At 40.8% G+C, this 144,179-nt stretch overlaps 2 long non-coding RNA genes across 2 annotated transcripts; one reads left to right on the top strand and one right to left on the bottom strand.

Moving 5' to 3' along the window:
* Positions 1-23,647: 23,647 nt before the first annotated feature.
* On the bottom strand, positions 23,648-24,690 carry LOC123329290. Its single transcript, XR_006544704.1, has 2 exons — positions 24,528-24,690; positions 23,648-23,852 (listed from the first exon to the last, which is right to left on the bottom strand). It is a non-coding gene; the product is annotated as an uncharacterized LOC123329290 (long non-coding RNA).
* A 26-nt stretch (positions 24,691-24,716) lies between these two features.
* LOC123464910 lies at positions 24,717-141,691 on the top strand. Its single transcript, XR_006640014.1, has 4 exons — positions 24,717-24,907; positions 36,037-36,170; positions 120,395-120,479; positions 141,433-141,691. It is a non-coding gene; the product is annotated as an uncharacterized LOC123464910 (long non-coding RNA).
* Positions 141,692-144,179: the final 2,488 nt, after the last annotated feature.

The raw sequence follows: 144,179 nt of genomic DNA, 5'->3' as shown, positions 1-144,179 counted from the left end.
GTCCTTCTCCTACAGGTTTCAAAGGGAGCACATAACTTTCAGACTTCTAGTCTCTGGGGCCATAAGACAATAAATTTCTGTTATTCTCAGACAACCAGTTTCTAGTACTTTGTAACAGCAGCCTGAGGAAATTAATACAAATGGTCTTGGATATCGATAGTTTTTAATATGACCCAGGTGGTTCTAATGTGCCAGGACCGATTTATTGATTTTCATAACTATTAAAGGAATTAAGTATACAGTAGGTATAACCAGGATAGAAAACAACGTCAAAATCAGTTTAGGAGCCATGCCAACATAACTATCACAAGTCTAATATTTAAAACTTAGTCACATGCTGAGTAATTTTAATGCCTAGTAATATATCTCTTCTTCACTCGGGGCTCTGTATTTTAAAAGAGGCATTTGCTGTCTTGCTCCTCTGCAGTTCCTGGCCTGGATGCTTATTTTTAGTGTAATTTTTCACCTTGAATGATGAGATTCTGGATTTTCACTTCACATGTACTTTACAGGTCTTCTCATGGTGTATCCTTTATTTTTCATGCCTAAGGGCACTGTCTAACACCTCTCCCTGTTGGACTTTATCCTGTTCATTTATAATGCAACATTTCTCCAATTTGTCAAAGTTACTTAGAATTCTTTTCCTGCAACCCAACATTCTAATTCCTATTACTCAAGGAGACTCCTCAGGACAATTGAATTAAGAATTATATGAACTCCAGGAGGAATCAATTTGGAGAAGATCAGATAATGGAAGGTTTATTGTATTATGTGCTGCATTAAGGTGCGAAGATGTATGAAAGATAAATGGTCAGTGTATGAATTATACAGAGTTCCTACAGTGAGACAGGGGGATCAGTCCTTGCCCCAAACTCCATGTGAGATGTGGAACCTTGTCACTGCCACTCAAAGTGTGCTTCACAGACTAGCAGCATTGGCATTGCCTGGGAGCTGGTCAGAAACACAGCATCTCTAACTTCATCCCAGACCTACAGAATCTAAATTTACTTTTATGTAGTTTCTCTAGGTGAAGCACATGCATATTAAATTTTGAGATATGATGTAGACACAGCCCCTAGCTTGAAGAACTCACCAAGTTAAGGTGGTTGAATTTGGCAGATCAGTTCAGACTCTCAGTCATGTCCGACTCTTTGTGACCCCATGGACCGCAGCATGCCAGGCCTCCCTGTCCATCACCAACTCCCGAACTTTACTCAAACTCATGTCCATTGAGTCAGTGATGCCATCCAACCATCTCATACTCTATTGTCCCCTTTTCGTCCTGCCTTCAATCTTTCCAAGCATCTGGGTCTTTTCCAATGAGTCAGCTCTTTGCATAAGGTGGCCAAAATATTGGAGTTTAGGCTTCAACATTGGTCATTCCAATTAATATTCAGGACTAATTTCCTTTAAGATGCACTGGTTGGATCTCCTTGAAGTCCAACGGACTCTCGAGAGTTTTCTTGAACAGCACAGTTCAAAAGCATCAATTCTTCAGCACTCAGCTTTCCTTATAGTCCAACTCTTACATCCAAACATGACTACTGGAAAAACCATAGACCTAACTTAATGGACATTTGTTTGCAAAGTAATGTCTCTGCTTTTTAATATGCTTTCTAGATTGGTCATAACTTTTCTTCCAAGGAGCACGTGTCTTTTAATTTCATGGCTATAGTCATCACTACGAACAAAGCTAGTGGAGATGATGGAATTCCAGTTGAGCTATTTCAAATCCTAAAAGATGATGCTGTGAAAGTGCTGCACTCAATATGCCAGCAAATTTGGAAAAGTCAGCAGTGGCCACAGGACTGGAAAAGGTCAGTTTTCATTCCAATCCCAAAGAAAGGCAATGTCAAAGAATGCTCAAACTACTGCACAATTGAAGTCATCTCAATTGTGCAATAGTTTCACTATGCATTGTGCATACTTTCACTATGAAAGTAATGCTCAAAATTCTCCAAGCCAGGCTTCAGCAATACATGAACCATGAACAGAGGAACCAGAGATCAAATTGTCAACATCTGCTGGAACATGAAAAAAGCAAGAGAATTTCAGAAAAACATCTATATCTGCTTTATTGACTATGCCAAAGCCTTTGACTGTGTGGATCACAATAAACTGTGGAAAATTCTGAAAGAGATGGGAATACCAGACCACCTGACCTGCCTCTTGAGAAAACTGTATGCAGGTCAGGAAGCAACAGTTAGAACTGGGCAGGGAACAACATGCTGGTTCCAAATAGGAAAAAGGAGTATGTCAAGGCTGTATATTGTCACTTATATGCAGAGTACATCATGAGAAACGCTGGGCTGGAGGAAGCACAAGCTGGAATCAAGATTGCCGAGAGAAATATCAATAACCTCAGATATGCAGATGACACCACCCTTATGGCAGAAAGTGAAGAGGAACTAAAGAGCCTTTTGAAGAAAGTGAAAGAGGAGACTGAGAAAGTTGGCTTAACGATCAACATTCAGAAAACTAAGATCATGGCATCTGGTCCCATCACTTCATGGGAAATAGATGGGGAAACAGTGGAAACAGTGGCAGACTTTATTTTTCTGGGCCCCAAAATCACTGCAGATGGTGACTGCAGCCATGAAATTAAAAGATGCTTACTCCTTGGAAGGAAAGTTATGACCAACCTAGACAGCATATTAAAAAGCAGAGACATTTCTTTGTCCACAAAGGTTCATCTAGTCAAGGCTATGTTTTTCCCAGTAGTCAAGTATGGATGTGAGAGTTGGACTGTGAAGAAAGCTGAGTGCTGAAGAATTGATGCTTTTGAACTGTGGTGTTGGAGAAGACTCTTGAGAGTCCCTTGGACTGCAAGGAGATCCAACCAGTCCATTATAAAGCAGATCAGCCCTGGGTGTTCATTGAAAGGACTGTTTTGAAGCTGAAACTCCAGTACTTGGGCCACCTGATGTGAAGAGCTGACTCATTGGAAAAGACCCTGATGCTGGGAAAGAGTGAGGGCAAGAAGAGAAGGGGAAAACAGAGGATGAGATGGTTGGATGGCATCACCATCTCAATGGACATGGGTTTGGGTAGACTCCAGCAGTTGGTGATGGACAGGGAGGCCTGGTGTGCTGCGGTTCATGAGATTGCAAAGGTTCCGACACGACTGACCGACTGAATTGAACTGAACATTCACCATGTGCAGTGATTTTGGAGCCCACAAAAATAAAGTCTGCCACTGTTTTCACTGTTTCTCCATCTATTTGCCGTGAAGTGATAGGACCATATGCCATGATCTTTGCTATCTGAATGCTTGAGCTTTATGCCAACTTTTTCACTCTCCTCTTTGAATTTCATTAAGAGGCTCTTTAGTTCCTCTTCACTTTCTTCCATAAGGGTGATGTCATCTGCATGTCTGAGGTTATTGATATTTCTCCTGGAAATTTTAATTCCAACTTGTGCTTCATCCAGCCCAGTGTTTCTCATGATGTACTCTGTGTATAAGTTAAATAAGCAGGGTGACAATATACAGCCTTGATGTACTCATTTTTCCTATTTGGAAACAGTCTGTTGTTCTATGTCCAGTTCTAACTGTTGCCTCCTGACCTGCATACAGATTTCTCAAGAGGCAGGTCAGGTGGTCTGATATTCCCCTCTCTTGAAGAATTTTCCAGAGTTTATTGTGATCCACACAGTCAAAGGCTTTGGCATAGTCAATAAAGCATAAATAGATGTTTTCCTGGAACTCTCTTGCTTTTTCAATGATCCAGCAGATGTTGGCAATTTGATCTCTGGTTTCGCTGCCATTTTTAAAACCAGCTTGGACATCTGGAAGTTCACAGCTCACATATTATTGAAGCCTGGCTTGGAGAATTTTGACCATTCCTTTACTAGCATGTGAGATGAGAGCAATTGTGCAGTAGTTTGAACATTCTTTGGCATTGCCTTTCTTTGGGATTGGAATGAAAACTGACCTTTTCCAGTCCTGTCGCCACTGCTGACTTTTCCAAATTTGCTGGCATATTGAGTGCAGCACTTTCACAGCATCATCTTTTAGGATTTGAAATAGCTCAACTGGAATTCCGTCAACTCCACTAGCTTTGTTTAAAGTGATGCTTCCTAGGGCCCACTTGACCTCACATTCCAGGATGTCTGGCTCTAGGTGAGTGATCACATCATTGTGATTATCTGGGTCATGAAGATCTTTTTGGTACAGTTTTCTGTGTATTCTTGCCACCTCATCTTAATACCTTTTGCTTCTGTTAGGTCCATACCATTTCTGTCCTTTATTGAGCCAATCTTTCCATGAAGTGTGCCCATGGTATCTCTAATTTTCTTGAAGCGGTCTCTAGTCTTTTCCATTCTATTGTTTTCCTCTATTTCTCTGCACTGATCATTGAGGAAGGCTTTCTTGTCTCTCCTTGCTATTCTTTGGACTCTGCATTCAAATGGGTATGTCTTTGCTTTTCTCCTTTGCTTTTTGCTTCTCTTTTTTTCACAGCTATTTGTAAGGCCTCCTCAGATAGCCATTTTGCTTTTTTGCATTTCTTTTTCTTGGGGATGGTCTTGATCCCTGTCTCCTGTATAATGTCATGAACCTCCATCCATAGTTCATCAGGCACTCTGTCTATCAGATCTAGTCCCTTAAATCTATTTCTTCCATTGTATAATCATTAGGGGTTTGATTTAGGTCTTACCTGAATGGTCTAGTGGTTTTCCCTGCTTTCTTCAATTTAAGTCAGAATTTGGCAATAAAGAGTTCATGATTTGAGCCACAGTCAGATCCCAGTCTTGTTTTTGCTGATTATATCTCTATCTTTGGCTGCAGAGAATATAATCAATCTGATTTCGGTGTTGAACATCTGGTGATGTCCATGTGTAGAGTCTTCTCTTGTGTTGTTGGAAAAGGGTGTTTGCTATGACCAGTGTGTTCTCTTGGCAAACCTCAATTAGCCTTTGCCCTGCTTCATTCTATACTTCAAGGCCAAAATTGCCTGTTACTCCAGGTGTTTCCTGACTTCCTACTTTTGCATTCCAGTCCCCTATAATGGAAAGGACATCTTTTTGGGGTGTTAATTCTAGAAGGTCTTGTAGGTCTTCACAGAACCATTTAACTTCAGCTCCTTCAGCATTACCTGTTGGGGCATAGACTTGGATTACCATGATATCAAATGATTTGCCTTGGTACTGAACAGAGATCATTCTGTTGTTTTTGAGGTTGCATCCAAATACTGCATTTGCAACTGTTTTGTTGACTATAATGGCTACTCCATTTCTTCTAAGGGATTCTTGCCCACAGTAGTAGATATAATGGTCATCTGAGTTAAATTCTCCCATTCCAGTCCATTTTAGTTTGCTGACTCCTAAAATGTTGACGTTCCAACACTTCTCAAAGTGTGGTCTGGAGAACAGTATGTATTTGAGTGACCTTCAACACTTGGTAAAATACAGACTTACTTTTAAAACATTAATTAGTTAATTTTTTGCCTGTGCTGGGTCTTTGTTGCTTTGCTCCGGCTTTCTCTGGTTCCAGAGAAGAGTGTCTTCTCTTGTTGAGGAACACGAGCGCTAGGCTCGTGGGCTTCAGTAGTTGCAGTGTTCAGGCTCGGTAGTTGTGGCTCGTCAGCTATAAAGCATGCGTTCAGTAGCTGTGGCACATAGGCTTAGTTGCTTCACAGTATGTGAAATCTTCCTGGCCCAGAGATTGAACCTGTGTCCCCTGTATTGGCAGGCAGATTCTTATCCCCTGCACCTCCAGAAAAGTCCAAGACAGACTTACTTAATTGGAATCTTTGGTGGTGGGATTAGGAACTTATATTTTTTTGTAAATAGCCCAGGTGACTCTGATGCACTTTAAAGTTGGAGAATATCTTCTCTAGAACCGTAGAAATTTATTCTGCTTCAACACATCTGAGGAATAAACCCTCTTCTCTTAGTAACAATGATTTGGAAAAGCAGTTACAGGGGTGGCAGCTGCAGTCTCCTAGACCAGGATCATCCAAAGGATGGCCTGTGGATCAATATGTGGCCATCCCTGGGAGCTTGTTAGAAATGCAGAACTTCAAATTTTACCCCATATCTACTGTTATGGGGTAAATTGACTTTGCTAATTCATATGTTGAAGTTCTGATATAAGAACCTCAGAATATAATTATATTTGAAAATAAGGAACTTAAAGAAGTAATTAAATATAGTTCTCTGGGTCTGCAGACATCTTCATAGAGACTTGATAGGACACTATCCCCTTCATAAGTTATAGATCAGGGAAAAAAGATATTTATTGAATAGTCTCTGTTTGGCTTATATCAGTAATCATTAATAAGTGAAGCTCATTTAGTACTTCATAAGTGTGTTTGAACTTGACTCTATCTTTCTGGCTCACAGCAGTCCTCCAAGTTTAGTTATCACTTTTCTGTAGACATTGCTTTGAACACTCCATAAACAGCTCCTGCCTGCTGGGTCTTGACACACATTTCCCTATAAGAACACTTATGAACATGTAACCATCAATGAGGAAAAAATTAAATCAGAGTAACAGAAAGACTGCCAGAATGGCATGTGTATCTTAAAATACTTTACAAATGTGTTCATTGCTGAGAAATGGCTTTGTTCAAACCTAAATCCAGCCTGATTTTTTTTTTTTTTTTGTTACTATACAATTAGGCTCTGAGTCAGCCTTGAATTTTATGTTAATGAGACCCCCTACAGTCTTGGCTCATACCTTCAAATTAGAGATTGATCTATAATTAATAAGGCTTATAATGCCAGTACCTGAGACAAAAGAGATGGTCGGGCAGCTGGGAAAGGAAAGAAGACAGGTGCACCACATATCGAGCTGGCTCCTGGTGGCAGAAGCAGGTGTCTGTGGGTAGTCAGTCTGCTGGTTTGAGCTCTTCTGATGGGGAGAGCAGCTCCCTGCCCTCCGAGGTCTCAGGAGGGGACATGGGTGCTGCAGCTAGCTTCCATCCATAGCAACACATTCCTGCTCAGAGAAACCCTGGCTGGCGCTTGCTTGAGTTTTCCAATGTTACGTTAAACTGCCTTTGAATTCTGAAAAAAAAAAAAAAAAAACCTTACCAGGCCAAGGAGTCATATGTTTTTTTCCAGCTATTTTTGGAGCCATGTAACCTCCCCACACTGTAGTTTCTACTGCCTCAAAATTCCCAGTGATTGGAAGAGAGGAGTGCTTGCTGATTAATTAAAATCCAATTTTCTTTTCTCTCCTAATTGCAGCAGTAGAGGGGGAAAAAAGGAAGACTTATTATTCCAAAAATGAAAATGATCCTTCAACTGTTTGGGCTTATTATGAGCTCCATGTTGCAGTTTGTTTTAAATTGAATCAATAGAATAAACATGGAAATGAGCTCTTTGAAATCATATCTTTTGAAACTATTTAAATGAGAGCCTGCATCATTTTGTTTAAAATGTTTTAGACTCTGCCTGGATAGACTTCTTGATAAAGGGTAAGGGAGGGCTTAGGTTTGCAGGTAGTCTGACCATACTGTGGGTCTGCCCATGTGTGGCTTTATGACGTGATTTGGGGCACTGTTTAGGACTCTGCAGTGGATCAACCCTCATTAGCACAAAGATGATCTGAACTCCCACCTGCTAACACACAGAACTTAAAACATAATTTCCACTCGCTTTGAATTTGTAGGCTCTCTGTGGTCCTGAAGAGTTGGGGCGGCTGAACTTACAGGGGATTATCCACAGGGCTGGGACGGTTGTGTCCCCTGATTCAGTGCTGAGTGTGTGTGTGGGGTGGGGCGGGCATCCGCATGGAGGGTGGTGGCCCAGCACCTTGGGAAGGGGGCTGGTTCCCCCAGTAATTGCCTGGTTCACTGGTTCCCATGGGAAGGCAGAGGTGATGTTTACCTCCTCACTTGCCACATAGTCTTCATGTAATCTGCAGTTTTAGAGCCTCTAGTTGGATGGTGGCTATTGGCAGGTGGGGGGAAAGGGAGGCAAAGTCAGTGAGGGACACCTGGGGAATCTAAAATTGGCACTGTGTAACTGTCCTGTATAAACGAGCAAAATGCAATACAACACTAAGTATAAAAATGTAGGGTACAAAATTGTGTGTGTATATGTTTATTTAGAAAAACTTTATATTATCTATTTATATTATATACTTATATATTCTATATATTTATACACATGCCAATTACATATATAAGTATATACATACTTATATATTAATATTTTAAAATATTTTTGCTATTGTTCAGTCACAAAGTCATGTTCAACTCTTTGTGACCCCATGGACTACAGCATGTCAGGCTTCCCTATCCTTCTTTGTCTCCTGGAGTTTGCACAAATTCATGTTCTTTGAGTTGGTGATGCCATCCAACCATCTCATTCTCTGGCACCCTCTTCTCCTTTTGCCTTCAATCTTTCCCAGCATCAGGGTCTTTTCCAATGAGTCAACTTTTGTATCACATGGCTAAAGTATTGGAGCTTCAGCTTCAGCATCAGTCTTTGCAATGAATATTCAGGGTTGATTTCCTTTAGGATTGACTGTTTTGCTCTCCTTGCGGAGTGTTCTCTAGCACCACAATTCAAAAGTGTCAATTCTTCAGCTCTCAGCTTTCTTTATAGTCCAACTCTCACATCCATACATGACCACTGGAAAACCATAGCTTTGACAATACAAACCTTTGTTGGCAAAGTGATATCTCTGCTTTTTAATATGCTATCTAGGTTTGTCATAGCTTTTCTTCCACGGAGCAAGTGTCTTTTATTTTCATGGCTGTAGTCACCGTCTGCTGTGATTTTGGAGTCCAAGAAAAGAAAATTTGTAACTGCTTCCACTTTTTCCTCTTTGATTTGCAGTGGAGTGGTGGGACCAGACCATGATCTTAGTTTTCTGAATGTTGAGTTTTAAGCTTTTTCACTCTCCTCTTTCACCCCCATCAAAGGGCTCCTTTGTTCCTCTTTACTTTTGACCATTAGAGTAGTATTATCTGCATATCTGAGGTTATTGCTTTTTCTCCTGGCAATCTTGATTCCAGCTTGGGACTCACCCAGCCTGGCATTTTGCATGATTACTCTGCATGTAAGTTAAATATGCAAGGTGACAATATACAGCCTTGATGTACTCCTTTCCCAATTTGGAACCAGTCCACTGTTCTTTTTCTGGTTCTAACTGTTGCTTCTTGACTCACATACAGGTTTCTTACGAAACAGGTAAGGTGGTCTGGTATTCCCATCTCTTTAAGAATTTTCCACAGTTTGTTGTGATCGACACAGTCAAAGCATAGTCAATGAAGCAGAAGTAGATGTTTTTCTGGAATTCACTTGCTTTCTCTAAGATGCCAATGATTGTTGGTAATTTCGTCTCTGGTTCCTCTACCTCTTTGAAACCCAGCTTGTACAACTAGAAGTTCTTGATTCATGTAGTGCTGACTCCTAGCTTAAAGGATTTTGAACATAACTTTACCAGCATGCAGAATGAGCGCAATTGTAGGGTAGTTTGAACATACTTTGGCAATGCACTTCTTTCTGATTGGAATGAAAACTGACCTTTTCCAGTCTTGTGGCCACTGCTGAATTTTTGAACTTTGCTAACATAATTTACAGCATCATCTTTAGGCCTTGAAATAGCTCAGCTGGAATTCCATCACCTCTACTAGCTTTGTTCATAGTGATGCTTCCTAAGGCCCATCCTTGACTTCACACTCCAGGATGTCTGGCTCTAGGTGAGTGACCACACCATGATGGTTATCTGGGTCATTAAGACCTTTTTTGTATAGTTCTTCTGTGTATTCTTGCCACCTCTTCTTAATTTCTTCTGCTTCTGTTAGGTCCTTACAATTTCTGTCCTTTTTTGTGCCCATTCTTGCATGAAATGTTTCTTTGATATCTCCAATTTTCTTGAAGAGATCTCTAGTCTTTCCCATTCTATTGGTTTCCTCTATCTTTTTGCATTGTTCATTGAAGAATGCCTTCTTATCTCTCCTTGCTATTCTCTGGAACTCCGCATTCAGATGGGTATATCTTTCCCATTCTCTTCACCTTTACCTTCTCTTCTTTTCTCAGCTGTTTGTAAGGCCCCTTAGACAACCACTTTGACTTCTTGCATTTATTTTTCTTGGAGGTGATTTTGGTCACTCCCTTGTGAACAATGTCATGAACCGTCATCCAAAGTTCAGGCACTCTGTTTACTAGATCTAATCCCTTGAATCTATTCATCATCTCTACTGTATAATTATAAGGGATTTGATTTTTAATATATGTATTTATTATATGTATGAGTATCATATATAGTATCTGTACATGTTCATATATAATATATGCCATAAATGCATAGGCATATTTACATTTTTATATATAACATGTATGAATATGTATACAAATGTATATTTACATTTAAAAAATGTTTCTCACATATATAGTAGTGAGCATGGGTATATAGTAGTGAGCATGGGTATATAGCTAGATAGGATATAGAAGATACACCAAAATATCAAGTGGTTCAAGTGACTTGACCTGGAGAATGGGAATTTTGATTATTTTCTTCATGTCTTTCTGTATTTCCTAAATATCCTATGACAATAAAGTATTGCTTTTGCAATCATAGAAAAGTCACTAAAAAAGAAAATAGAGGACCCTTCCTACATGTCCTGTGTATCCCCAGGACAATTCTTCTCCTGCTCTGCTGAGTGAGGGCTCCTGGTTCCTGGGTCACTAGTCCCTTTGTTCATCTCATTTTGTGGGACCAAGGAGCACAGTTTCCAGGCTACTGTTGTAGCCACGTGTTTCTAGAAACAAACTCACTCAGAAGGACAATGCAGATAGTGGAGAGCAGTTTATTACACCAGTGGGGCCAAGGCAGAGTCTCCTCTTAGCTAAGGACCCCAACCAGTTTTTGTGAAAACCTTATATACCCTAAGTGTACGTGCCCAAACCCACCTCCCAAATTCCCTGAAACTAGTCTGAGCAAAGGAAAAGAAAGATACAATCAAAGTTAACTTGTGATTCATATGCCTTAAGCCTAGGTAGTTAACAGTGGACAATTATCAATAGGTCTGTGGTCACACCCCAATAAGCATAATAGAATGCATGATTCTATTCAGTTACACAGATAATTAGGGCGTTCTTTTAGGCAACAGAGCATCTAGGTATGAGCCCTGGGGCTCTTACTTCCAGGGGTCTGGTTTTCCAGTTGGTACGTCGTTTCCATAGATACTGGGCATATAGCTCAAAGTCCACAGTCCAGTCCAAGATGGAGTCCTGCTTTCAAGATGGAGACTGTTCTGTCTGTTTCCTCCTTCACTATGAGGGTTTGGAAGACCCTGTCCTCCTACGCCCTACCCCATTGCATGTATAAGCTCACTCATCTGATATGAATGCAGAGAATCCCCAGGGTCCCTGAAATGTTCCTGGCCTTTGTATTCAGTGATGCTGATCTGATTGATCAAGAAAATGTCTTCCCTTCCCTCAGTCTTTCATGGCAGACAAGGGGGAAATGAAGCTTTTTCTAATATACACATGTGAAGCTCAAGTTCTAGACCGGTGTTTTCGTGTGCTTGGGGACTGGGTGGGCTGTTCAAACCCAGAAGGCAGGCTTCAATCCTGCAGAGATTGTGAGTCTGTGAGTCTGACTGGGGCCCGGGGTTCTACGCTGCTCACAAGCCCCCAGGTGATGCCCTCACTGCTGGACCACCCTTCTCCAAGTATGTACCATGGCAGCACCCACAACCCTGGCTGAGGTCCAGGGACTCCTGTGTCTCAGGCCTTGAGACTTGGGCTGAATTGTACCAGCAGCTTGTAGTTGGCAGATTGTAGGACTTGGCCTTCAGATGGTGTGAGTCAATTCCTATAATAAATCTCCTCTTATATATCTCTCTATATCTGTTCTGTTTCTCTGGAGAACTCTGACTAATACACTATCTATTTCCAGAACTTTTTCATCACCTAAAGTAGAAGCTCTGTAACCATTAAGCTGTAATTCCTCAGCCTCCCTTCCCCAGCCCTTGGCCACCTTTAGTCTACTTTCTATCTCTGAATTTGCTTATCTTAGGTAACTCGTATGAGTACAGTCATGCAATATTTCCCCTTTTTTATCTGTATTATTTGACTTCGCATAATGTTTTCAAGGTTCATCCATGTGGAAGCTTGTATCTGAATGTCATTCATTACAAAGGCTGGATACCATTCCATTGTATGTATAGACCTCATTTTGCTTATCCATCCATTTATTGATGGACACTTGGGTTGTTTCTACCTTTTGACTATTGTGAATAGCCTGCTATGGACACTGGTATATAAGTATCTGTTAGAGTCCCAATTTTCCATTCTCTTGGGAATTACTGCATTACATGGTAATTCTGTTTAACTTAAGGAAGTGCCAAAATGTTTTCTGCAATGGCTACACCATTTTTGTTTCTGTGTGTCCTTTTAAAGTCAAAATTTTTTATAATATCTTACCTCTACACATATTACAAAAAAATAATTTATTCTGTTAGCTTCAGTATGCAGTGGTGTCTGCCCTCTTACTCATGAGATGGAGCATTGTCATCCTGTGAATGTATTGCCAAGGCTTTTTTCTCTGAACCTGTGCAAGTGAGGGGCTTGGAGCTTCAGTTCCATTGGCTTCATGATAAATCCATTTCTGTGTATTTCCATCTAAGAGCAACTACTTTTCATTTGCTGAAAATCACTGAAGTTCTGATCTTACAAATAAAATAAAGGGAAAAATGAAAGAATTATTTTTGGTGCTTGGGAACTAGTATCTTCATTGGGCCTTAGGATTACAGACCATCTCCCTGTCATATTTAGGTTAACATCGTCCCTTAACCGGCCGCTCCTAAGTACCACCTCAGATCCAGCCAGGAGGGGCTCCTGCTGTAAGCTAGGAGCTTAGGAGCTTTCAGTGTTCCTGAGACAAAGGCTTTTTTCTAGATCATTCTTCAGGTACCCAGGGCCCTAAAATGTCTTTCCAAAGGGCCATTATTTGCTTTCAGGCAGTTTGTTTTGCAATGGGCTGGTATAGAGGCATCCCAAGCAGCGAGTGTGTGCTTAGTCACTCAGTCATGTCTGACTCTTTGTGACCCTATGGGCTCTGTCTATGGGGCTTCTCCAGGCAAGAATACTGGAATGGGTTGCTATGCCTTCTTCCAGGGGCTGTTCCCAACCCAGGGATCTAACCCAGGTCTCTGGCATTACAGGCAGATTCTTTACCATCTGAGCCACCAGATAAACCCATGAATACTGGAGTGGGTAGCCTGTCCCTTCTCCAACAGAATTCCCAACCTAGTAATTGAACCAGGGTCTCTTGCATTGAAGGTAGATTCTTTACCAGCTGAGCTACCTGGAAGGCACCACCAAGCTCCTTCCCCAGGAACTATACCCAGCATCTCAGCATCAAGCTGCCATAGCTTTGAACTGAGTCTGTGAGCACCTGTGCTTTATCTCAATTTATTTTTTGCATCCATCAGCAAGATATGTTTTAAGGTAATTGCTTCTTCACTTCATGCTATTTTGACTTGTGAAAGGTTTCATTGGAAATTCTACTTTCAGATAATGGGACAGCTTATCCAGTCATCCCTTAGTATATGCAAGATATTGTCTCCAGGACCTCCCTCAGATACCAAAGTCTCCAGATGCTCAAGTCCCTTATGTAAAAAATGGGGTAGTATTTGCATATTGTGTAGGCTTATCCTCCCATATACTTTCAATCATCTCTAGATTACTTATAATACCTGCTGCTGCTGCTGCTAAGTCGCTTCAGTCATGTCCGACTCTGTGCGACCCCAGAGATGACAGCCCACCAGGCTCCCCTGTCCCTGGGATTCTCCAGGCAAGAACACTGGAGTGGGTTGCCATTTCCTTCTCCAATGCATGAAAGTGAAAAGTGAAAGTGAAGTCACTCAGTCGTGTCCGACTCTTAGAGACCCCATGGACTGCAGCCTACCAGGCTCCTCCGTCCATGGGATTTTCTAGGCAAGAGTACTGGAGTGAGGTGTCATTGCCTTCTCCAACTTATAATACCTAATAACATGTAAATACTATTTAAATAGTTCCTGGCAGGTGGCACATTCAAGGTTTGCTTTTGGGAACTTTCTGGAATATTCTTTTTCCTGATAATTTTCATTTGAGGTTGCTTGAATCCATGGATGTGGAACCAATGGATATTGAGGGCCAACTATACCTATTTCTAGACAAATGGCAGGCGAAACAGAATGGTTTCTTTGATTGGCTTAGGCCAATTATGATTTGTCCTCTGGCGGCTGGGCACTTTGCTGCCTGAAAAAAAAAAAAAAAAAAATCAGGTTACTCTCACCAAAAAAGAAGAGAGAATTGCTTTAGGCTGGGAAGCCATAGCAACCGTTAGAGAGAAGAGTTACTTTCCTTAGAATTGTAAAGGAGGATTAGCAATTAGAAAGGAAAGAAGGAAAGAGGATTTGTCACAAGATTGAAAAGGCAGCCACAGCTGAACTTGTAATAAGCAGATTGTGAGAAGAGATTGTTCAGATGAAGTTCTGTGGGTCCCCATTGTAAATAGTGAGTGATTAATGACAGTGCCTTTTCTTAAATTTATGACTTGTATTTGTTACATAGCTCATCACTAATAAATAATGTCTGATGAATTAATATTGCTATTCTCCATCTATATTTTCATGATGTCATTTCACCAAAATTAGCTGTAGCCAGAAGAAAAATCAACCCTAAACCCTTCATTGCTCATGAAGTAATATGACTTTATTGGCTCATCTTAGAATAGCTGAAAAGGAATCTGGAGTCACCATTTAAAATCCTGATGGAGCACTGAACTTCTGACATTCCAAGGAGAGGCAGCTGGGTTTGACTTCTTGCCTTATCCCAGGGAGGAGTATAGATGAATTGTAGGAAAAGGCACAGATGCCATCAAGGCTGCTCACATGCTGTCTGACCCCAAGGTATTTCTTATGGTGACCTCACTTGCCTGCCACTCAATGTTTACATCCCATTGATTTCAGGTTTATGGTGTCCTTTTCTATGCAAAGAATAATGCATTTATATGACCATAAATATTTTGACCTAAACAGGATGATATCTCAGTAACTACATTTCTACAGTGTCCTGCTAAGTGGGATTTTGAGTTAGAAAGGGGTTTAGATCAATGACAGATGTGCTCTCTACTTTTGGAAGTGACCTGTGGGAGGAGATCACAATGTAGATCTGCCTCTCTAAGGCAGAAGGCTCACAGAGTGCTGCATGGCCTTGTTCCCAGAGCAAGCAACCCCACCGAGACAGGAAGGAGAAGCGGGCAGTTTCCTTAAGACCTCAGCCCTGGAAGTGGCATGGGGTCACTTTTGCTTTGTGCTGTTTGTCAGCAGAGAGCCTGGATTCAAGGGGCAATGGGCAGGGACATAGACTCCCCCTCTTGATATGGGAAGAATATGCAAGAATTTGGAGGCTGCATTTCAAGACTACCACATCAGCTTGAATGTCATTTCCTCAGAGAAGTCTTGCAGGCTGTCTCCTCTTAAGTAGCCTTGTCCACTCCTCAAATCACTGTCTATCATGATACCACTTTGATCTTCCTCATAGCACCATTACCTGGGCTTTCTCTGTGAATGCATTTGCTAAATTGTATAATTTTAATCTCACTTCCTGCCTAGTGTAGGATTTCCAGGAAAGCAGTAACATTAGGGATCATGTTCACAGCTCTATCCCCATGTAGCATAGCAGGGGCTCCATACAAAGTTGGCACACCATAAACATTGGGTGAGCGGATGAAATTTTTATCACCTAACTCTTCCAACAGCACAAAACAGAGAGATGCCTAACACTCCCCATTCAATATTTGGTCCCTCAGCTTTCTTTTATAATCTAGAGCTCTATTAATATGACCACTTTTGGACCTAAGAATCCTTCTAATTATCACAGATGTATCCTAAGAAGCAATTAGTCAAAGCTGTCTAGAATCTTTGTGGATACGGCTGATCCTGGCCGTATGGAAATGTACCAAATTCCCTGTCACAGAAATTCTTAGCTCTGATGGAAAAATTTGGATTAGAAAATGGCTGAGAAAGAGATATTCATGAGGAGGCAGCTTTCAGAAGCACAGAGAAGAAAATTCTCTGTATTTTGTTACCGTCCGTGGTTATAGAGTTATTGGGAAGTGAACAGTAACGTTGCAGTGTAATCCTAAGAAAATGGGCTGAGTGACTTACTGCCTGTTGGTTCAGAGCCTGAAAATCTGTTTTCCAAAGTGCAGCTGGGATAAAGGTACAGAAATAATGTGCAGCTTTTTACCTGCTCCCAAGTCCTTTATTGGGTCCCAGGAGGGGAAAGCTGAGAGGGAGGAGGAATAGAGAAGCTTACACGCTAGTTTCTGTGTATGCTGCAGGCTGGTGAGCTGAAAGATGGATATTTACCAGCCTTCAACTTGCATCTTAAGTTAGTGATATGTCTCCATTAATGGGGCTTCCCAGGTGGCACTAGTGGTAAAGAACCTGCCTACCAATGCAGGAGATATAAGAGACATGGGTTCGATCCTTGGGTCGGGAAGATCCCCTAGAGGAAGGCGTGGCAACCGAGTATTCTTGCCTAGAGAATCCTATGGACAGAGGAGCATGGTGGGCTGTAGGGTCGTACAGAGTTGGACACAGCTGAAGAGACTTAGCACACATTCCATTAATGAGAGCAGATCTCACCATGATGGTGTATCTCTCTTTCCTCTTGGAAGAAAGACAAAGTCAATTAAAATCATTTGCATGTTGGAGGGTAAGCAGTTCACATAGGGTTTTCTTTTTTTTTTTAGTAGCACAGTGGTGTTGTTTCCTTTTGTTACCAAGACAGCAATTAGCAGGTTTCTAATGGTGCAAAGGTGGGTGACAAGTACAATAGGCTTTTAGGAAGGTGGCTGCTGTCAGGCCTTAAAGCAGAGTAGGAGGTTGAAGGATTTAAATATAAAATAAAATCCACCGAATTCTATGCCATTGGTGTCTTCTACGAATTTTTACACCTGCTCCAGTCTCAGGACTTACATTGTCTGGTTGAAAGCTTTAAAGAATGATATTTTCCAGTGTATCTCAAGGAGTAAAAACTTTTAAGTCATTTTCGAGAAGTGAGGAGTGCATTTGTCTACTTTGATTGCTTTAAGATTCCAGATGGGAGTTTGAGTGGTTATTTTTACATGTTATATAGTATTTATTATTGTTATTTTTTATTCTATTTACACATTATAATAAATACATATTTTTCCCATTTTTGTTCATAAAAGTAACAAGTTTGGCTTCAAGAGAGAATTAAAAAGAAATACTTTGTTGGAAGTTTTTGACATTTTCCTCAAGAAGTTCCCATGAGACTGAAGAAAGTCCTGATCAAAGGCCACTAATCTTGTGGCCAAGATTAGTGAGAAAAATAGGAAAGGACCCTAGGTCTGTGGATACATTTAAAACTGAGCAGAAAAAGTACTCAACATGGAAAACTAATATGATCCAAACAGAATTCTTCACTTTTCCTTTAATCCTAAAACTGATTATTATTACTTTTTCTCAGCTTCCCTAACCCTCTCCAAAAATATCACCATTCTCTGGTGTACCAGGCTGGAACATTCTGCTTACGATTCTTTCTATCTCCCTGTCTTTTATGTTGTATTTCCTTAAGATTAAACTTTTGGATGTGTCATTTCTTTCTCTTTTTTTCTCTTATATCCATCATCTTTTGTTGTTATTAATCATTGCATTTGCAGTTTGGAATGAATTTTTGGTCTAAGTACGGATATACTGACCTTATATATAACATTCAGGATGCAATTTTCATCAGATGGGTATGAACACGGGGTTGGAATTCAGAGGAAATCTCAAGGTTCTCAGGGAGATTCAAATTTAAAAACCACTCAGAAAGACTCAGTGGTGGGTTTCAAGACACTTAAGTAAATGGAGATGGTCAGAGAAATGTTAGGTTCAAGAATATTCTTGAGGCTAATGGGAGCAGGAAACGAGTCAGAGAAGGCAGTTTCAGAAAGGCAGGAAAGAATATGGTGTACTCAGCCCCTCAAAAGCCAAGTAGACCCATGCTTCAAGAAGTGAACAAGTCATCATTTCCCAGTATTGTAAAGCACTTGAAGAAGGTAAATGAGAGGAGGCAGTTGAGTTCAACATTCCGGAGGGGGCTTTCCAGATTGAGCAGAGTCTCTGGACACTAACTGGAGCAGAAGCAGAGGATGACTTGTGGTGAAGGAGTCTAAATGGCAATAAAAGTCTTTGAAACAGACGTGAGGCTTCTCAAGTTCTGCTCACATGTGCCCGTTGTCCTGGTCACGGTCCACCTCCCTAAACAGAGCTCAAGGTAGAGTGTGAGTGGAGGTGGGCCACCGTGTGATGCGACACCCCAACAGAAGGGGGCGCTGGGGTGCAGGGAAGGGAGAAGATGAGAAAGCCACGCAAGGATGTGTGCCCATCGAGCTGAGGCTGTCTGCCCCTCAGGGCTGGAATGTGGACTCAGTTTTAGGTTAGTCCCCCAATTCTTCTCCCAGTTTCTTCCAAAACCCAACTTTTCTGAAGCTCTTGCTTTGATGCTGCTGGAGAAGCATCTAGCTAGAATATCCTCTACCTCCCTGATGGTCTCATAGACCCTTCCCCAAATCTATGAAGGTTTCAGCCCCCCAAGACCCTGGTACTGGCTTGGCTCTCTCTGCACCTCTTTTTTTTTTTTTTTGATCCCATTCCTGTCACTGGATTTAGGTCTGTGGGGACAAAAGCCAGGATGTCATTCAGACAACATGTGTGGATTCCTCATGTAAGACAGCCCCCCATCAACACACACACACACACACACACACACACACACACACAGACACACACGTGCACACACAGAGCCAATAAAGTTTGTAGGTGAATGCTCCTCTCATGCCTCTCCACCAGGAAAATGTCCCTGGCAGGATGGAGCCCATGAACTTGGTAACATGCCCTTGGAACTGGCCTTCTCTCCTCCATCTTACTCTGGAAGAACCTGAATGAGAGAAGGGAATGGGGCAATCTAAAGTGGAGAAAACCATAAATGAATATCTCTAGGTGTTATAGTCAACCCAATATCTTCGGATGAATACTTGAATGGGAGAAAGGAAGGATGATAAAGTGAGAGACAGCCGTACGTTGATAGTTTCAACTATCACCTAGACACAGAAGTTTTCTTTTTTTTCTCCTTAGCTTGACTATGATAGGCCATAAATTCCTTGGGATTAGGCATATACTGCCTATATTTTATCCCTTTCTATTGCCTCCTAGGATGCTTCACATATGGCCAGCACTGCAGTATTTGTACTTTGGTTAAATCTGTGACTCTGAAAGATTTTTTTTTTAATTTGAGGGCTATAGAGGACTTCTCAGTTTCAAATAACTACTAGAGCAAGTGAGTACCCCTCTCCTAGTTGGAGAGCCATGATGCATAGGGAAGGGTTCATTAGGTAATCAACAGCCTCAAGAACACCAAGGAACAGCCAATGGCCTGTGTGAGGGAAACCGCCAACCTACCTCTGGGCTTAAACGCTGCTCTCTTCAGAACTTTGCAGGGGGAAGTCAGTGTCACACATCAGGGTCTGTGCTGTGGGCTTGCTTTTCATTTTCCAGCTCCCTCAGGAGGTCTACTGACTTTAATGGCCCTGGATTTAATGGCCCTAACCTTCCTACTTCACTGGAGTAAAACCCTTGACCTTACCTTCTTTACATCCTTTCATTAGTAAATATGCCTAGTATGATCAATTCTTATTTATGCTGTAAATAAATTATTTCTTCCTGTCCTCATCAGAAAACTCCTGGTTCATTTAGTATGTAAGACATGCTCACACACACACACACACACACGCACACACACATGCAATTCTCAATACCCTCTATTTGTGTGTGTGTCTTCATCAGTCATGTCTGACTCTTTGAAACTCTATGAACTGTAGCCTGCCAGGCTCCCCTGTCCATGGGATTTTCCCAGGCAAGACGACTGGAATGGGTTGCTATTTCCCCTTGCAGGGGACCTTTCCAACCCAGGGATCAAACCCACGTCTCCTACGTCTCCTGCATTAGCTGGTAAATTCTTTGCTGTTGAGCCACCTGGGAAGCCACTCAACCAAGTTTGTTTTGCCCGGCACACAGCAAGCCAAATGCTCAGACACTGAGGTTGGCAGCAGAGAAAAGGTTTATTCAAGGCAGTCAAGTGAAGAGATGGGAAGACGGGTCTCAAATCCCCTCCCAGAAGGGTTGGGATGAGGGGTTGGGATGCTTATGGGCAAAGAGTAGAGAGGATGGTCAGAGATGCAGGGAAGGTGTTTGGAGGCATGGAAAGGCGAGGTGATGGGTGCTCTGCATGGGGGCAACTGAGCTTCCTGCTTCTTTGTAGAATGTCTGTTCAAAACAAGGCTGTATTAGCACGATCCAAGGGTGGAGTTTTGAGCCCACTGATGTCAGAAGGTCACCCATTAGACAGTCAGACATGCTCAGCTGAAGGGTCAGTGACCAGTTTGAACTAGATGACTAGCTGACTCCAAGTTCCTTAAAAACAAATTGGGCAAACATCGTAATGTTCATATATCAGAGGTGCTATTTATAGGGGCAGTGAAGGGATCTTGTGATTTATTGTCTAGGCTACATGACCTGGGATAGCAGTTTTGCAAGAACAAAGGCAGGTTACAATTTTCTACTTATTAGACAAGCAGGTTATAGTTGATTGGATCTGACTAATGGCAACCCTGGATTTTACTCATATAATTTAAACTGTGTTGTTGTCCACCATTGCATAGATTGGGTAAAGTGAACAGGTTTCTACTACAGTATTACTAGGTCAGACTGAACACCTTCAGATATTTTCATTTTGTTTTTATTTCCAGGGATTAATGTCACTGGGGTGGACATTGAGTGATGATTTATTCCAACATGTTTCCATTCAGATGGCAAGTAAAGGACTCATACTTACTTAGACAATATTCATTTTTAATAGCAAGGAAATATTTCATAATTTTGTTACCATGCAGCACATTTTTCAAAGATGTTTCCAACTAACCTAAACTCTGAATAGACTTGAAAAGGAGTTCTATAGAAAGGGGTTCTTTCATACTCTATTTTTGATAGAATTGAAAAAATAGCCCCAGATAAAGACTCTACAGGCTGCTCTTGGAAACACGATGGGAGGAAGAAAAGGGAGCCCTTTTCCTTATGTCTGCTAAAAATGCAGGGGCGGATTAGGACCAAATGGACATTTTAATCCCTAAGAGAGGGTGCTGGCACTTCCCAGCGCACTATCTGGGAGCTTGTATCAAATTCTGATGTTAATGGAAAGTTGTTTTGACTCTTGTTCTCTTGGTTCTGTTACCAGCAAATTCCCTGGTGCAAAGTAACAAACCCTTTTTCTACCTTTTGCCCAAATTTTCCCATTAGGAAGGGGTTCTTGTTTCCAGCAGGACTTTTGGTATCTTATTGGGAAACCGTTTCTAGAAAGATGATAAAAGATGATACTCAACCTCACTAATAGGAATTATTTTAGCAAAATATCTTTCCCCTGAAAATCCCTTGTGTTCCCAAAGAATGTTCTCAGGTAATATATATAACCCTGGCAATGATCTCTCCATCATCATAAACAAACATTGATAATCCAACTTTGGGGCATGCATATGTAATTCCTTCTCAGACTCCTTGGAGTAGGCTAGATCAGGCTGTCAAGTTAGGTGAAGGGAAGGACAAGCAAGTGCTGGGATTCTCCATCATGGCCACTGAGAGAGACTTTTTCCTGGATGATATTATCAACAAGTGTTGGAATTGGAGGGGAAAAAAAAAAAAACCTTTAATAATTGTGTTCTTTTATGGTTCCGAGAATGGTATCTTCCATACAGACACCCAACAATATCCCAGGGAATGACAGAGTGAGTACAGAGAAGGATTAAATTACACAGGGGATGCTGTTGTTAGGAACTTCTTAGTGTCAAGGCTGTATATTGTCACCCTGTTTATTTAACTTCTAAGCAGAGTACTTAGAAGCATGAGAAACTTCTAAGCATGAGAAATGCCAGGCTGGATGAACCACAGCTGGAATCAAGATTGCTGAGAGAAATATCAATAACCTCAGATACGCTGATGACATCATCCTTATGGCAGAAAGCGAAGAGGAACTAAAGAGCCTCTTGATGAAAGTGAAAGAGGAGAATGAAAAAGTTGGCTTAAAACTCGACATTCAGAAAACTAAGATCATGTCATCTGGTCCCATCACTTCATGGCAAATAGATGGGGAAACAAAGGAAACAGTGACAGAGTTTATTTTCTTGGGCTCCAAGATCACTGCAGATGGTGACTATAGCCACGAAATTCAAAGATGCTTGCTCCTTGGAAGAAAAGCTATCACCAACCTAGATGGCATATTAAAAAGCAGAGACATTACTTTGCCAACAAAGGTCTGTCTAGTCAAAGCTATGGTTTTTCCAGTAGTCATGAATGGATGTGAGAGTTGGACTATAAAGAAAGCTGGGCGCTGAAGAATTGATGCTTTTGAAGTGTGGTGTTGGAGAAGACTCTTGAGAGTCCCTTGGACTGCAAGGAGATCCAACCAGTCCCTCCTAAAGGAAATCAGTCCTGAATAGTCATTGGAAGGACTGATGATGAAGCTGAAACTCCAATACTTTGCCCACCTGATGTGAAGAACCACTCATTGGAAAAGACCCTGATGCTGAGAAAGACTGAAGGCAGGAGGAGAAGGGGATGTCATCACCAACTCAATGGACATGAGTCTGAGTAAACTCCGGGAGTTGGTGATGGACAGGGAGGCCTGGCGTGCTGCAGTCCATGGAGTCACAAAGATTCAAACATGACTGAGCAACTGAACTGAACTGAACTGAGTGTAAAACAACAGAGACCTCAGTTAAATAGAGTCAGGAGACCAGAAGGGGGAGCTCTCATGTCCTGTGACAATAGCAGAGCCCAACCAGAAGAAGAAAGACTCCTCTCCTGGCAATAACTCAGCCAGTGAGAAGCCGTGGACCTTGTGTTCTGTATCCTCACCTTCCTTTTTCTCTCTATGAAAGAGTGCTCCTTCTCTTGCCGTGGAGGGACTTGTACTGTGACTGGCTGTCATTGCAGACCCTAAATTGCAATTTTCTGCTGAACCCCAATAGACCCGTCTCCACCAGGAAAATATCTGGCTGTCTATTTGTTTCAGGTCAACATTGGTCAAGACTTTCTTGGCTCGAAGTGATAGAAACCGAACTGATTTTAGTGTTAAATAATCAGAAGACAGAATTCCAGGCTATGTCTGGAGTTTACACATCTGCATCTTATGTTTTTTAAGAATGTGATGCCTTTCTTATTCTGCAAATTAAAGGTTTGTTTGGTGTTCCCCTTTTAATCCTTGAAATAATGCTGCTGTGCCCCTTATAACTACAAGGCTGACTGAGGCACAGTAGCTAAGCTCAAAGACTCTTCTTCAGCTTTCACTTGACTTCATTAGTCTTTCTCTTCTTTACTCTTTGTGATCCCAGGTGGCACAGTGGTAAAGAACCCTCCTGACAATGCAGGAGATGCAAGAAATGCAGGTTCAATCCCTGGGTCGGGAAGATCCCCTAGAGTAGGAAATGCCAACCCACTCCCGTGTTCTTCCCTGGAAAATCCCATGGACAAAGGAGCTTGGGGGGGCTGCAGTCCATTGAGTTGCAGAGTCGGACACAGCTGAGGGACTGAGCGCACGTGAAACAGGTCCCAGAGTGAGATCTTAGCCTTTTGGAAACTTAAGCCCAATTTCTGCACCACTGAGGAAGTGCTTGTTCCTGGTACATTGCACTTTAGTGGAGTGGGGGACCCTTTAAACATGCCCAGAAGCTGCCTTTGTGGAAGAAATGGAGCCGTAGTCTCAGAGCATTTTCCTGGGGTTGGATTTGAGGTGTGTGTCCTGCAACACGTGCTAGGCGAGGCTAGTAGTTGCTTGATTCACTGAAAACAAAATCACAAAAAGCAAGAAGTCATAAAAAATGATTCATACGTGCCTTAAACGTTTTTATTTTAGCATAAAACATATAAACTGACATTCATTTGCCAATCTTTGATGTAAAGCTAAGGTGTTTTCTCTTAATTGGCACTATATGTGGTCTCTCTTAATAAATTACACCCTTAATGCATCCCCTAAGGTTTGCAACTCCAGTTTCTTTACATTGGAGAAAGAAATAAAGTGGCTTGCAAAGAAATCTGATTGAATAATCTTTCTCAATTGTTATAATTTCCCCCCAAGTCCTTCACAGTTCTCTCGGCCACAGTAATCCGACGGTTTGCATGAACTTTTACAGGCTCGTGTTCATCAAGCAGTTCTGAAGAATTTGATTTATTTTTCACTGACTCATCTCTTTCCTTATACACTCATATTTCATGGGTTGTATATATTTAATTTACGTAAGCCTCATTTGCTTATATAATAACGATAACAATGATAACTCCAACATGTTTGGGAATAAACCCAATTGATTCTTGGTAAGCAGTGCCAAGTTATAAAGTTGGAATTCGCTAGAGAGAAGCCTTTGAGTGAGGGCTCACAGATGCTTAGGCCTGTGTGGTGGGTCCTGGGCTCTGCCCTGCCCTGCCCTGGACTCCTCGGTCCACTTGGGTGTCACCTACAGCTTTGGCATCTTCTCTGTCTCGTGTGGTGTCTCTTTAGCTAAGGAGAGTCTGGAAGTGGAAGTGCCAGGGTGCTGCACATCATGGAAGAAATTCATGAGGATGGGAGTTGATGCAGAAGCATGCCACCTTTTCATGCTTCCGTGAGATTTTCCTCAGTCACTAGGGGCCCACGAAGCTCACCTGCTCACTAATAGCCTCTTAATTAACTCCTTCCCCTTCCGGCTTCCCTTCCTTATCCCTCATGGGTCTCCTTTGCTTCACCTCCTGAATAAACAACTGGGACCCACATTCTTGACTCTAGGTCCTCTTTGGAGAGAATCAAACCTATGACAAGCATGGCTCAGGATGCTGCATGGAGGATGCAGAGGCCCTGTCAGGTGAGTGGATTCAATGGAAGCCACGCAAAAAGCAGCCATGTGGCTGGGAAATCTAACTTGGTCTCTCCCACCTCAGACTGTGAAGTAATTTCTGCCCTTGTTTTCTGCACACATGGTGCTTCTTCCAATCAGCTTTGACTTCCTTGTTAGCCTGATGAGGACTTGTCTTGGGGGATCTGTTACAAGTTTCTGGCTGGAACAACAGTTGGATGGGATTTATCTCAGTCACCTGACCCCAGTCCTATCTCTTTACTTCTTAATTTGCCTTGAACTTTACAAACTGGCCATCCTGGGCTTTTAGCATCATATGTGTCCTGGTTTCAGTTTTCCATCCTGATTCTTAGGTGCGCCTCCCCTAGACTTCAGTTTACCTGTGGTTCTTCTGGGCTCCTGACTACCGGAATTCACCACTTAGCTGAGACCTGGTCTTGGACTTCTGTCCTGAAACTCCCCAGCCCGCTTCCAACTCTCCTCCCCATTTTCCCTCTTACCTCTACTCCAGTCCTGGCCTCATGCCCTTCTCTCACCTGTGGACTCTGGCCGGCCTTTCTAATGCATGTGCTGCTGCTGCTAAGTCGCTTCAGTCGTGTCCAACTCTGTGCGACCCCAGAGACGGCAGCCCACCAGGCTCCCCCATCCCTGGGATTCTCCAGGCAAGAACACTGGAATGGGTTGCCATTTCCTTCTCCAAGGCATGAAAGTGAAAAGTGAAAGTGAAAGTGAAGTCGTCTCTGACTCGTCGCAACCCCATGGACTGTAGCCTACCAGGCTCCTCTGACCATGGGGCTTTCCAGGCAAGAGTACTGGAGTGGGTTGCCATTGCCTTCTCCCTCTAATGCATGTACTGATAAGTATTTTCCTGCAAAACTTACCTTCCCACCACTTAATGCCATCTAAATGTTTTTCTTCAAAGATACACAATATTGAGTTAATGCTCTTTCAGCGACAGAACAAAACTATTGTATTCTGTCTCTCCCATTCTTAAGAACAAGTGTTTGTATTGTAAAATGATTGAGCCACACTCTATTCTCTCTTATTAATGGAAAATTGGTCATAAATTGCCGAGGCGTGACTAGCTCATTTTCCCAACACAGCTGCAAATGCTTTATGCTGGGCTCACTTTCGATTTCTCAGAATGAAAGGAGAAAACTGTAGAATTGACACTTCTTTGAATGGTTCCCAGTGTCGATCCCTACAGAGACGAGGGATTAAAGGTAGCGCCACCTTTAGTCAAGGCTGTTTCCTAGGAGTGTCTGTCTTTATGTTCTCATGGAGTGTTGGAAAAAGCTGCAAACTTTGAGATGACAGGGATTAAACACTTTCTTTAAAAAAAATTATTCTAAAAACTGATCTAAAAAAGCATACATACAAGTGTGTCTTGGAAGTGCTTTGTATTTAATGCACAATAATTCATAATAATACTTTACTATAATTTTTGAAGGCACATTACATCTTACAAAGCATCTTTACCCATAAATTGTCTATTTTAATCCTCGACCATCCTGGTGAAATATATTGCAGTGTTGCCATTTGGTCCTTGAAGAAGATGTTCTGATAGATTTATCGATATGCCCAAGGACACAATCCATTAAAAAAGACACTTGAGCGCCTATGTTCTGACACCACACCTGGCATCTCAGTGGATATTCCTCTTTGGTCTCCCTGAAATTTTGCTTTCTTTTGGGACCAGCCCTTCCTTCGGGAAACTATTTCTTTCTCAATTTCAAGTGAACATCGTAGACTGGCTGCCAAACACTGGCCCCCACTGCTATCTCTTGTACAGGGTTTAGAGTGTGTGCAATCAAAACAGTCCTAGCAGCAAGAACCAAGGGAGAGCATATTAAAAAGCAGAGACATCACTTTTCTGACAAAGGTCCATATAGTCAAAGCTATGGTTTTTCCAGTAGTCATGTATGGATGTGAGAGTTGGACCATAAAGGAGGCTGAGTGCCAGAGAATTGATGCCTTTGAATTGTGGTGTTGGAGAAGACTCTTGAGAGTCCCTTGGACTGCAAGGAGATCAAGGAGTCAATCCTAAAGGAAATCAACTCTGAATATTTATTGGAAGGCCTGATACTGAAGCTGAAGCTCCAATACTTTGGCCACCTGATGTGAAGAGCCAACTCATTGGAAAAGACCCTGATGCTGGGAAAGACTGAAGGTAGGAGGAGAAGAGGGTGCCAGAGGATGAGATGGTTGGATGGCATTACTGACTCAATGGACATGAGTTGAGCAAACTCTGGGAGATAGTGAAGGACAGGGAAACCTGGCATGGTACAGATCATGGGGTTTCAAAGAGTCACATTCAACTGAGCAAGAATAACAAAGAACCAAGGGAAGGAGACTTCTGTCTCTCGGGTGGTAAATGTCAAGGCTGTTTTCTGTCATTGGGAAAGACAGTCCAGTTCATGAGGACAGAGTTGACATCAGGAGGGGAAGGGAGATGAGAGGCAGAGACGGGGAGTCCCATGGTCTGACGTGAGTGGTGCCAGCCGGTGTGGCCAGACCACCCCAGTCTGTCATAGCTTTCTGATAGTGTTGGCGCACAATCAACTCCTTCCCCCAGGCCCGTGCACTTGGGGTTTGTCCATTGCATTCAAAAGACACAGCTTTGTTTTCTGGTGCATTATTACTCATTTGAACCTCACAAGAACACCAGGGGTTAGGCGTCAGTTAATATAATTTCTGTTTTGGAAATTTACTGAGATTCTGTTCATCTGAGACTCATCTACAAGAGACAGAAATCAGTAGGTGACCAAGTTGAAATTAGAAATCCCCTGTTTTTAATACCAACTGCAATAATTTTCTTCCTTTCCACACAATTTATCTACTGCCAGAGATGAGAAAAAGTAAGATAAGACAGAATCCTCATATTTGATTAGGTGTAATTTTTCATTTTTCTGAAATAAAAAGCTCTATGTCCATGGGATCACAAAGAGTCAGACATGACTGACTGAACAACACCAAATGTCCTATTAACTGCGATGTCCCCACTCTGAGATTAAGAGATAGGTCTTCTCCCAGTTCACTCCATCCCCAATACATTGCTATTTAGTTTAATCACTGAGTATCTGTCTCACATAAGGACCAATATTGGTGATGGACATTTTAATACATGTAGATTCTTTGAACTTAAAGATTCTTTGGCTTTTAAAAAACTGCGCTGATGTTTTTGTTACTTTTGCCATCCATGACCTGTATGAGGCTGCTCCTCCTGGCTGCAGGGGCTGTTGGCTGCAGGTGGTGTTGGCTCCTAGACACCCCCTTTTTCTGAGAGAATTGCCTTCAGTTTCCAGGAGCTGCACCAGTTAGAAATGTCTGAAGGTTATGCTCTTCTCTTTTTTTATTTTCAATTGTAATACTTTTATTGGCAGTATAATTGATTTACAATGTGTTAATTTCTGCTGTACAGCAAAATGATTCAGTTATTTATCTCTTCTTTTCCATTACGGTTTACATTTATGTTATTTATATTCTGTTTTGTATTTTTTCCATTATGGCTTATCATAGGATATTAAATCTAGTTTTCTGGGCTATACAGTGGAGCCCTGTTGTCTGTCCATCCTGTATAGAAAAGCTCACATCTGCTAGCCTCCTTCCCACTACGTCTCTCACTTAAGCCACTTTCTGTTGGCAAGCACCGGTCTATTCTCCATGTTTGTGACTCCATTTCATGGATAGATTTGTCTCCTGAGGCAGCTTTCAGCCAGTGACAGACTGTTCTGGGTGCCACACACATGTCAGAACTCCCTATGGGGTCAAGCTGAGAGTAGGCTTCACGTAAAACACTTCTTTCCTTGCCTTCTTCCCCTGGTCTCTCCTGCATCTATTCCTTCCTGACCAGGTCCCTCTGAGCACTCTGTCTCTCTTACCAAGAATCCCCATCTAACACTCTTCTGGGGATGCTTCTGGGGACTCTGGCCTCAGGCATCATCTTCCCTCTCTTAGTCACAGCATCATTTCCTTATCTCATGAGTCCTTTCTACTCACCTCTGCACCCAATAATCACATACTTGCTAACTATGTGGGTAAATGGAAGAGAATGAGCAGCCTGGCAGCTTCAGGTTTTGGCTGAACCTCATTGGAAAAGACCCTGATGCTGGGGAAGACCGAAGGCAAAAGGAGAAGGGGATGGCAGAGGATAAGAAGGTTAGATAGCATCACCAATTCGATGGACATGAATTTGAGCAAACTCCAGGAGACAGTGAGGACAGAGGAGCCTGGCATGGTGCAGTTCATGGGGTTGCACAGAGTTGGATGTGACTCAGGGACTGAACACACACACACACATACTCCACCGACCCTGTTGCATAAAGCTGGTTAAGCCAACAGGTCTGAAGAGTGGTGGTTGTCCTGCATTTCCTAAAATAGCAGAGTAGAAACTGTGCTAATTTTAGATAAGGACACAAAATGCCTGGGGATATAAAGATGTGGTTTTCTTTTTTTTTTCCCCTTACAAGATCAAATATATGAAAAAGGATGCAGGAAGCACAGGAGAGTTAAGTATGTCATGCTTTTTGCTTTAACTGAAGTCAGGGCAAGGCTGTCCCCTCTTCAGAGTGGTGTGTCTGGCTCTGGGGTCCTAAGGCTGCAGCCCAGCACAGTGTGTGTGGTGGGGGGTCTCACATCCACAGCCATTATGTGTTGAACAGGGAGTAAGTGCTGGAGTCTGTGCTCCGAGAAACAAGGCAAAAAATAAACCAGAAAACCAAGTCCATAGCTGGTAGTTTATCACAGAGGCAACAGTCACCATGTTAGTAGTGAGGACAGAAGCAGTCATGAGATGGGAAGGGAGAAGCCATTGCCATGGAAAGGAGCTGTCTGTGCCAGAAGAGGTGCTTGTTGACATCTTTTATGTATTTCAGAAAAAGTTTGGTTGGCAGACGTGGCCAAAGGGAATGGTCTGTACTGAGCACATACATTACGAATTGGGCAGAGATGCCTCACATGTAATCATTTTGTGCTGCTGCTGCTGCTGCTAAGTCGCTTCAGTTGTGTCCGACTTTGTGGGACCCCATAGATGACAGCCCACCAGGCTCCCCTGTCCCTGGGATTCTCCAGGCAAGAACACTGGAATGGGTTGCCGTTTCCTTCTCCAATGCATGAAAGTGAAAAGTGAAAGTGAAGTTGCTTAGTCGTGTCCGAGTCTTCGCGACCCCACAGATTGCAGCCTACCAGGCTCCTCCATCCATGGGATTTTCCAGGCAAGAGTACTGGAGTGGGTTGCCATTGCCTTCTCTGATCATTTTGAAGTACGCACAGTTGTTGTCTCATATTCAAGTAGAGAAAACCAGACTGAAGGTTGGGTGACTAGCCTGAGGTTACATAGCTAGCAAAGGGTAGGAAGCTAGGGCTTAAATAGGGCTAATTCTGAGCCATTCATTACATACTTCGCTTCCCCTTTCCTCACACCCTTCCCAACCCCTGCCAACTATTCAGCTCTGTAACCCGACTCTGTCCGTTTGATATGCAGATAGTTTCCCCATTTTACAGAGCTGGAAAGTTAAGACTCAGTAATGTCACTGATACCACACAGCTAATTTTAGATCTATTTTTTCTAACTGTAATAGTTGTTACCTACTCAAGGATCACTGTCTTGTGGAGAAGGGGCTTGCATAACTCAATGAAGCTATGATCCATGCTGTGTATGAGTTCCAAAGAATAGTTAGAAGAGACAAGAAGGCCTTCTCCAATGAACGATGCTTAATAATAGAAGAAAACAACAAAAGGGGAAAGACTGGAGATCTTGTCAGGAGAGTTGGAAACATCAACGGAGCATTCTGCCCAAAGATGGGCACAATAAAGGATAAAAATGATAGAGAGAGAGCAGAAGCTGAAGAGATCAAGAAGAGATGGAAAGAATACACAGAACTGTATAAAAAAGATCTTAATGAACCAGATTACTATGATGGTGTGGTTAGTCACCCAGAGCCAGACATTCTGGAGTGCAAAGTCAAGTGGGCCTTAAGAAGCACTGCTGTTAATAAAGCTCGTGGATATGATGAAATTCCAGCAGAACTATTCAAATCCCTAAAGGATGATGCCATCAAGGTTTTGCATTCATTATGTCAGAAAATCTGGATGACCCAGCAGTGGCCACAGGACTGGAAAATGCCAATCTTCATCCCAGTTCCCAAGAAGGGTAGTACTAAAGAATGTGCTAACCATTAGACAGTTGCACTCCTCTCCCATGCTAGTAAGGTCATGCTTAAAATCTTGCATGCTAGGCTTCAGCATTATGTGAAACAAGAGCTTCCAGATGTCCAAGCTGAGTTTAGAAAAGAAAAAGGAACTAGAGATCAAATTGCCAACATTCACTGGATTGCTGAGAAAGCAAGGGAATTTCAGTAAAACATCTATCTCTATTTCATTGGCTATGCGAAAGCCTTTGAGTGTGTGGATAATGACCAACTGTGGAAAGCTCTTAGAGAGATGGGGATACCAGATCGTTTTACCTGTCTCCTGAGAAATCTGTATGTGGGTAGAAGCCCGTATGAAACAACCAATAGGTTCAAAATCAAGAAAGGAGTAGGACAGGGCTGTCTGCTCTCACCCCGTTTGTTTAGCCTATACACTGAGCACATCAGGAGAAATGCTGGGCTGGGTGAGTTATAAACTGGAATCAGGATAGGCAGGAAAGCATCAACAACCTCAGACATGCAGATAATACCACTCTAGTGACAGAAAGCGAAGAGGAACTAAAGAGCCTCTTGATGAGGGTGAATGAGGAGCGTGAAAGAGCCAGCTTAAGACTAAATATTAAAAAAGACTAAAATCATGGCCTCTGGCCCCATCACTTCATGGCAAATAGAAGGGGAAAAGGTGAAAGTACTGACAGATTTCTTCTTCGTGGGCTCCAAAATCACTACAGACTGTGACTGCGGCCATGAAATTGGAAGATGGTTGTTTCTTGGCAGGAAAGCGATGACAAACCTAGACACTGTGCTGAAAAGCAGATGACAAAGGTCCATATAGTCAAGGGTATGGTCTTCCCAGTGGTCACATACGGTCCCATGAGAGCTGGACTGTAAAGGAGACGGAACGCAAAGAATTTATGCCTTCCAACTGTGGTTCTGGAGAAGACTCCTGAAAGTCCCTTTGACAGCAAGAAGATCAAACCAGTCAATCTTAAGGGAGATCAACTCTGAATATTCACTGGAAGGACTGATGCTCAAGCTCCAGTATTTTGGTCATCTGATATGAACAGATGACTGATTGGAAAAGTCCCTGATGCTGGGAAAGATTGAGGCAGAAGGAGAAGAGGACATCAGAGGATGAGATGGCTGGACAGCATCACCAATTCAATGGACATGAACTTGGCAAACTCCAGGGAGATGGTAAGGGACAGGGAGGCCTGGCATGCTGCAGTCCATGAGGTCTCAAAGAGTCAGACACAATTGGATGACTGAACAACAACAACAAAATTGTTGTTATGGTAATAATCAATAAGAAGTTCTGAATAACTTGTTATACAAAGAGTTATTTCTTTTGCATAGTGTCAGGTTGAGATGTTTTCTGCTTGTTCTCAGTCTTTGCCTTTTTGTTAGCTTTGAAAGATACTTTCTAGCCAGGTGTAGCAGGAATTATGGGGCATGTCCCCGTCCAGTGACTCAGTAGGGATTATCGTTTGGCTGTTTTATTTATGGTTCCTCTCGTTTCTGCTTCTCCCATCCAGAGGACATTTAAGTGTGTTCTCCTTTGGATCCTTCATCTTTCTCTTCCTTGATTGGGTTGCCTGTCTTCCAGTATTACTCAAGTCCAAGGTAGAGCCACCATGGTTGCACCAAAACCCTCCTGACTCCCAACAAACCTGCCTTGATCACCCCCTTGGGCTTAACCAGCTGTTCTTCATCACTGCTCACAAAAGTGAGCAGACACTGCTTCCTGGCCCAGTCTCTCACTAATCCCTCCACATCCCATTTGGTGTAATGCCATTATCTCTCTAGGTGTGTGCAGTGTATGCGATTGTATATCAGTGCATCATTCCTACCAACACATGTATGTAACATATTATTTTGTACTAGGAAAAGTTCCCCAGAGGTCACCATGTGTTCAGTCTCTCCATTTTATAGATAAGGAACTGAAGCCCAGGGCTGTGACTTTGCTTAGGGTCACACGATTACATGGTGGGAGAGCCGGGACCAGAAGCCATCCTCCTCTTCTTCCTCCTCATCATTATTACCATCATCATCATCCTCAGTGTTTTTTCCCACAACTAGCACTCAGAAACACATGTGCCATGACATATGATGTAGGTTCAGGAGCTCATGATAGCTTGGAGGATGACTTAGGGCTGCTTCCCCAGAAACAGACCAGACAGTAAGGTTTTAAATGAAGGTGAGTCATTGAACACGTGCTCCCAGGAGAAACCAGGGAGTGTAGAGAAGAAGCAAGTCCAGGGAAGAGGAAGGAGCCAAGCAAGGTGTGACTCCAGGCAAAGTTTTGCCTCCTCTGGTCCTGCAGGAATCTCAGAAGTGCAGAAATTACACTGCAGAGACCTCCGTGCTCAGGATCACAGAGCTGGGCTTTCACACCTCTTAATCAGTCACTGTCTTCAGTTTGTCTCAGGAGACATAGAATTCTGATTTTTTGTGCCTAAAGTGGCTTCAGGAGCCCAAGAGAAGACCTCTGAGAGAAGCTGCAGGTCCAGGGTGGTAGAAGGAAGGGTGCCAGAGGCTGGTGTGTGCTACAGATACAAATAAAAGGCATGGAAGTGGGACAGGTTCTCTCATGACTTTCCAAAATAAAGGCATGGGAGTGGGATAGGGTCTCAAACTTTCCTAGCAACCTGATCTTCCATGTCTTCCATCAGACACTCCTTCTCCACGACTCCACTTGGCTGCCTCCTGCATCTTCCATGTCTCAGCTCCCTTTCCAAGAGGCCTTCCATGACCATCATGTCTAATGTAGGTCCCATCTCCAGCCATCACTCCCCATCCCTCACCCCTGCTTTATTTTCTTTGGTGTACTTCTTGCTCCATAAATTTATTTGTTTCCAAGTTTTATCTCTCTGCCCAGTAGAAGCTCCATCAAGCCTGAGATGTCATCCTTCTTGTTACCATTTTCTCTTCAATCCTAGAAGAGGGTTTGGCACAGAGTAGGTGTTTCATATATATTTGCTGAATAGGAATGGATGAATGTAAAGAATCACCAGTTGTGAAGTGTCTGTAGAGAAACGTGGAGCTATTATGAGGTTCTGGCAGTGGGTGTTCTGGCTTGCAGAATTCGTTGTTGTTCTCTGATCAGTATGCAAGGAACTAGATATGAAGGATTGTATTAAAGTTCAATCTATAGTCTTCCAAATTATTATAGATAATATTAGTCTTAATGGGGATATGTTACAGTGGTGAAATGCTTCCAGAAAGTTTTTGAAGAAAATTATGGTGTTGAAGGGAGCCTTTTAGTTCTTTGATGCATTATGTCACTCAAAGGAATATAATAGCTTCTCTTTTTCTCCCAAAAGATACGTGCATTTCATTGTATGTCATTATCTGATATATGTTTGGCATAAAAGGCACTTTTCCCTTTTCCTCTTTCTTTAAAAAAAAATTGCATGGCATGCATATAATAGAAAATGGCCATGAATGGGTACCATATTCTACTCTACAGTATATCTCATCTGGGAATAGCCCACCCACCCATTTTTCCTACTGTGGTGTGGGGGATATATTGATTCATTACATAATTTGTATTCTTTTCTTCAGATCAGAAATTGGCCTAGGCATTCAGACAGCACAAATCTCTCCCCCTGCACCAATATTTTTCCCTTTAGCCAAATACCATTTCCCGGAGCAGCAATTTAGTCATTACCCTGTGATATAAAAGAAATGTGAAATCTGTCACAAGGAAGATGATGTTGTGACACAGACAGGGATCCTTTGGGAGGTTTAACCAGCTTTTCCATAAGATTGAAATGAATGTGACACTACGTTCAGATTCATAATTAAATTTACTCTCTTTTTTTTTTTTTTCTTTAACGTGTGTGTGTTCCTTACTATGGAGAGAATGAGAATGAGGAAATGTGGCTCTTGGTACAGAATAAGGACAGGAATCAATCTGAACCTTGAAATTAGCAGTGTAAACATATGGGTTATGCTTTCACTTAAGTTTCAAGGCACTTCATGTAAAGTGTCAAACTAGAGCTATGACTCTGGTAGGGGCTAATAATAGAGGGCTAATGTAATCCCAGGGAGAATTGTAATTACCTTTTAAATGCCTTTCTTCTGTGATAGGCAGGAGTTGCAGCTGTGGCTGGTCTCATCACTCCAGTGTTGGCACATGTAGGCACCTAATAAATATTTATTGAAATTAGAAATAGATATGAGAGGAGAGTCAGGGGTAGGGGAGAAGGGGAGGAAAGTGAAGGGAGGGGGAGGACTTCTGAAACAAGCACCCCAGAGGTTTGGTACTGTGAGAACAACCTACACCCCCCATACAGTGAGGAAGTGCAAAAAGACAAGGGAAGCAACTTGGAGAAGTAAAGGTCTGAAGATGCTGGGTGATCAGGAAGAAAGCAAATAGACTCGGGATGTACAAGATGTACGAGACTTCAGTAGTATCCCTGTTCTTCATCCCTGCATGTGTCCATTCCTTCTGCCTTTGACTGCAGGGCTCTCTCCATTGTGGGCTTCCCATGGTTAAACTGTGTGCTTTTGTTTGGCCACTAAAATAATGGTTAAGAGATGTGTTGAGGGTATGTGGGACTCCTGATAATTTTTACAGGATCCCTATCTATATAGACAGTTTGATTTTAAAAGATTTTAGAAAATGAATAGGCCTATCTGACATGTATAGTGATATATTGATGAAGATTTATAGTGATATATTGATGAAGATTTAGAGTACTAGGTGGAGAAGGGGTGCCTATGTGTTTGGTTGTTATCCAATCAATGCTTTGGAAGACTCTGCATCGTTTAGGTATCATCTCCTTCTGTTCAGGTCCAGGAATTATCTCTTCATGTTCTTATTGTTAGATGCACTATTCTGGGCTAATTTTGTATTTATCACTACAAAAGAAAAAAAAAGTGAAAACTCTGTTATTACTCAGAGCACCATGAAGAACCGGATTTTTCATAATCTGTTTGGATAATAGCATTTGGAAACAATATAGACACTTTTTAACTCTGCAGATCCCTGATACCATGTATTCCCTGAAGGTGATTTATCATCTGTCCATCATCATGGTCCATCATCCATCATGCCACCATAAGTACTGGAGTCTTTCAAAGGTCATTGCCATGCTTCATCAAGGACCACCTCAACTGTAAGTCCTGCTTAGAATTTGCAGGGACATATACATGATGATTGTTTTCTGATATTGTTGAATTTATGATTGGGCATATTATAGATTAAAAATAGAACAGCATATCTTCCAACCATTTCTTCTCTTAAACTCTTGAGGCTATGGTCACTGTATTTCTAGAATGTGATCTCCTAATCTCCATTCAACAATACCAGCAGGAAGGCTGGGTGAAGGGCCCTGAGGTGGAGCACATACTGTGGTCCATCCCTCGTGAGGCATGACTTAAGGCTTATTCAGAAAGCATCACTCCACCACATGGAGTGAAGGTCCGTTACAGTGGAGACCCAATGGTCAGCAAACCCTATGGAGAAGATAGGTGTATTCAACCTTTTACTCAACAGAGCATGAGTCTGAGGGAGGAGCAAGTGTCCATCCTGGGGACCAGCTGCAGAGTGCTCACTGGGTAGAGGATGGCTCTGCCACCCCCATTACCTCAGGTGCTTCAGCCCCCAGAGGCCCCCTGCAAAGAGATGAGCACTGACCAAGCCGAAGGGTAGCCATTGATCACTGGCAGCCAGGAGCCGTGACCTTGTATGACATCTGATGTGAGTGAGATTCACCCAGATTTAGCAATTCAGCACTGTTTTAGTGGCCCGAATTCATGCAGTCCCACAAAAGAAATTCTGCTGTTCTGACTGCCAGCAAATGATTTATTCATCACACCACCCTCCTGGAACCCCCAGGACAACCCCATGGACAAGAGTCCTTGAAGTCTTAGGGACATCTGGTCAACTCTGTGGACTAAAGGATTAGAAAGTGCTATGAAGAGAGAAACTGTGACTAGGTCCCCATGGGTCCTGCCCTTTGTGAACTTGGCCAGTTTCTTAATACTGTTTTCATTTCCCTGTCTGTAAAATGGAGATAATCGTGGTTCTTATTTTGATTATTTATTTTGGTGAAGATTAAATGAGCTATTTCATGCACAGCTCTTAGAAAACTGCCTACCACAAATCGAAGACTTTGCTATTTGTCTTGAGCTATTTGCCATGATCTGTGTCATGCTCTTCCTCCTGGCATTTCCTTGTTATTTTTGGCTCCCACTGAACAATGTTTGCCTCATTGAAATGCACAACCTCTCCATTCACGGCACAACAAACTTCCTGAGTTCTTAGCCAGCAGTAGGGTAGGAAATGTGAAGCTTTCAGAACAAAGGAATATCCTAAAATACATGTGTGTTGTTCTAACAGAAAAATGAAGACACACCAAGGCCCTTCCTTAGGAGGTATAGGTAACAGAAAATAGAAATGACAGCTATTGTTCTAGGAGAAAGAAAGGCTGTAAAATGAGATTACAAGTGATATTATGTTTTCCTTCATCCGCCTTCTGGTACTATTACTTCTAATGCTATTAGGACTTTTATTGCCTTTTTTTTTTTTTCTAACATCCAATAAATGTCAGGCACTGTGCAAGATGTGTGTCGTAGAAAGGAAATGAAGGGACAATGCTTTACGGTTCCAGTGAGGGAACAAAATGTCTAAATACTTTCAGAGGCTCTGAAGAAATTTCAGAGTAATGTTCATGGAGAAAAGGGTCCCTGGGATATCTGGAAAATATGATTAAAAATATTTATACCACCAAAGCAATGATGTACATATAATTTTAAAACATTTCCTTTAATACAGCAAGTGCAAAACAGAGAATGATGATGTTTAGCTAAGTGATCAGTGTGTATCTGGATGATTCTTTATACAGCATTATTATGATTAACCAATTAAAGAGCAGATGAAGGTGTCTCTTCACAGTGAAAAGGCCTCTTGTCCTTGAGGCAGAAGATTTGACTCTTTTGTACACTAGCTGGGTGTATTACTTTAATTCTTGCAATTACAAATAAGAATGTTGGAATAAACAGAATCAGCCTGCAATTGTCTGCCTTCGGTAAAAAACTGGGAATATTATTGCTGGCATGTTTATGGCAAATCTAACAATGTTACTCCGGAGAAGGCAATTGGCACCCTACTCCAGTACTCTGGCCTGGAAAATCCCATGGATGGAGGAGCCTGGTAGGCTGCAGTCCATGGGGTTGCTAAGAGTCGGACAGGACTGAGCAACTTCATTTTCACTTTTTAATTTCATGCATTGGAGAAGGAAATGGCAACCCACTCCAGTGTTCTTGCCTGGAGAATCCCAGGGACGGGGGAGCCTGGTGGGCTGCCATCTATGGGGTCGCACAGAGTCGGACATGACTGAAGCAACTTAGCAGCAGCAGCAGCAGCAGCAGCAATGTTACTCAGTTCTTAGATATCATAATGGCATCTGTCTTACACATACACACACACATACAACACACACACAACTCCTATTACTACTAGTCAGAGTAATTAATATGATCCATCAGATCTTTGGGAGAGTGATTCCCATTGATCATAGTCCCATTCTTTTAATCAGGAAATCTAATTTTTAAAGATCTTAGAGCAATTTTAACTTGTCTATTTATGCTTAGGTAAAGAAAAGTACAAAATATAAGGGGATGTATGACCAAAAAGGATGTGAAGATATGCTTATGTTCACTAGTAATTATGGGGATAACATTAAAAATATAGTTTATTCTATGGTATGACAGAGGAGCCAGGAGGGCTGCAGTCCATGGGGTTGCAAAGAGTCAGAGAAGACTGAGTGACTAACACACATACATGGTATTATATAGGAAGGTATAGTTTCACAACCATCTTATTGGTGAAGACAGTAAGTCTGATAATATCAAGTGTTTGGGGGGATGTGGGAAACCTTTGCTGGTGTGAGTATAAATTGGTTCAACTACTTTGGAGAAATATTTAGTGATATCCAGGGGAAATATTTAGCAATATCAAGTGTATTAGTTATCTCTCACTACAATAAAACAAATGACTGTGTTTAACAAATAATAATATGTAACAAATACCCCAAGACTTGAGTATTTTGAAACAAGAACCATTTACTGTTTTGATGGGCTCTCCCAGACATCTGTGGTCAGTAGTAGGTCAGCTAGAAAAGTCTAATAAGTCTCACCAAGTCACATGGTTGGTTTTGGGCTGGCTGGAGCCTGGTCTAGGATGGCTGTTGATATGCCTGGGCTCTCTCCTCCACATGTCTCATATATGTCTGTTCTAACTCTCTAGCAGGCTAGGCACATTCTCTTAGATGTCTCAGAGAAGACAGAATGAGCAAGTTTAATCATGCAAGGATACAAGTAGAAATGCACAATCACTTTTCAAGCCCATGTTTGTATTGCATTCACTATTATCCAATTGGCCAAAGCAAATTACATGGCCAAGCTTAGGGTTACGCTATTCTAGGAAAAAGTGTGTGGATAGGGGGATGCCATTAAATAGGGTCATTTTTCCAATATGTCTGACTCATTATGTTGCATGGAAGACTCATGTATCCTAAGACCCAACAATTCCATTCATTAAATCTCTGATCTATGTATTCAAGGTGACATATACAGGTGTACTGATAGTGATATCACTTGTAATTATAAAAAGAAATTATAAAGGACCTACATATTCACCAAGAGTTAAAAATTTGATAGTCATACACCAGATACCATGATGGAGTGAAAATGAGTACATTAGATCTATAGCTTGCACAAGACATGAATCTTCACGTTGAATCTTCATGTTGAGATCTTCAACTTCAAATATTAAGTAAAAGAAGGCAAATCAAAGAAGGATATGGGGAGAATAATATTATTTAGGAAAATTAAAATAACAGAAATACAACAGGAAAGTGATTCTTTGTTTATGAAAACACATGCAGTAAAATACTAACTTATGTGGTTCTCTCTGGGAAGGTGGAAGAGAGGAAGAGAAGCAGAAAAGGAGGGAGGAAAGGGCTGGATTCCTTTGTTCTTGTATTATGTCTTTAGGAAATTGGTAGTAGAACTATAGGTCTGGTTTACTCTTCTTAATTTTGAAATAATTCATAATATTAAAAAATTCTAAGGGAAATATTCAGTATACATGAAACATCCAGAGAGTTTTATCTAGGACAACATAAAAACTCTTATTACCTATCTAAGAAAAAAGCCTATTTATTAGTTACTAAATGGACCAATGCAAATAAACTGATGTTTTCTTGGGATGACATGAGAGTAGGGTTGGTGATGTAAACAAGGATCACAACTGAACTGGATCAAGGAGGCTTCTGTTCAGTATTCAAGCAAATTGTCAAAGCAGACCAGCCTCTGTTAGTCAACACCAAGAGAGGGTCCATTTACAGATAAACTGAGTGTAAGAAAATATCTGTAGAGATATTGTCACCCACACAACAGTGGCAATAAAAACTTTTCATGTGCGACTGTGTGCATATCCATAGCTCGGTCACGTCATGGAATGGCCCTGAAATAGGCCAGAGATGGGAGGGGAAAACGGAACCCTCAGAACCAACTTGTCCAGGTGTACTCCAAGAATGGTCCGTGAGCCAGGGACACGGGCATCATCTTGGAGCTTGAGAGAAATGAAAATTCTCAGGCCCTGCCCCAGATCTTCTGAATCAAGACACCTGGGAAGCTTGGTATCTCTTTTAACCAGCCCTCCAGTTGATTCTAGTGCACAGCCAACTTTGAAAAACATGGTCACAACTTCTTTTCAAATACTTAATTAATTGCATCTAAGCAAGGGCATACAATTAATCTCACTGAAAAATGTTTACATGAGTTTTCCATGAGATTTTGATGGGAAGTGGGAAAGATAAAGCAGGAATTTCAACTCTTATTTCCCTGAAATATATTTATTTCACACTAGTCATCTTAGTACAATACCACATAAAGTTGAGAACTGAAAAATATATTTATTCACACTTTTTATTTTCCACATTTTGAGTATCTTTCTACCTTGTATATTGCTTTTTGATTTAAAAAATTATAGAGCTCTCTTTTGATATATAACAAACATATTACTGTCTATTCCACAGAGATTTCTAACAGAAGGATGAACTGGTCAGCTTCAAGTCATATTTTTATTTACCTTTATGAAACAAAATGCCCGTGGAATATAATGGAATGCCATAGAGAACTAATTTAAGTTTTATTCTAGTGGTCACATTTATTGAAGAGCAATTTTTAATGAACTTTGAAATTCTGTAAAATTTAATCACCAAGTCCAGAAAATAGCTATGAAATATGTTGTAGTTTTCATTTTTGTGTCCATTTGTATCTTGCAGTCTCAGTGTCTTCAGAAGAGGGTGCATTTTGTTAAAACACTTTCTTTGTTCTCTTATGTTACTATTGATATTCCTATATTAGTATGTTCCAGCCACCATTCTAGATCTTAAGGGTAAATTAGTAACAAACCAATAAAGCTACTAATCTCCTGAGACTTACAAGATGGGTTGGAGTTGGGGAGAGAAACAGAAAAAATAAAAAATGGTATAATATTGATTATACAGAGGGAACAGAGAGTGCAAAGGCCCTGAGGCAGGAATATGCTGGGTTTAAGAGAAATACCGGTCAGGCTAACTTGGCCAAAGCTAAGCAAGAGAGGAGATTAGCGGAGGTAAATTATGTAAACCTACTTGATTTGGCAATTTGAGAGCAATCAGCTCTTTTGATGCCAAAAGAGATTTTGGAGCATTATCCCAAATCAGTCAACTTCATTTCCTATGCTCTATGGCAACCCACTCCAGTGTTCTTGCCTGGAGAATCCCAGGGACGGGGGAGCCTGGTGGGCTGCCATCTATGGGGTCGCACAGAGTCAGACACGACTGAAGCGACTTAGCAGTAGCAGTATGCAAATTATGCAGCTGAAACCAAAATGCCAATCGGGGACAGCTTGCTCTCCTGTCAGTAATGATGAACTCTTCATACACTGTCTGGGATATAAGGTTGCCTGCGCAGTTGGGCAAACCAGGAAGCAAATGCCAGCGCTGTTAAATGTTGCCTTCCTCCTCTCTATTAGGAAAATGCTCTTACTCCTCTGCCATCATTGTTGGAATTTAGAAACATAATTCCACCTGGGTCATGGCTCAGGGCATGGTGGGAGTGGGGGGTGTGAAAATGAATCATAAGCTCCTTTATTTTAACCTGGGATGATCCTTTGAATTTCGGCAAATTCTCTCTTCCTTCACCTATTGAGTCCCTTGAGTACTTTGCCGGAGAAGGCAATGGCACCCAACACCAGTACTCTTGCCTGGAAAATCCCATGGATGGAGGAGCCTGGTGGGCTGCAGTCCATGGGGTCGCTAAGAGTCGGACAGACTGAACGACTTCACTTTCACTTTTCACTTGCATGCATTGGAGAAGGAAATGGCAACCCACTCCAGTGTTCTTGCCTGGAGAAGCCCGGGGACGGGGGAGCCTGGTGGGCTGCCGTCTACAGGGTCGCGCAGAGTCAGACACGACTGACGCAACTTAGCAGCAACTGGGAGAGGGCAAGTTTGCATCACAAAGCATCTGCAGTTGTTGGGAGTCTCTGGAGGGCTGCAACTTCCTTCAGCTGAGCCTTCTTTCAGCTTCTGAGATCTGTCGTGGCACCTGCTACCACAGGGTCTTTTGCATGTGCTGTTTTGTCTGCTTGGATGTACATTGGGATGACCTGGAGGTGCCCAGACCACATCTCAGACCCATTAAATCAGGATCTCATGGTGGGATCCAGGCATCAGTTACTTCTGATGTTCCCCAGGGGATTCCAAAGAGCGCCCCAGCCTGAGAACCCCTTTCCCAGCATTCTCTCAGCCTGTCTCCCAGCCTGTGTAACACCTGCTCCTCTTTGCCTTCCCTGCTTAATGATCCTTCTTCAGAGACACACTTCCTGGCATTTTCCTGCCCCAGCCCTAAGTCATATCCCTCTTGGTGCCTCCACCTCCCCCGTGGAAACTACTCATGGTAGTTAGGTTATTGGGTTGGCCAGCGTTGGGTTGGCTGGTATGGAAAACGTTTACTTCAATGTTTTCAGTACCAGCTTACTGAAAAACCCTAACAAACTTTTTGGCCAACTGCATACATTACTTTGTAATACTTATTTGTTTAATGTATTTCTTCTCCATCTTTTTACTTATTTATTATTTATTATTTTTTTGGCTATGCCACACAGCTTGCAGGATTTTAGTTCCCCAACCAGGGATTGAATCCGCACCCTCAGCAATAGAAACTCTTGAGTCCTAACTATTAGACCACCAGGGAATTCCTTCCTCTTCCTCTTTTTAAAATACTCCTGGTGTCTTCATGATGAACAAGATTGATGACTGGGTCTGAGTTAAATTCTTCTGCTTTATTTTTCTGAATTAATCAAATGACCTCTGTAAGCATATCAACCCAGTGCTGGTCCAGGTCATTTCTGGCACATTTATCTTCCCCAAACAGGACTTTGTGGTTCAAACTAAAACCACTGAGAAGGCACCTTGAAATATGAGAGGCAGCCCAAGGATCCAAGGCTTAAACAAGTGCTTATTTCCTGCCAGATAATTTTTGTGAAAATGAACCTTGCCTTATGAGCAGGAAAACATATGGTGTTTAAGATGTGTTATCTCCCGCTTTTGACTGTTAGCTCCATAAGGGAAGTGACTATATCTGATTTTGTTTACATTAAATAAATCCTCAAGGCCAAGCACCTGGTACCCAGTAAACATTCAATAACTATGTGTTGAATGGATAAACAGGAAAGAAGAAAATTATTCCAGGACTGTTTTTCAGCTGGTCCCAATCCAATTAAGGGAGAAAAGGCAGTGATTTTTATTCCTGAGTGAATATTAGTATCACCTAAGATGGGAGGTTGCTAGATCCCAACCCAGAACCCAGACTCTAACCAAAAAACCCAGATCTTGGAGGTTGGGGCATTGGTGTATTAGTTTTCTGTTACAATTAACACAGTACATGCTTAATTACCAGATTAATTGAGCAGCTTAAAATAGCCAATTCATTATATCACAGTTTCTGTAGGTTAGAAGTTTGGGTGTATGATTGCTGGATTCTCATTGGTGGATGAAACTGGAGCCTATTATACAGAGTGAAGTAAGCCAGAAAGAAAAACACCAATACAGTATACTAACGCATATATATGGAATTTAGAAAGATGGTAACAATAACCCTGTGTACGAGACAGCAAAAGAGACACTGATGTATAGAACAGTCTTATGGAGTCTGTGGGAGAGGGAGAGGGTGGGAAGATTTGGGAGAATGGCATTGAAACATGTATAATATCATGTATGAAATGAGTCGCCAGTCCAGGTTCGATGCACGATACTGGATGCTTGGGGCTGGTGCACTGGGACGACCCAGAGGGATGGTATGGGGAGGGAGGAGGGAGGAGGGTTCAGGATGGGGAACACATGTATACCTGTGGCAGATTCATTTCGATATTTGGCAAAACTAATACAATATTGTAAAGTTTAAAAATAAAATAAAATAAATTAAAAAAAAAGAATCTCATCAAGCTGAAGTCAATTTGTTGGCTGGGGCTGGAGTTTGTTCTGCAGATCTCGATTCTTTGCTTTTAAAGAGCTTGAGTGATTAGCAGAAGTCTATCTGGAGAAGGCAATGGCACCCCACTCCAGTACTCTTGCCTGGAAAATTCCATGGATGGAGGAGCCTGGTGGGCTGCAGTCCATGGGTCACTAAGAGTCAGACATGACTGAGTGACTTCACTTTCACTTTTCACTTGCATGCATTGGAGAAGGAAATGGCAACCCACTCCAGTGTTCTTGCCTGGAGAATCCCAGGGATGGGGCAGCCTGGTGGGCTGCCGTCTATAGGGTCGCACAGAGTCGGACACGACTGAAGCGACTTAGCAGCAGCATCCGGATAATCTTGCTTTCTTCCTATTTCTGTGTTTTTTTTTTTTATTTTCATTTTTTAAATTGAAATATGGTACATATAACATTGTGGAAGTTCAAGGTGTATAGCATAGTGATTTGATACCTTTATATTGCCACGTGCCTGGCACTGTAGCATAACTAATAGATTATCTCCCTTCCTTAAAGTCAACTGTGGTTATAAAAAGTAATCATAAAAATGAAAGCCATCAAACTCACAGTCCTAGAGATTATGCAGAGTATGTAAACTAGGATTGAAAATCTTAGGACCATCTTAGAATTTTGCTTACCATCATTGGTATTAAACAACTATTCAGCTGAAAGTGAAAACTACTGGACTAAATCTGTCATATTTTAAGGGCAGTGTAAAAGTGACCTTTAGCCACAGTAATTTTAAAATAAATATATCTTCTAGTCATCAGAAAGACTTGGCATCACTGACTCAATGGACATGAGTTTGAGCAAGGTCTGGAAGTTGGTGATGGACAGGGAAGCCTGGAGTGCTGCAGTCCGTGGGCTCGCATGGAGTTGGACACGACTGAGCGACTGAACTGAACTGAGTCAGAAAATCTCATCAATCAAGGGACATCAATAGACTGTCTAGCTGTGGGGTAGAAGGACTCACAGTAGAAATACCATCTGAGAAAAGCACTGCCTATAAGATTTAAGCTACACCCTTTCTGAAATCTATTGTATCTGTCAAGGTCCCTCCCAGTAACAACTCATCCAAATAGTTCAACCAAAGGGCCATTGGTGGGAAGATTAATTGCAGAAATGTAAGTGGGACTCAGGGAACAATGGAGGGATAGAGATGCAAACGAGAGCACCAGCAGTGGGAGGTCATTACCACCTACGGGGGACTAGGTGTCCTGGAGTCCATGGAGAGCTGGAGAGAAGCTGTAAATGGAGGAGACCAGGTATAAAAGCAGGAAAGGGGGAGGGACAAGTCCTCTGACATTTATCATCTGCTGTCCTCTCATCTCCTGCCAGTACTTCCTAGTGGCCCAGCTCAAGGGAAAGCCAGCTGCCAAGTGGGTGGGAGCAGTTGTCCAGAGGGAAAGACCTCCTAGGGTTACCAATCAGGGCAGAGAATGAGAGACAGAACTGCATAGGCAAAATGGACAATAACCATCACACCTTGGAACTGATGCATTTTAGGTTGAGGAAATAAATTTTGATTAAAAAGAGGCATAACATGGGAATACTTTATGCCTTATAATTTACCAGAGTGGTTTCCGATACAGGTGGAGACTGACAATTGAATCACTGACTCATCAACCCTGGGCCAGTGTTGCCTCCTTATTTTATTTTTAACTTTTCCAGTTCCCTGTAGGTTATCTAGCTGTAGGGAACTGTGGTTTGCACGGGGGGAAGAGGCTGAGAAAGGGAAGTTGATGTATATTTTTATTTTCAAGACCAATAATATTCATGCCTTAAAAATAGTATGAGCACAAAGTTATCATGTTAATAAAATGAGTAGTTCTATTGATAAATTAGGACATTCTTAGGTCATATATCTCACACAAAGTATGCATAATCTATTTGATATGTATGAGTAAAATGGAGATAAAATAGTATTTTAAGCATACAAGGAATTTGAGAGTGTTTGCTAATTTCTAATTTATTCAGAGATTTATAGTATATGCAAATTTGAAAGCTTCTTCCAGCGCTTTTGTAATTCTTTTTCATTAAAATAAAAAAAAACCACCTAAGCAGCTGCCTGGATATTGATCTAAATTTTATACCTTTTCTTTCTTGTTTTCAATTCCTTTCTCCATACTACATGTGGGTTTGTATCTCTCAAGTGTTATAAGAATAATCTTGAAAATGTTCTACTAGCACCTTAAAATTCCCCAGTTGCATGAAACCTGATATAATATTAATAAGTAATAATTGATATTTAAATTTTAAAATTATTAATAATATTTAAATTCAAGAATCCTGCCTCACTAAACCTTTTAATCTTGTCTTTTCCTAAAAATAAGCATAAAATAAATTTTAAAAACAAAGCAAAACAAAAAGTAAGACACTGAAATGATAGGGAAGGGAGCATCAGCAGAACGAAGGTGCTGCCAAACTTCTGAAGGCAGAAGGTAGTTGTAATCATGCCAACAGGTCATTTGAATGAGCTCAGAAGTTGAGTATGGGTTCTTCATTCAGTGACTGGTGAAATCAGATGATACAGAGAACAGAGCTGAGAGCAGGGACAAAATAGTGGGAGCTGACTTCCTCACTAAAGGCCTGTAAACTCCTTCATTACCCCTGGAGGGCAGTTGCAGAATTCTTTCCCAGGTTAATCCAGAGAAATGCTCTCTAAAGAGACAGAAACTTAAAACATCTGTGGAGCAGAGCTTCAGCATCCAGAACAGGGGTTAGCTCTCTAAATGAAGGCCTGTTTTACTACACCATTTGGAAGACAGGCATGGCCTCTTGAGTGCTCCCTTACCAGGGAGTGAAGGAGAAGCTGCCAGATGACACCCTCTGATCACACACACAGATTTACAGCGAATCTTTTCCTGTGATGTAGGTGAGGGCTGAGCACAGCTGTGATGCTATTAACCTAGTCCGTGAACAGTAAGTCACAGGATAGGACTTCCCTCATGGTTCAGGCAGTTAAGAATATCTGCCTGCCAATGCGTGGGACAGGTTCCACCCCTGGTCTGGGAAGAACCAGGGCAACTGGTTCTTCTGCTGCTGTGAAACAACTAAACCGGTGAGCTGCACCTGCTGGGCCTGCCCTCTCTGGAGCCTGTCACTGCAGCAGGAGAAGCCACCCTCACGCCCCTCAGCAAAGAGGAGCTGAAGGGCGGCTCCAGCTCTCCACAACTAGAGAAAGCCCACACGCCGTGACAAAGATCTGGCACAAATAATTTTTTAAAAATAATTATTAAAAATAAATAAATAATGAAACTTAAAAGACAAAAAATCCCTCAATAACCAAATATTTCTAAGTATTTGAAGAAAACTGACAATGCAAAAGACAAAGAATAAGATAAGCAAAAATAGACTCAAGGGAATACATTAAAAAATGTAGGGAGATGCAAACTCTTAAGATCCTCAGAGGTAGTTGAGGTGCTATTGCACCCATACAAGAGAGAAACAGCATAAATTGAACTCAGAATTGAATAAATCAAATTTAGTAAAATAGTTAAAGAAAATGGAGAAAAAATATCAGGAAAATATATCTTCTTCAGAATATGTCTGCCAATATATCAGAAAGAAATAATACACATTTTATAGACTCTTCCAAAAGTAATGAAAGAAAAATTTTGCAACTCATTTATTAAGTCAGTGTAACTTTGAGAACAAAACCTGTCAATTATATTCTAAGAAAATAAAAATAGCAAGTCAATGTCTTATGTGAAAATAGGTAGAGTCCTTTAAAACTCAGCAAACAATATATACCAATACATAAAATGAATCATGATTAAGTTAAGTTTATTTGGGGAATGCAAAGCTGGTTAAATATTAAAAAATAGAAGTTTTTAATCTCATTAACAGGGTCTAAGAGAAAAATTAATCATTTCAATAGAAGCAGAAAAAGCAGTTTATGAAATTCATTCATTTTATTATTTATGATTTTAAAAATCCTTAGTAAACTAGGAATGAGAAGATCTCTTAATCTAAATCTGAGTGTCTAGGAGAAAAATAAAAGGTCAGAATTGAGACAAGAATGTTTGATATCACCATATATTTTTCTCATTTTTTTAACAAGAGATTCTATTTCCTGCAATAAGACAAAAACATAAAACTATTATTAAAATTGAGAAAGTAAGAAATAAAATTGTCATTATTTGGAGACAACATGACTTGATTATTTTGTTTACATAGAAAATGTGAAAGAATCTTCAGCAATAGCATTTAATTTGATTAGTGGATTTAAGGTGACCATTAAAATCATTGTGTCATGTAAAGCAGTAGCAAATATTCAGAACATAAAATTAAAATACATAATACTATTTACTATAGCATCAAAAATATCAAATGCATAGATTAAGTCTAATTAAAAATGTATAGGACCTCTGAATAGAAAATTATGACATTATTGCTAGAAGACCCTTGCGCCTTGGAAGGAAAGCTTTGGCAAACCTAGACTGCATATTAAAAAGCAGAGACATCACTTTTCCAGCACAGATACATATAGTCAAAGCTATCATTTTTCCAATAGTTATGTATGGATGTGAGAGTTGAACCATAAAGAAGGCTGAGCCCCAAAGAATTAATGCTTTTGAATTGTGATGGAGAAGACTCTTGAGAGTCCCTTGGACTGCAAGGAGATCAAACCAGTCAATCCTAAAGGAAATCAACCCTGAATACTCATTGGAAGGATTGATGCTGAAGCTGAGGCTCCAATACTTTGTCCACCTGATGTGAAGAGCCAACTCATTAGAGAAGACCCTGATGCTGGGAAAGATTGAGAGAAGGAGGAGAAGGGGATGCCAGAGGATGAGATGATTAGATAATATCACCCACTCTGTGGACACAAATTTGAACAAACTCTGGGAGAAAGTGAAGGACAGGGGAGCCTGGTGTGTTGCAGTCCATGGGATCACAAAGAGTCAGACAGGACTTAGTGGCTGAACAACAACAAGAATGTATAATGATACTATTTTTATGTACAGGAAGAATTAATATTGTTAAGGGATCAATTCTTCTCAAATACATATATTCAATAAAATTTCAATCAAAACCATAGAAGGTTATTTTGTAGAAATTGGCATACTGATTCTAAAATATATATGGAAATGTGAAGGGTCAAGAATAACAAAAACAATGTGCAAAATTACTGAGTTCGAAGACCTACACTACTAAATATCCCTGCCGTATCAGTTTAAAGCTACCATAAATTAAGAACGGGTAGCATGGTGCCAGGGCTCATTGATATGGAAGAAAACAGAGTCCAGAAACAGACTAATGGTTTCTTGATTATGACAAAGGAAGCTTTTAACCCAGAGGCAAAGGCCATCTTTCCTTTGAATACATAGTACAGGGTTAATTGGATATCAGTATAGAAAATTTGAATCTTGACTCCTGCTTTCATAAAAATCAATTCCAGGTGACTATAGATGAGAATGTTAATGGCTAAAGAGCAAAACTTCAAGACCACAAACAAAATATCTTCTTGACCTAAGTGAAAGGAACTAAAAGAGCATACAAAAAGCACTAGCAATGAATTGATGAAATCAATTATTTCTATTCATTAAAATGTATCATTTTGTTGTTCAAGTGCTAAATTGTGTCTGACTCTTTGTGACCCCGTGGACTGCAGCACGCTAGGCTTCCCTGTCCTTCACCATCTCCTAGAGTTTGCTCAAACTCATGTCCATTGAATCGGTGATGCCATCCAACCATCTCATCCCCTGCCATCCCCTTCTCCTCTTGCCCTCAATCTTTCCAAGCATCATTAAAAGAATATAAAAGGCAAGCCAAAGAATGAGAGAAGATAATTGCTACACATTTGACCAAGTGGGGTGTTCTATTCAGATATGCCAAGAGCTCCTACAAAATAAAAAGGTATCAACCCAACAGGGAAAATGACCAAAAGACCTGATCATCCATATAACGAGCAGCCAATCCAGGTATTAAAAAGATACTCAATTAAAATTTGAAAAAAAAAATACCATTACACAATAGTCAGAATAATCACAATTAAATAGACTGCAATACAAAGAGTTGAAGGTTTAGAGGAACTAGAATTTTCCTATGTTGCTGGTAGGGGAGATATTGGTGCAACCACTGTGAAAATGGTTGATAATATCTTCTAAAACAATGTGATCACATTCTATGCTCTAGATGCAATAAAATAGAAAACACTAGAGATGTGAATATATGTGTACCAAAAAAAGGTGTTAATAACTTTATTTTTGATAGCCAAAGACTGGGAAAAAAGCCCAAATGTGTTTAAATATTATAAGGATACATTTTTGAATATTCATAAAATTAAATTAAGAAGAGGTGGCAAAAATACACAGAACTATACAAAAAAGATCTTAATGACCTGGAGAGCCATGATGGTGTGATCACTCACCTAGAGCCAGACATCCTGGAGTGTGAAGTTAAGTGGGCCTTAGAAAGCATCACTACAAACAAAGCTAATGGAGGTGATGGAATTCCAGCTGAACTATTTCAAATCCTAAAAGATGATGCTGTGAAAGTGCTGCACTCAATATGCTAGCAAATTTGGAAAACTCAACAGTAGTCATGGAACTGGAAACAGTCAGTTTTCATTCCAATCCCCAAAAAAGGCAATGCCAAAGAATGTTCAAACTAGAACACAATTGCACTCATTTTACATGCTAGCAAGGTAATACTCAAAATCCCTCAAGCTAAGCTTCAACAGTATATGAACTGAGAAATCCCAAGATGTACAAGCTGGATTTAGAAAAGGCAGAGGAACCAGAGATCAAATTGCCAACATCTGCTGGATCATCGAAAAAGGAAGAGAGTTCCAGAAAAACATCTATTTCTGCTTTATTGACTGTGCCAAAGCCTTTGACTGTGTGGATCACAACAAACTGTGGAAAATTCTTCAAAAGATGGGATTATCAGACCACCTTACCTGCCTCCGAAGAAACCTGTATGCAGGCAAGAAGCAATAGTTAGAACTGGACATGGAACAATGGACTGGTTCAAAATTGGGAAAGGAATACGTCAAGGCTGTATATTGTCACCCTGCATATTTAACTTATATGCAGAGTACATCGTGTGAAACACCAGGCTGGATAAAGCACAAGCTGGGATCAAGATTACCAGGAGAAATATCAATAACCTCAGATATGCAGATGATACCACCCTTATGGCAGAAAGTGAGGAAGAACTAAAGAGCCTCCTGATGAAAGTGAAAGAGGAGAGTGAAAAAGCTGGCTTAAAACTCAACATTTGAAAAACCAAGGAGGAAGGTTCAAGAGGGAGGGGACATATGTACACATATGGCTGATTGATGATGCTTTTGAACTGTGGTGTTGGAGAAGATGCTTGACAATCCCTTGGACAACAGGGAAATCCAACCAGTCCATCCTAAAGGAGATCAACCCTGAATATTCATTGGAAAGACTGATGCTGAAGCTGAAGCTCCAATACTTTGGCCACCTAATGGAAAAAGGCGAGTCATTGGAAAAGACCCTGATGCTGGGAAGGACTTGAAGGCAGGAGAAAGGACGACAGAGGATGAGATGGTTGGATGGCATCACCGACTCAATGAACGTGAGTTTGAGCAAGCTCTGGGAGATGGTGAAGGACAGGGAAACCTGGCGTGCTACAGTCCATGGGGTCTCAAAGTGTCAGACATGACTGAGCGACTGAACAACAACAGTAAAATTAAATACTGTTCAGAAACAGAAATAAATAAGCCACTTTAATAAGCAACAAGGTGGATAAATCTCACAAACCTAATTTTGAGGGATGGGAGTCAGCCATGAAAAAATGTGTAGTATTTTGTTTCTATGAGTGCAAATTTCTAAAACAGCAAGACTAAGAAATCAGGATGATAATGCCTCATGAAAAGGAGAGGGTGGTAATTGAGAAAGGAGCATGAAGGGGCTTCTGAGGCAGAGTTAGTGTCTTATTTTTTGACTAGTGTTGTGATTTTACTTATGGGATCATTTTTGAGATAATTCATCAAGCTGTAATTTGTCTCCTTTTCTATATGCTTATTATACCTAATTAAAATTTTTTAAATAAACAAGAACTGAATTACATGCTAAAGAATTGGATTGGCATTAAAATTCTCACATCAGCAGCCTTGTATCTTAAAAGATGGTGTAATTATGTCTTCAAAATTTTGAGGGAAAAAAAAACAGAAGACCAGAATTCTAGGAAATAAAAGATATATTCATTCATGTAAGGATTCATTAAATTCACCTCTTATACACCACTTCTAAAAGAATCCAGGAGAAATTCAAAGGCCTTAGGAAGCAATAGAGCTAACTCAGGAGAACAATAAAAAGAAATAATAAGACAGCTGTGCTTTTGACCTAGAAGCATTTTATATCTTCCTATAAGTAGCACAATAAGGCAAGTGGATGTTTTAAGTAATGTGATAAAACACAAATTCTTTCTGACAAGAAAAAAGAAATGCAACAAAATTCCAAGAGACTTATAAAGTTGTAGAAGAAAATTATGTTACAAATTCGAAGCAAAATGATGTGTCTTTATATTGAACAGATGATGGAGTGTAATAGGATACTTCAGAGTTTGATTGAAATATTTCCCTTCAAGTGATTCAGGTTAAGGGGCATAGGATTACTTCTTTGTGAATTCAATCACATCACTGATTTGTGCATAATCATCATATTTTTTAACACTGGATCATGATTTTCAGAACCAAACTATGGATGCAAAACCTTATTATGAATAGAGATCAGAGTATAATGACTTTATAGTATTGTCAATGTGAGATAATGCTTGGCGGATTCTGACAAGTGGTAGCGATGGTGGGAGCTGTGAGCACCAAGTGCAAAGAACATTAATGCCTCATCTTCTATGGTGAGAAATTGAGAGCTACAGCTTAAAGCCGATGTGTCTAAAATAGAGAGCTTAGCATGTGATTTAAATTTTTTTAAAATGTAATTAGCAAGCATAGAAGGAGAAAGAGAATGTAGATGGAGGAGATATAGAGAAAATAAATATTTCTTGTGTCAGTATAAAAACAGAACAGACACTGTTTAGTTTTGATAAATCCAGACACCAAGGCACAATCATTTTACTTAGCATTACATGCAGAGGCCTAAAGGTAGAATAAACAAAACTTGTTGCTTTTGAAGAGTGAGGAATGAGAAGAATGTTAGGGAGTATCTTCCTTTTTATTTTGTGCCTCTTTTATTCTTATGCTTCCTTTCTTTCTTTGCATCACATTCATAAAAATAATAACTAAAATATAACAAATTCTCAATTAAGACAATAATCATTGTTAAATTACCAAGTAGCAGAAAAGCTTAAGTAGTAGCCCATACACAAAACTCACCATTAGAAGTCCCATGTTAAAGACCTTATTTTGATGCCCCTGTGAAATAACCTTGTTTTGCTTTCTGTTTAGATTGCCAAGTTAGCCTCATGCTTTGCAGCTCTTTTCTCTTAGAGGTTGATTTTTCTCATCCCCTGGAATTTAGCAGGCCCTGTGACTTGCTGGGGCTAGTGGAATAGTAGCAAATATGATTCAAGAGGCTTGAAAAATACTTGTAAATTGGGGTTTACACTTGCTACTCTTGGAACCTGAGTGTTTTTTTGTATACATATATATTTAATTTTCTTTATTTGGGGCTGTGCTGGGTCTTTGTTGTTGTGTGAACTTTTCTCTAGTTGCGGCACTTGGGAGCTACTTTCTAGCTGTGGTGCGTGGGCTTCTCAATGGGGTGACTTCTCTTGCTGGGCACAGGCTCTCGGCCACGGAGGCTCAGTAGTCGTGGTTCCCTGGCTCCAGAGCACAGGCTCAGTAGTGGCAGCGCACAGTCTTAATTACTCTGAGACACGTGGAGTCTTCCTGGATCAGGAACTGAACCTGTGTCTCCTGCATTGGCAGGTGGGTTCTTTACCACTGAGCCACCAGGCAAGCCCAGAATCTGAGACTTCTATATGAGGAAATCTGAGCAGACTGCTGAGTGTTGAGAAGCATGTGGTCCCTAAGAGATGCTCAACATCTAGGATACAAGTGAGGCTTTACAGGAAGATCTAGCCACCAGCTGACCTGCTTACTGGCCGTAGATTCCCGAGTGAGCCTGACCAAGACCAGTTAAACAACCCAAGGTCAGATGCACTATCCAGCCAAATCATAGAATTGTGAGCTAAACAAGTGGTCATTGTTTTATGTTTTGGACTTTAGTTATGTAATAAAGGCCAAAGAATAACACAGTCTATAAGTAGGAGCATTTTGCCTAACATCTCATAGGAAGCTTGTGAATACTAACAAGATCAAAGTGGATAAAATCAATGAGATATGAACAGAAAATATTTAATTAATAGTGCATATTTAATAAATATGTCTTTCAATACATGATGAGTTTTTCAGTTCACAAAATTTCTCATGACTCTCTTCATTGTTCCACGTCTTGTACTAAAAACATTCTTGCTAAAATACTTGCGTCTGTTTATATTCACATATATTTACCCAGGTAATGCTTTGCAATGCTCTGTACATCAAACCTGCCTTGAGATACCACCAGAACAAAAAGAACTGGGTTATTAAACTGAGATTAAAGACTGAACTGGGAAGGTTTTGTCATATTTTGTCAACTATAAAATTCATGAGAGGGCATTAGTTAGGATTTTCAGCTCTCCAACTAATAGAGACAAAGATTTGCTCAGCACTATTCAAGAAACTCAATGGACATTTCCAAAAACTTTCAGAGATAGTGAAAATTAGGTTTCTTTAGGAAATAATTCAGAAGTCCAGTTGAAGTTCAGGATTGAGGGACTATCTTTGCTTTTTAAAAGTCTATCAAATTAGAAGAAAAAAAAAAAACTCATAAGGAAAAGTTTAACAATCGAGGTTTACCGCAGTTCCAAACAACTTGTTTAGGTTCTTTAGATTTGACACAACTAGTTCAAGGATTAAACATTGCATGATGGTGCCAAGACCATTCATTGGGAAAATAATAGTCTGTTCATGTAAATGAAACCTAGACAACTGGATATCACATGCAATAGAATGAGCTTCGAGCCACTTTTTACACCATACACAAAAATTTAATTAAAAATGGATTACAGACCTAAATGTAAGAGCTAAAACTATTAAACTCTTGGAAGAAAATATAGTAGTAAAATCTTTGAGATTTTGGATTAGGCAAAGTCTTCTCAGATATGATACCAGAAGGACAAGTGTCAAAAGAAAAGAAAGATGAATGAGACTTCATTAAAGTTTAAAACTTCTTTGTTTTCATTTCTTTTGAAGTATAGTTGATTTACAGTATTATGTTAGTTTCAGGTATACAATATAATGATTCAATATTTGTATAGATTATATTCCATTTGAAGTTATTAGAAAATATTTACCATATTCCCTGTGCTCTATGATAGGTCCTAGTAGCTTATTTATTTTACACTTAATACTTTGTAGCTCATAATCCCCTGTTCTTATCTTGTTCTGCCCCTCTTCACTCTCCTCTCTGGGAATGGCTACTTTGTTCTCTATACCTGTGAATCTGTTTCTGTTTTGTTATATTCATTTGTTTCATTTTTTAGATTCTACATGTAATTGACTCTATCCAGTATTTATCTTTCTCTGTCTGACAATTCACCGAGCAAAATACCCTCCAAGTCCATGCACATTGTTGCAAATGGCAGAAATTCATTCTTTTTTATGGTTGAGAAATATTCCATTACATGTGTGTGTGTGTGTGTGTGTGTGTAGGTGGCAATAGTGTTAAAGAACCTACTTGCCAATGCAGGAGATCTAAGAAATGCAGGGGTTTGATTCCTGGATGGGGAAGATCCCCTAGAGGAGGGCATAGCAACCCACTCCAGTATTCTTACCTGGAGAATCCCAAGGACAGAGGAGTCTGGGGGGTTATAGTCTGTAGGGTCACAAAGAATAGGACATGACTGAAGTGACTTAGCACACGCTCATGAACATTGGAGCACGTGTGTCTTTTTGAATTAGTGCTTTTGTTTTCTTTGGATATATACCCAGCAGTAGAATTGTTGGGTCATGTGGTAGTTTGGTTTTCATTTTTTGAGAAACCTCTGTACTATTTTTCATAGTGGCTGAACCAATTTATAATCTAACAGTGTAATAGGATTCCCTTTCCTGCACATCCTTGTCAACATTTATTATATATAGATTTTTTGACAGTAGCCGTTTTGACAGGTGTGAGGTGAAATCTCATTGTGGTTTTGATTTGCATTTCTCTGATGATTAGTGAAGTTAAGCACTTTTTTCATTTGCCTGTTGGCCATCTGTGTGTCTTCACATAATATGAATGAACCTTGAAGACATATTAAGTGAAAGAAGCCAGCCACAGAAGACCATGTTTTATATAATTTCATTTATATGCAATGTCCAGAAGAGGCAAATCCACAGAGACAGAAATAGATTAGTGGATTTCCAGGGGCTGGTGGGAGGAGGGAATGAGGTTTCTTTGGGGGATGATGAAGATATTCCAACAGTAGATTGTGGTGATGGTTGCACAACTCTGCGAATATATTTAAATCCACTAAATTGTTTAATTGTGTGAATTGTATGGTATATGAATGATATTTCAATGAAATTGTTATGTTTTAAAAAAATATATGACTTGACCTCATGTGGATAAACTACCAAAACCAAAGAGTGTTTCACCAAATAAAAATAAATTTGAGAGGTTTTAATATATTTTGAGTCCATATTTCTTCAAAAGCTAGATATGTAAAACTCAAATCTTTCAACTCAGGACAGACTTCCTGAACACTAGGAGAAGTATTTGGTTTTCCTCCCTTTGTCAAGATAATGTTATACTTTTCTGAACCCTATTTATGAAGTAGTCTGTACTGGGTTGTTCAAGCTATTATTGAGGAGAAACATCAAGATACATTTTGAAGATTTTAAAAATATCAAATGTAAGGGAAAAAATTTTTAAATGTTTTTTAAGTTCTTTTTTCCCCCAGCATATTCATGTGAAAAACACATGCTAATATTTCATCTTTGCTTCTTCACTGAGCTTGCCAAAGAAACAGGCAAGGTGTGATATTTTAATCAACTGTGTTGCTTTAATATTCTAGTAACTTTTTTTTTTTGCTCTAAACTCTGCACAGAGTCATTTCTTAAGCAGACACTATGACAAGAAATGAGAGAAACTTTTGTTTTGCATGAGCAACTCATCAGACAAATTGATAATAAAAATAGTTTATGGGGAGGGGGTAGGGAGTGGGTGATGAGAGAGAGAATTTAAATCAAATTACTATTTCTAGAGTAAAATAAGATTGATTTTAAATTATAATAAGTTACCAGATTGAGTTCAAATTGATATTTTTATGTATTTAGGTTAACACCTAATTTGTTTGCTGATTTTTTCCCCTTCCTACATTGTAAAGTTTTCAAAGTCAAGTAAGAAAAAACCAGTTTCTTATCCAAATTATCAGAAAAACCCAGAATGCCTAATAATAATATGAATGGCCACTTTAATCCTGTGTTAGATTAAGCATCCTTTCTTGGTCTTTAAGCATTGCCAAGGGTATGGATATATTATTGGTTCTCATACAGGTGAAGAAAAGCAGTTTCAGAATTATTCAGTAGATTATTTGTGCAAAGTTAAATGTATAGTGAGGACTGAAGTCTAAGTCATGTCTGAATCCCGTATTTAACAATTGCGCCGTAGGCCTATGCTACTGATTGGCCTATACTAGTGACTGTTCTAGACAAGGATTGACATGGATGTGCTTTCTGGTTATCTCAAAACCCTGGAAATTGACATGTGAATACATAAAGGTAAATTTCCTGGGACAACTGAATGTGTCCACTGCATTCTAGACATATCCAGCTAGCTATGCAAGTGCCAGCTGAAACCCTACTCAAGACGCTACAGCCTTTGATAAAGCTAAATGTTTCTGCTAACTCTGCTAATTCTCCTGGATTCTGCTCCATTCACACACTCTATTGATGGTTCCATTCACACACTCTATTGATGGTCAGCTTGTCCTATTTTTTGGAAAAACAAAAACAAAGTTCTCTCTCATCACTGCCACTCACAAGCCCTGAGCCCATTAACCCTCCACAGCTGCAAAGACCAAGTTGTTATTCCCTCTTATGTTTCACAAGTAAGTGTTCAAAGATAGCTCCTGAGGATGCTTCTTAAAATAGTTTATTTTCTACACTCCAAAGTATGTTATTTCAACAAGTTTTGATAAGTTGTACAATAGTTGATGTTGTCCACGTGGGTCTTGCATTCATCTCTCTCCCTGATGTGACATCGTATTGGGGTAACTATCCTTGTTCCCATCTATTCTGCATGTTCCAGTTTTGTTGACTCTACCACTAGATCCATTTTTCTCATTCTGATGAAGCAGTGAATTCCTCCTGCCTAGTTGTAGGGAAGGAATTGCAACTCAACCTAGGCCAATAGAAGCCAACTCCAGGCCTCTGTTGCAACTATTAGGGAAAAAAGAGGCTTACTACTGGTGTTGCCAAGTGAAGATGTTGAGATGTAATCCCAGAACTTCTAGGAATCAGTACTGGCAGAGAGATTACCTGGGTATGAAGCCCACACAGAGGAAGGCTGTACCAAGAGCTGGAAAGGTGGAGAGAGACTGGGGACATTGCATGAATCCCTAGACAACACTCTATCTAAAGCCAGATATGTCTCAACTTTTCAGACACATGTCCAATCAAGTCCTTTTTTTAAAAAAATAAGATCATTTGATTTGCATTATGTGAATTACCTCCAAAATAATCCTTTCTAGAACTATAAATTTCCAGATTCTTCACTCTTTTCCTCTCTATTATGAACATCTTTGGCTAAGGTAATGTAAGTGAATGATGTACTCAACTAACACCCACATTATCAACAACAAACATACTATGTGAATAGAAGGTGGGTGTCTTAACAGGGAATGAGATTGGATAAGTGTTTTGAGGGTAGTCTTTGAAGACCTTGATTGCCATGTTAAAGCTTTTAGACTTACTTATACACAAAGGATCTAGTTAAAGTTTTTGGAAGAGGGAACTGATATGATGCAGCCTATGTACTTATGCTTAAAATAAAAGACTCTGGAATCAGATGGAAAGTTGTTTTGAAGACTAAAAGGCTTGAAATCATAGAGAAGTTATTCAATTAATGAAGCCGAGAAGCTGTGAAAAGATGAATTCAGTCTGTCTGTGGCACTTTAAAGGAAGAAATAATGGAAATACTGGTAAAAGTTGCAGAATTTCACAATGGTTGGTCACGGAAATAATCAAACAAAATGTGTGGTTCTGAGCCAGAGGCTTTTTCAGAATTTCCTTTTCTTCTCTGTATTCCATTATTGTGCTCATTGGTACTCTCTAAAACTTCAATTTATTTATATTTAAGGAAACCATCGTACCTAGTCTCATGTTCTTCACTGAATTACCTTTCAAGGCACTATTGCTAAAGTAAATTTAGATTTTGTATTTTATTTGTGCTCTAATTTCTAGTCATTTTCATGAGTTATCTAAATTTTTTTCTTTGATTTTATTGAATTATATTGTAATTTTCTTTTTGGTCTGATATCAAGATTAATTTTCTAGGAACTATAGCTAAATAAAAAACCACCCACAATAAGGAGTCAGTCAATAGCTACCATTTTATGCTGTGTGTGGATTTCTGTGGCCAGGCATTCAGTCAGAGCACAGTGAGAATGGCTTGTCTATGCTTCCTGATGTCTGGGGCCTTAGCCAGGGAATCTATGTCTGGGCAGTGGGAAGGGTTGTCATCCCCCGGGGGCTGCTGGAACTCAGGTTGGGATAAACTGAAGACTCAGCTCCAGTGGGACCGTCAACTTGAGCACTTACACATCACTTCTCCAAATGGCCTGTGTTTCTTCACAACATGGTGACTGGATTCTGAGATGTGGTTTCCAAATGGAAGCATTTAAAGAGTGAGCACCTAGGTGATGGTGGAAACTGCAGGGCCTTAATGGGCTAGTCTCAGAACTCACACAGCATCACTTCTATTTAGTAGTTAGAGCAGTCACAAGGCCACCAAGATTCAAACTGAGTGGACATAGACCCTACTTCAGTGTGAAGAATGACAACAAACGTGCACCCGTTTGAAGAGAAAAAATGACAAAACTTCATAGACATTCTATGAATACTTGAAAACTTTTGCTTTCCAGGTGTAGCATGTGAAATCAGCAAATGTCTGTAATCTCTATTCAATTTCTTTTATTGATAGACTCACTGGTATATTTTCATCAAACATTGATACAGTTTCATCTGTCAGTGAGTTCAGTCATGCAGTCGTGTCTGACTCTTTGTGACCCCATGGACTGCAGCATGCCAGGCCTCCCTGTCCATCACCAACTCCCGGAGCCTGCTCAAATTCATGTCTATCCAGTCGGTGATGCCATCCAACCATCTCATCCTCTGTCATCCCCTTCTCCTCCTACCTTCAAACTTTCCCAGCATCAGGGTCTTTTCAAATGAGTCAGTTCTTCACATCAGGTGGCCAAAGTATTGGAGTTTCAGCTTCAGCATCAGTCCTTCCAAGGAATATTCAGGACTGATTTCCTTTAGGATGGACTGGTTGGGTCTCCTTGCTGCCCAAGTAATTCTCAAGAGTCTTCTCCAACACCACAGTTCAAAAGCATTTATTCTTCTATGCTCAGCTTTCTTTATAGTCCAACTCTCAAATCCATACATGGTTACTGGAAAAACCACAGTTTTGACTAGACAGACCTTTTTTGGTAACGCAATGTCTCTGCTTTTTAATATGCTATCTAGGTTGGTCATAGCTTTTCTTCCAAGGAGCAAGGGTCTTTTAATTTCATGGCTGCAGTCACCATCTGCAGTGATTTTAGAGCTCCCAAAATAAAGTCTGTTACTGTTTACACTGTTTCCCCATCTATGTGCCATGACGTGATGGGACCAGATACCATGATCTTAGTTTTCTGAATGTTGAGATTTAAGTCAAAAATTTCACTCTCCTCTTTTTCTTTCTTCAAGAGGCTCTTTAGTTCTTCTTCACTTTCTGCCATAAGGGTGGTGTCATCTGTGTATCTTCAGTTCAAGTCACTCAGTCATGTCCAACTTTTTACAACCCCAAGAACTGCAGCATGTATGGCCTCCCTGTCCATCACCAACTCCTGGAGTTTATCCAAACCCATGTCCATTGAGTCGGTGATGCCATCCAGCCATCTCATCGTCTGTTGTCCCCTTCTTCTCCTGCCCTCAATCTTTCCCAGCATAGGGGTCTTTTCAAATGAGTCAGCACTTTGCATTAGGTGGCCAAAGTATTGGAGTTTCAGCTTCAACATCAGTCGTTCCAATGAATATTCAGGACTGATCTCCTTTAGGATGGACTGGTTGGATCTCCTTGCAGTCCAAGGGACTCTGAAGAGTCTTCTCCAACACCACAGTTCAAAAGCATCAATTCTTCAGCACTCAGCTTTCTTTATAGTCCAACTCTCACATCCATACATGACTACTGGAAAAATCATAGCTTTGACTAGATGGTCCTTTGTTGGCAAAGTGATGTCTCTGCTTTTTAATATGCTGTTTAGGTTGTTCATAACTTTCCTTCCAAGGAGTAAGTGTCTTTTAATTTCATGGCTACAATCACCATCTGCAGTGATTTTGGAGCCCCCCAAAATAAAGTCAGCCACTGTTTCCACTGTTTCCTCCATCTACTTGCCATGAAGTGATGGGACCAGATGCCATCATCTTAGTTTTCTGAATGTTGAGGTATAAGTCAACTTTTTCACTCTCCTCTTTCACTTTTATCAAGAGACTCTTTAGTTCTTCTTCACTTTCTGCCATAAGAGTGGTGTCATCTGCATATCTGTGGTTATTGATATTTCTCCTGGCAATCTTGATTCCAGCTTGTGCTTCATCCAGCCCAGCGTTTCTCATGATATACTCTGCACATAAGTTAAACAAGCAGGGTGACAGTATACAGCCTTGATGTACTCCTTTCCCAATTTGGAACTAGTCTGTTGTTCCATGTCAAGTTCTAATTGTTGCTTCTTGACCTGCATACGTATTTCTCAGGAGGCAGATCAGGTGGTCTGGTATTCTGATCTCTTTAAGAATTTTTCACAGTTTGTTGTAATCCACACAGTCAAAGGTTTTGACATAGTCAATAAAACAAATGTAGATTTTTTTCTGGAACTCTCTTGCTTTTTCAGTGATCCAGCAGATGTTGGCTATTTGATCTCTGGTTCCTCTGTCTTTTCTAAATCCAACTTGAACATCTTGATGTTCATGGTTCACGTACGATTGAAGCCTGGCTTGGAGAATTTAGAGTATTACTTTGGTAGTGTGTTAGATGAGTGCAATGGTGCACATGATAAAGTAAAGAAATGTATTGTTATAAGTATTTCTTAGATTATTTAATTTCAGTTCTCATCTAATATAGTTCATTATTTGTTTTTGTTATTAAATATTCATTTGTTAACCTTGCTCCTATCTTTATATTCAGTGCGGCTCCCCCAGTGGCTCAAATGGTAAGGACCTGCCTACCAGTGCAGGAGACACAAGAGATGCGGGTTCAATCCCTGGGTCAGGAAGATCCCCTAGAGTAGGTAATGGCAACTCACTCTAGTATTCTTCCCTGGAGAATCCCATGGACAGAGGCACTTAACGGATTATAGCCATGGGGTCGCTAAGTATCCAACATGACTGAATGACTGAGTATGCAACTCACTCATTCAACTTATTTACTTTATACCTACAACATGCTGATCCTTTTGAACTGTGGTGTTTGAGAAGACTCTTGAGAGTCCCTTGGACTGCAAGGAGATCGAACCAGTCCATCCTAAATGAAGTCAGTCCTGAATATTCATTGGAAGGACTGATGCTAAAGCTGAATCTCCAATACATTGGCTGCCTGAAGTGAAGTATTGACTCATTTGAAAAGATCCTGATGCTGGGAAAGATTGAAGGCAGGAGGAGAAGGGGACGACAGAGGATGAGATGGTTAGATGGCATCACCAACTCAATAAACATGAGTTTGAGTAAGCTCCGGGAGTTGGTGATGGACAGGGAAGCCTGGCATGCTGCAGTCCATGGGGTCTCAAAGAACTGGCATGACAGAGTGGCTAAACTGAACTGAACAACATTGAGAATTCTTTGAAAGCAGTGGTCTGCATACTCTTAACCATGGGCCAAATCTGGTTTGCTGTCAGCTTCTAGACGGCTTACTAGCTAAGAATGGTTTTAATACTTTTAAATAGTAGAAAAAGAAATCAAAAGAAGAATAATATACATGACACTTGAAAGTTATATAAAATTTAAATTTTGGTGTTCATAATATTTGTTGGAATCCAGCCATATCATTTATTCATTTACATATTGTATGACTATTTTTATACCACAAAGGCAGAATTGATTAGTTGTAACAGACCATATGGCCCACCAAGTCTAAAATATTTACTATTTGGACCATTACAGAAAACATTCACCAGAACCCCTAGAATATATAGTGTTAATAAAACATATAGAAACCCTCACTTTCTGGAGCTTATATTTTGGTGAGAATAATATACATACCATATAAGATAAAACATGTAGCATGCTGCTGCTGCTAAGTTGCTGCAGTCGTGTCCGACTCTGTGCGACCCCATCAACGGCAGCCCAGTGCTAAAGAAGGAAAAGAATGCAGGAAGGGGCATGTCCAGACTCAAGACAGAGGACTAAAGCCTTGCACGGCATGGCCGGGGCAGTCCCATGGTGATGGTGAGTTTTCCCTGAAGACCTGAAGGAGGTACCTTGGGAAAGCGCCTTCCAGGAAGATGGAACAGCCAGGGCAAAGGATTCCAATGTGGCTGGGAATGAAAGGGACAGTAAGTCATAGGAGATGAAGGCAGACAGATGAAGTTAGTTAAAGATGAGCCAGGAGATTTAGGCCTCTATCGGTCTCTGAAAACAACCATGCTTTTGTCTGGGAGGTTCGGGGCTTGAGGTACAGGCCGGTGGGGAGTCAGTGAGAGAAATACAGTGTGTGTGACAGAGGAAGGAGAGACAGTGGGGCAGGACCAGCATTCTGGTTCCCGCAGGGACTTGGTGTTGGGGCCACCAACGTAACTTGGGCAGTTCTGAATTCTCCTCTTACAGCATGTAGAACAGAAATAGCTAATAGCAATGATGACTGACTGACTTAGCTATTTACACTGACATGATAGTTTATATTTTTTGCTTTGTTTCCATGGTAACTCATGTTTCACACCACAGTGGCAAGTAGATACTGCCCTTAATGTATAAGGAAGGAAGCTAAAATGTCTCATAAGTGAGGAAAATAAGTGATTTACATGGAGCATGAGAATTATGAGCCTCAAGGGCAGTGTACTAGAAAACCTGAGTTCTCATCCCCAATATTTTCTGAATAATGATAACCTCTAAGATCAGAGAAGGGAAAGTTGGGGCTTAAAGTAAAGTCTACCATTCCCATTTGAATATTAGACTTGAGAAGTCCCTCATTTTCCAGATCATCTATGAAACATGTCATTGTTGACATAAGGACACTGAGGTGCACAAATTTGGGTTGGCTTGTTTTAAGTTACATGAGTCTGGAACAGGGTTCCATCTTCCCCAGCAAAGAACTTTCAGTTCAGACATCTTGAGCAGGTATAAAGGTAGTCATAACAATTGCTAGACCATTAATTTTCACTTGTAAATCAGACTTGATGAAATAGCATCAACTGAAGATTACTAATCACATTTTAATGGAGACTGGCAGGTGAATGAATACTAAAATAAATACATAAAGAAGTATTGTGGGCATTTAGAAGTGAGAATAGAAGTTTTAAGGCTGAAATAGGCTCATATTCACATTTCTTCTGGAATAAAAATCTTTTTACAATACATTAAATGTATATTGTCTATTCACATCTTTGTATATTGGATGTGATTTCTGACTGAGGAAAACTAAACTGTAAAAAAAATAAGAGAAATCTGGAAGAAACAAATTTCAATAATTAAGAGAAATCTACACCTGGAATGTCTTCTAATTAATCAGTTCAGTTCAGTTCAGTTGCTCAGTCATGTCCGATTCTTTGTGACCCCTTAGATTGCAGCACACCAGGCCTCCCTGTCCATCACCATCTCCTGGAGTTTGCTCAAGCTTATGTCCATTAAGTTGGTGATGCCATCCAACCATCTTATCCTCTGTTGTCCCCTTCTCCTCCTTGCCCTCAATCTTTCCCAGCATCAGAGTCTTTTCCAATGAGTCATTTCTTTGCATCAGGTGGACAAAGTATTAGAGTTTCAGCTTCAGCATCAGTCCTTCCAAGGAATATTCAGGACTGATTTCCTTTAGGATGGACTGGTTGGATCTCCTTGCAGTCCAAGGGACTCTAATTTAGATTCTAAATTATTTTTAAATAATATTATTTTATTATATTAAATTATATTATTTAAATATATTCTAAAATATAAAATATTTTTATACATCTGCTGCTGCTGCTGCTAAGTCACTTCAGTGGTGTCCGACTCTGTGTGACCCCATCTAAATCCACATAATTTTCACCCATGCAACCATACTTTACAGGTTATTATATAATGTTCTCTTGTAAAAGAAGTAATGACACCTAGACAAGGGAGATAAGATCCAAGAAGAAGGTACCGTGACACACAAAAGCAGTGAATAAAAGCCTGGAATGAAGGAAAGACATGACCCAGGATGACAGGCCTAGAGAAAGGGTATCTGTTTTGGAGTAAGAAGACAATAACTCTGGGAGAAGACTCTGTGGAGGCAAAAATAAGTGATTGTTAGATGATCTATTGTGATATGCCACTTGGAACAAATGAAACTTCTGGAAGGTATATGGTAGATCTGATGAAATATTTGGAAAAGTAAGGAGATGAATACATAGGTAACTATGTCTGGTAGAATAATAGCAATTATTAATTCCAGAAAAAAACAAAAATAATAAAAGGAAGGATATTTATTTATAATACAATAATTGGCTTAGTGAATTATATCTAATTAGGAATAATGAAATAAAGAGATGTCATTGATTAACTGTAAATGTCAGGTAACTGTATTAGGAGTATGGGGAAAATGGTTTTAAAGTACTTTGTTATCTATTGCTGCAATAACAAATTACCCCCAAATTTTGCATATTGGGTTGGCCAAAAAATTCATTTGGATTTTTCCATAACATCTTATGGAAAATCTTGAACAAACTTTCTGGTCAACCCAATGTTTAATCTCCTCACACATGCCATGGATCAAGAATTTGTGAGCAGCTTAGCTAGATGGCTGTGGCTCCCAGTCTCTCGCGAGGCTATAGTCCAGATGCTGTCTGGGTTTGCAGTCACCTGCAAATCTGGCTGGGCTGAAGGAGCCACTTCAAGCTCAGTCACATGGTGGCTTTCAGGAAGCCTTTTTTTCTCACCATGTAGGACACCATGGTGGCCGTCTTCTCTTAGTGCCAGTGATCTGAGAGACAGACAGACAGACAGAGCCAAACAAGAGAGAGAAAGGTCACGATGGAGGTCACAGGACCTTTCTATGGCCTGATCTCCAAAGCTGAGCACTGTCACTTCTGCTTTATTCCACTTGTCAGAAGTGAGTTACAAATTCTAGCCCATATTCAAGAGGAGGAAGATTAAGCCAAGCAAAGAGTATTAAAGAATCTGTACACATATCTTTTTAAAAATTCGTGTAACAATTCTGTCAATTATAAAGTGTCCAAAGATAACTATAAATTGAAACAAAAGAGTATATTGTATGAAATCTTTTTATTATAACATGAAATTCAGTACTATTAAAAATACTTAAAAGAAAGGACTTCCCTGGTGGCTTAGTGGTAAAGAATCTGCCTGCCAATCAGGAGACATGAGTTCGATCCCTGAGTCGAGAAGATCCCCTGGAGGAGGAAATGGCAACCCATTCCAGTAGCCTTGCCTGGGAAATCCCATGAACAGAGGAGTTTGGTGGGCTACAGCTCATGGGACTGCAAGAATTAGACAAGACTTGCAGTTAAACAAAAATTGAAAACAACAACAACAAAAAACTGAAGAGATAGTGGTTGTTTCTGAGGAGACTTGTGAAGGTAGGGGGCTATTTTTGTATTATTATTTTTACAGCGTTTTCATTACTATTTATAAAACTTTTAAAAGTTGAAGGCAAAGAGATAAAGAAAGAAAATGGAAAATAAAAAAAACCTTCTTGCCATGTATCTCAACACTGTTAATAATGCCATGTCTGTTTACCATCTAAAGCTTCCTTGTATAACATTTGTATCACTTGTTCCATTGTTTGAGAACCACAGACCTAAAGAAGGAAAAGGAATTTTAATGAAAGTCTTCTCCCTAACTTATTTTCCTGAAAGAAAGGGAAAGGAATGGAAGGAAAGGGAAAGTGAGAGAAGAGAGAGGGTGGATACAAGAGAGAAGGAGAGAAGGGGAGGGAAAAGGAAAGATGATACTTCTGTCTCCTTCAAAATTTCTGTATTTGACAGCCCTTCAGTATCCTGTGAAGTAAGGGAGCATTCCTTAAATTTAGAAAGAATCATTAGGAGCCAGTTATTAAGAAATTTGATTAATATTTATTGAATGAATTAATGAATTTCCAAAGACCCAACACATAAATGCTGTCAGTTCTCCAATATTATGGATTTTCTCTATATTCCTAGGGAAAATCTGTCTGAAGGATTTCTCATTTTAGTTTCTGTTCTGTGTACATGTTAAAATCTTTGTCTCCATGGCACCAAATATTGCTCTAGGTATACAGCTTTTGGAAATGGTATCTGTCCCATGCTGGCCTGTGCTCTAGAGTAGGCTTGTTTCTCAGTCACTTAGTCACGTTGGGCTTTTTTTGCAATCCTGTGGATGGTAGCATGTCAGGCTCCTCTGTCCTCCACTGTCTTCTGGGGTTTGCTCAAATTCATGTCTGTTGAGTTGGTAATACCACCTAACAATCTCTTATTGTTAGAAATGTGTCACCTCCTTCTCATACTGACTTAATCAATAGTTTCCATGCATCAGAGTCTTTTCCAGTGAGTTGGCTCTTCGAATCAGGTGGCCAAAGTATTGGAGCTTCAGCTTCAGCATCAGTCCTTCCAATGAATATTCAGGACTGATTTCCTTTAGTATTGACTGGTTTGATCTCCTTGCAGTCTAACAGACTCTCAAGAGTCTTATCCAGAACCACAATTTGAAAGCATCAGTTCTTCAGTACTCAGCCTTCTGTATGGTCCAACTCTCCATATATGACTACTGGAAAAATCAGAGCTTTGACTTGTTGGCCCTTTGTTGACAAAGTGATGTCTCTGCTTCTTAATATACTTTCTAGTTTTGTCATAGCTTTTTTTTCAAGGAGCAAATGTCTTTTAATTTCATGGCTGCAATCACTGCCTGCAGTGATTTTGAAGCCCAAGAAAATAAAATTTATCACTGCTTCAAATTTTTCCCCTTCTATTTGCCATCAAAAAATAGGACCAGATGCCATGATCTTAATTTTTTTGATATTGAGATTCAGAAAACTTTTCACTCTCCTCTTTCACCCTCATCAAGTGACTGTTTAGTTCCTCTTCACATTCTACCATTAACATAATATCATTTACATATTTAAGGTTACTGATATTTCTCCTGGAAATCTTGATTCCAGCTTGTGATTCATTCAGTTCAGCATGATGTACTTTGTATATAAGCTAAATAATCATGGTAACAATATACAGCCTTGAGGTATTCATTCGCCAATTCGGAGCCAATCTGTTGTTTCATGTCCGGTTCTAACTCTTCATTCTTGACATGCATATAAGTTTCTCAGAGACAGGTAAGGTGGTCTGGTATTCCCAAACCTAAGAATTTGCTGCAGTTTATAGTGATCCACAAAATCAAAGACTTTAGCATAGTCAGTGAAACAGAAGTAGATATTTTTCTGAAACCCCCTTGCCTTCTTGATGCAGTGAATGTTGGCAATTTGATCTCTGGTTCTTCTGCCTCATCAAAACCCAATTTGTACATCTGGAAGTTCTCGGTTCGTGTTGAAGCCTAGCTTGAAGTATTTTTGAGCATAACCTTGCTAGCATGCAAAATGAGCATGATTGTATGGCAGTTTGACCATTCTTTGGCATTGCCCCTCTTTGGGATTGTAATGAAAACTGACCTTTTCCAGTCCTGTGGACACTGTTGGGTTTTCCAAATTTGCTGGCATATTTAGAGTAGCACTTTAACAGTATCTTTCTTTGGGATTTGAAATAACTCACCTGGAATTATATCACGTCCACCAGAGTTGTTCATAGTGATGCTTCCTAAGGCCCACTTGACTTCAACTTCAGGATGTCTGGCTCTATGGGAGTGACCACATCATTGTGATTATCCCAGTCATTAAGACCTTTCTTATATATTTCTTCTGGATATCCTTGCCACTGCTTCTTAATCTCTTCAGCTTCTGTTAGGTCCTTATCATTTCAGTTCTTTATCATGTCTCTCCTTGCATGAAATATTCCCTTGATATCTCCAATTCATTGAAGAGATCTCTAGCCTTTCCCATTCTCTTGCTTTCCTCTGTTTCTTTACATTGTTTGTTTAAGAAAGCCTTCTCCTCTCTCCTTGTTGTTCTCTGAAACTCTGCATTTAGTTGGGTATATCTTTCCCTTTGTCCTTTGCCTTTCACTTCTCTTCTTTTCTCAGCTATTTGTAAAGCCTCTTCAGGCTAGCACTTTGTTTTCCTGCATTTCTTTTTTCTTTAGAATGGTTTTGGTCACTGCCTCCTGTATAGTGTTACGAACCTCTTTCCACAGTTGTTTCATGCTCTCTGTAAATGAGATCTAATCCCTTGAATTTATTTGTCATCTCTATTGTATAAGGATGTGATTTGGGTCATACCTGAAGAGCCTAGTGGTTTTTCCTACTTTCTTCAATTTAACCCTAAATTTTGCAATAAGGAGCTCATGATCTGAGCAATAGTCAGCTCCAACTCTTAATTTGACTGATTATATAGAGCCTTTCCTTTGGCTGCAAAGATCATAACCAATCTGATTTTGGTATTGACCACATGGTGGTGCCTATGTGTAGAATCATCTCTTGCACTGTTATAAAGTGGTGTTTGTTATAACCAGCAGGTTGTCTTGACAAAACTGTTAGCCCTTGCCCTGCTTTGCTTTGTACTCCAAGGCCAAACTTGCCTGTTACTCTGGGTATATCTTGACTTCTTACTTTTGTGTTCCAATCACTTATGATTAAAAGGACATGTTTTTTGGTGTTAGTTCTAGAAGGTCTTGTAGGTCTTCATAGAACCACTCAACTTCAGCATCAGTGGTGGGGCATAGACTTGCATTATAATGATATTGAATGGTTTGCCTTGGAAATGAAGAGAGATCATTCTGTCGTTTTTGAGATTGCAACAAAGTACTGTATTTTGGATTCTTTTGTTTACGAGGGCTACTCTATTTCTTCTAAGGGATTCTCACCCACAGTAGTAGATGTAATAGTCATCTGAATTAAATTTGCATGTTCTTGTCCATTTTAATTAAGTGATTCCTAACATATCGATGTTCAGTCTTATCATCTCCTGCTTGACCCTGTCCAAGGGACCTTGAATCACTGACCTAGCAATTATGTGATATTGTTCTTTATAGCATCGTACTGACCTTGGAGTACAGAATGAAGCAGGGCAAAGGCTAATGGAGTTTTGCCAAGAGAACACAATGGTCATAGCAAACACTCTCTTCCAACAACACAAGAGAAGACTCTACACATGGACATCACCAGATGGCCAACATTGAAATCAGATTGGTTACATTCTTTGCAGCCAAAGATGGAGAAGGTCTATACAGTCAGCAAAAACAAGACCAGGAGTTGACTGGAGCTCAGATCATAAACTCCTTATTGCCAAATTTAGAGATAAATTGAAAAAGGTAGGGAAAACCTATAGACCATTCAGGTATGACCTAAATCATATCCCTTATGATTATACAGTGGAAGTTAGAAATAGATTTAAAGGACTAGATCTGATAGACAGAGTGACTGACAAACTATGGATAGAGGTTCATGACATTGTACAGGACACAGGGATCAAGACCATCCACAAGAAAAAAAAATGCAAAAAAGCAAAATGGAGGTCTGAGGAGGCCTTACAAATAGCTGTGAAAAGAAGAGAAGTTAAAAGCAAAGGAGAAAAGGAAAGATATACCCATTTGAATGCAGAGCTCCAAAGAATAGTAAGGCGAGATAAGAAAGCCTTCTTCAGTAATCAATGCAAAGAAATAGAGGAAAACAATAGAATGGGAAAGACTAGACATCTCTTCAAGAAAATTAGAGATACCAAGGGAACATTTCATGCAAAGATGGGCTCAATAAAGGACAGAAATTGTGGACCTAACAGAAGCAGAAGGTATTAAGAAGAGGTGGCAAGAATTCACAGAAGAACTGTACAAAAAAGATCTTTATGACCCAGATAATCACGATGGTGTGATCAATCACCTAGAGCCAGACATCCTGGAATGTGAAGTCAAGTGGGCCTTAGGAAGCATCACTATGAACAAAGATAATGGAGGTGATGGAATTCCAGTTGAGCTATTTCAAATCCTGAAAGATGATGCTGTGAAAGTGCTGCACTCAATATGCCAGCAAATTTGGAAAACTCAGCAGTGGCCACAGGACTGGAAAAGGTCAGTTTTCATTCCAATCCCAAAGAAAGGCAATGCCAAAGAATGCTCAAACTACCACACAATTGCACTCATCTCACATGCTAGTAATGTAATGCTCAAAATTCTCCAAGCCAGGCTTCAGCAATATGTGAACTGTTAACTTCCAGATGTTCAAGTTGATCTTAGAAAAGGCAGAGGAATCACAGATCAAATTGCCAACATCTGCTAGATCATCAAAAAGCAAAAGAGTTCCACAAAAACATCTATTTCTGCTTTATTGACTATGCCAAAGACTTTGACTGTGTGGATCACAATAAACTGTGGAAAATTCTGAAAGAGATGGGAATACCAGACCACCTGACCTACCTCTTGAGAAACCTGTATGCCAGTCAGGAAGCAAAATTTAGAACTGGGCATGGAACAACAGACTGGTTCCAAATAGGGAAAGGATTACATCATGGCTGTATATTGTCACCCTGTTTATTTAACTTCTATGCAGAATACATCATGAGAAATGCTGGGGTGGATGAAGCATAAGCTGGAATCAAGATTGCCAGGAGAAATATCAATAACCTCAGATATGCAGATGACACCACCCTTATGGCAGAAAGTGAAGAAGAACTAAAGAGCTTCTTGATGAAAGGGAAAGAGGAGAGTGAAAAAGTTGTCTTAAAGCTCAACATTCAGAAAACTAAGATCATGGCATCTGGTCTTATCACTTTATGGCAAATAGATGGGGAAGCAGTGGAAACAGTGACAGACTTTATTTTTGGGGGCTCCAAAATCACTGCAGATTTTGTGACTGCAGCCATGAAATTATCAGACACTTACTTCTTGGAAGGAAAGTTAGTTATGACCAACCTAGACAGTATATTAAAAAGCAGAGACATTACTTTGCCAACAAAGGTCTGTCTAGTCAAGGCTATGGTTTTTCCAGTAGTCATGAATGGATGTGAGAGTTGGACTATAAAGAAAGCTGAACACTGAAGAATTGATGCTTTTGAACTATGGTGTTGGGGAAGACTCTTAAGAGTCCCTTGGACTGCAAGGAGATCCAACCAGTCCATCCTAAAGGAGATCAGTCCTGGGTGTTCATTGGAAGGACTGATTCTGAAGCTGAAGCTCCAATACTTTGGCCACCTGATGTGAAGAGTTGACTTTTTTGAAAAGAACCAGATGCTGGGAAAGATTGAGGGCAGGAGGAGAAGGGGATGACAGAGGATAAGGTGGTTGGATGGCATCACTGACTCAACAGACATGAGTTTGGGTAAACACCAGGAGTTGGTGATGGACAGGGAGGCCTGGTGTACTGTGGTCCACGGGGTTGCAAAGAGTCGGACACGACTGATTGACTGAACTGAACTGAGATGAACTGAACTTTAATTTTGCCACCAGTCACATCCACAACTGAGCATCATTTCTGCTTTACCCCAGCCACTTTATTATTTCTGAAACTATTAGTAATTTTCCTCCACTCTTTCCCAGTAGCATATTGGACACATTCCTACCTGGAAGCCTAACTTCTGGCTTCATAATTTTTGCCTAGGGTAGAGAGCCATCCACTTATTCTAAGGTGGATCCAGGTGGGCTAGTCTTTCTCCCAGCCTGTCTTCCTTGTTCTGTTTAATGCTCTCTCTTCCTTCAGATGCCTATGGTGACCCAGGGAACCTACCTGGAAATGTGTTTTTTAGTTTTTTCCTCTCTCTCTGTTATATGGCCACACCATAGTAAATGTATTGAGTTTCCCATACCAAGACATGCCAAAAAGTATTTTTAGTATAAGTGAGGGTGTACATTCATCACTAAGTGACAGAAATGACCAAGAATGGGTTTGACAAGTGGGGGATTATATTTTTCTGATGTTCAAAGTGATAAGGAAGTAGGCTTTTTTATCTACTTTTTAGTGTCCTTGCAGTGCTCATAAGATGTGTCTTCCATGCTCATCATTGTTTGCTTAAGGTTTCAGGATGAGTGCTCCACACCTGTGTTGTTTCCATATTCCAGAAAGAAGTGAGAGATTGAAGGCAAAATATGTAAGCTGGTGAAGTCTCTACACCATTTAGTAGCTTTCTTAGAAGCCACAGCTTGTGACTTTCACTTCTCTCTCTTGACCAGAACTGTGTTATCTCACCCTTCTTCAAAGTAAAGAAGGTTGGGAAATATAAAGTAGCTTTTTTGGGGGGGTGATATTGCTATTTGTTTGCTCATTTTTAACCTGGACTTAGTGAACCTATGACAACATTATGCCAGGACCTAAAGAACCACCTGCTGAACCAAAGCCATGATGCTGACTCAGAATCAGGAATGGTGGCTGCTCAAAGTCACTACGTTTTAAGATGGATTATAATATCTAAGAAACTAACTGATGCCCTAAATAAAATTAGGGCTGTATATTAGTAAGTTCAGTTCAGTCGCTCAGTTGTGTCTGACTCTTTCTGATCCCATGAACTGCAGCACACCAGGCATCCCTGTACATCACCAACTCCCGGAGCCTGCTCAAACTCATGTCCATCAAGCCAGTGATGCCATCCAACCATCTCATCCTCTGTCATCCCCTTCTCCTCCTGCCTTCAATCTTTCCCAGCATCAGGGTCTTTTTAAATGAGTCAGTTCTTTACAGCAGATGGCCAAAGTATTGGAGCTTCAGCTTCATCATCAGTCCTTTCAATGAATATTCAGAACTGATTTACTTTAGGATGGACTGGTTTGATCTCCTTGCAGTCCAAGGGACTCTCAAGAGTCTTCTCCAACACCACAGTTCAAAAGTATCAGTTCCTCAGTGCTCAGCTTTCTTTATAGTCCAACTCTCACATCCATACATGACCACTGGAAAAGCCATAGCTTTGACTAAACAGACCTTTGTTGAAAAGTAAGTCTCTGCTTTTTAATGTGCTGTCTAGTGTTGTCATCACACCCCCACCCGTAGCTTACCAAGATGGCAGAGTAGAAGGACACGCACTCATCTTCTCCTCTGAGAACTCCAAAATTACAACTTGCTGCTGAACAACCATCAACAGGAGAACGTTGGATCACACCAAAAATAGATACCCCACATCCACGGGCAAAGGAGAAGCCCCTACAAGATGGTAGGAGGGGTGAAATTGCAGTAGAATCAAAATCCCATGCCCACCAGAGATTCTCAGAGGGCTCAAACAAAACCTTGTGTGCACCAGGATCCAGAGACCCCACAGACATTGAGTAAAACCTGCCTTTGAGTGTTTGAGTGTCTCCTGTGGTGGCACGGGTCAGCAGTGGCCTGCCGCAGGGACAGGAATTCTGGCTGCAGCAGACCTCAGAGGCCCAGCATGTGACATAAGCCCTTTTGGAGGAGGTCGCCATCATCCCCACCGTAGAGCAGACAATCCACCAAGCAGACAACCCACAAACTGGAGAACAATTATACCAAAGAAGTTCTTGTGAAAGTTCTAGGACCTACAACAGTTTTCCCAACCTGGGGATCCAACAAAGGGACTGAGAACCCCCAGGGAATTTGACCCTGGAGGCCAGTAGGATTTGATTACAGAACTTCCTTGGGACTGGGGAAACAGTATCTTGGATGCACAAAAAAAGTCTTGTGCACACCAGAAGCCAGGAGAAAGGAGCAGTGACCCACAAGAGACAGACCCAGATGGCCTGCCATGGGGTCATGGGCACTGAATACAACAGTGCTGGCACAGCCCTTTTGAAGGAGGTGCCATTACCTCTACCATAGTTTAGCCTTGGGCCAAACAACAGGGAGGGAGCACAATTCCACCTGTCAATAGAAAATTGGATTAAAGATTTACTGAGCATGGCCCTGCCCATCAGAATAATACTCAGATTCCCCCACAGTCAGTCCTTCCCATCATGGAGCTTCCACAATCCTCTTTTCCTTATCCATCAGAGGACAGACAGAATCAAAACCACAATCACAGAAAACTCACCAAACTTATCACATGGACCACAGTCTTGTCTAACTCAATGAAACTATGAGCCATGCAGTGTAGGGCCACCCAAGATGGATGGGTCATGGTAGAGAGTTCTGACAAAACTTGATACTTGGAGAAGGGAATGGTAAACCACTTCAGTAGTCTTGCCCTGAGAACCCCATGAACAGTAGGAAAAGGCAAAAAGATATGATACTGAAAGAGGAACTCCCCAAGATGGTAGGTGTCAAATACATTACTGGAGAAGAATGGGCATATAGCTCCAGAAAGAATGAAGAGCCATAACAAAAGCAAAAACAGTGCAGGTTTGTGGATGTGACTGGTGATGGAAGTAAAGTCTGATTCTTTAAAGAACAATATTAGGAATGTTAGGTCCATGAATTAAGGCAAATTGGAAGTGGCCAAACAGGAGATGGCAAGAATGATCATCAACATTTTAGGACTCAGTGAGCTAAAATGGACCAAAATGGGCGAATTTATTTCAGATGACCATTATATCTACTACTGTGGGCAAGAACCACTTAAAAGAAATAGAGTAGCCCTCATAGTCATCAAGAGTCCAAAAGGTGGTTCTTGAGTACAATCTCAAAAAAAACCAGAATGATCTCTATTCGTTTCCAGGGCAAACCATTCAATATCACAGTTATCCAAGTCTATTCCCCAACCACTAATGCCAAAGAAGCTGAATTGCATAGTTCTATGAAGAACTGAAAGACCTTCTAGAACTAACACCAAAAAAAAAAAAAAAAAAAAGTCCTTTTCATCATAGGGGACAGGAATGCAAAAAGTAGGAAGTCAAGAGATATCTGGAGTAACAGGCAAGTTTGACTTTGGAGAACAAAATGAAGAAGGGCAAAGGCTGACAGAGTTTGGCCAAGAGAATGCACTGGTCATAGCAAACACCCTCTTTCAACAACACACAATATGACTCCACCCATGGACGTCACCAGATGGTCAATACCAAAATCAGACTGATTATATCCTTTGTAGCCCAAGATAGAGAAGCTCTATACAGTCAGCAAAAACAAGACCAGGAGCTGACTGTGGCTCAGATCATAAACTCTTTATTGCAAAATTTAGACTTAAACTGAAGAAAGTAGGGAAAACCACTAGACCATTCAGGTATGACCTAAATCAAATCCCTTACAATTATACAGTGGAAGTGACAAATTGATTCAAGGGATTAGATCTGATGGACAGAGTGCCTGAAGAATTATGGATGGAGGTTCATGACATTGTACTGGAGGCAGTGATCAAGACCATCCCCAAGAAAAAGAAATTCAAAAGGACAAAATGGTTGTGTGAGGAGGCCTTAGAAATAGCTGTAAAAAGGAGAAGTGAAAGGTAGAGGAGAAAAGGAAACATATATCCATCTGAATGCAGAGTTCCAAAGAAAGCCTTCCTCAGTGATCAACGCAAAGAAATAGAGGAAAACAATAGAATGGGAAAGACTAGAGATCTCTTCAAGAAAATTAGAGATACCAAGGGAACATTTCATGCAAAGATGGGTACAATAAAGACAGAAACAGTATGGACCTAGCAGAAGTAGAAGGTATTAAGAAGAGGCGGCAAGAATACACAGAAGAACTATGCAAAAAAGATCTTGATGACCCAGATAATGATGATGGTGTGATCATTCACCTAGAGCCAGACATCGTGGAATGTGAAGCCAAGTGGGCCTTAGGAAGCATCAGTATGAACAAAGCTAGTGGAGGTGATGGAATTCCAGGTGAAGTATTCCAAGTCCTGAAAGATGATGCTGTGAAAGTGTTGCACTCAATATGCCAGCAAATTTGGAAAACTCAGCAGTGGCCACAGGACTGGAAAAATTCAGTTTTCATTTCAATCCCAAAGAAAAGCAGTGCCAAAGAATGTTCAATCAGAGATCAAATTGCCAATATCCATTGGATCATAGAGAAAGCAAGAGAATTCCAGAAAAACAGATCTACTACTTCTACTTTATTGACTATGCCAAAGCCTTTGACTGTGTGGATCCCAGCAAAGTATAGAACATTCTTAAAGCAATAGGAATACCAGACCACCTTACCTACCTCCTGAGAAATCTGGATGCAGGTCAAGAAGCAACAGTTAGAACTGGACATAGAACAACAGACTGGTTCCAAATTGGGAAAGGAGTACATCAAGGCTGTATATTGTCACCCTGCTTATTTAACATATATGCAGAGTACATCATGAGAAACGCTGGGCTGGATGAAGCACAGGCTGGAATCAAGATTGCTGGGAGAAATATCAATAACCTCAGATACACAGATGACACCACCCTTATGACAGAAAGTGAAGATGATCTAAGAGCCTCTTGATGAAAGTGAAAGAAGAGAGTGAAAAGCTGGCTTAAACCCAACTTTCAAAAAATGAAGATTATGATATCCAGTCTCATCACTTCATGACAAATAAATGGGGAAACGATGGTAACAGTGAGAGACTTTATTTTCTTAGGCTCCAAAATCACTGCAAATGGTGACTGCAGCCATGAAATGAAAAGATGCTTGCTCCTTGGAAGAACATTTTTGCCCAACCTAGAAAGCATATTAAAAAGCAGAGACATTCCTTTGCTGGCAAATGTCCGTCTAGTCAAAGCTTTGGTTTTTCCAGTAGTCATGTAACGGGTGTGATAGTTGGACCATAAAGAAAGCTGAGTACTGAAAAATTGATGCATTTGAACTGTGGTGTTGGAGAAGACTCTCGAGAGTCTGTTGGACTACAAGGAGATCAAACCAGTCAATCCTAAAGGAAATCAGTCCTGAATATTTATTGGAAGGACTGATGCTGAAGCTGAAACTCCAGTACTTTGGCCAGCTGACGCAAAGTACTGACTCATTTGAAAAGACCCTGATGCTGGGAAAGATTGAGGGCAGGAGGAGAAGGGGATGATAGAGGATGAGATGCTTGGATGGCATCACCATCTCCATGGACATGAGTTGGAGCAAGCTCTGGGAGCAAGCTCCATTGGTCGCTGAGTCATTCACAACTGAACAGCTGAACTGAATTCAAGATTGTCATAGCTTTTCTTTCAAGGAGCAAGTGTCTTTTCATTCCATGGCTGCAGTCACCATCTGCAGCGATTTTGGAGCCCAAGAAAATAAAGTTGTCACTGTTTCCACTGTTTCCCATCCATTTGCCATGAAGTGATGGGACCAGATGCCATGATTTTTTTTTTTTTTTGCATGATTCACAATTGTATCTATTTATTTGAATTTTTTTCACATTTTAATGAATATCTTTTATTTTGTTAATTTATGGATCACAACATTTAAGTATTGACATAAGATATTTTTATCTCAAAATCCTGCTGCTGCTACTGCTACTGCTACTGCTGCTGCTAAGTCGCTTCAGTCGTGTCCAACTCTCTGTGACCCCAGAGATGGCAGCCCACCAGTCCCTGTGATTCTCCAGGCAGGAACACTGGAGTGGGTTGCCATTTCCTTCTCCAGTGCATGAAAGTGAAAAGTGAAAGTGAAGTCGCACAGTCGTGTCCGACTCTTAGCGACCCCATGGACTGCAGCCTACCAGGCTCCTCCATCCATGGCATTTTCCAGGCAGGAGTACTGGAGTGGGGTGCCTTATTTCTTTATTTTTTTAAAAAAATTTTTTAAAATTTTATTTTATTTTTTAACTTTACAATATTGTATTGGTTTTGCCATATATCAAAATGAATCTGCCACAAGTATACATGTGTTCCCCATCCTGAACCCTCCTCCCTCCTCTCTCCCCATACCATCCCTCTGGGTCATCCCAGTGCGCCAGCCCCAAGCATCCAGTATCCTGCATAGTACCTGGACTGGTGACTCGTTTCATATATGATATTATACATGTTTCAATGCCATTCTCCCAAATAATCCCACCCTCTCCCTCTCCCACAGAGTCCAAAAGACTGTTCTATACATCAGTGTCTCTTTTGCTGTCTCGTATACAGCGTTATTGTTACCATCTTTCTACCCCACATCCAAGGTAAGAGAAACCCAAGTAAGACAGTAGGTGTTGCAAGAGGGCATCAGAGGGCAAACACACTGAAACCATACTCACAGAAAACTAGTCAATCTACTCACACTAAGACCACAGCCTTGTCTAACTCAATGAAACTAAGCCATGCCCATGGGGCAACTCAAGACGGGCAGGTCATGATGGAAAGATTTGACAGAATGTGGTCCACTGGAGAAGGGAATGGCAAACCACTTCAGTATTCTTGCCTTGAGAACCCCATGAACAGTATGAAAAGGCAAAATGATAGGATACTGAAAGAGAAACTCCTCAGGTCAGTAGGTGCCCAATATGCTACTGGAGATCAGTGGAGAAATAACTCCAGAAAGAATGAAGGGATGGAGCCAAAACAAAAAGAATACCCAGCTGTGGATGTGACTGCTGATAGAAGCAAGGTCCGATGCTGTAAAGAGCAATATTGCATAGGAACCTGGAATGTCAGGTCCATGAATCAAGGCAAATTGGAAGTGGTCAAACAAGAGATGGTAAGAGTGAATTTCGACATTCTAGGAACCAGCAAACTGAAATGGACTGGAATGGGTGAATTTAACTCAGATGACCATTATATCTACTACTGCGGGCAGGAATCCCTCAGAAGAAATGGAGTGGCCATTATGGTCAACAAAAGAGTCCAAAATGCAGTACTTGGATGCAATCTCAAAAACGACAGAATAATCTCTGTTCGTTTCCAAGGCAAACCATTCAATATCACAGTAATCCAAGTCTATGCCCCAACCAGTAACACTGAAGAAGCTGAAGTTGAACAGTTCTATGAAGACCTACAAGACCTTTTAAAACTAACACCCAAAAAAGATGTCCTTTTCATTATAAGGGACTGGAATGCAAAGTAGGAAGTCAAGAAACACCTGGAATAACAGGCAAATTTGGCCTTGGAATACGGAATGAAGCAGGGCAAAGACTAATAGAGTTTTGCCAAGAGAATGCACTGGTCATAACAAACACCCCCTTCCAACAACACAAGAGAAGACTCTATACATGGACATCACCAGATGGTCAACACCGAAATCAGATTGATTATATTCTTTGCAGCCAAAGATGGAGAAGTTCTATGCAGTCAGCAAAAACAAGACCAGGAGCTGACTGTGGCTCAGACCATGAAATCCATATTGCCAAATTCAGACGTAAATTGAAGAAAGTAGGGAAAACCACTAGACCATTCAGGTATGACCTAAATCAAATCCCTTATGATTATACAGTGGAAGTGAGAAATAGATTTAAGGGCCTAGATCTGATAGAGCGCTTGATGAACTATGGAATGAGGTTCGTGACATTGTATAGGAGACAGGGATCAAGACCATTCCCATAGAAAAGAAATGCAAAAAAGCAAAATGGCTGTCTGGGGAGGCCTTACAAATAGCTGTGAAAAGAAGAGAAGCGAAAAGCAAAGGAGAAAAGGAAAGATATAAACATCTGAATGCAGAGTTCCAAAGAATAGCAAGAAAAGATAAGAAAGCCTTCTTAAGTGATCAATGCAAAGAATAGAGGAAAACAACAGAATGGGAAAGACTAGGGATCTCTTCAAGAAAATCAGAGATACCAAGGGAACATTTCATGCAAAGATAAGCTTGATAAAGGACAGAAATGGAATGGACCTAACAGAAGCAGAAGATATTAAGAAGAGATGGCAAGAATAAACAGAAGAACTGTACAAAAAAGATCTTCATGACCCAGATAATCACGATGGTGTGATCACTGACCTAGAGCCAGACATCCTGGAATGTGAAGGCAAGTGGGCCTTAGAAAGCATCGCTACGAACAAACCTAGTGGAGGTAATGGAATTCCAGTTGAGCTATTCCAAATCCTGAAAGATGATGCTGTGAAAGTGCTGCACTCAATATGCAAGCAAATTTGGAAAACTCAGCAGTGGCCACAGGACTGGAAAAGGTCAGTTTTCATTCCAATCCCAAAGAAAGGCAATGCCAAAGAATGCTCAAACTACCACACAATTGCACTCATCTCACACGCTAGTAAAGTAATGCTCAAAATTCTCCAAGCCAGGTTTCAGCAATATGTGAACCGTGAACTTCCTGATGTTCAAGCTGGTTTTAGAAAATGCAGAAGAACCAGAGATCAAATTGCCAACATTTGCTGGATCATGGAAAAAGCAAGAGAGTTCCAGAAAAACATCTATTTCTGCTTTATTGACTATGCCAAAGCCTTTGACTGTGTGGATCACAATAAACTGTGGAAAATTCTTCAAGTGATGGGAACACCAGACCACCTAATCTGCCTCTTGAGAAATTTGTATGCAGGTCAGGAAGCAACAGTTAGAACTGGACATGGAACAACAGACTGGTTCCAAATAGGAAAAGGAGTTCGTCAAGGCTGTATATTGTCACCCTGCTTATTTAACTTATATGCAGAGTACATCATGAGAAACGCTGGACTGGAAGAAACACAAACTGCAATCAAGATTGCTGGGAGAAATCTCAATAGCCTCATATATGCAGATGACACCACCCTTATGGCAGAAAGTGAAGAGGAACTCAAAAGCCTCTTGATGAAAGTGAAAGTGGAGAGTGAAAAAGTTGGCTTAAAGCTCAACATTCAGAAAATGAAGATCATGGCATATGGTCCCACTACTTCATGGGATATAGATGGGGAAATAGTGGAAACAGTGTCAGACTTTATTTTTCTGGGCTCCAAAATCACTACAGATGGTGACTGCAGCCATGAAATTAAAAGACGCTTACTTCTTGGAAGGAAAGTTATAACCAACCTGATAGCATATTCAAAAGCAGAGATATTACTTTGCCAACAAAGGTCCGTCTAGTCAAGGCTATGGTTTTTCCAGTGCTCATGTATGGATGTGAGAGTTGGACTGTGAAGAAGGCTGAGCACCGAAGAATTGATGCTTTTGAAGTGTGGTGTTGGAGAAGACTCTTGAGAGTCCCTTGGACTGCAAGGAGATCCAAGCAGTCCATTCTGAAGGAGACCAGCCCTGGTATTTCTTTGGAAGGAATGATGCTAAAGCTGAAACTCCAGTACTTTGGCCACCTCATGCGAAGAGTTGACTTATTGGAAAAGACTCTGATGCTGGGAGGGATTGGGGGCAGGAGGAGAAGGGGACGACAGAGGATGAGATGGCTGGATGGCGTCATTGACTCGATGGACGTGAGTCTGTGTGAACTCCGGGAGTTGGTGATGGACAGGGAGGCCTGGCGTGCTGCGATTCATGGGTCTCAAAGAGTCGTACACGACTGAGCAACTGATCTGATCTGATCTGGTACATCAGTGTCTCTTCTGCTGTCTCGTATACAGGGTTATTGTTACCATCTTTCTAAATTCCATATATATGCGTTAGTATACTGTATTGGTGTTTTTCTTTCTGGCTCACTTCACTCTATATAATAGGCTCCAGTTTCATCCACCTCATTAGAACTGATTCAAATGTATTCTTTTTAATGGCTGAGTAATACTCCATTTTGTATATGTACCACAGCTTTCTTATCCATTCATCTGCTAATGGACATCCAGGTTGCTTCCATGTCCTGGCTATTATAAACAGTGCTTGATGAACATTGGGGTACACGTGTCTCTTTCAATTCTGGTTTCCTCAGTGTGTATGCCCAGCAGTGGGATTGCTGGATCATAAGGCACTTCTATTTCCAGTTGTTTAAAGAATCTCCACACTGTTCTCCATAGTGGCTATACTAGTTTGCATTTCCACCAACAGTGGAAGAGGGTTCCCTTTTCTCCACACCCTCTCCAGCATTTATTGCTTGTAGACTTTTGGATAGCAGCCATTCTGACTGGCATGAAATGGTACCTCATAGTGGTTTTGATTTGCATTTCTCTGATATTGAGTGATATTGAGCATCTTTTCATGTGTTTGTTAGCCATCTGTATGTCTTCTTTGGAGAAATGTTCATGGATTGGAAGAATCAATATAGTGAAAATGAGTATGCTACCCAAAGCAATTGATAGATTCAATGCAATCCCTATCAAGCTACCAACAGTATTCTTCACAGAGCTAGAACAAATAATTTCACAATTTGTATGGAAATACAAAAAACCTTGACTAGCCAAAGCAATCTTGAGAAAGAAAAATGGAACTGGAGGAATCAACCTGCCTGACTTCAGGCTCTACTACAAAGCCACAGTCATGAAGACAGTATGGTACTGGCACAACGACAGAAATATAGATCAATGGAACAAAATAGAAAGCCCAGAGATAAATCCACTCACATATGGACACCTTATCTTTGACAAAGGAAGCAAGAATATACAATGGATTAAAGACAATCTCTTTAACAAGTGGTGCTGGGAAAACTGGTCAACCACTTGTAAAAGAATGAAACTAGAACACTTTCTAACACCATACACAAAAATAAACTCAAAATGGATTAAAGATCTCAACATAAGACCAGAAACTATAAAACTCCTAGAGGAGAACATAGGCAAAGCACTCTCCAACATACATCATAGCAGGATCCTCTATGACCCACCTCTTAGAATATTTGAAATAAAAGCAAAAATAAACAAATGGGACCTAATTAAACTTAAAAGCTTCTGCACAACAAAGGAAACTGTAAGCAAGGTGAAAAGACAGCCTTCAGAATGGGAGAAAATAATAGCAAATGAAGCAACTGACAAACAACTAATCTCAAAAATATACAAGCAACTCCTACAGCTCAATTCCAGAAAAATAAATGACCCAATCAAAAAATGGGCCAAAGAACTAAATAGGTCTTCGTTTTAGGCCAACTTTTTCATTCTCCTCTTTCACTTTCATCAAGAGGCTCTTTAGTTCCTCTTTACATTCTGCCATGAGGGTGGTTTCACCTGCATATTTGAGGTTATTTATATTTCTCCCAACAATCTTGATTCCAGCTTGTGTTTCTTCCAGTCCAGAATTTCTCATGATGTGCTCTTCATAGAAGTAAATAAGCAGAGTGACAATATACAGCCTTGATGTACACCTTTTCCAATTTGGAACCAGTCCGTGGTTCCATATCTGGTTCTAACTTTGCTTCTTGATCTGTATATATTAGTAAGAGAGAGATAAGAAAACACAGTAGTTAGGCAGCTAGGCTGTTTCTGTCATAGGGCTGATCAATATTGCCCAACTCTATGGTATTCTGGGGGCTCAACGGAACTGATGACCTTCTAAATCAATTTTCCCCCCAAATTATTGATACAGTGATAATTATTTAATTATTTTAAATTTAGCTGAGAGATTCAGAATGCATATCAAGTGAGCATGTACTACTGTTAGTAAGGAGCAGATGAATTTGCAGGGTCCTGAGCCCGCTGTTTCTTACTTAGAGGAACACTCCAGTCATCAGAGTGGCGTGGGCCATTATCAGGTTTGTGTGTTTTCATTATTTTAATCATACATGGTTTAATTCTTTTCCAGGTGAGAATGATGTTTAGAGGGAAGGAAAAAGAAATACTAATTAGGAAAAGATTGAGAGACACCTAAAATCCTATTGAGATTGTCTTTGCCAGATCTGTGGCAAAGGCTCATATTAATTCTTTCTAATATAGCAGGGGAACTTTCCATGGACCTTCAGGAACAAATTCTAAAAAGGAAGAATATAGCAATGATTATTATATTCAAGATGATATATGACATATTATTTAGAAATAAAGACTGACTGTACTTCCATAGTATATTTTAGAAAGAAATTTGCCTAAATATGTCAGAAACCTCCTCTCATATTTACTGATTTTGAGGCATAACACAAAAATTGTAAACATAAACCATTAAACATGTTACCCAAAATGCCAGAAACCCTATATGGATCACACAGATTCATATTTGGTGGTGTCTATATTGAATTATTTGAAATTATATTACAAAGTACAGTTTTAGATACAGTCATTACCAAAACTAATCATGATATATCTTTGATATTAACCTGACAGATATCAGTTAGTAAATGATGATATTTTAAAATGATACTTTATAATCTGCTAATACTTCAAATGCAGTATATATGGATATATGTGTATCTGTATGATGTATCTACATCTCATAGTTAATTTGTATTTAGCTTAATATTGCTTCTTTAACACAAATGCATGAGGGTAAATGGTGATTCCATGGGTGATGGTATGACCAGAAGGACAGTAAAGATGTAACCAACCAAAGATTCTCCATGGAGGCCTGTGGCCTTGGGGTGCTGGTGTCTTCTCAGACTCTGCACTTTTTAGCTCATTCATAAGCTTGATTCTGGTCAGTTTCTTGCCACTGATGCAGAGTGAGGTATTTGCTGAGTCAGCCGCTGACGCAGCGGGACCCCAGCTGGTTGCCTCCCTCCACAGGCCCGTTTTCTCAGTCGTGGGAGACCTCTTCTTCACCAAGTTTCACAGCGAGTTGTCTCTTCCTTGTTTCCAAAGTGACCTTTCCTTAGCAAATCCTTTCGTATTGTTGACTCTCTGGGAGTTGAGGGTAAAATTAATTTGGCAGGCATGATTCTTATGATTCTTATTAAAATTTATTTCCAGTAAGCCAGCATCTAATAAAGAGGGATTAATCCAATGCAGAAGCACTGACATTTTCAGAGATTAAACAGGACAAAAGTATTGAAGGCTGTCTTCTAAGTCTTGACCAGAAGGGTGATGGAAGTCTGGAGTTCCTGACTTTGATGTTCTCAGCCAACAGCCCATTTAAAATTAATTAATATGAGGCAACAAAGTTCTGTAAAGATGCAGAAGAGCCTTCAAATAAGGAGGTCCGCATGCTTCATAGCTAAGAGCTGACCTGATTCGTGATAGTTCTGCTCTGTGAACATCCCGTCTGTGGGCCTCGTTTCCTTTATTAGTGCCAGGCACAAGGGCAGAGGGGAGTCATGGGGCTTCCCCAGCTTCCCACAAAATTGTAAGGAATAATTAATGAAGGGCCTATACTGGAACCTTTTTTCAACTCACTTGATATAATTTGATTTTCAAGATGCACAGGTTAGAGTTGCCAAATAATAAATGTACATTCTTCAGCTAATTGGCTGCTGTTTTAATTATTATTGCTGTTGGTTAACAATAATACTCCCTGCTACCAATACTCTGCAACACTATTCTGTCCCACCTCCAAATGTATACTATTATTATTACTAACAGAGTATTACTGTGATTTTATAGCTTTTAAGGGTCTGGGACCTGGAATTCAGGCTGCTAGTGTTCAGACACTTTTTTTCTCTTTCATTTCCTAACTCTGAGTTTAAGCCAGTTATTAAGCCTGTCTCAACTGGTCATCTCATCTGGAAAATGGGCATCATATTTGCTTTGTGATCTTTAAGGAATATCACAGACAATGTTTAAAAAATTTCCTTTGGGGCATATTAAATGGATTTAATTTCCCTGTGTATCTGAAGGTGGGTGTGGTCAGGTGACTTGCACTTGTGAGTAAAGGTGATTGCACATCTTCCAGGCAGATGTTTTAAGAGGCAGTGAACAACTTGCCATGCCTCACATCCCTTCTGCATCATAGTGTAGGGTTATCGTCGGAGTCTCTGACTATGTGGAGCAGATTCCTCAGACAATCCATGAGGGGCATGGAGCATGAGTGACAAGTAAATCCTACTTGATTTAAGCACTTGAGATGTTGAATTACTTATTTTTGTTACATAAACAAGTAGCCTATCTTAATTTAGCTGCTAGAATAACCCAGTTAGTCAGGGTCGGTTAAGTTTGCTGCTATAATACAGAGCCCTATAATGACACTATGTAGCCCCAAAATGTATGCTGTACAGTATATATACATCATGGGTTGACTGGAGACTCTTATCCATGTCATTCTTACCTAGGGACTCAGGCTGACAGAATAGCTGGTAAATTCCTGGTTGTCATGGCAGAACGGAAGGAGCATGGAAAACCATGCATGAACTCATAAAGCTTCTTCTTAAAACACTGCATAGCATTTTTGCTCATGTCTGGAGGACTCCAACTAACTGAAAGCATGCAGGGGACAGTATTCCTACCTCTGCTATAGAGAACTGTAGGTACTACAAGTACTATATTAATAAACAGCACTAACATTATAACCTGGAGAAGGCAATGGCACCCCACTCCAGTACTCTTGGTTGGAAAATCCCGTGGACGGAGAAGCCTGGTAGGCTGCAGTCCATGGGGTCACTAAGAGTCGGACATGACTGAGCGACTTCACTTTCACTTTTCACTTTCATGCATTGGAGGAGGAAATGGCAACCCACTCCAGTGTTCTTGCCTGGAGAATCCCAGGGATGGGGGAGCCTGGTGGGCTGCTGTCTATGGGGTCGCACATAGTTGGACACGACTGAAGTGACTTAGCAGCAGCAGCAGCAGCACCAACGTTATAACTGGTTCCAAATTGGGAAAGGAGTATGTCAAGGCTGTATATTGTCACCCTGCTTATTTAACTTATATGCAGAGTACATCATGAGAAACGCTGGGCTGGAGGAAGCACAAGCTGGAATTAAGGTTGTCGGGAGAAATATCAATAACCTCAGATATGCAGATAACACCACACTTATGGCAGAAAGCGAAGAAGAACTAAAGAGCCTCTTGATGAAAGTGAAAGAGGAGAGTGAAAAAGTTGGCTTAAAAAGATCTACATTCAGAAAACTAAGATCATGGCATCAGGCCCCATCACTTCATGACAAATAGATGGGAAACAGTGGAAACAGTGACAGACTTTATTTTGGGGGGCTCCAAAATCACTGCAGATAGTGACTTCAGCCATGAAATTAAAAGACTCTTACTCTTTGTTAGAAAGTTATGACCAACCTAGACAGCATATTATAAAGAAGAGACATTACTTTGCTAACAAAAGTCCATCTAGTCAAAGCTTTGATTTTTCCAGTGGTCATGTATGGACGTGAGAGTTGGACTATAAAGAAAGCTGGACACCGAAAAATTGATGCTTTTGAACTGTGGTTTTGGAGAAGACTCTTGAGAGTCCCTTGGACTGCAAGGAGATCCAACCAGTCTATCCTAAAGGAAATCAGTCCTGAATGTTCATTGGAAGGACTGATGCTGAAGCTGAAACTCCAATACTTTGGCCACCTAATGCGAAGCACTGACTCATTTGAAAAGACCCTGATGCTGGGAAAGATTGAGGGCAGGAGGAGAAGGGGACGACAGAGGATGAGATGGTTAGATGCCATCACGGGCTCAATGGACATGAGTTTGATCATGCTCCGGGAGTTGGTGATGGACAGGGAGGCCTGGCGTGCTGCAGTCCATGGAGTAGCAAAGAGTCACACATGACTGAGCGACTGAACTGATTGACTGACAAATTTTACATCTGTTCTCCATTATCTAGTACATCATCTAACATGCATATTATCTATAATGTTACCAGCTTAAAATTTTATATGTTCATGTGTAAATAACCTGGGTACAGAACAGGATTTGTAAGCAATTTACGTCTTAGTTCCAGGGTTAAAAAATATTTGATTACATCTTTCCAGGTGGAAATTTTGTAATTTGGAAAATTTTTATTAACTTGTATAGAAAATGTTCCTTAAGAAAGAAGAAAAAATTATGAGCTTTATCTTCTACAATACTTACTTATCAAGGCCCTTTATGAGAATATTAAGCTTGGGACTCCTTTACTTTAGGCTCACGGACATTTAAAAGAACAGCTACAGAACTCTCCAGTTTCATTTTGTTTCATTCTAGTTTATCCAAAACAACAAAAAAAGTCTTATTGTGATTATTTTATAATGCAAGTTATAATCATTTGTGTACTGCCTGTCATGTATACCTCATTACCACTCTGCAAAGAAATAACTATAAATTATTACATTTGCAATATTGACTTGAAGTTTAGTTTGATTTCAAATCTAAACTTTATTAATACATGCTCAAACTTATTAGTTGGTTATACATGTCATATTGGCTACTAATTTGATTTTAATAAAACACAAGAAAATAAAAGGAATAATGTCTCTGACACCATTGCCACATTTTTTCTCATTTTAATGAGGAATCTATCTAGTGTTTTAATGCATTCCTATGTGCAACCATTCATCTGGAACTTTCAATAATGTGACCATGATGCCCACACAGAACTCCTAAACCACCTGAAGGCTGAGCAGTTTGCCTGCATAGAAAAAATGAATTCTGCTTCCTAGAAAACAGAAGGCAGAAGCAGAATGTGAGGATCAATGAAGAGTAATGGCATATTGTGTGATATAAATTAAAATAGACAGAGAAAATGTAGTCTCATGGGGTTCGTCAGGGACTAATCAGGGTCCAGACTGTTGTTCTAAAATCCAGCAGCAGAACTTTTGGTCTGAAATGCAGATGTTGACACAGCCCTGCTGGTTGACAGTGAGAGAGGCATGTGTATGATGGAATTTGTGGATTTAGTGAAATAGAACAGAGCTACCATACCAGTATTTGTCAAGGTCTCATGATGGGTGTGACACATTAGTGACAGGTAAACCTGTGCATGTCTCTGAAAAGCCTGGGGCCAGAGTTCACAGATGATCTCACGCTACTTATCAGTGAGTGTGTTTCCTTCTTGACTTTGCTGCTGGGAAACTCATGACTGATTCTGTAACACAGTTTAAGTATTTTTGCAGAACCAGAGACATTTGGGGGTACTGTTAAGTATTTTATCGAATCTCATATGCTCTTTTTCTCATTACTTCAAGTTGTTTTTATGAAACCACACAGGGAATGAGTGAATGCATAAATTAATTCATCGACATTCATATGATGATATACCAATCTTTAAAGTCACAGTGATGAGATAAAGACTCACCAGAGGCCAACATATTTCATAAGCTGCATGATACGTAAACCTATAGCTACTGAGGAAGTTATTGAAATGGAATCTAGTTGGAAACTTGTGGAAAATCTCAGAGATATTGTGAGCCAGAAATGTAGGAGATTTTCAAGGAAATAGTGGGAAGTGTGGTCTAGAAAATTTTTCTTTTCTTGAGAGATAAAAAGAGAGCCAACTGATTTAGGGAAAAAACATGTTGACATCTAAGTGGGAAGACTTCAGCTTTGATGGTAGAAGCCAATACTCATTGTGAGTAAAACTGGGGAAATGTTATCAGTATTAACAAGCTCCCTGCATATCTTGGGTAGCCCCAAATTGCTCCAGTCCTGCATAACTAACTGGCTTAGTGAATATGTTGAGGTGGAAGAGAGAGCTGTGATTTGGGTAGTGGGTCCCTGGTTCATCCAGAATTAATCACATGGTAGTGAGGTGGGAAGAACAGGTTGTTATCTTGCAACCACTATGACAGTGGAATTAAGTTCCTGAGGCTGGTGTTCCCATCAGTCTGCTGGTGGAGGAGAATCCAGAGGAATCCCAAACCACTGTGAAGTATGCACCTTAGAGACAGAAGTAGGCCAGAGGCTCCCATTAGGTGGCTCGTTGACAAGGAACATGTCTTTAATAGACTAAGTGGCCATGATGGCAACAAAGTTCGTGTGTGTGTGTGTGTGTGTGTGTGTGTGTGTGTGTGTGTGTGTGTACCTGTATCTGTGTGTTGGTGGAGCTCCAAATCAAGGTGGAATTGTGATTATGGAAGGTGGGGAGGGCAGGAACAGAGTCTCTGTAAAGACATCCTCACATGCAGGTTTTATGAGGAAATGGCATAGCAACTCTTGGTCTAACCACTTATTAAAGTACTTTACATACAATAGCTCACTTCATGTTTTGAACTCTGTGATGTAGATGCTGTTATAACCACTTTACAGAAGAGGAAATGGAGACATGAAACACTTATTTCGCTTTCCCACAGTCACTGAACTTCTAAGCCTGGGAACTCAGGCAATGGGACTTCTGACTTAGCCACCTGGCCTCATCCGAGTTGCTGTTCTGAGTCCCTGCTCAGAACGGCATTGGCATCTGTGAGCTGCTATCAGGATACATTTCAGAAGGGCAGACACAGGGTGTGTTCAACCCCTCTTCCCCTCTCCACAATCACCTAACACCTGCACCCCATTTTTGAGCTTGGCTCTCCAACAGAGAATGAATCCCTTTTTCTGAAAAACAGATTCATTGGTGGAGATTTGCTACCATCACCTTCCACCTTACTGGTCTGTGAGGAATGGATTTCTTCACGCGTGCATCTCAAGGACCTGAGGTCGGGTCTTAGTCTTTTCTTTTACCTGAGTTAACCTGTTTCCTCTGCTGTGACCATTGGCTGAGTATGGCATCTTTGGCCAAGCTTCTAAAAACAGTAGATTCCCCTTCATCCTGTTTCCAGGAAAACAGGTCCCATACTGACCCTGGAAAGGTGTAATGCAAGAAGGAGCCCAAGGGAGCCTCTGCAGATTGAAGAAAGTCTGTCTCTCTCAGTTAAAGCAAAATTCAACAAAAAGCTGCATCCAATTCATAGTTAAGCTCTCAGAAATTGGACTCATTAGCATCCCTAAGTAGGGACAGCATCACCAATTATCTCATGACTCCTAGAGCCTTGCTTTTGTCACAGATCATGGCCAGACAAGTGCCTCCTTTGCAGGGGAACATCCCTCTGTAATAACTGGCCATAAAGACCATTAGTGGTGACATTCCTTCTGCCTCTGATCTGCAATACCTTCCAATTACCATTGACAAGATATCAGAAGATAATCCACTACCAGGCAGGAGTATTGAAAGCCATAGCTCTGCTCCTTGAAAAGGGTAAAGGATAGAAAATGTTAATTGTATCCAGTAAGGTAATTTTTTTCAAAGTAAACAATTGAGGTGCAATGATGGAAAGAAAGCAAAAAAGAAGAAAATAAGATGGCATTGCCCCTAATTGCTTCCTAGATTTCTCTTTGTCTCTCAATTTACTCTAGATCTGTCTCTTCCCCTCTGTTTACTTTTAAATTCTCTTTGTCTTCCCCAAGATTCATGATAGCAATTAACACCTATAACAGAAATTTAAGGGATGTCAGTTACCTGGGAGTTCTACCAGCAATTAGAATGTTATCAGGATAAATTTAAATTCCAACCAAAGAAAAAGAAAATATCGCTTAAAAATCTTCAGTGACATTTTAATGCTGGAAACAAAACCCTTCCCAGATCTCATGGGTAATGCTTTGTGCATAGAGAGACCTTTTAAAATAAATGTCACATAGGACAGGGAGGGCTTTCCTGCTTAGAGCAGACCAGGAAGCTTTTCAGAGGCTCCAGGCCACACCACTGGGTTCTCCAAAGAATGAAGGTTTATATATGGTCCATGCTTGGAGGACCCTAGCAGGCAGGGTTTCACCAGGAAAACAGAGCTCCCATGAGTATTATGAAATGAGGGCTTTATTATGGGAAATAGACCTGGTACCAAAAAATGCAGCAAGACTGGGTCAGTGCAATGTGGAGGAGGAACCAGAGAATCCAAGCATCAGCTGTTAGCACATCTGACTGCAGCTCTGGTGTGGATGCCATTAGAACCAGAAGGGACATTCTGTAGCCAACATTCAGGGCATACACCCTGAAAGAAGGGGCCTGTAGAAGGCTATGGCAGCAGTTGCTCCTGTGTAGACCTCACCTCCACAGCCAAGCACCTGGCGGGGGGCCTGGGCTGCAGTGAGGAGGAGAGCTTGACCAGTGTCTGAAGCGACAAGCCAGAGCAGCCAGACCGTCTGCCTCTGCCATGGCTGCGTCGTGCCATCCTGGCATTTGGCAAGTAAGGACTTCTGTTTCATTTCCTCCTTCCAAGTCTCAGGCAAGTTCTTCTTTGCCCCCCCCTAACTGGGGGCAAGCAGAGGCAGAATTCTTGGAATTCTTGGAAACGTGGCTGCCAGCAGTAGCCAACTTGACATCACATAATCCAGCCCCTCTGACTCTACAGTAACTCATTCACCTCAAGCTCTCTGGCTACTTAGTATTTCAATAAACATGTCCTGAGTACTCCTCACTGTTCTAGGCATTAGTATATCATAAAAAAACATGGTCTTGACCTCTAAGTAGCGCATAGTCTACTTAGCAGAGAGAGATGTGAATAAAAGCAAAAATTCAATGAATTCAATGTGATAAATATAGCATTTCAGTTATAAACAAAGTTAGGAATGCCAAGGAACAGACTCAAAGGGAGTCAGAGAGGGCTTTCATCAAGTATAAAATGGTAATTAATACAACCCAGCAATTCAGCTCCTAGCATCTACCTAAGAGAAAGGAAAACATGTACAAGCAAAGACTTCTATATGGCAGCATCAGAAATGATGATACCAAACTGAAAACAATTCAAATGTCCATAGAGTGGTGAATGGAGAAACACCACCCAGTACATGCACACCACTGAGTGCTGTGCAGCTGTCAAAAAGGAGCACAGTAATGTCACAGGTAACAACACGGGCAAACGGCGAGATCATTATGCCAAATGAGAGATGCCAGAAATACTACATGAATACTTGTGTTTGCCCAGGGCTGACAGCATGGATTGATTGCATATAGAAATGAGGGAATTTGGGGGTTGAGAGAAGTGTTCTTACATAATTGTATAAATGTACTAAAACCCATTGAACTATGTACTTACAATGAGTAGGATATGTAAGTTAAACCTCAATAAAGCTGTTAAAAAATGTTACTTTTTTCTCACTTGGTAGATCATGGTAGAAACCCTCAGGTGATGAATATATCACAAACACACTTTGATGTGAATTCTCTGAGAATCTGGTTCTAGTATTCAGACATCCACTCTATCAGGTTGGCTAAGGCTAGAAGCTGAAACAGATAAATTCCAATATCTTAGCAATTTAAAGGAATACAGGTGTATTTCCTATTGTTCTAAGTCTACAACAGATGCTCCTCATTGGTAGGCAGGTCTCCTTCAAAGGCTCTTCAGGGACTTAGACCCTTCCCACCTTGAGATTCTTCTACTTCCAGTGTAGATTCTAAGAATGTGTTTTCATTGGCATCAAGTCAAGGGAAGATAAAGAGAGGATGGAGGTGGGGTTGGTGGGGCTGGAAGTGATAAGCATCACGTCCACTCTTTCAGTTGGCTAAGACTCCAGCATGTGGCTGCACCTGTGGACCAGGAGGCCTGGGGAAGTAATCTAGCTGTGTGCCCGGGACAAACAGCAAGCGTTTGATGAAATGCTAGCTGCATTCCAGCCCACCAGCTAGCCGCATTTCCCTTCTTATCTCTTTTCACTTGCTTGTTGGAGGTTTACACAGAGACACACTGGGAAGTCTCTCAGAGGTCTTCTCCAGTGATGACTGATGCTAATGGGGATGTCCTTGCTGACAGTATGGTCACCAGCATGGCGAGGCTGATCAGATGACCCATGTTTTGCTGCATCGATACACACAGCTCTTTGTCTGGAGCAAGTTGTAGAAAACAAGGAGCAAGATTGCACCAGTACCTGAACTGCTCTGTATTATAAATTAAATGGCGGCAGAAATTATAAGCATCATCCCTCTATGACACTTCTGTTTTTCTTTGGGGACTTGGGAGTTAGTGTGAGGCCTGCAACTCTAGCAATTGGGAGAAATGAGTGAGCTTAGCCTTCCAAGGGTCTGGTTTGCTGTTCTGGAGCAGGCTTGATGAGAGCAGATCTGAGCAAAGAGACAGCTGCTATTTACAGAGCAGATCGATGCAGCCGCCTATGTTATCAATATTCTAGCTAATGAGAGTTCTCCACCCAGGGACCATGGGAGAAGTCATAAAAACAATGATGCCCTCTTTGTTGACAGACCCTAAACTATTTCATGCTCAGCTCTACTAATTCCCTGTCTCATAAAGAAATTATCTAAGCGGGTTTATTAAAGCTCTCAGCATCCTCATCACACAGTCCTAGTGTGGCAGGAAGAAGATATTGATGGATTGTCCATTGTCAGCTGTGCATAGGATCGCAGAGAAGAGCTGAATGCTTGTTGCATCTTCATGATGGAAGGGCAGAGGTGCTTAATTACACTGAAGCACTATTATCCCAGCAGCACTTCAGTTATCACTGTGAACACTTGAAATCTTTAGGATGAACTGCCCTGATTTGATAGTGGTAATTGACTGGAAAGGAACATTGAAAACTGTCTCTGCTTGTACATTTACACTTGTCTTAGGATATTATGTGTTCCTGCCTGAAACCTCCCGAGGCCGTCCCTCCAGCCTCAACCCTGTGTATTCAGACCCCACCTCCCTCTCACTCATCATAGCTCTGCTACTCCGTGTTTTCCAAATAAAACGAAGGGTGGTCTGCCCCAGTGCAGTCTGTGTTTGCTGTTCTCACTGTCTGGAGTCTCTTTCCCCAGAAATTCACAAGACTGGGTCTTCTTCACCCCTTAGTTTTCGGTCGAAATGTCACCTCCTCAAGGAGGGCTTTCTTCACTCTTCAGGATAACATTCTCCACCCACATTACATCATCCTGCCTTGTTTCCTTTGAAATAATTTATCACCACAATGCTAACTTAATTTTTCTCTTTGCTTCCTGTCTGCCTGTCCCAAAAGAATGTGTATCTCACAGTCTCATAAAGGCAGAGATCTCTTCTTGCTGTGTTCACCATGATTCCTAGAACCCAGAACAGTGCTGGGTACGTAGAGGTATAGAAACAGACAAAGAGCATCCAAATGAGAATAAGCAAAGGCTGTTAATCCAGAGCTTATTAGAGCGATGGAGTCAGTTCAGCTCAGTTCATTTCAGTCACTCAGTCGTGTCTGACTCTTTGTGACCCCATGAATCGCAGCACGCCAGGCCTCCCTGTCCATCACCAACTCCCGGAGTTCACTCACACTCACGTCCATCAAGTCAGTGATGCCATCCAGCCATCTCATCCTCTGTCATCCCCTTCTCCTCTTGCCCCCAATCCCTCCCAGCATCAGAGTCTTTTCCAATGAGTCAACTCTTCCCATGAGGTGGCCAAAGTACTGGAGTTTCAGCTTTAGCATCATTCCTTCCAAAGAAATCCCAGGGCTGATCTCCTTCAGAATGGACTGCTTGGATCTCCTTGCAGTTCAAGGGACTCTCAAGAGTCTTTTCCAACACCACAGTTCAAAAGCATCAATTCTTTGGCACTCAGCTTTCTTCACAGTCCAACTCTCATATCCATACATGACCACTGGAAAAACCATAGCCTTGACTAGACAGACCTTTGTTGGCAAAGTAATATCTCTGCTTTTGAATATGCTATCTAGGTTGGTCATAACTTTTCTTCCAAGGAGTAAGCATCTTTTAATTTCATGGCTGCAGTCACCATCTGCAGTGATTTTGGAGCCCAGAAAAATAAAGTCTGACACTGTTTCCACTGTCTCCCCATCTATTTCCCATGAAGTGATGGGACCGGAATCCATGATCTTCGTTTTCTGAATGTTGAGTTTTAAGCCAACTTTTTCACTCTCCTTTTTCACCTTCATCAAGAGGCTTTTTAGTTCCTCTTCACTTTCTGTCAGGCTCTGCCAAATGCAAGTGACTCAAAGGCAGGCAGAAGAGTGGGAAGCTTGATAGTGGGAAAAGGAAAACCAGGAAAGCATCAACTGACCGTAATGGAGGCTGTCGGCGTGGGGAAGCCAGAGCTGAGCCGCTGAGCATTGTCCCATGGGATAGGATTTAGGGACATACTTGGCTCTCTCCACTTGGTCCCACCTTGGAAGTGGGAAAGATTAGGGGCAACAATCAGGAAAGCTGTCAGTTATTGATGAGATCCTGGATGTGTGGGGCTGGCAGCTGTAGTGGCTGTGGTTTGGCTTTCTGGGCTGGTTGCTGTGGGTTGTGGGTCAGAGTTCTATTTTTCGCTGTGGTCTGATCATTGTCCCTTGGTATTTTCAGTCTATCAAAAGCAACTCAATGCACATTTGTTACCTTGGGATCTTCTCTGCATCTTCAGAGCCTTTGATTTTGCATCTGGCATTCATTTTTGTACTCATCCTCACAGCTTCCTTTCTCTCACCGAGTAATGTTTATACTTCCTCTGTGGCCTCATTTTGGCTGTTTATCTCAAATGGCTATTTATTTCAGGGACTCCTGCAACTCCACACTCATATCTCCTGCCAGCATCATTCTCTGAGTGAGGAGGATTCTCAGGCACTAGTTCATCTCCAAACTCTATCCTTGGTCCTTCCTCCTCATTTAATACAGATTTTCTTTTCAACATGTGTCCTCTTTTATTCCTTCTCCATTGGCACCGTCTCTGCCAAATTCTTACATCCCTGCCAAGTCTGGAATCCCTTTCCTTACTTTCTTTGTTTGAACTACACCTGATCCTGGGCTTTTCTGTGATGTTCAGGCTGCTCCACTGCACTTGGCCACTTAATGTAATGCAATCCCTTTACTCCATCTCTTGCTTCCATCTCAACAAATACTACTGAGAATCTCCAGATGACGATTAGGTCCAAGGGCCAACATGTTTTCTTTCCTGGTTCTCTCTTACCACTAAAAATAAACCTGTTTTGTAAGGGACATAAATGGAGACCAGCAACACCACTGAGCTCCTTTTCATTTTTGAGATTCAGTGATCCTCCATCAGATGTTAGCACAGCAAGAGGTCTTCTGCTCAATCATCAAAGACTTCCTTACTCAGAGACCTGCCTTTTCTCAGCTGGGTGGAAGCAGAACAGGTAGAAGCAAAAGCTTTAAAAAAGAAAAGAAGAAAAGAAAAGAAAAAAAAAAAGCATGCAAAAAGGGCTTAAGATTCCCACAGCACTCCTTATCCTGCAGGTTTAAATGGCTTATTGTCACAGTTGGCTGATTAGCTTAAGCATCACTTAGTCATAATTATCCTGATGTAAACTGTATACATGCTCCCCATTTTCCTCTTAAGGGTGTAAGGACTCAGAGGACAGGAATAAAGCATGACATAGTTTATTTATAGAGCCAAATCAGGGCTGGCTCACTGCAAGCACTTAAATGCTATTGATAAATAATGCACACGCTGGAGCCTTGGTCTGGAACTGAATTGAACCTGAAGTTCAAACACATTCTCCCTCTGGTTATATCTGCTTCAAATCCTAGCAAAACACATCCATGAAGTTATATGTAAGTGACTAGAGGAGTGAGAAAGAGCCCCAGAGAAATGAAGTTTGTGCATTCTGAGCTATCGAGAAGTGTTGTCCTAGAAACATAAATTTGCGGCTTGAGACAAGGGTTCTGTGACAGGCTTGGCATTTACCTTCTGGCTGATTTGGAAATGCAAGTACATAGAAAAGGCCGATCACTGGAGTTTAAGCGATGAGTATGCAATTTTCCAGCTGGCAATTCAGAAAGGGTGATGTCCTAAGACTATAAGGAAGATGCAATACTTCCTATTCTCAATGAGCTTATAGTTTATTACATGTCAAATTCCAGGAAACTTACCAAAGGACTCCCATGGCCTGCCTTACACATCATTTACTGTCTCATCTTTTACCACTCCTGATCTAGAAATATACATCACATATAAACCCTACTTCTTGTCTTCCCATCTTTATTTATATCATCAGTTCTACCAGGCATGCTCTGTCCCTTTTCCCTGTTTCTGAGGGACCCTTGCTCAGCCTGTAAGTTGTAGCTTGGATGTACCATCCTCCAGGAAGACTTAGACTGAATCAAATACATCTCTTTTTGTTTCTTGAGCATTCTGTGAATGGGGCCAAGTAATTCTGAGCAACCCTTAGCTCAGTGGACGTTGACCCTGTTTTCTTGCTTGTTTTCTCTGGCCTGTGAGACCTTTAGGGGTGAGAACTTGGTCTTATTCATCTTTGGGCACCTGTGACCTGTGGCGATGCTGTACCACTGGAGGCTTAACACAAATGTGATGAGGGAATGAATTGTCGGCTCAGGTGGGCTGGTTCCACTGTTGCTGTTGTTCGGTTGCTGATTTATTTCTGACTCTTAACCTCTCCATGGACTATAGTACACAGTCTCCCCTGTCCTCCACTGTCTCCTGGAGTTCGCTCAACTTCATGTTGTTGAGTTGGTGACACTATCTAACCATTTCATCCTCTACCACCCCCTTCTCCTTTTGTCCTCAATCTTTCCCAGCATCAGGGTCTTTCCCAATACATTGGCTCTTCATGTCAGGTAGCCAAAGTACTGGAGCTTCAGCTTCAGGATCAGTCCTTCCAGTGAATATTCAGGATTGATTTCCTTTAGGGCTAATGGGTTTGATCTCTTTGCTGTCCAAGGGACTCTCAAGAGTCTTCTCCAACACCACAATTCAAAAACATCAGTTCTTCAGTGCTCAGCCTTCTTTACAGTCCAACTCTCACATCCATACATGATTATTGGAAAAACCATAGCATTGACTATATGGACCTTTGTCAGCAAAGTGATGTCTCTGCTTTTTAATACACTGTCCTGGTTTGTCACAACTTTCCTTCCAAGGTGCAAGCGTCTTTAAATTTCATGACAGTAGTCATCATTCACAGTGATTTTGAAGCCCAAGAAAATAAAATCTGTCACTGTTTGCACCTTTTCCCCTTCTGTTTGCTCTGAAGTGATGGGACCAGTTGGCAGGATCTTAGTTTTTTGAATGTTGACTTTTAAGCCAGCTTTTTCACTGTCCTCTTTTACCCTCATCAAAAGGCTCTTGAATTCCTCTTCACTTTCTGCCATTAGAGTGGTATCATTTGTATATCTAAGGTTGTTCATATTTCTCCAGGCAATCTTGATTCCAGCTTGTGGTTCATCCAGCCTGGCATTTCGAATGAAATATTTGGTTGATTCCATAGGGGTTCAGATACTCTTGTGAGTCCACATGCTTACGAGACGTTTTGCTTCAAAGTAAAAACCGCCTTGGATAAAATTATATTTATTGTCAATTTGGATAAGATATTTGAGAGTCCTTAGTCACTGATATTTAAGGAAATAATTAGAATTTTACTTTTAGGGAATTTTCTGGAGGTCCTGTGATTAAAAAAGTGTGCTTTCACTGCCAAGGGCCCAGGTTTGATCCCTGCTGGGAAAACTAGGATCCCATAAGCCATGCAGCATGGCCAAAAAAATAAAAATAAAAAAGAACTTTGTGTTTTGCATTTTGACAGTTAATTTCGTGGAGTATATAACACTTATTTAGGTGAGGAAAGACTGGGACTGGAATGATACATAAGAGTGGATAGGGTTCTTAAATATCCTTGTGACTGTAGATTAAAAATATAAGCCAGAGTAGAATAAAAAGCAAGCAGATACATAAAATATATATTATAAATGTAATAAATAAATATAAAAAATATAAAGAGATAAATTATTTTATCTTTATATTTTTGCTCATATCTTTTGTTCACCTTCCTATAGTTTGTTTTTCTTATTGATATATAAGTACTTTTAGTATATTAAGGATACTCTCTCTTTTTTATATGTTTGTAAACATTTCCTAGATTATTTGGTTTTTAATTTTGTTTATGACTTTTAAACATAATTTTGACATATAAAGTAAAGCCCTCCATGTTTACTACCCACCCCGCATGAAACTTCAGGATGAACTCCTGCTTGTCACATGGTAATTTGAGAAAGAGGAAATTTAGGAGACCAGGATGGACAAGAGAGGGGAAGGCTTGAGTGGTCTATGATTGTTGGTTAGAAGATAGATATTTTCCTATATTAAGAATTTTTTTAATAATTCATAAAGGTTTCCAGCCTGAAGGAGGATTAATATGTTAGGTTCAGTTCAGTCACTCAGTTGCGTCTGACTCTTTGTGATCCAATGGACTGCAGCACACCAGGCCTCCCTGTCTATCACCAACTCCTGGCGCTTGCTCAAACTCATATCTGTCAAGTCAGTGATGCCATCCAACTATCTCATCCTCTGTCATCCTCTTCTCCTCCTGCCTTCAATCTTTCCCAGCATCAGGGTCTTTTCCAATGAGTCAGTTCTTCACATCAGATGGCCAAAGTGTTGGAGTTTCAGCTTTAGCATCAATACTTCCAATGAATATTCAGGACTGATTTGCTTTAGGATTGACTGGTTTGATCTCCTTGCAGTCCAAGGGACTCTCAAGAGTCTTCTTCAACACCACAGTTCAAAAGCATCAATTCTTCGGCACTCAGCTTTCTTAATGGTCCAACTCTCACATCCATACATGACTAGTGGAATTACCATAGCTTTGACTAGACGGACCTTTGTGGACAAAGAAATGTCTCTGCTTTTCAACATGCTGTCTAGGTTGTCATAGCTTTTCTTCCAAGGAGCAAGCATCATTTAATTTCATGGCTACAGTCACCATCTGCAGTGATTTTGGAGCCCCCCAAAATAAAGTCTCTCACTGTTTCCATTGTTTCCCCATTTATTTCCCATGAAGTGATGGGACTTGATGCCATGGTCTTAGTTTTGTGAATGTTGATTTTAAGCCAAGTTTTCAGCTCATATATTAAGCTGATAATATACATTTTTAAACTTCTCTGACCTATTGCTATATTTCATGAATAAATTTCTTATTAGCAAGTCATCCTCATATTTGGGGGACTTCCCAGGTGACACAGTGATGAAAATAAAGTGTGGGCCTTGTTCACCAAAACTCGGTCTCCCCATGTCGTTCTTTCTCTCACTTTCTGGCTGAATTATTCAGCCTCTTTTCTCCACTGAATTTCCTCACTGAGCTATCCTTATTTAACCACTCTTTATATCCTTAATTAACATTTAATTAAGCAATTGTTTCCTGATCCTCGCCGACGCCGTCCCCGCTTCGAATTCCCTGGATCCACCGGGGCTGGACCCCGGCAGGAAACAATTTGGTAGAGGATGCAGCCATGAAGTTAAAAGATGCTTACTCCTTGGAAGGAAGGTTATGACCAACCTAGATAGCATATTGAAAAGCAGAGACATTACTTTGCCAACAAAGGTCCGTCTAGTCAAGGCTATGGTTTTTCCAGTGGTCATGTATGGATGTGAGAGTTGGACTGTGAAGAAGGCTGAGTGCCGAGGAATTGATGCTTTTGAACTGTGGTGTTGGAGAAGACTCTTGAGAGTCCCTTGAACTGCAAGGAGATCCAACCAGTCCATTCTGAAGGAGATCAGTTCTGGGATTTCTTTGGAAGGAATGATGCTAAAGCTGAAACTCCAGTACTTTGGCCACGTCATGCGAAGAGTTGACTCATTGGAAAAGACTCTGATGCTGGGAGGGATTGGGGGCAGGAGGAGAAGGGGACGACAGAAGATGAGATGGCTGGATGGCATCACTGACTCGATGGACGTGAGTCTGAGTGAACTCCGGGTGTTGGTGATGGACAGGGAGGCCTGGCGTGCTGCGATTCATGGAGTCGCAAAGAGTCGGACATGACTGAGCGACTGAACTGAACTGAACTGAACTGATAGACAAGTGTGTAGGTAAGTATGATACATTTTGATAAATGTTACAACAAGGGATGTCGGGGTGCTGAGGGAGGACAGAATTTCCTACCCATGTTTGGAGTGTGTGTGTGTATAGGGGTGTGGGTACTTAACATAGGATTCTCAGAAGCTCTTGAAGCTTAAACTTATTAGTATTCCAAAGCTCTAAGGCAAATAGGACACGTCCTTTTGAAATATGTTGGCTCAAAGTGTTGCCTATGTAAGGTTTTGATATAAAGGTTACTTATGCTTGTTCATTAAAAAGGAAAGATATGTATGGCCTTTTTCCAATACAGATTACATGAAAATTTATGTCTCCTTAATTTATAAATATATGACCAAGTTTCTAGTCAATCCTGAAAATTTATATTTCTTTCCAGAAAATTTTAACATATTTGAAGAAGTTTCTTTTTATTATCATACTCATTATACAATATTATCTCATAGATCTTGCTATCATGCTACTGTACAATACTCTTTTTATGTCAGATTGTATTTACTTGTATATTTCTCATATTTTTAAAGTATTAGATAGAATAACTACTGTATATTGAGTACTTACAATCTGCCAGGCACAAAAATGCTAATTGAATGTCACATAATTTATCTTCCTGTGAAAGAGATACTATCATTATTGCCATTTTTGAGATGAAGAATCTGAGGATCAGGGCAGTTAAGCAACTTGTCTGTCACACAGCTATGTAAGTGATAGACCCAAGATTAATAACTAGAAATGTATAAATTTAGGGATTATGTTGTATCTCAAATTTATAAGCCTTATACTTTCCACTCCTGGGGGAGGTCATTGAGGAGTCATGACCTTCTCCCGCCTGGGACCGTTAATCAGAGGCACTTGGCCCCTCACCTGTCCTTGGAATGTACATCCTGCCCACTAGTCCCATGCTGGGAGCCATGTTTGAGGATCCATCCTTGACAGAGCATGTGTTTTGGGGACCATCTGAACAGAACAGATGACTTAACCCCATTAAGGCCTCTGTATGAACTTCTAAGATTCTGGAATCAGGTGCCAAGAGTCACTCATCTTGCGATGAATGCCCAAGACAAACCTCGCCAGGTGTGTGAGTTCCGCTGCATATTACCCCTGCCCCCTGAGCATCTGTGGTCCTCTGCCTCTTCCTTGAGTCTCTCCTTGCCCTCATATATATATGGCTTCCCTAGTGATTCAGCAGTAAAGAACCCATCTGCCAGTACAGGAGACACAGATTTGATACCTGGGTAGAGAATATCCCTTGGAGAAGGAAATGGCAACCTTCTCCAGTTTTCTTGCCTAGGAAATCCCATGGACAGAGGAGCCTGGTGGGCTACAGTCCATGGGGCTGCAAAGAGTCAGACATGACTTAGCGACTAAACAACAACAATGTATATACACACATATATATTCTAAATTATTATGGATTGTAGATTTTATTTAGATATATACCTTTCTGAAACATTTAATCTTTTACATTAAAGTTAAAAAAAATTAGTTTCAGATTAATTATCCTTAAATGAAGAGTTCAAGTGTTTACTAATTAGAAGAGTGATCACCTTCTTCATGGCCTACCCTCCCCTTCCGTAAAATACAGTCAGAGATTGACTCAGACACTTCTCTATCTCCTAACTTACTTTCCCCTACACCCATGCCCAGCCTGGCTTATCCTGCAGGGCCTCACCTTGCCATCCTGTCTTCCAAAGCTTCAGTTCAGTTCAGTTTAATCTCTCAGTCGTGTCCAACTCTTTGTGACCCCATGAATCGCACCACACCAGGCCTCCCTGTCCAACACCAGCTCCCGGAATATTCAGACTCATGTCCATCGAGTCAGTGATGCCATCCAGCCATCTCATCCTCTGTCGTCCCCTCTCCTCTTGCCCCCAATCCCTCCCAGCATCAGGGTCTTTTCCAATGAGTCAACTCTTCACATGAGGTGGCCAAAGTACTGGAGTTTCAGCTTTAGCATCATTCCTTCCAAAGAAATCCCAGGGCTGATCTCCTTCAGAATGGACTGGTTGGATCTCCTTGCAGTCCAAGGGACTCTCAAGAGTCTTCTCCAACACCACACTTCAAAAGCATCAATTCTTCGGTGCTCAGCCTTCTTCACAGTCCAACTCTCACATCCATACATGACCACTGGAAAAACCATAGCCTTGACTAGACGAACCTTTGTTGGCAAAGTAATGTCTCTGCTTTTCAATATGCTATCTAGGTTGGTCATAACCTTCCTTCCAAGGAGTAAGCGTCTTTTAATTTCGTGGCTGCAGTCACCATCTGCAGTGATTTTGGAGCCCCAAAAAATAAAGTCTGACACTGTTTCCCCATCTATTTCCCATGAAGTGATCTTCCTGTAAATAAAAAGTTCAAGACACACTCATCTTTAAATCTCCCGCTCAGCCTCCTGTTCAGTGCATGCTGGGAACTGTAGTCTCAGAAGCATGCAAAAAAAAAAAAAAAAAAAAAAGAAAGAGAGAGAGAGAGAGAAACTTGGGGCCAGAAGTGGAAGGAAGACCCCAGGATGGCTCAGGAAATGATTTCTTAGCTTCTGGGACTTGGCTGCCCGTCTTTCTGAGGGGTACAGCTCCTTGATCTAGGATGTCGTGCTGGAAGGAGGAAGAATCTGTCTTTCTGTGCTTTCTCAGGGCCTGTTTTGAATTTGTTCTGAGTGTAGAGGAAAAATGCTGCAGTCTAAGAATAAAGCCCCTCATCTAATCCCCTGTCACTGCAGTCAGGAGAAGCTCCTCTCCCACTTGGTGTCATCTGCTTATAACTTGTGTTTGTGTCATTATTGTCATTTTCCGTCTTTTCCTTCAACTGGTTTATACATTTGGATGTGCTTATAAAGGTAGAGAGAATGTGTGGCTGACTTCATTTATCCTGGAATCATGTATATATATTCTAAGGACTAAGCAAAACTATTCTAAACTCCTCAGGCAGAAAATGTTAATTCCATACAAGCAGTAGCATTTAGAAGGGCCCCTCCTCGATTGAATTTCACCACCACTAAACTTTGAGGAAGCTAAACCACCCTTTACTCTCCTGTCAAAGAGCTGTTCTTTACATCTTCTCTTAGCAACATGGCGTCATTCTGCTCAGAGTTTATTTATACTTCTGAACATCTGGAGACTCTGGTACCAGTCTTGGTGGACAGAAATTCTTTCCTTGGTACCAAGGAAAAGCAGTGTCATGTGATGCTGTGGATTCAAATCCTGATAGCTCTGGTTTTCTAATAATTCTATGTAGGGTTTCCTCAGCTGTCTGAGGAATAAAGTACCTTCAACATATGGGTATTGTGATGATTTAATAAAGTTATTGTAAGTAATTCAATAGAGTAAAATGCTGAGAAAAGTATTTGACAAGTTGTAAGCACTCAATACATATCCCTCTTATTAAAATAACCAGACTTTTTTCTTGAATATTTTAAAAGTTATTCTCAACTTAAAACTTACATGATTTTTTGTCTGGAACACCTTTTCTGGTTATTTTCCTAACTTCTTTGCAAACTTCTTTGCCTACTTCCAGTAAGTTGTTGCAAAAGGAAATTTCTTTCTTTCTTTCAGTTTGGTATTTGTCATTTCCTTCAAGCTCAAGTGATAGTGAGGATTGCTTTGACTTTCTCTTCCTCCCCTTCCTGCCATGCCATGGGAGTGATGTTACTGACTATAAAGTTTTCATAAAATTGCTCACTGTCATTCTCAAGACACCCACGGCAGTGATTAACCCAGCATGAGAGTGGCATTGCCAAACACCCTGATGAGTTGTATGCAAAACTTCTAAAATAACTCCCTCCCTCTCCTCCAACCAATGCTCCCATTAGATAAGAAGAGGCTAGATGTTGCTGTGGAGTGGGTGGTACAGGAGTGTTTGGAAATGCTCTGATAGTCTAAGGGGTGTACTGTCCTCTCCTAGGTTTATATTTCAAAGCCTGGCCACCCAGCTGTGAGTTGCTATAATAGAATAGCCACACTTCCTGGAGGCTGGTGGGGTGACAAGAGTGATTCATTACATCTTTGGGGCACAGGTTAATGAGGATGACTTGCCTTAGGGCCCCGAGAAAGAACAAATCCTCAAAGTCCTGCTCTGGCTTTCATTTGATGCTGAGCGTGCTGGCCATTACACAAATGTGGGCCTGGTATTGTTGTTTAGTTGCTCAGTCGTGTCTGACTCTTTTGGGACCCGATGAACTGTAGCCCGCCAGGCTCCTCTGTCCATGGAATTTCCCAGGCAAGAATACTGGAGTGGGTTGCCATTTCCTTCTCCAAGGATCTCCCCGACCCAGAATTAAACCTGCATCTGCTACATTGGCAGGTGGAGGATTCTTTATCTCTGAGCCACCTGGGAAGCCAGGATCTGGTATTAAGTTTAACCAAGTGGTTTGGTGGATGTGTCCTGGTTTTGCCTTTGAAAGTCCCATTACCTGGGAACCACCTCAATCCTGAGCAAACCAGTACAGTCAGTCATTCTGTGTGGACCTAAAGCAAAGGTCTGTCATTTATTACTAGAACAAGCTACATGAACTTGGACAGGTCCCATGGTCTCCTAGGGCTTGACTCCTCTTTACTAAGGTGGAAAGAACAATACCTACATAGCACTATTGCAGGAACTAAGTGTGGGATCATCCGCTCACAGGCTTTGCGTCTCAGGTGGTACTACACCAATATCAGCAAGTGCAGTCATGCAAGAGGTCGTTTCTTTGGGCCTCCGGGGACTACCTGGAGAATTCCAGAATGGAGGTGGTTATACAAGGCTAACAGCCTGTGTCCCAAAAGCTCCTCCAGATGCATAGTGAGCTCGGCTCTAACACCAGTTATTTCAGAGCTGGCAGAGAAAATTGAAAGAATTTGGGGGTGTGGGGATGGGGGGGTGAGTGATGTGTCTCAAAGATCCACAGCTAGGATCCTGATGACCCCTAATTCTACTCAATATATGCAGTTGGCTCTAGGCATCAGTGTTCATCCAAATCTATTTTCTGTAGTCTAGTTTGGCTTTTCTATTAGAATCTCCTTTTTTTTTTTTTGTATTTATAAGTGTCATTTTATGTAGAATCTGTAGTCTACAATCAACTTCCTTTCAGCTATAAAATCACATCCTGCCAGAGCATCAGACATCCTTCACTGAGAGGTGGAGAGGCCGCCCGCCCCGCCCCAATTCTTCTTAGGTCTTGTGCAATGATCTTTTCTACATCATTACTTTTTTTTTTCCCCAAGTCTTTATTGAATTTGTTACAATGTTGCTTCTGTTTTATGTTTTGCTTTGTTTTTACCTTGCCCTGCAGTGTGGGATCTTAGCTCCCCAACAAGGATGAAATTAGAGCCCCCTGCACTGGAAGGCAAAGTCTTAACCACTGGACTGCCAGGGAAGTCCCTTCAGTCACCTATTTCTTTCATTTCATCATCACCATCTGTAATTAAATCTCTATTTACTCTCGTTTTCCTATTTGCCCATAGAATATTACATTCCATGAGGGCCCTAGAATTTTCCTGTCTTGTTGACTGTCATCTTTCCCGTCAGCATGGGAGGTGCCAGCCAATATGAGTTAAATGGATGAATGGACTAGACATTCATCTGATCACAAGTCACACTAACTTTGTAATTTGGGTATGAATAAATTTATCATGGAAACAATTAAATAACCCAAGTATGAACAGAAATAACACAAATCTTATGTCAACAATATATATTTTTTTCAAAACCAATCTTTATTTGGTTTTGATCTCCGCCTTAATCTCTTCCTTAATAACGGGGAGAGCAAAAAGATCTGTATTGTAGAGTTCTCAGATCTTTTGGATGGAAGGATGTTAGATATGAGGCCAGCAAATGGCAAGAAATTGCTTGTTAGAGGTTTGAGGTGATCTGACATGCTTATTGAACAGTTAGCTTACAATTAAATAGCTCTTACCCCCAACTTGCTTTTCTTGTCTTATCACAGGTTGTTAATATATTCTAAAGTGAAAGATGGTAACTGATTCAAGAGTACGAATATGGTGGATTCTTACATTCAATGCCAGTAAACTGCCTGCTAAGACCCTCTTCCCCCTCTCCATCCCAATTCAGCCTCAGGGTGTTGATTGGCATCCAAACTGCAGGAGCGACCTGGCAGCCCCCAGCAGTGTCAGGAAGAGCAGGGAGCGTGTGTCCAACTCTCGATCAGGGCTGCTTCCTCTAAGGTTCACAGCAGATGTTCTCTGTTAAACACGAATGGCTGATCCTTGATTTAAAGATAATTTGTTTACTATTATAATAAACAGAGTCCATAAATCTCTATTATAGGCTGATGAGATCGGAAGAAAATAGTGTATGCTGGAAAACACCAATGGTCTTCCTAGCTTTATCCGACCCCCCACCCAGTAATTGGAAACACTAAGAAATATTGACAATTTCTGAGAGGCATATAAGCTGTAAACAATCCAAGTTTTGTTATATATTAACTGCATCTAGAGTTATAGTTCCAAGTGGAAATCAGGCTCGATTTTGATAATCTACCAAGCAATGTGTTTTAGGGCTGGCTGAGTCTGTCCTGAAGGCCTGTGTTCCTTCAAGCTTTTTGTGTGCCTCCAAGTCCACCAGGTCTGCATTCTCAGACAGGGAACTGGGGGCACCCAGCAGAGGGTGTATCTATACACCCCAGCATGGCTGTTTGTGCAGCTGTAATCATTATAAATAAATGACTTCATACATCTCAACAAATGAAATCATGTTATTTTATTTTGTCTGCCTTGTCTCTTCTTTGTGCCGCCAGATCGCCAGTGTGTCATTTATTTTGGCTTATTTTTGTTGAGATAAGATTTAAAGAAGAGCCCATATGAGAGCACTCCTCTCCCCCACCCCCATTTTTTTCCCTATGTGCCAGAAGAGAAAAAAAGCTGAAAATATGAATAGTTAATGAACTGATATAAGAACAATTGGTATTGAGTTCCTGGGGCACATTTCTTTTTTTAGGAATATTGAGGCATAATTTACATGTAGTAAAATTCACATTATATAGGAATATGGTTATTAGAATTTTGACATACAAGTAGTGATATGACCACCATAATCACATAAAGAATATTTCCTACACCATCACCCTAAAAGCTTCATACCTCTTTACAATCAACACCACTCCCTATCATTGCTGTAATTTCTGTCCTTATAATTTTGCCTTTTCCAGAATGTCATGTAAGTAGAATCATACAGTGTGCAGTCTTTTATATTGAAGTCTGCTGCTGCTGCTGCTAAGTCGCTCCAGTCCTGTCTGACTCTGTGCGACCCCATAGACAGCAGCCCACCAGGTTCCACCGTCCCTAGGATTCGCCAAGCAAGAACACTGGACTGGGTTGCCATTTCCTTCTCCAATGCATGAAAGTGAAAAGTGAAAGTGAAGTCGTTCAGTCGTGTCCGACTCTTAGTGACCCCATGGACTGCAGCCCACCAGGCTCCTCCGTCCATGAGATTCTCCAGGCAAGAGCACTGGAATGGGGTACCATTGCCTTCTCCATATTGAAGTATAGTTTATGTATAAAATACAGGTGTTGTACAATGTAGTAATTCACAATTTTAAAGGTTATACACTGCTTATAATTATGTTAAAATATTGGCTATATTGGGAGAAGGAAATGGCAACCCACCCCAGTATTCTTGCCTAGAGAATCCCATGGACAGAGGAGCCTGGTGCACTCTGTTCATAGGACCGCACAGAGTCGGACACGACTGAAGCAACTTAGCATGCATGCATGCATTGGAGGAGGAAATGGCAACCTACTCCAATATTCTCTCCTGGAGAATCGCAGGGACAGAGGAGCCTGGTGGGCTGCAATCTATGGGATCGCACAGAATCGAACACGACTGAAGCGACTTTGTAGCAGCAGCAGCAGCATTGGCTATATTCCCTGCATTGTACAATATATCCTTGTAGCCTATTTTGTACCTAAGACTTTGAATCTCTTAGTGCCCTACCCGCATGTCGCTCTCCCGCCACCACCCGTTAACTCTCCCCACTGGTAACCACCACTTTGTTCCCCCTATCTTTGAGTCTGCTGCTGCTTCTTTTTTTTTCTTTTATTAAATTATAACTGCTTCATGATGTTGTGTTAGTTTCTCCTATACAGCAAAGTGAATCAGCTATATGTATACATACATCCCCTCACCCTGGACCTCCCCCTGGCCCTTCCACCCCACCCTTCTGGGTGATCACAGAGCCCTGAGCTGAACTCCTTGTGTTACACAGCAGCTTCCCACTCGCTGTCTACTTCACACATGGTAGTATCAAAGTAGATTGATATGTATCAATCCCGATCTCCCCACTCATCCCCCCTCCCCCTCCCAACCAGTGTTCTCACCTGTGTTCTCTACATGTGTCTCTATTCCTGCCCTGCAAATATGGGTTCATCTGTGCTATTTTTTTAGATTACATATGTATATATTAATATACAATATTTGTTTTCTGACTTACTTAACTCTGTATGACAGACTCTAGATCCATCTCAGTTAGTTCAGTTGAGTCGCAGTCAGGTCAGTTCAGTTCAGTTGCTGAGTCATGTCCGACTCTTTGCGACCCCAGGAATCACAGCACGCCAGGCCTCCCTGTCCATCACCAACTCCAGGAGCTTACTCAAACTCATGTCCATTGAGTCAGTGATGCCATTCAACCATCTCATCCTCTGTCGTCCCCTTCTCCTCCTGCCTTCAATCTTTCCCAGCATCAGGGTCTTTTCCAATGAGTGAGTTCTTTGCATCAGTGGCCAAAGTGTTGGAGTTTCAGCTTCAGCATCAGTCCTTCCAATGAACATTCAGGACTGATTTCCTTTAGGATAGACTGGTTGGATCTCCTTGCAGTCCAAGGGACTCTCAAGAGTCTTCTCCAACACCACAGTTCAAAAGCATCAATTCTTCAGCAGCAGCTTTCTTTACAGTCCAACTCTCACATCCATACATGACTACTGGAAAAACCATAGCTTTGACTAGACGAACCTTTGTTGGCAAAGTAATGTCTCTGCTTTTTAATATGTTGGGTAGGTTGGTCATAACTTTTCTTCCAAGGAGCAAGCGTCATTTAATTTCATGGCTGAAGTCACCATCTGCAGTGATTTTGGAGTCCCCCAAAATGAAGTCTGTCACTGTTTCCATTGTTTCCCCATCTATTTGCCATGAATTGGTGGGACCAGATGCCATGATCTTAGTTTTCTGAATGTTGAGTTTTAAGCCAATATTTTCACTTTCCTCTTTCACTTTTTTCAAGAGGCTCTTTAGTTCTTCTTCGCTTTGAGCCATAAGGATGGTGTATCTGAGTTTATTGCATATATGAGGTTATTGATATTTCTGCATATCTGCGGTTATTGATATTGCTCTGCCTATCTGAAGTTACTGATATTTCTCCTGGAAATCTTGATTCCAGCTTGTGCTTCTTCCAGCCCAGTTTTTCTCATGATATAGTCTGCATATAAGTTAAATAAGCAGGGTGACAATATACAACCTTGACATACTCCTTTTCCTAATTGTAACCAGTCTGTTGTTTCATGTCCAGTTCTAATGGTTGCTTCTTGACCAGCATACAGATTTCTCAGGAGGCAGGTCATGTGGTCTGGTATTCCCATATCTCTTTAAGAATTTTCCACAGTTCGTTGTGATCCACACAGTCAAAGCATTTGGCATAGTCAAAAAAGCCAAAGTAGATGTTTTTCTGGAAGTCTCTTGCTTTTATGATTATCCAGTGTATGCTGGCAATTTGATCTCCTGTTCCTCTGCCTTTTCTAAAGCCAACTTGAATATATGAATGTTCACAGTTTACATACTGTTGAAGCCTGGCTTGGAGAATTTTGAGCATTACTTTGCAGCATGTGAGATGAGTACAATTATGCAATAGTTTGAACATTTTTTGGCATTGCCTTTCTTTGGGATTGGAATAAAAACTGACCTTTTTCCAGTCCTGTTGCCACTGCTGAGTTTTCCAAATTTGCTGATATATTGAGTGCAGCACTTTTGTAGCATTATCTTTTAGGATTTGAAATAGCTCAACTGTAATTCCATCACCTCTACTAGCTTTGTTTGTAGTAATGCTTCCTGAGGCCCATTTGACTTCACATTCCAGGATGTCTGGCTCTAGGTGAGTGATCACATCATCATGGTTATCTGGGTCATGATGATATTTTTTTGTATATAGGTCCATCTACGTCTCTACAAATGACCCAGTTTTGTTTCATTTTATGTACAATATCCCATTATATGTATGTGCCACATCTTCTCTATCCATTCATTTGTTGATAGACATTTAGGTTGCTTCCTTGATGTAATTAGGTTATGATTGGCTATCATAAATAGTGAGACAAAGAACATTGGAGTACATATGTCTTTTTGAATTATGATTGTCTTGGAATGTATATCCAGTAGTGGGATTGCTGGATCATATGCATCTTTTTTGTTATTAGTGTGTAGCCTTTGTTGTTGCTGTTTAGTCACTAAATCATGTCTGACTCTTTCGCAACCCCATAACTGGCCCACCAAGCTCCGCTTTCCATGGGTTTTCCCAGGCAAGAATACTGAATGGGTTGCCATTTTGTTTTTCAGGGGACTTCCCAAGCTAGGAATCGAACCTACATCTACTGCATTGCAGGCAGATTCTTTACCACTGAGCCACCTGGGAAGCCTTTAGAGTCTGGATTTCTTTGCTTAGCTTGGTGTTTTTGAAATTCATCTATGTTAATACATATAACAGTATTTCATTTTTTTCTGACTGATATTATCACAGTTTTGTGTCTGTTCCCAAAGGGATTGGGTTAATTTCAGGTTTGTATCATGAATAAAACTCTTAAATATCCTTGCACAGATTTTTTTGTGGACTTGTTTCCATTACTCTTGGGTGCATAACTAGGAGTGGGATTTCTGGTTCATCTAGCAAGTATATGTTTGACCAAACCCTTTCCAAAGTGTCTGTTCCACTTCAAGCTCCCACCAGCAAATGGATAAGGGATCTAGTTGCCTCTGCCTTCTTCCCAGAACTTGGTATTGGCAGGTTTCTTTTCTTAAAGTCATTCCAGTTGATACAAAGTGGAGTCTCACTGGGGTTTTAATTTGCAGTTTCTTAAAGGCTAATGATGCTGAACATTTTTATTGACTATTTATATCTTCTTTGGAGAAATGTCAATTCAAATCCTTCTCGCCTCTTTCCTTGATCCTTCTCATCTTTTTCTCCATTTTATGATTTGTCCACTGTGATGAAAATCTATATCCTTTTATTTCATGCTTTGGTTAAGGGCTCTCCCTTTCTTCAATGCTGGATATAGGGGAAATGGGATGTAACTAGGAAGCTTGTTTTTAATCATGTCTGTGAGTGTATACTTTTGTGTAAAGCCCTATCAGTTTGGGGAAGGAAAAAACCTGCCTCTAGCTCCATTTCCATAACTAGGAATTTCTTTCTAAATCAGACCATCCTTGTAAAGATGACTTATTTCATGATATTCTGCAAGCATGTAAAAATCATGCAGAGCTCAGGAGGCTGTACTCTAGAGAGAAATGAGCCAAATGTAAAATATACATGTGCTAATAGCTCTGCAACTGACTTGGCCCACATTTATGAAATGATGGCTCTTCATGTCTGGTCCATCAACTGACTGAGTTTAAATTCTGATTAACCCAGACATGGAGAAATTATGTTCATCTTGAATACAGATGGCAAATGTGCTTATGACTTGTGGTACTTGACTGCATTGCCATTCTAGTAAAGTTGCTTACAGCTGTCAACTGAGTAATGTTGTGTTTCATGTATGGGAGAGACGAAAAATATCTGGGACGTGAAGAATTTATTTAGAGTATAAGTTCTTTTTGCCATTGCTAATATCTAACCAGAGGACTCTATAGCCATGATATAGTTGGTCCATTAATTGTGCCCATCTAAGAAACTAAATCACAATGATGCACAATTTCTATGAATTATTGTTTCACTCTTGGTTACTTGCATTGCAAAATGCTCTGAACTAGGGCCTAGGTCAAAGAATAGTATATATGGCAGGCCTAGCCCAGCTGGGAAGAGCCCATACCATTAATTCATTTATTTACTCAGTGAATATTTATTAAAAGCCTGCATTGTGCCAGAAGCCCTGCCTGGTGCTGGAAAGATAGCAGCGAGGGTAATTGACTTTACAGAAACAAAGCTTTGCCTTCTGTTTGGATCAGAAGGTGTTAGAGGAACCATTAATACAAATTTGGTAAAAGCAGGGGCTTCAAGATGAGCAAAGTGAACTGCTTTCTCTCTCCTCAGAATATTGATGTATTGTATAGAGCTGCTCTGTCCAATATGGTAGCGATTTGCCATGTGTAGTTCTTCAAATTTAAATGAATTAAAATTAAATAATATTTAAAGCTCACTTTGTCAGTCATCTTAGCTTTATTATAAATATTCAGTAAGTCACATGTGTCTAGTGACTACTGTATTGGCTAGCACAAATAGAGGACATTTCTATCATCACAGAAAATTCTATCGATCAGCTCTGATATAGAAGATGCAATGAAACAAACTAGTGACTTCATTTACAGTTTGATTAACATCAGGCACAATTTATGAGTTAACACTATTTCCTATAATGGGCCCATTTATGAGGACCAGAAATGTTCTTAAACAGGCTTTACAAACTTTGAAGTTACAAAAAGACAGATTTTGCAGTTAACTTAAGAAGTTGTCACATTCTATGTCCTCGTTTTCTTTATACTGAATGTTGGAAAAGATAGTGAAGCAATGCAAAACTATTAGTATGGACTATGGTGGGTATTACTGATTCTTCACCAAAATCTATTGTCATCTTTTTTTTTTAACTGTGAGACTATAATGGTACCTGGCTGACCATCTACACTGTGTGCCTACCCTCCTGTAGAGCTGGGTGTAGTGACTGGCTTCTCAAAAATGGAGTGTAGACAGAAGTGACATCACTTCTGAACAGAGCCTTTCAATGGGCTCATATGCTTCCTTCATACTCCTTGTTCTTTGCTGCAAGCTGCCTTCTGTACCATGGCCTTCAGGGTGCAGAAAAGAATGCCACCCTGAGTAGGGCATGGTGGGAAAGCGTGAGAAGGAGCCCAAGTCTTTAAGACTGTGTGTAGTCAAGCGGTCCGATAACCTGGAAGTCCAACTGGAAGATTCCACTTTATTTGACTCAATGCCTTTTGAGATATGTTTGTTACAGCAACTGTTATTACCCTAACTTACCTTAAAGCAGATACAGACTTAATTTTTCTTGGAAATATTTTTTCATCCTTAGGTGTCAGTAACAACCACATTGCCATGAAAAAACAAAAAATAAATACATACCACTTTCCCTGAATAAACATAACTTTTATCCACAGTGAAATTGCTTCTTACATTATAAGGCTCTGGTCTTAGGTTGCATTTCCTAGAAGCAAAGCCAAAGTTGGGGATTCTCTTGCATTTCACTGAATGAGGACTCTCAAGAGAAATGTATAAAGCATTGAGGGAAGCAAAATAGGGAAGAGGAAAGAGCCAAAAAGATGCAGACTCAGCCAGATGCTAACTTAAGCTTGGTTCCACAGAGAGCTCTACAGTGTAAATCTTGTCAGTTTCTCGAGCCTCTCTATTGGTCAGTCACTGGCTGGTGGACCCTCCCAGGCAGGTCTAGGGCGGCAGGCTCATACTCAATGAGGGAAAACCTGTAGAGAGAAGGACAGCTGTGAACTGAGTCAGGCCAACACTCCCAAAGCTGGGGCATGGGTGCACCAACCCAGGAAGGGCCCCTGAGCAACTGCCCAGTGTCCACTATAGCTCCTTGTCTTTAAAAATGTTAATGTGTGATCAATGGCTCCCCATCAGACAAGACTGTTGGGAGGATTCTCTTCCCAAAGGGAAACTTATAATTTTTATGACTCCTAATTTGGCCCCTAATTTTGTAGAGCAAGTTCTTTCACAGGAAGATGGGCAGTCAGAAAGTTTTGTTTTGGCATAAATACAAGTTTGAACAGTGGTCTGCAGAAGAAGGCATGGGATAATCATGGAAGGAAGGACTAGCTCTCCCTGGGGATACCAGAAGGCTGTTGCTGATGTGAGCAAGAGATATGAGAGCAATATTATATGATGTTATAGAATTTGAATTCTGGGGCCAGATGACCTCTGCTTGAATCACAGTTCTGTCCCTAACATGCTATGTGTCACTGAGTGAGTAACCTGACCCGTGTGTGACTTAGTTTCTTTTGTAAAATGGAGATAATGATGGACAACAAAATAGATAAGAGCTGTTGAGAGGATTATACTCCAGTGTGTAAAGGTCTTTGAATGCTGCCTAGAACACAGTCAGTTGCATGTAAGGGAGACTCTGTTAGGAGAGCTAGAGAGGCCAAACGTCCCACGCACAGAGTAGGGGAAGGTAAGATTTAAGCAAGCCCTGGGCCTCTGGAGGCAGGCATTCTAGGACTGAAACCCTGCTCCACTGCCGTGTGACCATGGGCAAACTATCAGAAGGTAAATTCTTTCTGCCTCAGGTTCCTTATTCTTAAACTTGGAATAATGATAGGATTTTTCTCTTAAAAGTATGGCGAAAATTAAATAAAACAATAATTGTAGAATTCTTAAAACAATTGCTAGTTTATAACATACTTTAAATAAATGTTGCTATTATATTGTTATTATTATCCCATGGGAAAATGTAGGGGAACTTTATCAGAGAACAGAGAAAAGTTCACAGGGACAGGTTTATCGCTTATATACAGATGTGAGTGTGAGACTCTAAAAGATAATTAGAAGATGAGATGGAAATTCTTCCTGTGTAAAGCTAAGGTGCTATAACTTGGTCCCATAGGCATCATAAACCCATTGGACATTAAATATGTTTTCCCAAGTTTCTTTCAGAATAAGAAAACAGTACTGGCTAGCTATTGCTGCATAACAAATGATCCCATAACTTAGTGCATTAAGACAAGTATTCATTTAGTTCCTGATTGTGTAGAATGGAAGTTTGCACTGGGATTGGCTGAGAGACTCTTTAGGTCTCATCAGGCTCCTTTATGATTCTGTGTTTGTTTTCTGCTCAGCTAATCAGCTCTGGATCCAGAGGTGGATGGGTGTTGGTTTGGGCACCCTCGTTCTCTTCCATGTGGTCTCTCATGGAAAGAGCATGTTCTCATGCCAGAGGCAGGGTTCCAGTAGCAAGTATATACCAGCTCCCATGGCCTGTGCTTGGAACTGCGCAGCATCACTTCTGATGAATTTTATTGGCCAGTGTGAACTCATGGTAGAGCAGAGTCACTGTTGGTGGGCATAGTTACAGAGGAATGAGGATGGATACAGGAAAGCCATTAATTGGGACTATCAATGAAAACAGTCTTGCAAATTCTCCGAGGGTCACTTCCTTATGAAAATGGGCAGAGGCAGTAACTGGAACATTGCTATTCTCTTTCAAGTGCTCAGCATTCGTAGGGTCCTGGCTTGGCCTTGCCTTTTCTCCTTGTAAGCCCCCAGCCTCTCTTCCGTACATTTCAAAGATTGGTAGTTGGTGCCAGGAAGAGATCCTGCTGGGGAGAAACCTGTATCACAGAGGGTAGAGAGACCTTATCATTCCACACGTGATTTAAGCAGAGGAATATGATACTGAGACAAGGAGGATCCATTGTTAAAAAGAAAGGGAAATTTTTTATGAGAACAAAAAGGAAATTTTGAGAACAAAAGGAAATTTAATATGAGGACAAAACTTTTTGAAAAAAAAAAAATTAATGGCAACCCACTCCAGTACTCTTGCCTAGAAAAGCCCATGGACAGGGGAGCCTGGTAGGCTGCGCTCCATGGGGTCGCTAGGGGTCGGACATGACTGAGTGAATTTTCTTTCACTTTTCACTTCCATGCATTGGAGAAGGAAATGGCAACCCACTCCAGTGTTCTTGCCTGGAGAATCCCGGGGATGGGGGTGCCTGGTGGGCTGCCATCTCTGGGGCCGCTCAGAGTCAGACATGACTGAAGCAACTTTGCAGCAGCAGCAGTCCACCTTTATCTCTTTATTCAGAAAGTTAGAGAATTAGTATGGTCTTTCAGTTTATAGAGCTAAAGAGCTAAACTAGATACTACTGACAAAATGTCATATTAATATATTTGGTAATGTATTTGTAATACAAAGTCATAATATGTAAACTGTACATTAAGCCATATGTGTTTGATGTAATTTAAAACTGGGTTAATTTTCTTGTAACTAACTTGAATATATAGAGAGACTGTATATTTTATTGAGGACCCCTACTCTGTAAGAGGGGCTTCCTTGGTAGCTCAGCTGGTAAAGAATCTGCTTGCAATGCAGGAGACCTGGGTTCCATTCCTGGGTTGGGAAGATCTCCTGGAGAAGGGAAAGGCTACCCTCTCCAGTATGCTTGCCTTGAGAATTCCATGGATGTAGGAGCCTGGCAGGCTACAGTCCACAGGGTCTCAAAGAGTCGGACACAACTGAGCAACTTTCACTTTCATTTTCTCTTCTCTATAAGAAGAGAATCAACTGAAGATCACAGATTAATTTAAAAAAAAATCAATGGCTATGTCGTACTGATACCGAATTGGGGGAACAAAATAGGTTTTGAATCCAAGCTTTGCTGACATCCCTTGAGTTTCTTGCCTAAATTCTTTGAACAACAATTTACTTGCTTGTTACCTGGAGGAGTTTCTAGCACAGGATTGTTGCTTTTAATACATTGCCTGGAATTGCCTATACCCTTAGTAGGAAATCATCCCTTCATCATTCAATCATGAAAAGGAATTCAGTTTAATTTTATCTTTAAAGGGATGAATAGAAAAAATTGTAACATTTTTTCCTTTGAATATTCGATTCTGATCAGTGCATTCAATGTCATTGGGCAATGTCTTGGTTTGGGTTGGCCTAGAAGCTGATCCAGAGATAAGAATTGGAGTGCAGCTGGTTAACCTAGGAAGGGAGCCCAGGAAACATTGGAAGGATATGAAGTAGGGTAAAGAAAGTAGCTAATAGGAGGTGCAGTACCAAGCTAGTACCAAGCTGTATCAGTTGTAGGCACATGGGGCTTAATCTTGCCTGGGGAGTCGGAGAGGCAGGAGCACCGTATATGATGCCCACCTGTGAGGTGAGGGAGCTGGGGCATTTATACCTCCATTGCCATGACCCTGCGTAGCAGAGGGGACTCCTGCAACCAGAGGAAAACCTCAGTGATATGTGTGGAAGTGGTAACTCAGTGAATGTCAATTTTGCCTTGCCACACGTGTTCCAGGCTCAATCCTGATTTTTGAGATTATGTGTGTTTTTTTTGTCTAGCTGCTCAAATCCCTTTATGGAATATGAAACAGCATATAAACCAGAAAAATTGGAGCAACTGTGAGTAACTGTGACTTCTGTGATGGTGAGTGTGTGCTTGAGCCCAGCATTGTTTTAGTTTTGGTGGTCCAAAAAACCAGCCCAAAGCTGAGGAATGCAGGGCCTCCCCAGACTCTAGTCTGAAAATGTACCATTTAGGTCTTTAAGGATGTTGCCAGGTCTGGTCTCTGATTGACATCTTTCTACTTAAACTGCCTTCTGTAAATACCTTCTCTGCTTCCTCTCCTCTTAACAACAAAACCAAAACAAGATCCTTCAAAACCTCATGGGAGAAAAAAATCTAGCAATTAGATTTCATAGTAATAAGAGCCAAAAAAAAAAAAAAAAAACAAAAAACAAAAAACAAAACACTGGTGGGTGCTGAAAAACACAACAAAATGCAAAAAACCCAGAGCTGATTGGAAAGCTATTTAAAACCCACATGGACTATTCAGAAGAGGGTAGCCATAGTAACACGCCCAGGGAATGATGCTCCAAGTAACACAGCCAGGGAATGATGCCTCCAAGCTGGAGGAGGAAGGATTGGGCTGTTGAGGGCAGGGCTTTCACGGGTGGGGGGCTCTCCCAGCGCAGATCACCACTGAGCCTGCAAAGGAGCAGCCGATCAGAAGCCTCCAATCGCCTCCAAGAACATAGAGGTTTATCTATATTTTTGGCAACTTCCTTTTGGATTCCAAAGTTGGCTCCTTAAGGAATGACTTAAGTAGAAGCATATTTAAAAAACAAAATGTTTGATAAAACTTAACACTCTGGGGGATAAAAACAACAACAACAAAAAACCATAACCAAAAACCCAGAAGACCGTATGGAAACTGTGGGCGGGAGCTGCGTTCGTGCCTTTCCAAGCGGCTCCTCGGGGGTTAGGCTCTCTGCACGTCTATAGATAGATAGTCGCATTCAGTCACTGAAACCGCAAGGCAGCCCGTGAGGATTTGTGGAAGGTTACTGGTGCCTGCCCGGTGCCCCGCTGTTCAGCCCCTGCACCAGCTGCTGCGAAAGTGGAAAGCTAATGACTCACAGCTGCTTCCTATTCAGAGCTCTGCCCTTGGTCCGCAGGCAGCGCTCTCAGCAAATGCCGGGGAAGCTGTGCCTTCGTTACAGCCCCAAGCCCACGACGGATTGATACCGCGGGACAAAATCCTGGCCCCTAGACTCAATTTACGACATAACTCTGGCTCCCTTCAAGCTTCCCCAAGGACTCAGCCTTAAGCCAGACACCAGAGGAGACCATGTCCTTGCTCGGCTTCTCCTTCTCTTCCATTTCCCTCACTTTCTCAGAAGCTTTTTTTCCCGAGATCATCCTCTCAATAATACACTTGCAATATACTCTTTTCAGGATCAGCTTCTGGGGAGCCTATTCCAAAACAGACACCAGGAGAATAGCTCTGGAATAGGTATGACCTTGCCCACCTTCAAGGTTATGACAGTGGTAAAGAACCCACCTGCCAATGCAGGAGACCTAAGAGACCTGGCTTCGATCCCTGGGTCAGGAAGATCCCCTGGAGGAGGGCATGGCAACCCAGTCCAGTATTCTTGGTGGAGAATCCCATGGACTGAGGAGCAGGGCAGGCTACAGTCCATAGGTTGCAAAGAGTCAGACACGACTGAAACGACTTAGCACACACACAACCATGCACCCACCTTCAAGACCTGGTCCATGACTGGGGAGCTGTGGGGCTGTGGGCAAGTGTCTGGACCTCTCAGGAATGCTGCTACACAGTAGCAAAGTTGGGCTAGATCATTCATTGTTCTTGTTTGTTTTTTCAGAACCCATATGGCCTCTAGTTCCTCCCTCACCTTATTCTTCTCCCCCTCCCCTTACAGGTTTCTCCTGAGACCACTCCATCAATACATCACTTGCAAGAACCCCAACATGAAACTTTGTTTCTAGGGAATCTCTCATAGAAAGCAATAGTTGGAGAGAAAGGCACACGCTAATAGTTGAAGGGAAAATGCATTCCTTGTAGCCCAGTGATGTTATTGTTTAATTGCTCAATTGTGTCTAACTCTTTGCGGCCCCATGGACTGTAGCCCGCCAGGTTCCTCTCTCCATGAGATTTCCTAAGCGAGAATATTGGAGTGGGGTGCCATTTCCTTCTCCAGGGGATCTTCCTGACCCAGGGTTCAAACCTGTGTCTCCTGCACTGGCAGGTGAATTCTTTACCACTGAGCCATCAGGGCAAAATGGGAGCTACCAAAATCTGGGAGGGGTTGACTTCCATCCTCCATCCTGCAACCAAGGAAAGTCCCCTTTCATGGGATCTTTACATTGAATTTCCACAGGATTTCTGGTGAGAGTTCTTGGAAGCCGATTTCTGAAATCTGTTGGATCAGATCTCTAAAGTTGGGTCTAACACAATTCCTGGAGAGCTTTCTCTACTACCAACTGAATAATTGTGCTCAAGATTTCTTGGGATATGAGAATGGATGGGGACAGGCCACATATCAAAGAAAACATGGTTGGCTGGGAAGGCCTTGGGCATCACTAAGAAACACTTCAGAACATTCCTCTAGGAGAAAGAATATTTTCATCCTTTAGCTTTCCAAACTCTGCCACTTTGTGGCTGTTTCCCTGAAAAACTTGGACTTTTTATGCCAGAGTAGTTGCTGTTATTGGCATGCCTAGATCTCCTTTCCTGGATTTGGGCATCCATCCTCCAGTGGTCCTTAGCTGACGAGAGCCTCAACTGTGAAGAGGCTTCTCCCCTAGTCTCCAGAACCCACCCACCATAAGTCAGTGGGAATCGTGGCTGATGGCTGAATGATGTTGGAATTTTCAAGCCTACACCCTTGCTTTGAGTCAGACCACACTGCTGTGAGAGGCAAAATTCACACTCCAGAGCTCCCCATAGGCTCATGTTGTGTCTAGACTTCAGCTGAGACCACATTCTTATCAGCTTCTTTTCCCTGCTCCATCCCACTTCCTGCTCTCTGTGGTTCCTCCTGGTTTCTCTTGGAAGCACTATGTCAACAAATCATTTGTAAAGTTACTCCTAGGTGGGGTCTTCCTTGGTGGCTCAGCTGGTAAAGAATCTGCCTACAATGCAAGAGACCTAGGTTCAATTCCTGGGTCAGAAAGATCTCCTGGAGAAGGGAATGCCAACCCACTCCAGTATTTTTGCCTGGGCAATCCCATGAACAGAGGAGCCTGGCAGGCTACGGGCCATGGGGTTGCAAAGAGTCAGACATGACTGAGCAACTAAACACTAGCACTCCTAGGTGAATACAGATCAAAACTAGAATGAGATATCACCTCACACCAGTCAGAATGACCATTATCAAAATGTCTACAAACAATAAATGCTGGAGAGGATATGGAGAAAAGAGAATCCTCCTGCACTTTTCAGATCAGATCAGTCGCTCAGTCGGGTCCGACTCTTTGTGACCCCATGAATTGCAGCACGCCAGTCCTCCCTGTCCATCACCAACTCCCGGAGTTCACTGAGACTCACATCCATCGAGTCAGTGATGCCATCCAGCCATCTCATCCTCTGTCATCCCCTTCTCTTGCCCCCAGTCCCTCCCAGCATCAGAGTCTTTTCCAGTGAGTCAACTCTTCGCATGAGGTGGCCAAAGTACTGGAGTTTCAGCTTTAGCATCATTCCTTCCAAAGAAATCCCAGGGCTGATCTCCTTCAGAATGGACTGGTTGGATCTCCTTGCAGTCCAAGGGACTCTCAAGAGTCTTCTCCAACACCACACTTCAAAAGCATCAATTCTTCGGTGCTCAGCCTTCACAGTCCAACTCTCACATCCATACATGACCACAGGAAAAACCATAGCCTTGACTAGACGGACCTTTGTTGGCAAAGTAATGTCTCTGTTTTTGAATATGCTATCAGGTTGGTTATAACTTTCCTTCCAAGAAGTAAGTGTCTTTTAATTTCATGGCTGCAGTCACCATCTGTAGTGATTTTGGAGCCCAGAAAAATAAAGTCTGACACTGTTTCCACTGTTTCCCCATCTATTTCCCATGAAATGATGGGACCGGATGCCATGATCTTTGTTTTCTGAATGTTGAGCTTTAAGCCAACTTTTTCACTCTCCACTTTCACTTTCATCCAGAGGCTTTTTAGTTCCTCTTCACTTTCTGCCATAAGGGTGGTGTCATCTGCATATCTGAGGTTATTGATATTTCTCCTGGCAATCTTGATTCCAGCTTGTGTTTCTTCCAGTCCAGCATTTCTCATGATGTACTCTGCATATAAGTTAAATAAACAGGGTGACAATATACAGCCTTGATGAACTCCTTTTCCTATTTGGAACCAGTCTGTTGTTCCATGTCCAGTTCTAACTGTTGCTTCCTGACCTGCATACAGATTTCTCAAGAGGCAGGTCAGGTGGTCTGGTATTCCCATCTCTTTCAGAATTTTCCCCAGTTTATTGTGATCCACACAGCCAAAGGCTTTGGCACAGTCAATAAAGCAGAAATAGATGCTTTTCTGGAACTTTCTTGCTTTTTCCATGATCCAGCGGATGTTGGCAATTTGATCTCTGGTTCCTCTGCCTTTTCTAAAACCATATTGAACTATACACCAATATAAAATAAAAATTTTAAAAGCCTTATAACCCTCCAAAAACAAACAACAGCAACAAAAAGCCCAAACAAAAAAAAACTACTTCTAGGTCACTGTTTGCTGCTAGAGAGCTTGACATAGTAAAGGTGGCTGAAGGCCACAAAGAATGAAGTTTAGAGGGGGCTGACCACAGTAAAATTGAGGTCTGCAGTAAACAATTTGGGGACATTTGATTTAGAAATGCGGGATTTCATTCCCTTTTCAAGTTTCCCAAATCTCTCTTCAATGTGTGAAAATCAGGAGAGAAAGTACGATTTCTAGTGTATTTTCTTATTCAAGAAATTGGAGTTTTTTGTTGTTTTTCCCCCCACAGCTGTATCCTTGGTGTTCATAAGAAAGAGTGTTCAGATACCTACTGAATGTGTTTGAACAAATATTCCAAAATATCTTGTTGATGGACTTTTCTGAGTGCATTTTAGAATACATTAAAGACTTTAAAAATGGCAGGCTTATGGAATAAAATAGAAGATTAACCTACTTTTAGGTTTATTAGCTTTACTTCTTTTCACTGAAGTGGAACAAGTCTTATTAAATACTAATTATCTTCCCCATTCTTCTGCATTCTGGTTTTTTTTTGTTTTGTTTTGTTTTGTTTTTTTAGAGAGTATGCTTCTTATAGAAAAATTAGCTGTTTCAGAATTGTGTGTTTGAATATCTATCCTATCTGGGCTGTAAGCTACCATTTCTATGAATTGCATTACTAGTCATTTCACAAGCCAGTTTGGATGTTTATTCAGACCATCTGAGGTCTCTGGTCATTTGGGGAGACTGTGTGTGGTGCTGAATGAATAATAATAGCATTCCACTACTGTTTAAATGGTTTAGGGAGCAGGAGGTGATATCAGGATCTTTGAGGTATTTGATGGAGTTTGTATCTTTCTTGGTATCCTTCTTATCAAGGAACAGGTATACATATTTCTTAATATATAGAGAAATGAAAGGAATTTGGAGAAATTTGGCCTCTTTTTACCCTAGAATATGAGCTATCCAGGTGGTTCAGTGGTAAAAGAATTTGCCGCCTAAGGCAGGAGTTACAGGAGACACCGGTTGGATCCTGGGTTGGGAAGATCCCCTGGAGAAGGAAATGGCAACCCACTAAGTATTCTTGCCAGGAGGATCTCATGGACAGAGGAGCCTAGCAGGCTACAGCCCATGGGGCTGCAAAGAGTCAGACATGACTAGGCATGCACACATGCCCCACCAGAATATTTTTATTTTAATTTCCTTCCCACCACTTCTGTTAGAGCCTTTGGTTAGTAGGGGAGTAAAGAGCTGGGACTAGGATAAGGCCCTCATATAAGGTGCAAAATTTAAGAGGATGCCAGTAAAAGGTCAGTAATAAAGACAAATAACATTTAATGTAATATTTTTATTGTGGTAAAAAAATAGAATGTAAAATTTACCATCTTCAGTTCAGTTCAGTTCAGTTCAGTCGCTCAGTTGTGACTGATTCTTTGCAACCCCATAAATCACAGCACACGAGGCCTCCCTGTCCATCACCATCTCCCGGAGTTCACCCAAACTCATGTCCATCGAGTCGGTGATGCAATCCAGCCATCTCATCCTCTGTCCTCCCCTTTTCCTCCTGCCCTCAGTCCCTCCCAGTATCAGAGTCTTTTCCAATGAGTCAACTCTTCCCATGAGGTGGCCAAAGTACTGGACTTTCAGCTTCAGCATCATTCTTTCCAAAGAACACCCAGGACTGATCTCCTTCAGAATGGACTGGTTGGATCTCCTTTGCAGTCCAAGGGATTCTCAAGAGTCTACTCCAACACCACACTTCAAAAGCATCAATTCTTTGGCACTCAGCTTTCTTCACAGTCCAACTCTCACATCCATACATGACCACTGGAAAAACCATAGCCTTGACTAGATGGACCTTTGTTGGCAAAGTAATGTTTCTGCTTTTGAATATGCTATCTAGGTTGGTCATAACTTTCCTTCCAAGGAGTAAGTGTCTTTTAATTTCATGGCTGCAGTCACCATCTGCAGTGATTTTGGAGCCCCCCAAAAATAAAGTCTGACACTGTTTCCACTGTTTCCCCATCTTTTTCCCATGAAGTGATGGGACCAGATTTACCATCTTAGTCATTTTTAAATCGAGAGTTCAGGTCAGTTCAGTTCAGTTGCTCAGTCATGTCTGATTCTTAGCAACCCCATGGACTGCAGCACACCAGGCTTCCCTGTCCATCACTAACACCTGGGGCTTGCTCTAACTCATGTCTATCGAGTCAGTAATGCCATACAACCATCTCATCCTCTGTTATCCTCTTCTCCTTCTGCCTTCAATCTTTCCCAGCATCAGAGTCTTTTTCAGTGAGTCAGTTATTTGCATCAGGTGGCCAAAGTATTGGAGTTTCAGCTTTGGCATCAGTCCTTCCAAAAAATATTCAGGACTGATTTCCTTTGGATTGACTGGTTTGATCTCCATGAAGTCCAAGGGACTCTCAACAGTCTTCTCCAACAACACAATTCAAAAACACCAATTCTTCACTGCTCAGCTTTCTTTATGGTCCAACTCTCACACCCATCCATGACTACTGGAAAAACCATAGCTTTGACTACACAAAGTCAACAGACCTTTGTCAACAAACTAATGTCTCTGCATTTTAATATGCTGTCTTGGTTGGTCATAGATTTTCTTCCAAGGAGCAAGCATATAACTTTCATGGCTGCAGTCACCATTGGCAGTGGTTTTGGAGCCCAAGAAAATAAAGTCTCTCACTATTCCCCTTGTTTCTCCATCTATTTGCCATGAAGTGGTGGGACTGGATGCCATGATCTTAGTTTTCTGAATGTTGAGCTTTAAGCCAACTTTTTCACTCTCCTCTTTCACTTTCATCAAGAGGCTCTTTAGTTTCTCTTCACTTTCTGCCATAAGGGTGGTGTCATCTGCATATCTGAGGTTATTGATATTTCTCCCAGAAATCTTGATTCCAGCTTGTGCTCCATTCAGCCAGGCATTTTGCGTGATGTCCTCTGCATATAAGTTGAATAAGCAGGGTGACAATATACAGCCTTGACATACTCCTTTTCCAATTTGGAACCAGTCTGTTGTTCCATGTCTGCTTCTTACTGTTGTTTCTTGACTTGCATACAGATATCTCAGAGGCAGGTAAGGTGGTATGGTATTCCCATCTCTTGAAGAACTATCCAGGGTCTGCTGTGATCCACACAGTCAAAGGCTTTGGCATAATCAATGAGGCAGAATTAGATGTTTTTCTGCAATTTTCTTGCTTTTTCGATGATCCAACAGATGTTGGCAATTTGATCTCTGGTTCCTTTGCCTGTTCTAAATCCAGCTTGAACATCTGGACGTTCACAGTTCATGTATTGTGGAAGCCTGGCTTGGAGAATCTTCAGCACTACTTTGCTATTGTGTGAGATGAGTGTAATTGTGTGGTAATTTGAGCATTCTTTGGCATTGCCTTTCTTTGGGATTGGAATGAAAACTGACTTTTTCCAGTCCTATGGCCACTGCTGAGTTTTCCAAATTTGCTGGCATATTGAGTGCAGCACTTTCACAGCATCATCTTTTAGGATTTGAAATAGGTCAACTGGAATTCCATCACCTCCACTAGCTTTTTTCCTAGTGATGCTTCCTAAGGACCACTGAACTTTGCATTCCTGGATGTCTGGCTCTAGGTGAGTGATCACACCATCGTGATTATCTTGGTCATGAAGATCTTTTTTGTAGAGTTCTTCTGTGTATTCTTGCCACCTCATCTTAATATCTTCTGCTTCTGTTAGGTCCATACTGTTTCTGTCCTTTATTGTGCCCATATTTGCATGAAATGTTCTCTTGGTATCTAATTTTCTTGAAGAGATCTCTAGTTTTTCCCATTCTATTCTTTTCTTCTGTTTCTTTGCACTGATCACTGAGGAAGGCTTTCTTACCTCTCTTTGCTATTCTTCGGAACTCTGCATTCAAATGGGTATATCTTTCCTTTTCTTCTTTGCCTTTAGCTTCTCTTCTTTTCACAGCTATTTGTAAGGCCTTCTCAGGCAGTCATTTTGCCTTTTTTGCATTTCTTTTTCTTGGGAATGGTCTTGATCACTGCCTCCTGTACAATGTCACAAACCTCTGTTCATAGTTCTTCAGGCACTCTGTCAGATGTAATCCCTTGAATCAATTTGTCACTTCTGCTGTATAATTGTAAGGGATTTGATTTAGGTCATACCTGAATGGTCTAGTGGTTTTCCCTACTTTCTTCAATTTAAACCTGAATTTTTCAACAGGGAGTTCATGATCTGAGCCACAGTCAGCCTCTGGTCTTGTTTTTGCTGACTGTATAGAGGTTTTCCATCTTTGGCTGCAAAGAATATAATCAATCTGATTTTGATATTGACCATCTGGTGATGTCCATGTGTAGAGTCTTCTCTTGTGTTGTTGGAAGAGGGTGTTTGCTATGACCAGTGTGTTCTCCTGGCTAAACTCTATTAGCCTTTTTCCTGCCTCATTTTGTATGCCACTCCAAGCCCAAACTTGCCTGCTACTCCAGGTATCTCTTGATTTCCTACTTTTCATCCCAGTCCCCTATGATGAAAATGACATCTTTTTTGGGTTTTGTTCTAGAAGTTCTTCATAGAACCATTCAACTTCAGCTTCTCTAGCATTACTGTTTGGGGCTTAGACTTGTGTTACTGTGATATTGAATGGCTTGCTAATGAGTTCTTTGGCACTAATTTTATTAACAGTGCTATGAAACAGCTCTCCAGAAGTTTTTTATCTTGAAAATGTGGAACTTGTGAACAATTCCACTTTTATTATTTTTGGTTAAACCTGTGGCGGATTCATTTTGATACTTGGCAAAACTAATACAGTTATGTAAAGTTTAAAAATAAAATAAAATTAAAAAAAAAACTAAAAAGACACATATAACAAGAAAAAAAAATTCTGCTTCCTTGTTTCTATGCATTTGATTACTTTAGATATCTCATACTAGTGGAATCATGTAGTATTTGTACTTCTGTGGCTAACTTATTTCACTTAGTGAAATGTTCTCAGTTCATTCATATTGAGTATGTAACAGGATTTCCTTCTTTTCATAAGACTGAATAAAAATCCATTGTATACAAAATGTACTTTCTCATTCATTGTATGCCAAATGTACTTTTTCTATTCATCCATTGATGGACATTTGTGTTGCTTCTTCCCCTTGGCTATTGTAAATCATGCTGCTATGGTCAGGAGTGTTCAAATATCTCTTTGAGACCTTATTTTCAAATCTTTTGGATATATAGCCTAAAGTAAGATTGCTAGATTACATGGTATTTCTATTTTTTTATTTTTGAGGAATATTTACTGTTTTCTATAGAGATTGCACCATTTTACAATTCTACAAACAGTACACAAGGATTCTGATTTCTCATATTCTTGTCAACAATTATTATTATCTGCTTTTGTTTTCAATAATAGTAATCCAAATGGTTATGAGGTGGTGTCACATTATAGTTTGATTTATATTTCCTAGATGCTTAATGATATTGAGCATATTTTCATATGCTTGTTGACTATGACCACTTACATATCATATTTGGAGAAATGTCTATTTAAGTTATTTGCACATTTTGTAATCAGGTTATTTAATTTTTTTCCTTGTCGAATTGTAAGAGTTCTTTATATACTCTGTATGTTAACCCCTTATCAGATACGTAATTTGGAAATATTTTCTCCCCTTCTGTAGGTTTACTTTTTACTCTATTTATACACAATTTCAATGCATAAAAGTTTTTAAATTTAATATAATCCCATCTTTCTGCTTTTGCTTTTGTAAGCCTGTTATTTTGGTGGTGTCATATGCAAGAAATCCTCACTAACTCGAGTGTCAAGAAGATTTTCCATGCTTCCCCCCACCCCCCCAGGAGTTTAATAGCCTTGTGTCATATATTTAGGCTTTTAATTCACCTTGAAGTAATTTCTGTACACATTGAAAGATAAAGTTTCAACTTAATTTATTTTTGCATGTGGACATTCTGTTTTCCCAACACTATTTGAGAAACTATTCTTTCTCCATTTGACTATATACACGAGGATGTTTTCATCTTCATGCTCTCATTGGTCAATTTTTCTATATTTACGCTAATACCACTTATAAATAGCTGAGAAAAGAAGACAAGCAAAAGCCAAAGGAGAAAAGGAAAGATATATCCACCTGAATGCAGAATTCCAAAGAATAGCAAGGAGAGATAACAAAGCCTTTCTAAATGATCAATGCAAAGAAACAGAGGAAAACAATAGAATGGGAAAGACTAGAGATCTCTTCAAGAAAATTATAGATACCAAGAGAACACTTTATGCAAAGATAGGCAAAATAAAGGACAGAAACAGTATGGACCTAACAGAAGCAGAAGAGATTAGGATGAGGTGGCAAGAATACACAGAAGAACTCTACAAAAAAGATCTTCATGACCAAGATAATCATGATGGTGTGTCACTGACCTAGAGCCAGACATCCTGGAATGTGAAGTTAAGTGGGCCTTAGGAAGCATCACCGGAGAAGGCAATGGCACCCCACTCCAGTACTCTTGCCTGGAGAATCCTATGGATGGAGGAGCCTGGTGGGCTGCAGTCCTTGGGGTCGCTAAGAGTCAGACACGACTGAACGACTTCATTTTCACTTTTCACTTTCATGCATTGGAGAAGGAAATGGCAACCCACTCCAGTGCTCTTGCCTGGAGAATCCCAGGAACGGGGGAACCTGGTGGGCTGCCGTCTATGGGGTTGCACAGAGTCAGACACGACTGAAGTGACTTAGCAGCAGCAGCAGCAGAAAGCATCACTATGAACAAAGCTAGTGGAGGTGATGGAATTCCAGTTGACCTATTTCAAATCCTAAAAGATGATGCTGTGAAAGTGCTGCACTCAATATGCCAGCAAATTTGGAAAACTCAGCAGTGGCCACAGGATTGGAAAAGGTCAGTTTTCATTCCAATCCCAAAGAAAGGCAATGCCAAAGAATGCTCAAACTACTGCACGATTACACTCATCTCACACACTAGCAAAGTAGTGCTGAAAATTCTCCAAGCCAGGCTTCCACAATACAAGAACTGTGAACGTCCAGATGTTCAAGCTGGATTTAGAACAGGCAAAGGAACCAGAGATCAAATTGCCAACATCTGTTGGACCATCAAAAAAGCAAGAGAATTGCAGAAAAACATCTAATTCTGCCTCATTTATTACACCAAATCCTTTGACTGTGTGGATCACAACAAACTGGAAAATTCTGAAAGAGATGGGAATACCAGACCACCTTACCTGCCTCCTGAGATATCCGTATGCAGGTCAAGAAACAACAGTTAGAAGCAGACATGGAACAACAGACTGGTTCCAAATTGGAAAAGGAGTATGTCAAGGCTGTATATTGTCACCCTGCTTATTCAACTTATATGCAGAGTACATCACGCAAAATGCCTGGCTAATTGAAGCACAAGCTGGAATCAAGATTTCTGGGAGAAATATCAATAACCTCAGATATGCAGATGACACCACCCTTATGGCAGAAAGCGAAGAGGAACTAAAGCGCTTCTTGATGAAAGTGAAAGAGGAGAGTGAAAAGGCTGGCTTAAAACTCAACATTCAAAAGACTAAGATCATGGCATCCAGTCCCATCACTTCATGGCAAATAGCGGGGGAAGCATTGGAAATAGTGACAAACTTTATTTTCTTGGGCTACAAAATCACTGCTGATGGTGCCCACAGCCATGAAATTAAAAGACACTCACCCCTTGGAAGAAAAACTGTGACAATCCTAGACAGTGCATTAAAAGCAGAGGCATTTCTTTGCCAACAATTATCCATATAGTCAAATAATGGTTTTTCCTGTAGTCATGTGTGGTTTTGAGTGTTGTACCATAAAGAAGGCTGCATATCAAAGAATTGATGCTTTTGAATTGTGGTGTTGGAGAAGACCTTTGAGAGTCCCCTGGACTTCAGGCAGATCAAACCAGTCCATCCTAATGGAAATCAATCCTGAATATTCATTAGAAGGACTGATGCTGAAGCTGAAACTCCAATACTTTGACCACCTGATGCAAAGAACTGACTCATTGGAAAAGACTCTTATGCTGGGAAAGATTGAAGGCAGGAGGAGAAGGGGACAACAGAGGATGAGATGGTTGGATGGCATCACCAACTCAATGGACATGAGTTTGAGCAAGCTCCAGGAGATGATGAAGGACAGGGAAGCCTGGTGTGCTGCAGTTCATGTGGTCACAAAGAGTCAGACCTGACTGAGAAACAAACAGCACAATTTTGATTACTGAAACATTTTGATGTTTTGAAATCAGGAAAAGTGAGTTCCTCAACTATATTTTGCTTTTTTAAAATTGTCTTGACTATTTGGTGTCTTCTGAGATTTCATATAAGTTTTAAGATAAGGTTTTCAAAGTGTGCAAAAGTTACTATTGGGCTTTTAACAGGGATTGCTCTGAGTCTGTAGGTCCCATTGGGTAGCACAGACATGTTAACAATATGGAGTCTTTTAATCCATGAACACAAGATGTATTTCCATATTTGTGCCTTCTGGAATTTCTTTAAGCCATATTTCATAGTTTTAAGTATAATTTTCCTTGGTCAGTTTTATTCCCATGTCTTTTATAATAGCATCTGAATATATTGTAAATGGAGTTGTTGACTTAATTTCCTTTTCAGATTGTTTATGTGTAGGACACACTGATATTTTGGTAATAATTTTTCATCCTGGTTTCCTGCATCTTTGCTGAATTTGATGATTAGTTCTAACAGTTCTCTCTCTTTTTTTTTCTTTATATTGAATATTGAGAATTTTCTTCTGATCATGTTGTCTATGAACAGAGAAATTTTAATTCTTTCTTTTTGATTGGTTATCTTTTATTTATTTTTCTTGTGTAATTTCTCTGGCTCAGTTCAGTTCAGTTGCTCAGTCGTGTCTGACTCTTTGAGACCCCATGAATTGCAGCATGCCAGACCTCCCTGTCCATCACCAACTCCTGGAGTTCACTCAAACTCATGTTCATTGTGTTGGTGATGCCATCCAGCCATCTCATTCTCTGTCATCCCCTTCTCCTCCTGTCCCCAATCCCTCCCAGCATCAGAGTCTTTTCCAATGAGTCAACTCTTTGCATGGGGTGGCCAAAGTACTGGAGTTTCAGCTTTAGCATCATTCCTTCCAAAGAAATCCCAGGGCTGATCTACTTCAGAATGGACTGGTTGGATCTCCTTGCAGTCCAAGGGACTCAAGAATCTTCTCCAACACCACAGTTCAAAAGCATCAATTCTTTGGCACTCAGCTTTCTTCACAGTCCAACTCTCACATCTATACATGACCACTGGAAAAACCATAGCCTTGACTAGACGGACCTTTGTTGGCAAAGTAATGTCTCTGCTTTTGAATATGCTATCTAGGTTGGTCATAACTTTCCTTCCAAGGAGTAAGCGTCTTTTAATTTCATGGCTGCAGTCAGCATCTGCAGTGATTTTGGAGCCCAGAAAAATAAAGTCTGACATTGTTTCCACTGTTTCCCCATCTATTTCCCATGAAGTGATTGGACCAGATCCCATGAACAGTATGAAAAGGCAAAATGGTAGTATATTGAAAGAGGAACTCCCCTGGTCGGTAGGTGCCCAATATGCTACTGGAGATCAGTGGAGAAATAACTCCAGAAAGAATCAAGGGATGGAGCCAAAGCAAAAACAATACCCAGTTGTGATGTGACTGGTGATAGAAGCAAGATCCGATGCTGTAAAGAGCAATATTGTATAGGAACCTGCAATGTTAGGTCCATGAATCAAGGGAAATTGGAAGTGGTCAAACAGGAGATGGCAAGAGTGAACATCAACATTCTAGAAATCAGCAAACTAAAATGGACTGGAATGAGTGAATTTAACTCAGATGACCATTATATCTACTACTGTGGGCAGGAATCGCTTAGAACAAATGGAGTAGCCTTCATGGTCAACAAAAGAGTCCAAAATGCAGTACTTGGATGCAACCTCAAAAACGACAGAATAGTCTCTGTTTGTTTCCAAGGCAAACACAGTAATCCAAGTCTATGTCCCAACCAGTAACCCTGAAGAAGCTGAACGGTTTGAAGACCTTTAAGATGTTTTAGAACTAACACTCCAAAAAGATGTCCTTTTCATTATAGGGGGTTGGAATGCAAAAGTAGGAAGTCAAGAAACACCTGGAGTAACAGGCAGATTTGGCCTTGGAATATGGAATGAAGCAGGGCAAAGACTAATAGAGTTTTGCCAAGAAAACACACTGGTCATAGCAAACACCCTCTTCCAACAACACAAGAGAAGACTCTACAAATGGACATCACCAGATGGTCAACCCAAAATCAGATTGATTATATTCTTTGCAGCCAAAGGTGGAGAAGCTCTATACAGTCAGCAAAAACAAGACCGGGAGCTGACTGTGGCTCAGATCATGAACTCCTTATTGCCAAATTCAGACTTAAATTGAATAAAGTAGGGAAAACAACTAGACTATTCAGGTACGACCTAAATCAAATTTCTCTGGCTAGAACTTCTAATAACATGTTGAAAAGAAGTGACAGAAGCAGCCTTCCTTGCCTTGTTCCTGATCTTAGGGGCAAGGCTTTCAGTCTTTCATGTTAAGTGTGGTGTTTATCTGTGGACTTTTCCTAAATATCCCTCTATTATGTTGAGGTTGTTTTTGTTCCGTCTCCCAGTCATATCCAACTCTTTGCAACCCCATGGATTGCAGCCCACCAGGCCTACCTGTCCCTCACCATCTCCTGAAGTTTGCCCAAATTCATGTCCATCTCACCGACGATGCCATCCAGCCATCTCATCCTCTGGTGCCCTCTTGTCCTTCTGCCCTCCATCTTTCCCAGCATCAGGGTCTTTTCTAATGAGTTGACTCTTTACTTCAAGTAACCAAAATACTGGAATTTCAGCTTCAGCATCAGTCCTTCCAAGGAGTATTCAGGGTTAATTTCCTTTAAGATTGACTAGTTTGATCTCTTTACTGTCCAAGGGACTCTCAGGAGTCTTCTCCAGCACCATAGTTAGAAACTATCAGTTCTTCTGCACTCCATCTTCTTTATAGTCCAGGTCTCACAACCGTACCTGACCACTAGCAAGACCATAGCCTGGACTATATGAATCTTTGTTGGCAGAGTAATGTCTCTGCCTTTCAACATACTGTCTAGGTTTGTCATAGCCTTCCTGCCAAGAAGAGATTTTCTTCTGATTTCATGGCTGCAGTCACCATCTGCAGCAATTTTAAAGCCCAAGAAGAAGAAATCTGTCACAATTTCCACCTTCTCTCCACGGTTTTCCCAGTGGTCATGTATGGATGCGAGAAGTTGGACTGTGAAAAAAGCTGAGTGCTGAAGAATTGATGTTTTTGATCAATACTGTGGTATTGGAGAATATTCTTGAGAGTCCCTTGGACTGCAAAAAGATCCAACCAGTCCATTCTAAAGGAGATCAGCCCTGGGTGTTCTTTGGAAGGAATGATGCTAAAGCTGAAACTACAGTTCTTTGGCCACCTCATGTGAAGAGTTGACTCATTGGAAAAGACTCTGATGCTGGGAGGGATTGGTGGCAGGAAGAGAAGGGGAAGACAGAGGATGAGATGGCTGGATGGCATCACCGACTCGATGGCCATGAGTTTGAGTGAACTCTGGGAGTTGGTGATGGACAGGGAGGCCTGGCGTACTGCGATTCATGGGGTCACAAAGAGTCGGACATGACTGAGCGACTGAACTGAACTGAGCTGAATGGGGCCAGATGCCACGATCTTAGTTTTTATAATATTTAGTTTTAAGCCAAATTTTTCACTCTCCTCTTTCAACTTCATCAAGTGGTTCTTTAGTTGCTTTTTGCTTTATGCCATAGATTAGTATCATCCACATATCTGAGGTTGTTAATATTTCTCCTGCCTACCTTGATTTCAGCTTGTAACTCATCCAGCATGACATTTCTCATGATATGCTCAGCATATAGGTTAAATAAACAGGTTAACAACAGACATCCCTGTTGTACTCCTTTCTCAATCCTGAACTGATCATCTGTTCCATACAGGATTCTAACTGTTGCTTCTTGAGCCACATAGATGTTTCTCAGGAGACAAGTAAGATAGTTTCCTTCTATTCCTAGTTTCTTATTTTTTTTTTTTTTTTCATCATGAAAGAGCATTGAATCTTGTCAAATTTTTTTCCACATCACATAAGATGATCATGTGGTTTTTGTCTTTCATTCTGTAAATGTGTATTGTGTTGATTTTTTTTATGTTGAACCATCTTTGCATTCTATGAATAGATCACACTGGGTCATGGTGTATAATTATTTTCATGCTGTTGAATTTGACTTGAGAGTAATCTTTAAGGAATTTGCACAAATATTAATCAAGAATATTGGTCTGTAGTTTCCCTTTTCATAGTATCTTTGTCTGGCTGTTCCCTCATGCAATTAGCTGAAAGTGTTCCATCCTCTTCTTTTTATTTTTTTGAAGAGTTTTGGAGAATTGGCTTAATTCTTTATTTTATTTAGAGCAATTTAAGGTTCTCAGCAAAACTGAGAAGGAATAGAGTTTTCCCAAAACCCTCCAGCCCCTACATGTGCATACTGTGCTTCATTATCAATATCCCCCTCCAGAGTGGTACATTTGTTACCAAGAATGAACCTACATGACACATCATAATCACCCAGAGTCTGTAGTTTGTATTGCAGCTTAATCATGAGTTTAGGAGGATGGAGGAGCCTGGGAGGCTGCAGTCCATGGGGTCACTAGGAATCAGACACGACTGAGTGACTTCACGTTCACTTTTGACTTTCATGCATTGGAGAGGGAAATGGCAACCCACTCCAGTATTCTTGCCTGGAGAATCGCAGGGACGGGGGAGCCTGCTGGGCTGCCATCTATGGGGTCTCACAGAGTCAGACAAGACTGAAGCGACTTAGCGGCAGTAGCAGCATGAGTATAGACAAATGTGTAATGACATGTGTCCATCATTATGATATTCTGAATAACTTGACTCTTCTAAAGATCCTATGTGTTTCACTTGTTTGTGAAACCTCGTGTGTATTGAGTTTTAAGAGTTCAGAGTATTTTCTTATAGTTCTTTTTATTTCTGTAGCATAGGTTGTAATGTTCTCTCTTTCACTTCTGATTTTACTTATTTGAAACTTCAGGCATTGCTCTCCCCTACCTGGGCCTTGCATTTAAACTTTATTTTGCTGCAAGAGTGAAGCAATGGACAGTACTTAAAAAAATCAAAATTAATGCATAAAATCGACTATCTGTTATATTTTTAAGGTAAAATTCTAAGAAACCATGGACATAGGAAATGAATATTCAGTGCAAGAGGAAAAAGTTATGTGTGACTTAGTGAGTTGTTACTATTTGAGACTCACAGGCTGAAATGGTCACAACTATTTGAAACTAGATTGGATATAATCATCATGTTTAAAACAAATGTGATGAAAGTTAGGGTGCAAAGTTTGAGAAAGAAGAGAAAATAGAGGCACTTATGGAATACCAGAGGTACACTGTGTCTTGCTTAATATGTGCAGACTGTGGTCAATAGATAAGAATGAAGAGGAATCCAAGACAAAAAGTTAAGAGAGGCAAAGTATTAGTTATGTAGTACATTCATGAATTTAATAGAAAATTTTCTTAGTCTTTCTACTTTTTCCAAGTGAAAATGTAAATTTTGAAAAACAAAAGCATCTTTTCCTTTGGAAAAAGCATCCTCCATTTTGTAAGACAGTTTGGAAGCAGGTGGTAACCAAAGGTTTAAAGAACAAACTTTCAACCCTGTGTAAAAGCTATTGTATATTCAAATTACCCCCAGAGGGGTAGATAAGGCTGCATTTGTTTTGTTTTCTCTCATCCTCTCCTGACTCTTAGGCCCCCAGGCCTCAGATCTAAGATTTCTGGCTTCAGAGCTCTTTGTGAATCTGCTTACCTTCATTTGTCTCAAATCTACTCTCAGAAATCCACCTAAGGAAGAATATAAGCCATTGTTCTTACCTACTTGAGGCTTGGAATCTAAACCCTCTTAGTGAAAGAACAAACAGGCTTTCCCGTTACATGGATTTCAGGGACTGTCCTGGTGGTCCAGTGGATAAGACTTCGGTGCCATCAGTACAGGGAGCCAGGGTTTGATCTCACATGCTGCAACTAAAGACACCGCATGCCACAACTAAGACCCAGTACAGTTGGGTAAATAAATATTTAAGCGATGGAATTCAGGCTTCTCTGAGGTGGCTCTGACTATTGAGTGGAAGGGCCTACTGAGGGCAGGTGGGAGATATCACATGATCAACATTGCTTCTGCAAGGGCTACCATTAGTGGCACTGGTCAGCAGAAAGGACTACTTCTATGAGATAATATTTGATATTGAAATGATATTCATAAATTGACATGAGAAGCCTTTATAGAGAGACAATGTGGTAATTCTATACCATTTCTGAGGTTTGTTCCCTAAACGGTCTGAAGAAATTGAGCAATGGGTATTTCCTAAGAATCCTCTGGATAGTCCATTAGGAATGGCAGCATGCAAAACTGAAAGCCTCAGGTAGAGTTAATGGTTCTCCTTTGAGTAAGGAGGATGCCTCAAAACACATTTTATGAACATAATCATTCATTCCTCCATTCAACACATACTTCAGATCAGATCAGTTGCTCAGTCGTGTCCGACTCTTTGTGACCCCATGAATCGCAGCACGCCAGGCCTCCTTGTCCATCACCAACTCCCGGAGTTCACTCAGACTCATGTCCATCGAGTCAGTGATGCCATCCAGCCATCTCATCCTCTGTCGTCCCCTTCTCCTCCTGTCCCCAATCCCTCCCAGCATCAGATCTCCTTCAGAATGGACTGGTTGGATCTCCTTGCAGTCCAAGGGACTCTCAAGAGTCTACTCCAACACCACACTTCAAAAGCATCAATTCTTCGGTGCTCAGCCTTCTTCACAGTCCAAGTCTCACATCCATACATGACCACAGGAAAAACCATAGCCTTGACTAGACAGACCTTTGTTGGCAAAGTAATGTCTCTGCTTTTGAATATGCTTTCTAGGTTGGTCATAACTTTCCTTCCAAGGAGTAAGTGTCTTTTAATTTCATGGCTGCAGTCACCATCTGCAGTGATTTTGGAGCCCAGAAAAATAAAGTCTGACACTGTTTCCACTGTTTCCCCATCTATTTCCCATGAATGATGGGACCAGATGCCATGATCTTCGTTTTCTGAATGTTGAGCTTTAAGCCAACTTATTCACTCTCCACTTTCACTTTCATCAAGAGGCTTTTGAGTTCCTCTTCACTTTCTGCCATGAGGGTGGTGTGATCTGCATATCTGAGGTTATTGATATTTCTCCCAACAATCTTGATTCCAGCTTGTGTTTCTCCCAGTCCAGCGTTTCTCATGATGTACTTTGCATATAAGTTAAATAAGCAGGGTGACAATATACAGCCTTGACATACTCCCTTTCCTATTTGGAACCAGTCTGTTGTTCCTTGTCCAGTTCTAATTGTTGCTTTCTGACCTGCATATAGGTTTCTCAAGAGGCAGGTCAGGTGGTCTAGTAAGCCCATCTCTTTCAGAATTTTCCACAGTTTATTGTGATCCACACATACTAATTGAGCTTTTAATATGTGTTAGACATTATTCCTGGCCCTTCGTTTACAGAAGAAAACACAACTTTGAAGAAATCTGTGTCATCTGGGGAGATCATGGGAGGAAGACATATAACTTTAGAAATGTGATCTTTGATTTAAATTGTAGAGAATATGAAAAACTTCTGAAAGAATGGAGCTTGGTGTATTAGGTTCTAAAAACTGTTTAATCTGCATATTATTGACTGGAAATCCTGCTTAACTGGCAAATGATTTTCCTAATGATGATGATTAAGTGACATAAGGGTAAAAATGCCCTCTTAATCATCAAAGAAAATTAGATTGCATTTAACACAGAACCTGTGTGAGATATATTTCTTAATTATTTGAAAATCTGTGTGTCTCAATTAATAAAGTAACATGATTAACTAGACAAGATTATTCCCTGGCCTAGTGGGATAACCCTGAATTTACTGTAATTTGATTGCTCAAAGCTGACAAGTCTGTAAAAATGTCTAGGACAGGACAAGATGAAAATACATTTTATCTATTTACATATTGATATGAAAGCCAAAGTAAGGGAAATTGAGATACCCAATCAGTCAGACTGTTCCTTAGGAATTCAAAGTACTTATGGTAACCAGTGTGTGTGTGAGCTCAGTTGCTCAGTCATGTCTGGCTCTTTACAACCCCATGGGCTGTTGCCCATCAGGCTCCTCTGTCCATGGAATTTTCCAGGCAAGAGTACTAGAATGGGTTACATTTCCTATGCGGGATTTTCCAAACCCAGGGATTGAACCTGCGTCTCTTTTGTCTCCTCCATTTTCAGGCAGATTCTTTATCACTAGCGCCACCTGGGAAGTCCCTTGTGCATGCTATCCAGTACAAGGCTACAAATTGCAGATAACATGGCACCTCTACTTGGGTTTTATTTCTCCTTCTGATGAACAGAGAAAAGTCTTCATAAAGGCCTTAAGTGGCCATCACAATTCACTCATTGCTTTTTGCATCCTGTAATTGTCGCATATGCCCTGTAAGTGTTTGAAATGATTATGTGGTATGTCACTATATAAAGAAAGAATTCCTAATGACTGAGTCACTATGACAGCTTTCTTTATAAGTAGGGTAAAGAGAACATTTAAGATGCAATAATGAGTTTTAGGCCCAATGGACTTGGGGTAGAGAAGGTTAATAACCATAATCACAGGGAAGAAAACATCAGTGAAAGAAGCCACTTTTAATCAGAACAGTAAAGACAGCTTTGGCTAAGAAAATTTAGAGTGGAAAAAGAGAAATGAAGAGGCAAGGGAGAGAAAGGAGCAGCTCATCAAACTCATAAAAGAAACACAACTCATTAAGGAAAAAAATAAAAAAAAAGTGCACTTTTGGTATCTGGCCCAGCATGCATAGAACTTGGAAGTGATCACTCCACTATAACAATAAATAAAAAGCTAAACAAACTGAAAATCAACAATTCTTCTTAGCTCTGTCAGAAAATTGAGGTCACAAGGATAAACCACTGCCCCCAAAATTGGAGATGGACAGGCAGATCCAGTGGATCACAACTTACCAGATAATTAAATTATAAGCAAAAGTCTTTGTAAAAACCACAACTGGGACAGAAAACCCACAACTATAATTGATGAATTGGTTTAGTGGGGACAGGCCTAAGAGTTGAAAACTCCAGGGGGACCCAGTCATGGTGAGTGGGGAAGATGGGTGCAGAACACTTATGAGTTTTATTTCCAGGAGCCCTACCAGATTCCCATAATCTCAGATTCTCAGAAGCATGAGAAAAATCCCCTCGTGCTTCTAGTAGCGGGGTGGATCTATGTTTAACCACTGCTTCCATCTTTAAAAAATTATCATTTAAAAGTAAGTATTTATAAAATGGTTCTTTGAGGGGCATGGTCTATTGCATCTTTTGAAACTGTACAGTGAGGAAAGTTTGATTGGTAGCTTTATGCTTCAAAATATAATTTAGTAAAAACTAGTAAAAAAAATCATTAAATATATATTCTATTATATTAAGACAGTATTCCCTTAAAAAGTGTCTTGATTTAAAGAGTGACCTAAAACAAACACTAAAACAAGCATTTTAAGTGGAGGCACCTTATTTTATGTGTGATCTCAGATTCTCAATGAAGCAGAGAAGTGAGAGAGGGAAAGAAGAAAGTCAGTAATGGGAACATTGATTGCTGACCTGCTTTCTTGTGCAACTGGGATTTAACCCTGTTGAGATGCTCTGGGAGACTTTATAAAATATACTTTATAATTGTTCCCCGGAGAGGGGAAGAAAAAGGAAAGTTTGTCTGCCTCTTCCTATTCTTGGTTCACTGAAGTTTGATCCATTAGCCGAAATGGCTTCTACATCAGAAAAAAACAAAAACAAAGACAAACAAACAAAGAAAAACACCATACAGAGACGTAGATGTCGAATTTTGAGTGGGAACCTGCCTTCAGTCAGGACCTTCCCTCCAGAGCTGCTTGACTTCCAAGGAGGGCTAGGGGAATGTCAGCAGGTGGGTCTGACCATGCTCCTTTCAAATGACTGCTTCTGCCCTAGGTCCAGGGGGAGGTGATACTTTGTGTACACTCTTTAAGAGTGGAGTCTATTTCCTCTGGCCCTCTGGCTCTCCCAAAATGAAACCTCACTGACCTTCAGAGCCAAACATTCTGGGGGCTCATCTTCCCAGTGCAGAAACCCCAGGCTGGGGAGCCTAATGTGCAGCTCAAACCCATTCCAAGTCAGAACCTCTGACTTGTAATTATCCTTTTGTTTGTGGTCACTCTTTGGGGGGTGTGGGTCTTGATTATATCCCATCTCTGTACCTCCTACCTGTCTCGTTGTAGTTCTTCATGTCTTCAGGTGTGGGCATTTTCTGCTAGTTTTCTCATCAACAGTTGCCCTGTAGTTTTTCTCTTGATATGCCCACTCGAGAAAGTGAGCCCAGGGTCTTCTTACTGCACCATCTTGGCCATTCTAGTTCCCGATTTTTAGAATGAATTGGTAAAACTTAGGTATCTTCTACTGAAAAATTTATAAAACTAATCTTTATACATGGAGGAAACTATTCACTGTGTGAAAATAAGATGTTTACCGAATCCTACAGAATCTTAAATTACTCTAAGTTTCTTTCACTGACATATTCAAACCACTGAAAAGAAGAATCTTCAATCTAGTAAAGTATCTTTACCTTAAGATTAATTTTACTGCTACCCCAGTGAATAGAATCAAGGAACCATAGATGGAAGAGTGGTTTGGGATTGTCATAAAATTGATTTCAGGCTCAACAGGGGAATGGACTAGCAGAGAATGTTCTCTGTAATATCAGCCAGATGCCCAGAGGAAATTAATATGTAGATGCAAAAAGCGTAACTAGACACCTCATACTGAGTCAGACACGGAATTCTGGTGGCAGAGTGACTGGACAAGCGATTCTAATTAAGAAATGAGAAGAAAGGAAATGAGTATATTCCCTTAAGGACTTGACTGAAGGGTGAAGTTTCATTCACTTGTGTAGAGTATTACAGTCAAAGCTGGTTTTGTTCCATCAGCCAGGAGTGAGCTGTAGA

This window comes from Bubalus bubalis, chromosome 14 (genome assembly GCF_019923935.1).
Source record: "Bubalus bubalis isolate 160015118507 breed Murrah chromosome 14, NDDB_SH_1, whole genome shotgun sequence".
NCBI classification, from domain to species: domain Eukaryota; kingdom Metazoa; phylum Chordata; class Mammalia; order Artiodactyla; family Bovidae; genus Bubalus; species Bubalus bubalis.
This window is presented reverse-complemented; position numbering and strand designations above follow the sequence as displayed.